The sequence below is a fragment of the Heptranchias perlo genome, chromosome 34, assembly GCF_035084215.1.
Source record: "Heptranchias perlo isolate sHepPer1 chromosome 34, sHepPer1.hap1, whole genome shotgun sequence".
NCBI lineage: Eukaryota > Metazoa > Chordata > Chondrichthyes > Hexanchiformes > Hexanchidae > Heptranchias > Heptranchias perlo.
The window spans coordinates 273,601-412,701 of record NC_090358.1 but is presented as its reverse complement, the minus strand read 5'-3'; the positions used below and the strand labels follow the sequence as shown (position 1 = coordinate 412,701).

Genomic DNA, 139,101 nt, shown 5'->3' with positions numbered 1-139,101 from the left:
GTCTTACACGTAATTCAGATGCTCTTCTTACAACATAGGCCCTAACCCAACTCTCCCTATTTGCAGAAAATTGCAGTTTCTGTGAACGGGTTGACCTGTCACATGGATCTGAAATTTCATCTTTAACGTGTTGTTAATGGGAGACGTGCGCTACAGAATCTTACTGCAGGCGGCCAGGAATGCTGAATGTGCACTGCCAAGCTGTCCTCGAGTTAGAAATATCACAGTCAGACTATCATTCATCTATAAATAGTCATTAAATCTATTTCCAAGATTTAATATTACACAAAGCAAAAGAATACAAGATACTGATAATCCGACCAGTTATAAAACAAGTCAATCCCCAAGGGGAAAAGGGAGGGGATATTGCACACTAATGAATTTTGCACGGATGCTATTTACTCGTGTGTAAAGTTCGCTCCACCATCAGTGATCTGTAGTAGCAATGGAGGCAGTGAGGAAGTTAATTCATAACTTCAATATCCTGCACACAGAAATCCACTAAACATTCTGCAGTTTAGCTTCACTTTCCAACAGCAAGAGCTTGATGGGAATTGCTTTGGCATTGCTTGTTGAGATTGTTTGTTGTACATCTCTGTTTATTATGTTTACATACTGTGTTGCAAAGATTTATGATGTAAAAGATTGATATTTCTGTCTGTGAGATCAATTGTAGAATTAGTTCTTGAATAAGCTGAGTCAGATGGAAGACTGATCACATGCTGAGTGAAAGAGGCCACCCTCCACCCACAAGCCGCCCTCTACATTCCCTTGAGGAATAAAATCTTCATGGGAAAGTTGATCCAACTGTGGCTAACTAGAGAAGTTAAGGATAGCATTAGATTAAAAGAAGAGGCTTATAATGTTGCCAAAAAGAGTAGTAAGCCTGAGGATTGGGAGGGTTTTAGAAATCAGCAAAGGGTGACCAAGAAATTGAAGAAGAGGGAGAAAATTGAATAGGAGAGTAAACTAGCAAGAAATATAAAAACATATTGTAAAACTTCTACAAGTATGTAAAAAGGAAGAGATTAGCAAAAGTGACCATGGGTCTCTTAGAGGCAGAGACAGGAGAAATTATAATGGGGAATAAGAAATGGCAGAGACGTTACACAAATATTTTGTATGTCTTCACAGTAGAATACACAAAAAAATACCAGAAATAGTGGGGAACCGAGGGTCTAATGAGAGTGAGGAACTTAAACTAATTAAGATTAGTAAAGAAAAAGTACTGGAGAAATTATGGAACATGCTAGAATCTATTATTAAAGATGTAGTAACAGGGCACATAGAAAATCATAATATGATTAGGCAGAGTCAACATGGTTTTATGAAAGGGAAATCATGTTTGACAAATTTATTAGAGTTTTTTGAGGGTGTAACTAGCAGGGTGGATAAAGGGGAACCAGTGGATGTCGTGTGGCACCTTTTGAAAATCCAAATATACAAGAGGTTGTTACACAAAATTAGGGCTCATGGGGTTGGGGTAATGTATTATCATGGATAGAGGATTGGTTAATGGACAGAAAACAGAGAGTAGGAATAAATGGGTCATTCTCGGATTGACAGGCTGTAACTAGTGGGGTGCCGCAAGGATCAGTGCTCGGGCCTCCGCTATTTACAATCTATAATAATGACTTGGATGTAGGGACCGAGTGAAATGTATCCAGGTTTATTGCCAATAAGAAGCTTGGGAGAAAGTAAGCTGTGAGGAGGACACAGAGCCTGCAAAGGGATATAGACAGGATAAGTGAGTGGGCAAGAAGGTGGCAGATGGAGTATAAAGTGGGGAAATGTGAGGTTATTCACTTTGGTAGGAAGAATAGAAAAACAGAATATTTGTTAAAAGGTGAGAGACTAAGAAATGTTGGTGTTCAGAGGGATTTGGGTTCTTGTACACGAATCACAGAAAGTTAACAAGCAAGTACAGCAAGGAATTAGGAAGGCAGATGGTATGTTAGCCTTTATTGCAAGGGGGTTGGAGTATCAGAGTAAGGAGGTCTTACTGCAATTATATCGGGCTCTGGTGAGACCACACCTGGAGTACTGTGTACAGTTTTCATCTCCTTATCTAAGGAAGGATATACTTGCCGTAGAGGGGGTGCAATGAAGGTTCACTAGATTGATTCCTGGGATGAGAGGATTGTCCTATGAGCAGAGATTGAGTAGAATGGGCCCATATTCTCTGGAGTTTAGAAGAATGAGAGATGATCTCATTGAAACATATAAGATTCTGAGGGGGCTTCACAGGGTAGATTCTGAGAGGCTGTTTCCCCCTGGCTGGAGAGTCTAGAACAAGGAGTCATAGACTCAGGATAAGGGGTCGATCATTTAGGACCGAGATGAGGAAAAATATCTTCACTCAGAGGGTTGTGAATCTTTGGAATTCTCTATCCCAGTGGATGCTCAGTCATTGAGTCTATTCAATAGATTTTTGGACTCTGAGGGAATCAAGGGAAATGGGAATAGGTGGGGAAAAGGAGTTGAGGTTGAAGATCAGCCATGATCTTATTGAATGAAAGAGCAGGCTCGAGGGGCTGTAAGGCCTACTCCTGCTCCTATTTCTTGCATTCTTATGCAATTATGCCGCCCCCTGCACATGCTCAAGCTTTTCTGCTTCCTTAGGAACAAGATGGGTTTCTTGTATCAAAGCCACCACTTGTCTCAGTTTCGAAGCTGAGTTAACACTCTCTTCCCTTTGATTGGACTGTTACGATCTCTCTTCTCCCGAGACACCACCATGATATTCTGAGATGTCCCTGACCTGTACAAAGGCGAGTATTCTAGCAGCAATCATCCCAGCATCCTGAGGATTGAATTCAACCCTTTAAATTCCTCTAAATTGACTGTCAGTAAATGAGTTGCACGGAAGGATTGTCCAGATTGTAAAAGCAACAAAAAAAAATCCTTGAATGCAAAAACCATAAAAAGAATGATATGAAGGGCTGAGTAAGTTTGTACAATGCATGGCCTGTGTATCCTGTATGAAGATCCGGCATCATTTGGGTTAGGGTTCCTTTTGCTTTTGGCAAAGGTGAATTATTTGCTTAATCAGATTAATCTACAATTAATTCTTAAAGAACCACCACTGACAGTTAAAGCTCCTCCATTCCTGTTTTGATTCTGTTAATCAAAGACTTGGTGCCAAAGTCAGCCAATCAGATGCATCTTGTTAAAATAGATTGAAAGATCCCAGCTTTTTTTTTAATCGTTCATGGGATGTGGGCGTCGCTGGCGAGGCCGGCATTTATTGCCCATCCCTAATTGCCCTCGAGAAGGTGGTGGTGAGCCGCCTTCTTGAACCGCTGCAGTCCGTGTGGTGAAGGTTCTCCCACAGTGCTGTTAGGAAGGGAGTTCCAGGATTTTGACCCAGCGACGATGAAGGAACGGCGATATATTTCCAAGTCAGGATGATGTGTGACTTGGAGGGGAACGTGCAGGTGGTGTTGTTCCCATGTACCTGCTGCTCTTGTCCTTCTTGGTGGTAGAGGTCGCGGGTTTGGGAGGTGCTGTCAAAGAAGCCTTGGCGAGTTGCTGCAGTGCATCCTGAGGATGGTACACACTGCAGCCACTGTGCGCCGGTGGTGAAGGGAGTGAATGTTTCGGGTGGTGGATGGGGTGCCAATCAAGCGGGCTGCTTTGTCCTGAATGGTGTTGAGCTTCTTGAGTGTTGTTGGAGCTGCACTCATCCAGGAAAGTGGAGAGTATTCCATCACACTCCTGACTTGTGCCTTGTAGATGGTGGAAAGGCTTTGGGGAGTCAGGAGGTGAGTCACTCGCCGCAGAATACCCAGCTTCTGACCTGCTCTTGTAGCCACAGTATTTATATGGCTGGTCCAGTTTAAGTTTCTGGTCAATGGTGACCCCCAGGATGTTGATGGTGGGGGATTTGGCGATGGTAATGCAGTTGAATGTCAAGGGGAGGTGGTTAGACTCTCTCTTGTTGGAGATGGTCATTGCCTGGCACTTGTCTGGCACGAATGTTACTTTCCACTTATCAGCCCAAGCCTGGATGTTGTCCAGGCTTGCTGCATGCTGGCTCGGACTGCTTCATTATCTGAGGGGTTGCGAATGGAACTGAACACTGTGCAATCATCAGCGACATCCCCATTTCTGACCTTATGATGGAGGGAATGTCATTGATGAAGCAGCTGAAGATGGTTGGGCCTAGGACACTGCCCTGAGGAACTCCTGCAGCAATGTCCTGGGGCTGAGATGATTGGCCTCCAACAACCACTCCCATCTTCCTTTGTGCTAGGTATGATTCCAGCTTTGAATAACGGGAGAACTTTCACTTCAGTGAATGTCCTTCTTTCTCACCAAAGGTTTTAAATTATCTATTGGGCTAAATCACATTATGTAGCCAAGCTGTGCCCCCAATTCCATGAGTCAGCTATGGGTTTGGTAGGCGGGGACCTGCACTGACGTGATGGCTGTTAGTATTCATTCCTGGATACTGATTATGAAATGTGTAACAAAAAGGAAGCCAATCGTTATTCATTCAATGTAGGCATTTGTGGCCCCACTTCTTCAGCTGATGACTGAACATGAAACAGAGCCTCCACTTGATCTGAAAAGCAGGGTTTAGTTCAAAAATGTAACTGATCTTTCCTGGGAAAGTAGCTGTCAGGTTTGCCTATAACAGCAGTCGCTGCAGTTATTGTATGAGAATCACTTTGAGATGTTTCTGATTTCAAAGAGTAACTGACTTGCATTCTCCATGGCGCCTCTCACCTTTGACTGTTGAGTGTTGGCTCAAATCAAGCTCGTGGAGAATAAACTTCTGGTAAGTGCACAGAGGCTAATATAACGAGTGCCCTCTGAAGTTGGTCACTTAGTACCATCGTGTGAGCATTATTATCACCAGTACTACAAGGCGAATCATAGAATGATACAGCACTGAAGGCCATTCGGCCCATCATGCCTCTTTGAAAGCTATCCAATTAGTCCCATTCCCCTGCTCTTTCCCCATAGCCCTGCAAATTTTTCCCCTTCATGTATTTATCAAATTCCCTTTTGAAAGTTACTATTGAATCTGCTTCTACCACCCTTTCAGGCAGTGCATTCCAGATTATCATACCTCGCAGCATCTAAAACAATTTCTCCTCATGTTGCCTCTGGTTCTTTTGCCAATTACCTTAAATCTGTGTCCTCTGGTTACCGACCCTCCTGCCACTGGAAATTATTTCTCCTTACTTACTCTTTAAAAACCCTTCAAGATTTTGAATACTTCTCTCAAATTGCCCCCTTAACCTTCTCTGCTCTGAAGAGAACAACCCCAGCTTCTCCAGTCTTTCCATGTAACTAAAGTCCCTCATCCCTGGTACCATTCTAGTAAATCTCCTCTGCACCCTCTCTAAGGACTTCACATCCTTCCTGAAGTGCAGAGCCCAGAATTGAACACAATACTCCAGCTGGGGCCTAACCAGTAGTTTATAAAGGTTTAGCATAAATTCCTTGCTTTTGTTCTCTCTGCCTCTATTTATAAATTGTAAACAATTTTACAACACCAAGTTATAGTCCAGCAATTTTATTTTAAATTCACAAGCTTTCGGAGACTTCCTCCTTCCTCAGGTAAATGTTCTATTTATAAAGCCTTTTTTTAACAGCCTTCTCAACTTGTCCTGCCACCTCCAAAGATTTTTGTATGTGCACCCCCAGGTCTCTCTGTTTCTGCACTCCCTTTAAAATTGTACCATTTAGTTTATATTGTCGCTCCTCATTCTTCCTCCCAAAATGTGAAGGTTCGCACTTCTCAGGGCAGTTCGGGATGGGCAATAAATGCAGCCAATCACGGCTTATAGAAGCAGATGTGAGGGTTGACACTGGGTCCAGAATAGAACGCTGGTGACGGGCGATGCAGCAGAATCTTTGGGTTGTAATGTCATGTGATGAAGAATCTCACAATATACAATTTTTTTTACAAAATAATTCATACTCTTTTGCATAATGAGTATAATAAACATATCTGCTACCAGTGAAATAGTATTGCTAAAAGCTAAGAAATACAACATACAGTTTAAATTTCTATTCTAGTCACTGAACGTTAGAAAGACTATAATTTTCACTGCATTGTTTTGCTTGTGTTTGGATGAACCGAGGTGTTTGATTACTTATGAATGAGAGGCGATCTTATTGAAACATATAAGATTGTGAAGGGGCTTGATCGGGTGGATGCGGTAAGGATGTTCCCAAGGATGGGTGAAACTAGAACTAGGGGGCATAATCTTAGAATAAGGGGCTGCTCTTTCAAAACTGAGATGAGGAGAAACTTCTTCACTGAGGGTAGTAGGTCTGTGGAATTTGCTGCCCCAGGAAACTGTGGAAGCTACATCATTAAATAAATTTAAAACAGAAATAGACAGTTTCCTAGAAGTAAAGGGAATTAGGGGTTATGGGGAGCGGGCAGGAAATTGGACATGAATTTAGATTTGAGGTTAGGATCAGATCAGCCATGATCTTATTGAATGGCAGAGCAGGCTCGAGGGGCCGATTGGCCTACTCCTGCTCCTATTTCTTATGTTCTTATGTTTATCACAGTGTTTACATGTGATGGGTCATTGAGGGTGTTTAAGACGCGATGTAGTACTGACCTTTACAGCTGAGGAAGTGGCTGGTTGTTGTTCTTGATCTGTGAGTTAACTGATCTACAATTTACAGTCGGCTTCAGTGTGTCTGAGCTGAATATTGGATTTGTGCTCCCGATCGTGACCCAGTAAGACTGCTGGAATATGTGTAGACACTGGGGGAGATTGGTTGTGATGGCCCCTCACACACACCATCCAATGGTCTGTTAGAACTCTGCCTGGTTTCCAAGAAGGATGGTAATTTGGAAAGGTAGTGGAAAGCTGCTAAAACTCGTGAAACTAACCCAGGACCAGTAACCTACTTTGGGAGAAAATTAGGGAGAAAATGATGAAAGCGAGCATTCAGGTGCAGCAAGCAGTTAGGAAGGTGAATGGTATGTTGGCGTTCAGAAATGGGGGAAATTATAATGGGGAACAAAGAAATGGCAGAACAATTAAACACATGCTTTGGTTCTGTCTTCACAAAGGAGGACACAAATAACCTGCCAGAAATATTAGGGAACAAAGGGTCTAGTGAGAGGGAGGAACTGAAGGAAATCAGTATTAGTAAAAAAAAATAGTGCTGGGGAAATTAATGGGGCTAAAGGCTGACAAATCCCCAGGGCCTGATAATCTACATCCCAGAGTACTAAAGGAAGTGGCCCTGGAAATAGTGGATGCATTGGTGATCACCGTCCAAAATTCTATAGACTCTGGAACAGTTCCTACAGATTGGAGGGTGGCAAATGTAACCCCACTATTTAAAAAAGGAGGGAGAGAAAAAACAGGGAATTACAGACCAGTTAGCCTAACATCAGTAGTGGGGAAAATGCTCGAGTCTATTATAAAAGATGTGATAACAGAACACTTGGAAGGCATTAATGGGATTGGACAAAGTCAGCATGGGTTTATGAAAGGGAAATCATGCTTAACAAATCTACTGGAGTTTTTTGAGGCTGTAACTAGTAGAATAGATGGGGGAGAACCAGTGGATGTGGTGTATTTGGATTGTCAGAAGGCTTTTGATAAGGTCCCACACAAGAGGTTAGCGTGCAAAATTAAAGCACATGGGATTGGGGGGAATATACTGGCATGGATTGAGAATTGGTTGACAGACAGGAAACAGAGAGTAGGAATAAACGGGTCTTTTTCCGGGTGGCAGGCAGTGACTAGTGGGGTACCGCAGGGATCAGTGCTTGGACCCCAGCTATTCACAATATATATCAATGATTTGGATGAGGGAACTGAATGTAACATTTCCAAGTTTGCAGACGACACAAAGCTGGGGTGGAATGTGAGCTGTGAGGAGGATGCAAAGAGGCTCCAATGTGATTTAGACAAGTTGGGTGAGTGGGCAAGAACATGGCAGATGCAGTATAACGTGGATAAATATGAGGTTATCCACTTTGGTTGTAAAAACAGAAAGGCAGATTATTATCTGAATGGTGATAGATTGGGAAAAGGGGAGGTGCAACGAGACCTGGGTGTCCTTGTACACCAGTCGCTGAAAGCGAGCATTCAGGTGCAGCAAGCAGTTAGGAAGGCGAATGGTATGTTGGCCTTCATTGCAAGAGGATTTGAGTACAGGAGCAGGGATGTCTTACTGCAGTTATACAGGGCCTTGGTGAGACCACATCTGGAGTATTGTGTGCAGTTTTGGTCTCCTTATCTGAGAAAGGATGTCCTTGCCACGGAGGGAGTGGAATGAAGGTTTACCAGACTGATTCCTGGGATGGCAGGACTGACGTATGAGGAGAGATTGGGTTGACTGGGCCTATATTCACTAGAGTTTAGAAGAATGAGAGGTGATCTCATCAAAACATATAAAATTCTAACAGGACTAGACGGACTAGATGCAGTGAGGATGTTTCCCCTGGCTGGGGAGTCCAGAACCAGGGGTCACAGTCTCAGGATACGGGGTCTGCCATTTAGAACCGAGATGAGGAGAAATTTCTTCACTCAGAGGGTGGTGAACCTGTGGAATTCTCTACCACAGAAGGCAGTGGAGGCCAAGTCATTAGATGTATTCAAGAAGGAGATAGATATATTTCTTAATGCTAAAGGAATCAAGGGATATGGGGAAAAAGCGGGAACAGGGGACTGAGTTAGATGATCAGCCATGATCATTTTGAATGGAGGAGCAGGCCCGAAGGGCTGAATGGCCTACTCTTGCTCCTATTTTCGATGTTTCCATGTAACAGATGGTTATTAACTGGTTGCCACCTCACACTTCTCATCTACACAAAGGGAGTCATGGTGACTTGCATATTTTAATTTAATCCATCTCATAGAATCATCGAATGATACAGCACAGAAGGAGGCCATTCGGCCCATCGTGCCTGTGCCGGCTCTTTGAAAGACCTATCCAATTAGTCCCACTCCACTGCTCTCTCCCCAGAGCCCTGCAAATTTCCCCCCTACAAGTATTTATCGAATTCCCTTTTGAAAGTTACTACTGAATCTGCTTTCAGGCAGCGCATTCCAGATCATAACCGCATAAATTTTTTCCCCTCCTGTCACCTCTGGTTCTCATTCGGACTTGGGGAATTTATGGGTTGCTCTGCTACCAAGTATTTGAAAATATTTGGTTTGACCACATCTGTTCCAAATGAGTCAATCGCAGTCTCCATCTCCACATTAACATCAACAATGTTAAACTTTGATTATAGTTTATTTTTTTCACTTACAAAATACAAAAGATAATAATCTCATAAACCATCAGTACTAATCATCACTTGATTTATTTTTCAACCACAATTCATCTGCAATAGAAAGCTGTGGGGACAAAGGACAATCATAAGTAGATTCCACTCTCACTCACTCAGGGTGAACTTCGCTCAGCTAACTAACAAGCGGATCAATATCTGTGAGACCCGGACTGTGATATGTGATCTCCTACCAGCTGCTATTATTAACCCCACAGTGGCCTGCACCTGAGCCTGTTCCAATCTCACTCTCCCTTTGGAGAGCTTTCAGTGCCATGCCCTGATATCACGTCCTGAATTATTAACTAGGGTTGGCCCCAGAAAATCAGAGACGGTCGTGCAGCACGATCTTGGTGAGTGCTCTGGTCCCAGGGCTTGTGTTTTATTTACCATGGTATATTTAGAGGACACAAGCACTGAGTGATTACTCTGGGCTTCCTTCTCCTGGGGGATATCTGCTATTTGAGGATGGTGGTGTATTGATTGTGATATTGGACTAGTGGCCCTAGAGGTTGTGAGTTCAAATCTCCCCATGGTAAGTGGTGAAATTGGGTAGCAGTAGGAAAAATAAAAGCTCGCATGTGGTTAGAAAATCCTGTCCAACAAGATTGGTTAATTCAAACAATCCTTGCCTACATCCTGTGAACTTGCAGCACTGGTACTGGGCTGGATTTTGCTGTGAGCGGTGAACGAACGGCCCCCTGTCAGGCTTACCATTATTTTTAAAGCAAAATCCAGCCCATTGAGTTCACTTGCTTCCCACCCTGGTTTGTCAACAGATTCTCATTCCGGAGTCTAATCAAATAGTGTGACATTGGCTAAAGTTTCCACAAGACTATGAACTAATGATGCAAAAATAAGGCCTGGAATTTGGGATCAGGGTTAACATTAATACAAATTTACCTGTAATTTAAAAATATACCAAGAAAACAACTTTAACCCTGAATATGTGTGTGTTAGAGTGGGTGTGTCTGTCTATGTGTGTCTGTGTGTATGATAGTGCATCTGTATGTACGTGTTTGTTTGTCTGTGTTTGTGTGCGTTAGTCTCTGTGTTAGTGTGTGTCTATATGTGTCTGTGTTAGTGTGTGTATCTCTGTATGTTAGTGTGTCTATGTGTGTGTGTGTTTTAGTGTGTGTCTGTATGAGTGTGTTAATGTGTGTATGTGTGTGTCTGTATGTTAGTGTGTGTCTGTGTGAGTGTGTTAATGTGTGTCTGTGCGTGTCTGTGTCTGTGCGTGTCTGTGTGTTAGTGTGTATGTGAGTGTGTGTGTGTGAGTGTGCATGTTTGTGTGTTTGTGCCAATGGGTCTCTGTGTGTGCATGTGCCTGTATGTCTGTGTGTGTGCATGTGTCTGTGTGTCTGTGTGTGTGCATGTGTCTGTGTGTCTGTGTGTCTGTGTGTGTGCATGTGTCTGTGTCTGTGTGTCTGTGTGTGTGCATGTGTCTGTGTGTCTGTGTGTCTGTGTGTGTGCATGTGTCTGTGTCTGTGTGTCTGTGTGTGTGCATGTGTCTGTGTGTCTGTGTGTCTGTGTGTGTGCATGTGTCTGTGTCTGTGTGTCTGTGTGTGTGCATGTGTCTGTGTGTCTGTGTGTGTGCATGTGTCTGTGTGTCTGTGTGTGTGCATGTGTCTGTGTGTCTGTGTGTCTGTGTGTGTGCATGTGTCTGTGTCTGTGTGTCTGTGTGTGTGCATGTGTCTGTGTGTCTGTGTGTGTGCATGTGTCTGTGTGTCTCTCACTGGTATCGTTCGATCTGCTGTCCTGCAGACTGCTGCCTCTCGAGAGCAAGAGTTTGTCCTGCTGGTGTGGCAGAGGCCAGGCTGCGCTGCAGCAACTCGAGATGCAGCCTGACAACAGATCCAACTCAGCACTTAGCCACCATGATACGAGGACCACCTCAGTCCCAGGAGGCTCATATTGACCCACAGCTGCCGACCACCACACGCACTCCCCCCAACTCAAATAACCCACTACCAACAGCGCTAGATGAGGACTGAGTTCACAATTCATAACCGGCACTAATGGAAAGAATGACAAGAAGCACGACACACACACTCACATACACACTCACACACACACACACACACTCACATACACACTAACACACACACACTCACATACACACTAACACACACACACTCACATACACACTAACACACACACACTCACATACACACTAACACACACACACTCACATACACACGAACACACACACACTCACATACACACTAACACACACACACACACACACACACTCACATACACACACACACTCACATACACACACACACACTCACATACACACTAACACACACACACTCACATACACACTAACACACACACACTCACATACACACTAACACACACACACTCACATACACACTCACACACACACACTCACATACACACTAACACACACACACTCACATACACACTAACACACACACACTCACATACACACTAACACACACACACTCACATACACACGAACACACACACACTCACATACACACTAACACACACACACACACACACACACTCACATACACACACACACTCACATACACACACACACACTCACATACACACTAACACACACACACTCACATACACACTAACACACACACACTCACATACACACTAACACACACACACACTCACATACACACTAACACACACACACTCACACACTAACACACTCACATACACACTAACACACACACACACACTCACATACACACTAACACACACACACTCACATACACACAAACACACACACACTCACATACACACTAACACACACACACTCACATACACACTAACACACACACACTCACACACTAACACACACACACACTCACATACACACTAACACACACACACACACTCACATACACACTAACACACACACACACACTCACATACACACTAACACACACTCACATACACACTAACACACACTCACATACACACTAACACACACACACTCACATACACACTAACACACACACACTCACATACACACTAACACACACACACACTCACATACACACTAACACACACACACACTCACATACACACTAACACACTCACATACACACTAACACACTCACATACACACTAACACACACACACTCACATACACACTAACACACACGCACACACTCACATACACACTAACACACTCACATACACACTAACACACACACACTCACATACACACTAACACACACACACACTCACTAACACACACACACACTCACTAACACACATACACTCACATACACACTAACACACACACACAAACACACACACACTCACATACACACTAACACACGTACACATACACTAACACACACACACTCATACACACTAACACACATACACACACACTAACACACACACACTCACATACACACTAACACACACACACACTCACATACACTCTAACAGACACACACACACAGACACTAACACACACATACATACACACGAACGCACAGGCACACACAGAGACATACAGGCACACGCACATAAACAGAGTTTGGTAAGTGTGGGAGCTTAAGGGTTAATCTCCTTAAAATCTAGAATAAATTGCTATCAACTGTTTAAGTTCAATTTTAAAGTTTAAATTTTTAAGTTTCTGTCAGGCGTCAGCAGAGAGAGCTGCTGTAGTTAGTTAATTGGTTAGCGAGATTAAACTGGTTCCTGAAGGTGGGGCAGGCCTGATTCATCTGAGTCACAAATAGTAGAAAAACAGGGGCCTGTGAGTGCAGCGGAACACAGTGTGAACACTTCAGAGTTCGGTGAGTGTGGGAGTTTGGTGAAGTGGGGGAAGGAGGTGCTGCTTTGCTTTGCTTTTCCGAACTTTTTCCCCAGAGCGGCAGTGGACCTGAGTGTAGAAGACTGAGAGTGGGGATAAAAGCAGCAACAGACCTGCAACAAGAGACAACTACTGCGCGACGTCACAGGTGAGGCAGGAGAGTCCGAGAGGTGAGCACGGTGTAAAAGGAGAGACCGAGAGTGGGAGGAGAGTCTGAGAGGTGAACGCAGTGTAAATCTAAGGCAAGTCATGGCAGCACAGCTCGCACCCGTGATATGCTCCTCCTGCTCTATGTGGGAAGTCATGGACACCACCAGTGTCCCTGGTGACCATGTGTGCAGGAAGTGTGTCCAGCTGCAGCTACTGGCTAACCGCATTTCGGAGCTGGAGCTGCGGTTGGAATCACTGTGGAGCATCCGTGATGCTGAGATTATCGTGGATAGCACGTTCAGTGAGGTGGTCACACCGCAGGTAAAGATTACGCAGGCAGAAAGGAAATGGGTGACTGCCAGGCAGAGTAAAAGGACTAGGCAGGTAGAGCAGGAGTCCCCTGGGGCCATCTCCCTCTCAAACAGATATTCTGCTTTGGATACTGTTGGGGGAGATGGCTTATCAGGGGAAAGCAGCAAGAGTCAAGTTCGGGGCACCACGGGTGGCTCTGCTGCACAGGAGGGGAGGAAGAAGAGTGGCAGGGCTATAGTGATAGGGGATTCAATTGTAAGGGGAACAGATAGGTGTTTCTGCGGCCGCAAACGTGACTCCAGGATGGTATGTTGCCTCCCTGGTGCTAGGGTCAAGGATGTCACTGAGCGGCTGCAGGGCATTCTGGAGGGGGAGGGTGAACAGCCAGTAGTCGTGGTCCATATCGGTACCAACGACATAGGTTAAAAAAAGGGATGAGGTCCTGCAAGGTGAATTTAAGGAGTTCGGAGATAAATTAAAAAGCAGGACCTCAAAGGTAGTGATCTCAGGATTACTACCAGTGCCATGTGCTAGTGAGTATAGGAACAAGAGAATAGACAGGATGAATGCGTGGCTGCAGGAATGGTGTAGGAGGGAGGGATTTAGATTCCTGGGACATTGGGACCGGTTCTGGGGAAGGTGGGACCTGTACAAGCGGGACGGGTTACACCCGAGCAGGACCGGGACCAATGTCCTCGCGGGGGTGTTTGCTAGTGCTGTTGGGGAAGGTTTAAACTAGATTGGCAGGGGGATGGGAACCTGAGCGGGGAGTCAGAAGGGAGTAAAGTTGAGAGCAGCAAGTGAGGGAAAGACCCAGGGGAAATTTACAATACAAATAGTACAAACAGTGTTCAAGAACAAGTGAAAGGGAAAAGTGTAGAGCAGCAGAAAGAAAGTGTACTTTAGGCAATACAGATATAGTGAAAACTAGATGGCGTAAGGCGATTAACCCAGCATCAAAGCTGAAGGTCAGGCTAGAGTGTGTGGCCCAACTAAGAGTTCTATATACAAATGCACGGAGTATAAGGAATAAATTAAATAAACTACAGGTTCAAATTTAAATTGGAGGGTATGACATGATAGCTATTACTGAGACATGGCTGCAGGATGGTCAGGATTGGGAACTAAATATACCGGGTTATAAGGTCTACAGGAGAGATAGGGAAAATGGAAGAGGGGGAGGAGTAGCCTTAATGATTAAAGATGAAATCACTTCAATGATAAAGGGGGATATAACGAGGGGTAAGCAGCCAACAGAGACCTTATGGGTTGAATTGAGAAATAGGAAAGGATCTAAGGCTATAGTGGGAGTTGTGTATAGGACCCCTGGCAGCTGCTCTGAAGTGCCAGATTGTATAAATGCAGAGATTAGACAAGCGTGTAAGAAAGGCATAGTGGTCTTAATGGGGGACTTTAACCTTCACAAAGATTGGGAAAAGCAGACTAGCAACTGTCAGAAAGGTAGTGAATTTCTTGAGTGTGTCCGGGATAGTTTTCTACAGCAGTATGTCCTGGAGGCAACAAGGGGGCAAGCCATACTAGATTTAGTAATGAGTAATGAACCAGATTTAGTTAATGGCTTAACTGTGTGTGAACATCGATCCAATAGTGATCATAACATGATCGAGTTCAATGTAGTGTTTGAAAGGGAAAAAAGTGAATCAGCTGCTAAGATTCTAGACTTGGGCAAGGCCGACTTCAATGGGATGAGACAGAGACTGTCCACAGTAAACTGGGCAAATCTGTTAATGGGTAAAACGACTGATGATCAGTGGGAAATGTTTAAAGAAACATTTAACGTGATACAGAATTGGTTTATACCCCTGAGGGGCAAGAACTCTACTTGTCAAAAAAAACAGCCATGGACAACTAAAGAGGTAAGGGACAGTATAAGACATAAGGAAAAGGCATACAAAAAGGAAAAAATGGCACAGATCCTGGTGAATGGGAAAGATACAAAGATCAACAAAGGGTTACAAAACAGATAGTAAGAGCTACAAAAAGAGAGTATGAAAAGAAACTTGCAAGGGATATCAAAACCAATACGAAGAACTTTAACAGTTACATTAGGAAAAAGAGGGTGGTCAGGAGCAGTGTTGGCCCCTTAAAAACTGAAAGTGGGGATATTGTCATTGACAATGGGGAAATGGCGGACATGTTGAACAATTACTTTGCGTCAGTATTTACAGTCGAAAAAGAGGATAGCATGCCGGAAATCCCAAGAAAACTAATATTGAATCGGGGACAGGGACTCGATAAAATTAACATAAGTAAAGCAACAGTAATGAAGAAAATAATAGCACTAAAGAGTGACAAATTCCCAGGACCAGATGGTTTCCATCCCAGGGTTTTAAAGGAAGTAGGTGAGCACATTGCGGATGCCCTAACTATAATCTTTCAAAGTTCTCTAGATTCAGGAACTGTCCCTCTAGATTGGAAAATTGCACATGTCACTCTGCTTTTTAAGAAAGGAGAGAGAGGGAAACCAGGGAATTATAAACCAGTTAGCCTAACATCTGTTGTGGGGAAATTGCTGGAGTCTATAATTAAGGATAGGGTGACTGAACACCTTGAGAATTTTCAGTTAATCAGAGAGAGCCAGCATGGATTTGTGAAAGGTAGGTCGTGCCTGACAAACCTGATTGAATTTTTTGAAGAGGTGACTAAAGTCGTGGACAGGGGAATGTCAATGGATGTTATTTATATGGACTTCCAGAAAGCATTTGATAAGGTCCCACATAAGAGACTGTTAGCTCAGTTCGAAGCCCATGGAATCGAGGGAAAAGTACGGACTTGGTTAGGAAGTTGGCTGAGCGAAAGGTGACAGAGAGTAGGGATAATGGGAAGGTACTCACATTGGCAGGATGTGACTAGTGGAGTCCCGCAGGGATCTGTCTTGGGGCCTCAATTATTCACAATATTTATTAACGACTTAGATGAAGGCATAGAAAGTCTCATATCTAAGTTTGCTGATGACACAAAAATTGGTGGCATTGTAAGCAGTGTAGATGGAAACATAAAATTACAAAGCGATATTGATAGATTAGGTGAATGGGCAAAACTGTGGCAAATGGAATTCAATATAGACAAATGTGAGGTCATCCACTTTGGATCAAAAAAGGATAGAACAGGGTACTTTCTAAATGGTAAAAAGTTAAAAACAGTGGATGTCCAAAGGGACTTAGGGGTTCAGGTACATCGATCATTGAAGTGTCATGAACAGGTGCAGAAAATAATCAATAAGGCAAATGGAATGCTGGCCTTTATATCTAGAGGACTAGAGTACAAGGGGGCAGAAGTTATGCTGCAGCTATACAAAACCCTGGTTAGACCGCACCTGGAGTACTGTGAGCAGTTCTGGCCACCGCACCTTCGGAAGGACATATTGGCCTTGGAGGGAGTGCAGAGTAGGTTTACTGGAATGATACCCGGACTTCAAGGGTTAAGTTACGAGGAGAGATTACACAAATTGGGGTTGTATTCTCTGGAGTTTCGAAGGTTAAGGGGTGATCTGATCGAAGTTTATAAGATATTAAGGGGAACAGATAGGGTGGATAGAGAGAAACTATTTCCGCTGGTTGGGGATTCTCGGAGTCGGGGGCACAGTCTAAAAATTAGAGCCAGGCCTTTCAGGAGTGAGATTAGAAAACATTTCTACACACAAAGGGTTGTAGAAGTTTGGAACTCTCTTCCGCAAATGGCAATTGATACTAGCTGAATTGCTAAATTTAAATCTGAGATAGATAGCTTTTTGGCAACCAAAGGTATTAAGGAATATGGGCCAAAGGCAGGTATATGGAGTTAGATCACAGATCAGCCATGATCTTATCAAATGGCGAAGCAGGCACGAGGGGCTGAATGGCCTACTCCTGTTCCTATGTTCCTAGACACGCACAGACACACATACACACTCACATATACACTCTATACACACTAACATACACACACTCTCACATACACATGAACACACACACTCAAATACACAAAGACACACTAACACACAGACACACACACAGGGACACACAAGCACAAACACACACACAGACGCACAGGCACATGCACATACGCAGACACACACAGACACACGCACACAGACATATGCTCACATACACACAGAGATACAGGCACACAGAGATACAGGCACACAGAGATACATATACACATACAAACACACTAACACACACAGAGACACACAGAGATACACAGGCCTCCCACTTCAAGCACCTGGAGGCCGACTGAGACGCTCTTCCATCTGGCACCTCTTTGGGGGCAGTCTCCCCCACCCCCAGGGAAAAGTCCAGACAGCCCCCTCCCCCCCCCCCCCCCAGGAAAGGCCCAGACAGCCACGCGACCCGGGAAAGGACCAGTGTTACGCTCTGACCGCACAGCCTGATGGCAATTTGCTGCAGAGAAAATCCAGGGTGTTCTGTTGGGACATTCGAGGGAGTTCTAGTTGGCATCTAGCATTAAGCGCACCAGTATATTTATTTATTTTTAAAATGCACAATTATTTCTTAATTTCATAGTGAATTCATTCTTAAAGCTATTTAAATATCAGCCTTTCCCAGAATTGTAATATGGTGTCAGCCGTAGCTCAGTCTCGCCTCTGAGTTCGAAGGAGTGGATTCAAGGCTCACTCCAGAGACTTGAGCACAAAATCTAGGCTGACCCTCCAGTGCTGTACTGAGGGAGTGCAGATCAGACATTAAACCGAGGCCCTGTCTGCCTTCTCAGGTGGACGTCAAAGATCCCAAGGCACTATTCTGAAGAAGAGCCTGTGCCCTGGCCAATATTTATCCCTCAACCAACATCACTAAAACAGATTATCTGGTCATTTATCTCATTGCTGTTTGTGGGACCTTGCTGTGCACAAATTGGTTGCCATGTTTCTGACATTACAATAGTGACTACAATTCAAAAGTACTTAATTGGCTGTAAAGCGTTTTGGGACATCCTGATGCTATTTCTCTATTATCTGAAATTTGGACAATTATTTCAGTGATATGAGTGAAGTCCATTTTACATGAGAATTTGAGTGTGTAAATGTAAAGAGTTCCACAGATGTTTGATTGCCACCAGTGAGCAGCTGGTGTGACAATGATTAACTGCCATTTGATCACAGTCCAAACCTGTGACATATTTGGGGTCAAAGTGTTAGAAAATCTTGAAATGTAAGCTGTTTTAAACGCCAAACAAGATACATTTCAGATCAATTGTCACCAATTTATGATCTTGGAATTGCAGTTAAAGTTACACAATGTTTATATTGGATGTGGACTGTGGCTGATTCCGGATTAGCAATGTTTCCGTTTCAGACTTTAAGATATTGACAACATATTCTCAGTGGTTCAACTTGTTCACAAAGTAGCAAAATAAACGGATTTGTAGCAGAGACTTTAAACGACGAACAGGAAAGTGGCTGCTCAATATCACCGATTTATTTTGTGATTTTATTCTCACACTATAGAGGATGGTGAGACTATTCTCACACTATAGGGGATGGTATTTTATTCTCACACTATAGGGGATGGTGATTTTATTGTCACAATATTGAGGATGGTGATTTTATTCTCACACAATGGTGGTGATGATCTTATTTTCACACTATAGAGAATGGTGATTTTAATCTCTCACAATGGTGGTGATGATCTTATTCTCACACTATGGAGAATGTTGATTTCATTCTCACACTATAGAGGATGGTGATTTTATTCTCAGACTATAGGGGATGGTGATTTTATTCTCACATAATAGGGGATGGTGATTTTATTCTCACACCATAGAGGATTGTGATTTTATTCTCACACAATAGAGGATGGTGATTTTAGTCTCCCCGTAAAGTGGATGGTGATTTTATTCTCTCACTATCGAGGATGGTGATTTTATTCTCACACTACAGAGGATGGTGATTTTATTCTCACACTATAGAGGATGGTGATTTTATTCTCTCTCACTATGGTGGTGATGATCTTATTCCCACGCTATAGAGGATGGTAATTTTATTCTCACACGACAGAGGATGGTGATTTTATTCTCACACTATAGAGGATCGTGATTTTATTCTCACACTATCGAGGATGGTGATTTTATTATCACACTGTTGAGGATGGTGATTTTATTCTCACTGTATAGGGGATGGTGATTTTAGTCTGACCGTAAAGTCATAGAGTCATAGAGTTATACAGCACGGATAGAGGCCCTTCGGCCCATCGTGTCCGCGCCGGCCATCAGCCCTGTCTACTCTAATCCCATATTCCAGCATTTGGTCCGTAGCCTTGTATGCTATGGCATTTCAAGTGCTCATCCAAATGCTTCTTGAATGTTGTGAGGGTTCCTGCCTCCACAACCCTTTCAGACAGTGAGTTCCAGACTCCAACCACCCTCTGGGTGAAAAAGTTCTTTCTCAAATCCCCTCTAAACCTCCCGCCTTAGTGGATGGTGATTTTATTCTCTCACTATGGTGGTGAAGATCTTATTCTCACGCTGTAGAGAATGTTGATTTTATTCTCACACTATCATAGATTCATAGAGTTATACAGCACGGATAGAGGCCCTTCGGCCCATCGTGTCCACGCCGGCCATCAGCCCTGTCTCCTCTAATCCCATATTCCAGCATTTGGTCCGTAGCCTTGTATGCTATGGCATTTCAAGTGCTCATCCAAATGCTTCTTGAATGTTGTGAGGGTTCCTGCCTCCACAACCCTTTCAGACAGTGAGTTCCAGACTCCAACCACCCTCTGGGTGAAAAAATTCTTTCTCAAATCCCCTCTAAACCTCCCGCCTTTTACCTTGAATCTATGTCCCCTTGTTATAGAACCCTCAACGAAGGGAAAAAGCTCCTTAGTATCCATCCTATCTGTGCCCCTCATAATTTTGTACACCTCAATCATGTCCCCCCTCAGCCTCCTCTGCTCCAAGGAAAACAAACCCAATCTTCCCAGTCTCTCTTCATAGCTGAAGCGCTCCAGCCCTGGTAACATCCTGGTGAATCTCCTCTGCACCCTCTCCAAAGCGATCACATCCTTCCTGTAGTGTGGCGACCAGAACTGCACACAGTACTCCAGCTGTGGCCTAACCAGTGTTTTATACAGCTCCATCATAACCTCCTTGCTCTTATATTCTATGCCTCGAGGATGGTGATTTTATTCTCTCACTATGGTGGTGGTGATCTTATTCCCACACTATCGAGGATGGTGATTTTATTCTCACACTATAGAGGATGGTGATATTATTCTCACTGTTTTGGGGATGGTGATTTTATTCTCACCGTAAAGGGGATGGTAATTTTATTCTCTCACTATGGTGGTGATGATCTCATTCTCACGCTGGAGAGAATGTTGATTTTATTCTCACACAATGGAGGATGGTGATTTTATTCTTACACTACAGGGGATGGTGATTTTATTCTTACACTACAGGGGATGGTGATTGTATTCTCACACTATGGTGGTAATTATTTTATTCTAACACTATAGAGGATGGTGATTTTATTCTAACATAAAAGGGAATGATGATTTTATTCTCACACTATAGAGGACTGTGATTTTATTCTCACACTAAAGACGATGATGATTTTATTCCAACACTATCGAGATTGGTGATTTTATTCTCACACTCGAGAGGATGTGGATTTTATTCTCACACTATGGTGTTAATGATTTTATTCTAACACTATAGAGGATGGTGATTTTATTCTCACACGATAGGGGATGGTGATTTTATTCTCACACTATAGAGGATTGTGATTTTATTCTCACACCATAGAGGATGGTGATTTTATTCTCACACTATGGAGGATGGTGATTTTATTCTCACACTATGGAGGATGGTGATTTTATTCTCACACTTCAGAGGATGGTGAGTTATTCCAAAACTATAGAGGATGGTGATTTTATTCTCACACTATCGAGAATGGTGATTTTATTCTCACATTATCGGGGATGGTGATTGTATTCCAACACTATAGAGGATGGTGATTTTATTCTCACACTATTGAGGATGGTGATTTTATTCTCACACTATAGAGAATGGTGATTTTATTGTCACACTTCAGAGGATGGTGATTTTATTCTCACACAGTCGAGGATGGTGATTTTATTCTCACCCTATAGAGGATGGTGATTTTATTCCAACACTATAGAGGATGGAGATTTTATTCTCACACTATGGTGGTGATGATTTTATTCTCACACTATAGAGGATGGTATTTTATTCTCACACAATAGAGGATGGTGATTTTATTCTCACACTATGGAGGATGGTGATTTTATTCTCACTCTATAGGGGATGGTGATTGTATTCCAACACTGTCGAGGATGGTGATTTTATTATCACACTTCAGAGGATGGTGATTTTATTCTCACACTAAAGACGATGGTGATTTTATTCTAACACTATAGAGGATGGTGATTTTATTCTTACACTATCGAGGATGGTGATTTTATTCTCACACTATAGAGGATTGTGATTTTATTCTCACACCATAGAGGATGGTGATTTTATTCTCACACTATAGGGGATGGTGATTTTATTCTCACACGATAGGGGATGGTGATTTTATTCTCACACTATAGAGGATGGTGATTTTATTCTCACACTATAGAGGATGGTGATTTTATTCTCACACTGTCGGGAATCGTAATTTTATTCTCACACTATCGAGGATGGTGATTTTATTCTCACACCATAGAGGATGGTGATTTTATTCTCACACTATGGAGGTTGGTGATTTTATTCTCACACTATAGAGGATGGTGATTTTATTCTCACACTATGGAGGATGGTGATTTTATTCTCACTCTATGGAGAATGGTGATTTTATTCTAACACTATAGAGGATGGTGATTTTATTCTCACACCATAGAGGATGGTGATTTTATTCTCACACCATAGAGGATGGTGATTTTATTCTCACACTATAGAGGATGGTGATTTTATTCTCACACTATGGAGGATGGTGATTTTATTCTCACACCATAGAGGATGGTGATTTTATTCTCACACTATAGAGGATGGTGATTTTATTCTCACACTATGGAGGATGGTGATTTTATTCTCACACTATGGAGGATGGTGATTTTATTCTCACTCTATGGAGAATGGTGATTTTATTCTCACACTTTGGCAGGAAAAATCAGAGAGCAAGTTATTTTCTTAATGGCGAGAGACTGGAAAGTACTGCAGTACAAAGGGATCTGGGGGTCCTAGTGCAAGAAAATCAAAAAGTTGGTATGCAGGTGCAGCAGGTGATCAAGAAAGCCAACGGAATGTTGGCTTTTATTGCTCGGGGGATAGAATATAAAAACAAGGAGGTATTGCTGCAGTTATATAAGGTATTGGTGAGACCGCACCTGGAATACTGCATACAGTTTTGGTCTCCATACTTAAGAAAAGACATACTTGCTCTCGGGGCAGTACAAAGAAGGTTCACTCGGTTAATCCCGGGGATGAGGGGGAGGACATATGAGGAGAGGTTGAGTAGATTGGGACTCTACTCATTGGAGTTCAGAAGAATGAGAGGCGATCTTATTGAAACATATAAGATTGTGAAGGGTCTTGATCGGGTGGATGCAGTAAGGATGTTCCCAAAGATGGGTGAAACTAGAACTAGGGGGCATAATCTTAGAATAAGGGGCTGCTCTTTCAAAACTGAGATGAGGAGAAACTTCTTCACTCAGAGGGTGGTAGGTCTGTGGAATTTGCTGCCCCAGGAAGCTGTGGAAGCTACATCATTAGATAAATTTAAAACAGAAATAGACAGTTTCCTAGAAGTAAAGGGAATTAGGGGTTATGGGGAGCGGGCAGGAAATTGGACATGAAGCTGAGTTCGGATCGGTCAATGCCCTGTGGGTGGCGGAGAGGGCCCAGGGGCTATGTGGCCGGGTCCTGCTCCGACTTCTTGTGTTCTTTAGATTTGTGGTTGGGATCAGATCAGCCATGATCTTATTGAATGGCGGAGCAGGCTCGAGGGGCCGATTGGCCTACTCCTGCTCCAATTTCTTATGTTCTTATGTTCTTACTACAGAGGATGGTGATTGTATTCCAACACTGTCGAGGATGGTGATTTTATTATCACACTTCAGAGGATGGTGATTTTATTCTCACACTAAAGAGGATGGTGATTTATTCCAAAACTATCGAGGATGGTGATTTTATTCTCACACTATCGAGAATGGTGATTTTATTCTCACATCATAGGGGATGGTGATTTTATTCTCACACTATAGAGGATGGTGATTTTATTCTCACACTATCGAGAATGGTGATTTTATTCTCACATTATCAGGGATGGTGATTGTTTTCCAACACTGTCGAGGATGGTGATTTATTCCAACACTATAGAGGATGGTGATTTTATTCTCACACTATGGTGGTAATGATTATATTCTAACACGATAGAGGATGGTGATTTAATTCTCACATTATAGAGGGTGTTGATTTTATTCACACTATGGAGGATGGTGATTTTATTCTCACACTATAGAGAATGGTGATTTTATTCTCACACTACAGCGGATGGTGATTTTATTCTCTCATTATGGTGTTGATGATCTTATTCCCACACTATAGAGAATGGTGATTTCATTCCAATACTATAGAGGATGGTATTTTATTCTCACACTCGAGGGGATGGAGATTTTATTCTCACACTGTGGTGGTAATGATTTCATTCTAACACTAAAGAGGATGGTGATTATATTCTCACACCATATATGATGGTGATTTTATTCTCACACTTTAGGGGAAGGTGATTTTATTCTCACACTATGGTGGTAATGATTTCATTCTAACACTATAGAGGATGGTGATTTTATACTCGCACAAAAGGGAATCGTGATTTTATTCTCACACTAAAGAGGATGGTGATTTTATTCTCACTCTATTGGGGATGGTGATTTTATTCTCACTCTATTGGGGATGGTGGTTTTATTCTCACACTATAAGGAACGGTGATTTTATTCTCACTCTATAGATGATGGTGAGAATATTCTCACAACATCGAGGGTGGTGATTTTATTCTCACTCTATTGGGGATGGTAAATTTATTCTCACACTATAGAGGATGGTGATTTTTTTCTCACACTAGAGAGGATGGTGATTTTATTCTCACTCTATGGAGGATGGTGATTTTATTCTCACACTACAGAGGATGGTGATTTTATTCTCACACAAAAGGGAATGGTGATTTTATTCTCACACTCTTGAGGATGGTGATTTTAATCTCACACGATAGAGGATGGTGATTTTATTCTCACACTAAAGACGATGGTGATTTTATTCTCACACGATAGAGGATGGTGATTTTATTCTCACACTATGGTGTTAATGATTTTATTCTAACACTATACAGGATGGTGATTTTATTCTCACATTATAGACGGTGTTGATTTTATTCACACTATAGAGGATGGTGATTTTATTCTCACACTATAGAGGATGGTGATTTTATTCTCACACTGCAGCCAATGGTGATTTTATTCTCTCATTATGGTGTTGATGATCTTATTCCCACACTACAGAGGATGGTGATTTTATTCTCACACTATAGGGGATGGTGATTTTATTCTCACACTATGGAGGATGGTGATTTTTATTCTCACACTGTAGGGGATGGTGATTTTATTCTCACACTACAGAGGATGGTGATTTTATTCTCACACAATAGAGAATGGTGATTTTATTGTCACACTTCAGAGGATGGTGATTTTATTCTCACACAGTCGAGGATGGTGATTTTATTCTCACCCTATAGAGGATGGTGATTTTATTCTCACAGTATGGTGGTAATGATTTTATTCTCACACAATAGAGAATGGTGATTTTATTGTCACACTATGGTGGTAATGATTTTATTCTCACACTATAGAGGATGGTGATTTCATTCCAACACTATGGAGGATGGTATTTTATTCTCACACTATCGCGGATGGAGATTTTATTCTCACACTATGGTGGTAATGATTTTATTCTCACACTATAGAGGATGGTATTTTATTCTCACACTATGGTGGTAATGATTTTATTCTCACACTATAGAGGATGGTATTTTATTCTCACACAATAGAGGATGGTGATTTTATTCTCACACTATGGAGGATGGTGATTTTATTCTCACTCTATAGGGGATGGTGATTGTATTCCAACACTGTCGAGGATGGTGATTTTATTATCACACTTCAGAGGATGGTGATTTTATTCTCACACTAAAGACGATGGTGATTTTATTCTAACACTATAGAGGATGGTGATTTTATTCTTACACTATCGAGGATGGTGATTTTATTCTCACACGATAGGGGATGGTGATTTTATTCTCACACTATAGAGGATTGTGATTTTATTCTCACACCATAGAGGATGGTGATTTTATTCTCACACTATAGGGGATGGTGATTTTATTCTCACACTATAGGGGATGGTGATTTTATTCTCACACTATAGAGGATGGTGATTTTATTCTCACACTGTCGGGAATCGTAATTTTATTCTCACACTATCGAGGATGGTGATTTTATTCTCACACCATAGAGGATGGTGATTTTATTCTCACACTATGGAGGTTGGTGATTTTATTCTCACACTATAGAGGATGGTGATTTTATTCTCACACTATGGAGGATGTTGATTTTATTCTCACACTATGGAGGATGGTGATTTTATTCTCACTCTATAGGGGATGGTGATTGTATTCCAACACTGTCGAGGATGGTGATTTTATTATCACACTTCAGAGGATGGTGATTTTATTCTCACACTAAAGACGATGGTGATTTTATTCTCACACTATAGAGGATGGTGATTTATTCCAACACTATAGAGGATGGTGATTTTATTCTCACACTATGGTGGTAATGATTATATTCTAACACTATACAGGATGGTGATTTTATTCTCACATTATAGACGGTGTTGATTTTATTCACACTGTAGAGGATGGTGATTTTATTCTCACATTATAGACGGTGTTGATTTTATTCACACTGTAGAGGATGGTGATTTTATTCTCACACTATAGAGGATGGTGATTTTATTCTCACACTACAGCGAATGGTGATTTTATTCTCTCATTATGGTGTTGATGATCTTATTCCCACACTATCGAGAATGGTGATTTTATTCTCACTCCATGGAGGATGGTGATTTCATTCTTACACTGTAGAGGATGGTGATTATATTCTCACACTACAGAGGATGGTGATTTTTTTCTCACACTATGGTGGTGATGATTTTATTCTCACACTATAGAGGATGGTGATTTCATTCCAATACTATAGAGGATGGTATTTTATTCTCACACTAGAGAGGATGGTGATTTTATACTCGCACAAAAGGGAATGGTGATTTTATTCTCACACTAAAGAGGATGGTGATTTTATTCTCACTCTTTTGGGGATGGTGATTTTATTCTCACTCTATTGGGGATGGTGATTTTATTCTCACACTATAGATGATGGTGAGAATATTCTCACACCATCGAGGGTGGTGATTTTATTCTCACTCTATTGGGGATGGTGAATTTATTCTCACACTATAGAGGATGGTGATTTTATTCTCACACTTTAGGGGCTGGTGATTTTATTCTCACACTGCAGGGGATGGTGATTTTATTCTCACACTATAGAGGATGGTGAATTTATTCTCACACTGCCGGGGTTGGTGATTTTATTCTCACACTGTCGAGGATGGTGATTTTATTCTCACACTATAGAGACGGTGATTTTATTATCACACTTCAGAGGATGGTGATTTTATTCTCACACTAAAGACAATGGTGATTTTTTTCTCACACTGTGATGGTGATGATTTTATTCTCACACGACAGGGGATGGAGATTTTATTCTCACACTATGGTGGTAATGATTTCATTCTAACACTATAGAGGATGGTGATTATACTCTCACACTATATACGATTGTGATTTTATTCTCACACAAAAGGGAATGGTGATTTTATTCTCACACTATAGAGGATGGTGATTTTATTCTCACTCTATTGGGGATGGTGATTTTATTCTCACACTATAAGGAACGGTGATTTTATTCTCACACTATAGAGGATGGTGATTTTATTCTCAGACTATAGAGGATGGTGATTTTATTCTCACAATATCGAGGATGGTGATTTTATTCTTACACTATCGAGGATGGTGATTATATTCTCAGACTATAGAGGATGGTGATTTTATTCTCACAATATCGAGGATGGTGATTTTATTCTTACACTATCGAGGATGGTGATTATATTCTCACACCATAGAGGATGGTGATATTATTCTCACTCTGTGGAGGATGGTGATTTTATTCTCACACCATAGAGGATGGTGATTTTATTCTCACACTATGGAGAATGGTGATTTTAATCTCACACTATAGAGGATGGTGATTTTATTCTCACTCAAAAGGGGATGGTGATTTTATTCTCACACTATAGGGGATGGTGATTTTATTCTCACAATATGGAGGATGGTGATTTTATTCTCACACTATCGAGGATGGTGATTTTATTCTCACACTATAGAGGATGGTGATTTTATTATCACACTTCAGAGGATTGTGATTTTATTCTCACAGTAATGACGATGGTGATTTTTATCTCACACTGTGGTGGTGATGATTTTATTCTCACACTATAGAGGATGGTGATTTTATTCTCACACTATGGAGGATGGTGATTTTATTCTCACACTATAGAGGATGGTGATTTTATTCTCACACTATAGAGGATGGTGATTTTATTCTCACACTATAGAGGATGGTGATTTTATTCTCACACTATAGAGGATGGTGATTTTATTCGCACACTATCGGGGATGGTGATTTTATTCTCACACTATAGGGGATGGTGATTTTATTCTCACACCATAGAGGATGGTGATTTTATTCTCACACTATGGAGGATGGTGATTTTATTCTCACACTATAGAGGATGGTGATTTTATTCTCACACTATGGAGGATGGTGATTTTTATTCTCACTCTATTGGGAATGGTAATTTTATTCTCACACTACAGAGGATGGTGATTTTATTCTCACACTATGGAGGATGGTGATTTTTATTCTCACTCTATTGGGAATGGTAATTTTATTCTCACACTATAGGGGATGGTGATTTTATTCTCACACTATTGGGAATGGTAATTTTATTCTCACACTACAGAGGATGGTGATTTTACTCTCACCCAGTAGAGGATGGTGATTTTATTCTCACACTTTCGAGAATGGTGATTTTATTGTCACACTTCAGAGGATGGTGATTTTATTCTCACACAGTCGAGGATGGTGATCTTATTCTCACCCTATAGAGGATGGTGATTTTATTCTAACACTACAGAGGATGGTGATTTTTTTCTCACACTCTGGTGGTGATGATTTTATTCTCACACTATAGAGGATGGTGATTTCATTCCAACACTATGGAGGATGGTATTTTATTCTCACACTATGGTGGTAATGATTTTATTCTCACACTATGGAGGATGGTGATTTTATTCTCACACTATAGAGGATGGTGATTTTATTCTCACTCTTTCGGCGATGGTGATCATATTCTCACATGACAGAGGATGGTGATTTTTTTCTCACACTATGGTGGTGATGATTTTATTCTCACACCATAGAGGATGGTGATGATTTTATTCTCACACTATAGGGGATGGTGATTATATTCTCACACTACAGAGAATGGTGATTTTATTCTCACACTGAGGTGGTAATGATTTTATTCTAACACTATGGAGGATGGTGATTTTATTCTCACACTGTTGGGGATGGTGATTTTATTCTCACAATATGGAGGATTGTGATTTTATTCTCACACTGTCGGGGATGGTGATTTTATTCTCGCACTATGGAGGATGGTGATTTTATTCTCACTCTATAGGGGATGATGATTGTATTCCAACACTGTCGAGGATGGTGATTTTATTATCACACTTCAGAGGATGGTGATTTTATTCTCACACTAAAGACGATGGTGATTTTATTCTCACACTATCGAGGATGGTGATTTATTCCAACACTATAGAGGATGGTGATTTTATTCTCACACTATGGTGGTAATGATTATATTCTAACACTATACAGGATGGTGATTTTATTCTCACATTATAGACGGTGTTGATTTTATTCACACCATAGAGGATGATGATTTTATTCTCACACTATTGAGGATGGTGATTTTATTCTCACACTATAGAGGATGGTGATTTTATTCTCACACTACAGCGAATGGTGATTTTATTCTCTCATTATGGTGTTGATGATCTTATTCCCACACTATAGAGAATGGTGATTTTATTCTCACTCCATGGAGGATGGTGATTTCATTCTTACACTGTAGAGGATGGTGATTATATTCTCACACTACAGAGGATGGTGATTTTTTTCTCACACTCTGGTGGTGATGATTTTATTCTCACACTATAGAGGATGGTGATTTCACTCCAATACTATAGAGGAAAGATATTTTATTCTCACACTAGAGGGGATGGTGATTTTTTTCTCACACTGTGGTGGTAATGATTTCATTCTAACACTTTAGAGGATGGTGATTATATTCTCACACCATATATGATGGTGATTTTATTCTCACACTATAGGGGAAGGTGATTTTATTCTCACACTATGGTGGTAATGATTTTATTCTAACACTAGAGAGGATGGTGATTTTATACTCGCACAAAAGGGAATGGTGATTTTATTCTTACACTAAAGAGGATGGTGATTTTATTCTCACTCTTTTGGGGATGGTGATTTTATTCTCACTCTATTGGGGATGGTGATTTTATTCTCACACTATAAGGAACGGTGATTTTATTCTCACACTATAGATGATGGTGAGAATATTCTCACACCATCGAGGGTGGTGATTTTATTCTCACTCTATTGGGGATGGTGATTTTATTCTCACACTTTAGGGGCTGGTGATTTTATTCTCACACTGCAGGGGATGGTGATTTTATTCTCACACTATAGAGGATGGTGAATTTATTCTCACACTGCCGGGGTTGGTGATTTTATTCTCACACTGTCGAGGATGGTGATTTTATTCTCACACTATAGAGGATGGTGATTTTATTATCACACTTCAGAGGATGGTGATTTTATTCTCACACTAAAGACAATGGTGATTTTTTTCTCACACTGTGATGGTGATGATTTTATTCTCACACGATGGAGGATGGTGATTTCATTCCAATACTATAGAGGATGGTATTTTATTCTCACACGACAGGGGATGGAGATTTTATTCTCACACTATGGTGGTAATGATTTCATTCTAACACTATAGAGGATGGTGATTATACTCTCACACTATATACGATTGTGATTTTATTCTCACACAAAAGGGAATGGTGATTTTATTCTCACTCTGTGGAGGATGGTGATTTTATTCTCACACTATAGAGGATGGTGATTTTATTCTCACACTATAGAGGATGGTGATTTTATTCTCACTCTATTGGGGATGGTGATTTTATTCTCACACTATAAGGAACGGTGATTTTATTCTCACACTATCGAGGATGGTGATTTTATTCTCACACTATAGAGGATGGTGATTTTATTCTCACAATATCGAGGATGGTGATTTTATTCTTACACTATCGAAGATGGTGATTATATTCTCACACCATAGAGGATGGTAATTTTATTCTCACATTATAGGGGATGGTGATTGTATTCCAACACTGTCGAGGATGGCGATTTTATTATCACACTTCAGAGGGTGGCGATTTTATTCTCACACTAAAGACGATGGTGATTTTATTCTCACACTATGGTGGTAATGATTTCATTCTAACACTTTAGAGGATGGTAATTATATTCTCACACCATATATGATGGTGATTTTATTCTCACACTATAGGAGAAGGTGATTTTTGTTCTCACACTATGGTGGTAATGATTGTATTCTCACTCTGTTGGGGATGGTGATTTTATTCTCACACTATAAGGAACGGTGATTTTATTCTCACACCATAGATGATGGTGAGAATATTCTCACACCATCGAGGGTGGTGATTTTATTCTCACACTATGGAGGATGGTGATTTTATTCTCACACTATAGGGGATGGTGATTATATTCTCACACTATAGAGGATGGTAATTTTATTCTCACATTATGGAGGATGGTGATTTTATTCTCACACTATCGAGAATGGTAATTTTATTCTCACTCTGTGGAGGATGGTGATTTTATTCTCACACTATAGGGGATGGTGATTTTATTCTCACACTGTGGAGAATGGTGATTTTATTCTCACACTATGGAGGATGGTGATTTTATTCTCACACTATAGGGGATGGTGATTTTATTCTCACACTATCGAGGATGGTGATTTTATTCTCACACCATAGAGGATGGTGATTTTATTCGCACACTTTCGAGGATGGTGATTTTATTCTTACACTTTCGAGGATGGTGATTATATTCTCAGACTATAGAGGATGGTGATTTTCTTCTCACACTATCGAGAATGGTAATTTTAATCTCACTCTGTGGAGGATGGTGATTTTATTCTCACACTGTAGAGGATGGTGATTTTATTCTCACACTGTCGGTGTTGGTGATTTTATTCTCACAATATCGAGGATGGTGATGTTATTCTCACACTATCGAGGATGGTGATTTTATTCTCACACTATAGGGGATGGTGATTTTATTCTCACACTATAGGGGATGGTGATTTTATTCTCACACTGTAGAGGATGGTGATTTTATTCCCTCACTACAGAGGATGGTGATTTTATTCCCTCACTACAGAGGATGGTGATTTTATTCTCACACTATGGAAGATGGTGATTTTATTCTCACACTGTCGAGGATGGTGATTTTATTATCACACTTCAGAGGATTGTGATTTTATTCTCACACTAAAGACGATGGTGATTTTTTTCTCACACTGTGGTGGTGATGATTTTATTCTCACACTATGGAGGATGGTAATTTCATTCCAACACTATAGAGGATGGTGATTTTATTCTCACACCATAGGGGATGGTGATTTTATTCTCAGACTATCGAGGATGGTGATTTTATTCTCACACTATTGGGAATGGTGATTTTATTCTCACAGTATCGGGGATGGTGATTTTATTCTCAGACTATAGAGGGTGGTGATTTTATTCTCACACTATTGGGAATGGTGATTTTATTCTCACAGTATCGGGGATGGTGATTTTATTCTCACACTATGGAGGATTGTGATTTTATTCTCACACTTTCGGGGATGGTGATTTTATTCTCACACTATGGAGGATGGTGATTTTATTCTCACACTATAGAGGATGGTGATTTTATTCTCACACTATAGGGGATGGTGATTTTATTCTCACACTATGGAGGATGGTGATTTTATTCTCACCTTATAGAGGATGGTGATTTTATTCTCACACTATGGAGGATGGTGATTTTATTCTCACCTTATAGAGGATGGTGATTTTATTCTCACACTATAGGGGATGGTGATTTTATTCTCACACTATGGAGGATGGTGATTTTATTCTCACACTATGGAGGATGGTGATTTTATTCTCACATCATAGAGGATGGTGATTTTATTCGCACACTTTCGAGGATGGTGATTTTATTCTTACACTATCGAGGATGGTGATTATATTCTCAGACTATAGAGGATGGTGATTTTATTCTCACACTATCGAGAATGGTGATTTTATTCTCACACCATAGGGGATGGTGATTTTATTCTCACACTATAGGGGATGGTGATTTTATTCTCACACTATTGGGCATGGTTATTTTATTCTCACACTATAGGGGATGGTGATTTTATTCTCACACTATTGAGGATGGTGAGTTTATTCTCACACTATCTAGGATGGTGATTATATTCTCACACTATCGAGGATGGTGATTTTATTCTTACACTATCGAGGATGGTGATTATATTCTCACACTATAGAGGATGGTAATTTTATTCTCACACGATAGAGGATGGTCATTTTATTCTCACACTATTGAGGATGGTGATTTTATTCTCACACTATTGGGAATGGTGTTTTTATTCTCACACTATAGGGGATGGTGATTTTATTCTCACACTATAGAGGATGGTAATTTTATTCTCACATTATGGAGGATGGTGATTTTATTCTCACAATGTCGAGGATGGTGATTTTATTCTCGCACTATAGAGGATGGTGATTTTATTCTCACACTGTTGGGGATGGTGATTTTATTCTCACACTATGGAGTATTGTGATTTTATTCTCACACTATGGAGAATGGTGAGTTTATTCTCACACTATTGAGGATGGTGATTTTATTCTCACACTATAGAGGATGGTAATTTTATTCTCACACTATAGAGGATGGTGATTTTATTCTCACACTAAAGGGGATGTTGATTTTATTCTCACACTATAGAGAATGGTGAGTTTATTCTCACACTATCTAGGATGGTTATTTTATTCTCACACTATCGAGGATGGTGATTTTATTCTCACACTATAGAGGATGGTGATTTTATTCTCACACTATAGAGGATGGTGATTTTAATCTCACACTATAGAGGATGGTGATTTTATTCTCACACTGTTGGGGATGGTGATTTTATTCTCACACCATAGAGGATGGTGATTTTATTCTCACACTATAGAGGATGGTGATTTTATTCTCACACTGTCGAGGATGGTGATTTTAATCTCACACTATAGAGGATGGTGATTTTATTCTCACACTATAGAGGATGGTGATTTTAATCTCACACTATAGAGGATGGTGATTTTATTCTCACACTGTCGAGGATGGTGATTTTAATCTCACACTATAGAGGATGGTGATTTTATTCTCACACTATCGAGGATGGTGATTTTATTCTCACACTATAGGGGATGGTGATTTTATTCTCACACTATGGAGGATGGTGATTTTATTCTCACACTATCGAGAATGGTGATTTTGTTCTCACTCTGTGGAGGATGGTGATTTTATTCTCACACTGTAGAGGATGGTGATTTTATTCTCACACTATAGGGGATGGTGATTTTACTCTCACGCTATAGATGATTGTGCGAATATTCTCATACCATAGAGGATGGTGATTTTATTCTCACACTATCGAGGATGGTGATTTTATTCTCACACTATAGGGGATGGTGATTTTATTCTCACACTATGGAGGATGGTGATTTGATTCTCACACTATAGGGGATGGTGATTTTATTCTCACACTATCGAGAATGGTGATTTTGTTCTCACTCTGTGGAGGATGGTGATTTTATTCTCACACTGTAGAGGATGGTGATTTTATTCTCACACTATGGAGGATGGTGATTTTACTCTCACGCTATAGATGATTGTGCGAATATTCTCATACCATAGAGGATGGTGATTTTATTCTCACACTATAGAGGATGGTGATTTTATTCTCACACTATAGAGGATGGTGATTTTATTCTCACTCTATGGAGGATGGTGATTTTATTCTCACACTATGGAGGATGGTGAGTTTATTCTCACACTATGGAGGATGGTGAGTTTATTCTCACACTATGGAGGATGGTGATTTTATTCTCACTCTGTGGTGGATGGTGAGTTTATTCTCACACTATGGAGGATGGTGAGTTTATTCTCACACTATGGAGGATGGTGAGTTTATTCTCACACTATGGAGGATGGTGAGTTTATTCTCACACTATGGAGGATGGTGATTTTATTCTCACTCTGTGGTGGATGATGATCTTGTTACAATATTGTAGAGACCGTGTGCCTAGTTACAAGGCCTGAGCTCTATAGTGTGAGAATAAATCTCACTCTGATCCTTCTCTTCAACAATCTGCTTTGAGTTTTTAGTTGGTGATTACTCAAAAAAGTGGCCACAAGTTTCCTGTCACCAACCGGAACCCTCACCACCACATTGCACCACCAGGAACTCAGTCTGGGCTCCTCCCCTGTCCATTTCCCCTTGACCGCGGGTGAATCTTTTGCAGCTCACCCTGAACAAAACCAAACTCTGAACTCAATCCGCACAGAGTTTGGCAGCAAAATGATCCGTCTGACCAAGTGCCGGAGTCGGGGCTGAGATCTGCACCAGGCAGGAGGGAGACACCTGTCCCCTGAGTTCTGTACGAACTGGGAATTGGACAAAGCGGGAGATTTTCCTGAGTCTGTGCCCTGGCGCACTGAAGCTTTTAGGCATCAGAGCCGCCTGATCTTCGATATTTGCTCCGCTCGGGGTCCAATGTCGCCGTCTCTGACTCTAAACCTAACCCTCCAACATCAGCAGGGACTTCAGCCCTGAAAGGTTTCACCTTCACTGCAACAGTCCCTGGACACTGAGCACGCAGATGGTGAAGACTGGAAGGAGACCAGGGGCTCGAATTTCGCAGGCCTGCGGGTTCCCAGCGGGTGGTCCTCCGGGAGCGTCGAAAACGCGGACGGCTAATCGTGTGCGTCCCCCACGCGATCGCGGGATAATTGAACTGATTAAGCCCTGCTTCCGGGTTCTGCGCTCCCCAGCTGCGTGCCGGCCGGCTGCGCATGCGCAGTACCGTCGACGCGATGTAGGAGCTCCACTTAAAGGGGCAGTCTCCCAAAGCCTCTCCTGCTGCAATCAAGAGGTTTGAGACGATGGCTCAGCCAAGGGGAAAGGCTGCACCCCGTTTTTCAGACCTGGCACTGCAGCTGATGCTGGAGGGCGTGAGGAGGAGGAGGGAAACGCTCTTCCCAGAAGATGGGCGCAAGTTCCCTGCTGCCGCCACCAGGAAGGCATGGGCAGAGGTGGCGGCGGAGGTGAGCAGCAGGGGCAACACCCCAAGGACTTGGGAGCAGTGCCGCAAGCGCTTCAATGACCTGACTAGGTCTGGCAAGGTGAGTACACCAACGCACCCTCCCACATCCCGTCCCCACCATCACGCCAAGCAGATCACAACCCCCTCCTGCACAGCCACCACTGCGCTCCATCAGCAATCATCACAGCCACTCATTCACCATCCTCGCCGTGCACGCAAGTACCCACCGTCCCTGACCCCACCCGAACACTACCACACACCCCAATCCCCATGCAATGGGATGGGCACGTGGCCCACACTTCCTCCCATCCGTTCCGCGCCACGCTCAACCCACCCACACCGATGCTCGATGCGTCTCACGATGCAATACGCACCCACTCACACATCTGTGTTTTGCCTTCACAGGAGAAGAGAAGCAAGAACAACCGCGAAAGGGCACGCACCGGAGGTGGGCCGCCGCAAGTGGTGGAGCTGACCGACGCCGAGGTGGAGGCGCTCGACCTCGCCCGCACGCGACATTGCCTGTCGGTGGCCGATGGCAAGTGTGTCGCTGCCGAAACAGCCGGTAAGGGAAAGCTGACACTCAACACCCATGATCGCGAGTGACCGTATCATCACCTGCCATCAGGCGCACTGTCAAGTTGGTCCACATGCCTCAAAGTGCCCTCTGTTCTCTTGCAGGTCCGTCTGTGTGTGAAGCGCTCGAGGAGGGCGATTCCTCAGAGGACATGGTGGTCGCTGAGAGTGCATCGTCACATCAGAGCCAACCATCCACCAGCGCAGAGACACGCACCTCGGTGGGTCCCCCTCGCCAACTAGTTGGGGTAGCACTTGGTGAGTCACCGCGCACGAGTGAGCATGAGCAGACCCTGGTGGCAGGGGCAGCCGCGGAGGGTCCGCGACGGAGGGAGCACTCATCTCCAGGCTCTGCTCAGCCGGACCCAGATGCTGAACCCAGGGGGCCACCAGTGAAAAGGAGAGTCGTCGAGGGGCACCAGCACATTGCCGAGGTACTGGCAGAGGTGCCACGCGCATTGTCCACAATTGCGCAGGCGATGGAGGAGTCCAACTCCTGCATGCGGGCATTGGTGGCGCAGGCACAGGAGGGTACCGGCGACACAGTGTAGGTGCGGGACTGTCTGCGGTGGAGGACAGGCTGGCCTCCCTCGAGCGTCACGCACAGCTCCAGATCGAGTCCTTGCAGGCCCTGACAACGTCTGTACGGATTCAGGGTGAGCAACATTCCGCCGCCATCAACAGGCTGACGGATACACTAGGGGTGGCCTTGCAAGGCCTCACACATGCCATCCAAACTGCCGTCCAGCAGGGTGGAAGGGGTGATGTGGGCCGAGGCCACGAGAGGGATGATGGTGACCGGGGACATGGAAGCGGGGACGCTTCTCAAGGCGCCCCCACGTCCCACCCGTCGCCCACCTCTCAACCAGTACCCGCAATGGTGCCTCCTCTCCAGGTGGCCGAGTCTGCCCCTGCCCCGGTGCAGGAGGAGCAGTCTGTGGAGGTGCCCTCACGGGCACCGAAACCCAGGGGCCGTCCGCCAAAAGCATCTACCCGGTCAGGGCGAGAATACGAGCAACCTGCCCCTACCTCTGCTGGAGCCACAGGGGTAGCACCACGTAGGGGTTCCCGGAAAAGAATTGCAAAGGCGTTATAATCACAAAGGGAATACACCAGGGTGTTTGTTAATTTGTACACTTTTTTTTTATATAATGTCACATTGGAGATATTAAATACTCTATTCTCACCACTCCTGCCACCTCTCGTCCATTCTTCCACGGCCTGTGCAATAGGTGCGTTCCGTGCAGCCCATCATGACGGCGAACACCTGCTGCCGCCCATTGGGCACACTGCTGTGGGTGCAGGATTACTGGCAACACTCTTCAGTGGAGGGGGCTGGTATGGCCGCTCGCATGTGCAGGTGATGGGATGCGAGCGCCTCGCACTGTCTGACTCTAGGAGAACCGTTGACATATGAGTGCGTCCCTGGCCCGGCGACCATCCCAGTGAGTCGTGGTTCGGCGCATGGGTCGTCCACTATCCTCTGGCGCGTCCGCCTCCTCCCCCTCCTCCTCCTCCTCCTCCACCTCCTCCACCTCCTCCTCCTCCTCCTCGCCCTCGCCTTCCTCAATGTGGGTGGCGGGTGTGGATGGGGCCTCCTCCAGCGGCACCCCTCTCTGTTGGGCCATGTTGTGCAGGGCACAGCAGACAACTATGATTCGTCCCACTCTGAATGGTGTGTATTGCAGCGCTCCCCCAGAACGACCAAGGCACCTGAAGCGCATCTTGAGCAGCCCTATGGCCTGCTCAATTGTAGACCTGGTAGCAGTGTGGCTGTCATTGTACCGACGCTCCGGCTCGGTGATGGGGTTCCTCAGAGGTGTCATGAGCCACGTGTGGAGGGGATACCCCTTGTCGCCGAGGAGCCAGCCGTTGCCGGCGTTGGGTGCCTGCAGGATGGGCAGGACGGCGGACTCCCTGAGGACGAAGGCATCGTGGCAGCTGCCGGGGTATCTGGCGCACACGTGTAGGAATCTCTGGCGGTGGTCACAAATGAGCTGGGCGTTCATGGAGTGATACCCCTTCCTGTTGATGAACAGCCCTGGCTCATGCGGAGGTGCCCGTATTGCGATGTGGGTGCAGTCGACTACACCCTGCACCCGTGGGAAGCCGGCCATGGCATGGAATCCAACCGCCCTCTCCATCTGGCTGCGCTCGTCCATGGCGAAGTTGATGTAGGTCGAGGCCCTGCGGAACAACCCATCGGTGACCTGCCTTATGCACTTGTGTGCAGAGGACTGACAGACCCCGGTGATGTCCCCGGTGGCACCCTGGAAGGAACCGGATGCGAAGAAGTTGAGGGCAGTGGTGACTTTGACGGTGACGGGTAAGAAGATGCTGCTTGGTCCATCAGGGAGCAGCTCGTCGTTAAGGAGGCTGCAGATGTCGGCGACTACCTGGCGATTGACTCTGAGCCGACGTATGCACTGCTCCTCGGAGAGGTCCATGAAGCTGAGCCTCGCTCTGTACACCCTGTGAGGAGGGTAGTGCCTCCTGCGACGCATCTCTCTCTGCGGTTGCCCTCCCTCCTGCTGTGCAGGTGGGTGTGCCGCAGCACCGTGTTGGGGGGCCCCACGTCTCCGAGGCGGACGGCGTGGACTGCGAGGCTGCTGGGGCTGGTCATCCTGTTCGTCCTCCGACGATGTCAACGCACCACCCATCTGGCAGGTGTTGGTCTGAGGGGTTGTGCAGGGTAGGTGGGTGGTTCCTCGGACTGGGGCTGCGGTTTCGTGTCGGTCTGTCCTCTGGCTTGGCGGGGGGTGGTGGGGGGCAGGGGTTGCCCTATGTGACGCGGTGGCCTCCTGCGTGGGTGAGGGCTCTCCCCCGTGGAGCGCACCTTGGCACCTGCCACAGGCTGCTGGCTGCAACACGCCTGGTTGAGGAGGGACTGTTTCCCCCAGTGTGTGAAACTCACTGTCTTGAACCGAAAATCCCACACTTCCTCTTTTGACAGCTGCTTCAGCTCATTAACTGACCACAACGAGCAAGTTAAGTACTCTCAAGTGGAACCCCGCTGGCTTTAATTGCCTGCGGGATTCCCACCAGCGGGGCTTTCGCGCGCCGCCCCGCACGTCAGCGCGGTACCCGGAAGTGGCCGGGATTTCGTCGCGATCCGGTCACGTGACCGGATATCGGGATTTTCGGGGCTGCCCCGCTGGGAACCCGCCGGAAACACGATCCCAAAATCGAGCCCCAGGTATAAACTGTTTGGAGGTGACAATACATTACAGATCTTTGTGATCCCAGCACTCAATCTCCCACACAATCAATCGGAAAAATAATTTTGGCCTTGAAATAAATGCTGCAGTTTATTTGCAGAAATGATTCTGTAGGCTGTTCATTCCATTTCTACTGGAATTTGTTTAAAATTGAGTTAATTTAAGGCTGAGAAATAAACAGCATTTATGGATTTAAAAAACCTGATTTAAATGTTTCAAAAAGGACACATCGACAGTGTAAAGACTTTGGGCTCGATGTTACCAGGGCTGCGGGTTTCCGGCGGGTTGGGTTTCGGGAGCGTGGTCAACACGCTCGGTGAAATTAGTGGGTTGCCCGCGCGATCGTAGCAGGCAACACACTAATCGGAATCAATTACCTGCTCCTCCGGGGTCCACGGCGCTGGCCTGCGCGTCGGGCGGGCTGCGCATGCGCAGTACAATCTGTCAGCTGGAGGCTCTCTCGTTAAAGGGGCAGTCCTCCACTGACAGATGCTGCAACCAATGGAACAAATTACAGCATGGAGCAGCCCAGAGGGAAGGCTGCTCCCAGTTTAATGATGCCTCACCCCAGGTATCATCAGATGGGGTAAGGAGGAGGGGGGAGGACAGAGATCTTCCACCCGGCGGGCGGGAGGAAGCGGCCAGCCTCTGCCACCAAGAAGGCCTGGCTCGAGGTGGCAGAGGGGGTCACCTGCGCAACCAACATATCGCCCACCTGCATACAGTGCAGGAGGTGCTCCAATGACCTCAGTAGGTCAGCCGCAGTGAGAACACAAAGTCTTTCCCCTACACTCCGTCTGCCACAACACTGCCCCCACCCCACATCTCCTTCGGCACCGCCAACACTACTCTGTCACATCACCCCTCATACCCACTCAAACCCCATCCTCATCTTACCTCCACCTACTCACCTCACCAGTACTCATCCTGCCACTAACACGCGACCCAATCCTCATACAATCTCATGGCTCCATCCCATACTCACCCTCTCATGCATCTCCCTCACGGCCAGCCTCACTCAACCTGCCATTACCTGTGCTGCAGCCACAGGGCATGCATCACATATGTGCAGTAGGCAGCATAAGGCAAATGTTTCGTGAGCATGAAGGGGGTGCACAAGGGTATCAGAGGGTTTGACATGGGTGTTACCTATATTGAATTTCAGAGCAACAAACAGCACACATTATATTGGCACCACCACTGCCATGTCTCCGCGAATCCTGTCCGTTGTGTCCAATAATGCCCGCTCCTGGGTATCACTATGAGGACCCACCACTGATGCCACCCATCGTGTTACTGCAGAGTAGGTGCAGGTGTATTTGCAGGGCTCTTCCGCGCAGACGACTGAGAGACATCGGCGGTGTAGCCGGCTGCACCCTGGAAGGATGCGGAGGAGAAGTTGTGGAGGGCAGTGGTGACTTTGACAGCGACAGGTAAGCAGTTGGTGCTGGGGCCAGCCAGGAGCAGCTTGGCATGAAAGAGCCTGCAGATCTCCACGACTACATGTCGAGCGAATCTGCGCCTCCGTGTGCACTGCTGCTCGGAGAGGTCCGGGGAGCTTCGCCTCGGTCTGTGGACCCTGTGGCGAGGGTAGTGCCCTCTGCGATGCGTCTCTCTCTGCGGTAGCCCTCCCTCCTGCTGTGCAGGTGGGCGTGCAACAACACCGTGTTGGGGGGCTCCACGTCTCTGCGGCGGACGGCGTGGACTGCGAGGCTGCTGGGGCTGGTCATGCTGTTCGTCCTCCGAGGATGTCAACGCACCACCCATCTGGCAGGTGTTGGTCTGAGGGGTTGTGCAGGGTAGGTGGGTGGTTCCTCGGACTGGGGCTGCGGTTTCGTGTCGGTCTGTCCTCTGGCTTGGCGGGGGGTGGTGGGGGGCAGGGGTTGCCCTATGTGACGCGGTGGCCTCCTGCGTGGGTGAGGGCTCTCCCCCGTGGAGTGCACCTTGGCACCTGCCACAGGCTGCTGGCTGCAACATGCCTGGTTGGAGAGAGACTGTTTCCCCCAGTGTGTGAAACTCACTGCCTTGAACCTAAAATCCCACACTTCCTCTTTTGACAGCTGATTCAGCTCATTAACTGACCTCAACAAGCAAGGTAAGTACTCTCAAGTGGAACCCCGCTGGCTTTAATTGCCTGCGGGATTCCCACCAGCGGGGGCCACGCACGCAGCCCCGCACGTCATCGGGGAACCCGGAAGTGGTCGGGATCGCGGCGCGATCCGGTCACGTGACCAAATATCGGGATTTTCGGGGCCCCCCCGCTGGAAACCCGCAGGAAACCCGACCCTAAAATCGAGCCCCTTATTTTTTTAAAGCACTGATCAATAAAACATTAATTATATAAAGGATAATATCAGCCTTCTAATTGAAGGTTAAATCGATGACATTTAACATAGAAGCATTGAAAATAGGAGCAGGAGTAGGCCATTCGGCCCTTCGAGCCTGCTCCCCCATTCAATAAGATCAGGGCTGATCCTCTATCTCAATACCATATTCTCGCTCTCTCCACATTCCCCTTCATGCCTTTTGTGTCTAGAAATCTATCGAGCTCCTTCTTAAATATATTCAGTGACTTGGCCTCCACTGCCTTCTGTGGTAGAGAATTCCACAGGTTCACCACCCTCTGAGTGAAGAAATTTCTCCTCATCTCAGCCCTAAATATCCCACCCCGTATCCTGAGACTGTGACCCCTGGTTCTGGACCCCCCAGCCAGGGGAAACATCCTCCCTGCATCCAGTCTGTCTAGCCCTGTCAGAATTTTATATGTTTCAATGAGATCCCCTCTCATTCTTCTAAACTCGAGTGAATACAGGCCGAGTCGACCCAATCTCTCCTCATACAACAGTCCTGCCATCCCAGGAATCAGTCTGGTGAACCTTCGCTGCACTCCCTCTATGGCAAGTATATCCTTTCTTAGGTAAGGAGACCAAAACTGCACACAATACTCCAGGTGTGGTCTCACCAAGGCCCTGTATAACTGCAGTAAGACATCCCTGCTCCTGTACTCAAATCCTCTTGCAATGAAGGCCAACATACCATTCGCCTTCCTAACTGCTTGCTGCACCTGCATGTTTGCTTTCAGTGACTGGTGTGCACGGACACCCAGGTTCCTTTGTACATCAACATTTCCCAATCTATCACCATTTAAATAATACTCTGCCTTTCTGTTTTTCCTTCCGAAGTGGATAACTTCATATTTATCCACATTATACTGCATCTGCCATGTATTTGCCCACTCACTCAACTTGTCTAAATCATCTTGAAGCCTCTTTGCATCCTCCTCACAACTCACAATCCCACCTAGTTTTGTGTGGTCAGCAAACTTGGAAATATTATATTTGGTTCCCTCATCCAAATCATTGATATATATTGTGACTAGCTGGGGCCCAAGCACTGATCCCTGCGGTACCCCACTAGTCATTGCCTGCCACCCCCAAAAAGACCCATTTATTCCTACTCTCTGTTTCCTGTCTGTCAACCAATTTTCAATCCATGCCAGTATATTCCCCCCAATCCCATGTGCTTTAATTTTGCACACTAACCTCTTATGTGGGACTTTATCAAAGGTCTTCTGAAAATCCAAATAAACCACATCCACTGGTTCTCCCTTATCTATTCTACCAGTTACATCCTCAAAAAACTCCAGTAGGTTTGTCAAACATCATTTACCTTTCATAAATCCATGTTGACTTTGTCTAATCCCATTGATATTTTCTAAATGTCCTGTTATCACATCCTTTTTAATAGATTCTAGCATTTTCCCCACTACTGATGTTAGGCTAACCGGTCTGTAGTTCCCTGTTTTTTCTCTCCCTCCTTTTTTAAATAGTGGGGTTACATTTGCCACCCTCCAATCTGGAGGAACTGTTCCATAATCTGTAGAATTTTGGAAGATGACAACCAATGCATCCACTATTTCCATGGCTACCTCTTTTAGTACTCTGGGATGTAGATTATCAGGCCCTGGGGATTTATCAGCTTTCAGTCCCATTAATTTCTCCAGCACTATTTTTTTACTAATACTAATTTCCTTTAATTCCTCCTTCTCACTAGTCCCTTGGTTCCCTAGCATTTCTGGGAGGTTATTTGTGTCCTCCTTTGTGAAGACAGAACCAAAGGATGTGTTTAATTGTTCTGCCATTTGACATATTTATAGAAGCTTTTACAGTCAGTTTTTATGTCCCTGATAGTTTACTCTCATACTCTATTTTCCCCTCTTAATCAATCTCTTTGTCCTCCTTTGCTGAATTCTGAACTGCTCCCAATCCTCAGGTTTGCCGCTTTTTCTGGCAATTTTATATGTCTCCTCTTTGGATCTAATACTATCCCTAATTTCTATTGTAAGCCACGGTTGAGCCACCTTTCCTGTTTTATTTTTGTGCCAGACAGGAATGAATAATTGTTGTAATTCCTGCACACGTTCTTTAAATATTAGCCATTGCCTATCCACCATCATCCCTTTTAGTAAAGTTCCCCAATCTATCATAGCCAACTCGCACCTCATACTTTCATAATTTCCTTTATTTAGATTCAGGGACCTAGTTTTGGATTCAACTACTTCACTCTCCATCTTAATGAGGAATTCTATCATGTTATGGTCGCTCTTCCCTAAGGGACCCCGCACAATAAGATTGTTAATTAATCCTCTCTCATTGCACAATACCCAGTCTAGGATCGCCTGTTCTCTAGTTGGTTCCTCAATGTATTGGTCTAGAAAACCATCAAGTACACATTCCAGGAATTCCTCCTCCACAGTATTATTGCTAATTTGATTTGACCAATCTATATGTAGATTAAAGTCACCCATGATTATAGTTGTACCCTTCTTGCATGCGTCTCTAATTTCCTGTTTAATGCCCTCCCCGACATCTCCACTACTGTTTGGGGGCCTATAGACAACCCCCACCAACGTTTTCTGCCCCTTGGTGTTTCTTAGCTCCACCCATACAGATTCCACATCGTGATTTTCCGAGCCAATATCCTTCCTCACTATTGCATTGATTTCCTCCTTTACTAACAATGCTACCCCACCTCCTTTCCCTTTTTGCCTGTCCTTCCTAAATATTGAATACCCCTGGATGTTCAGTTCCCATCCTTGGACATCCTGCAGCCATGTCTCCGTAATCGCAACTATATCATACCCGTTAATATCTATCTGCGCTGTTAATTCATCGACCTTATTGCGAATGCTCCGTGCATTAAGACACAATGCCTTTAGACTTGTCTTTTTAAGATTGCTAGTCATCTTACTTTTATTTTGCACTATGGCCCTATTTGTTTTTCGCCCTTGTTTTCTCTGTCTTCCACTATTGCTCCTTCCCTTTCTGTCGTTTGTTTCTATCCTTGTTTCCCCCTCCTCTGTCTCCCTGCTCAGGTTCCCATCCCCCTGCCAATCTAGTTTAAACCTTCCCCAACAGCATTAGCAAACACTCCCGTGAGGACATCGGTCCCGGTCCTGCTCGGGTGTAACCCGTCCCGCTTGTACAGGTCCCTCCTTCCCCAGAACCGGTCCCAATGTCTCAGGAATCTAAATCCCTCCCTCCTACACCATTCCTGCAGCCACGCATTCATCCTGTCTATTCTCCTGTTCCTATACTCACTGGCACGTGGCACTGGTAGTAATCCTGAGATCACTGCCTTTGAGGTCCTGCTTTTTAATTTATCTCCTAACTCCTTAAATTCACCTTGCAGGACCTCATCCCTTTTTACCCATGTCATTGGTACCGATATGGACCACGACTACTGGCTGTTCACCCTCCCCCTCCAGAATGCCCTGTAGCCGCTCCGTGACATCCTTGACCCTATCACCAGGGAGACAACATACCATCCTGGAGTCACGTTTGCGGCCGCAGAAACGCCTATCTGTTCCCCTTACAATTGAATCCCCTATCACTATAGCCCTGCCACTCTTCTTCCTCCCCTCCTGTGCAGCAGAGCCACCCGTGGTGTCCCGAACTTAGCTCTTGCTGCTTTCCCCAGATAAGCCATCTCCCCCAACAGTATCCAAAGCAGAATATCTGTTTGAGAGGGAGATGGCCCCAGGGGACTCCTGCTCTACCTGCCTAGTCCTTTTACTCTGCCTGGCGGTCACCCATTTCCTTTCTGCCTGCGTAATCTTTACCTGCGGTGTGACCACCTCACTGAACGTGCTATCCACGATAGTCTCAGCATCACGGATGCTCCACAGTGAATCCACCCGTAGCTCCAGCTCCGAAATGCGGTTAGCCAGTAGCTGCAGCTGGACACACTTCCTGCACACATGGTCGCCAGGGACACCTGTCGTGTCCATGACTTCCCACATAGTGCAGGAGGAGCATATCATGGGCGTGAGCTCTGCTGCCATGACTTGCCTTAGATTTACACTGCGCTCACCTCTCGGACTCTCCTCCTGCTCGCCAACTCTCCTTTTACACTGCGCTCACCTCTCGGACTCTCCTCCCGCTCTCGGACTCTCCTTTTACACTGCGCTCACCTCTCGGACTCTCCTCTTACACTGTGCTCACCTCTCGGACTCTCCTTTTACACCGCGCTCACCTCTCGGACTCTCCTTTTACACCGCGCTCACCTCTCGGACTCTCCTTTTACACTGCGCTCACCTCTCGGACTCTCCTTTTACACTGCGCTCACCTCTCGGACTCTCCTTCTGCTCTCGGACTCCGATTTGAAAATTGATTTGAAACATCTTGTTCCTCCAAAATAATTTGCACCTTAGGCCTGAAGTTTCCTTATTTCCAACATTTTGCTTTACAGTATTTTGACCTGAAGAGTAGCAGGGTGAATTTGCACCACTGTTATCCAGAGGACAAAGGCGTGTGTCCTCTGGTGGTCAGGAGAGGCACCTAGTGTTCCCTGGGACAGCTCATTTTCATGCCCATTGGAGCAGTGATTGCTGTAAATCCTGTGTAAAATCGGGAGGCGTGTTTTGGTTAAATCGGACAGGAGATTTGTCAATCAGCCCGAATTGTATTGCATCTGCATGAGTTGTCTTAACTTGCATGTTTATTGCATGTTTATTGCATGTTATCCCAGTTCGAGCCAGATTCGTTATGTCACGTGGCAGCTACATGCGATATTCAGGTTTACATCAAACTGATTGTAATGCAGAAAACTTGGCGAGGTTAAATCCAACTCTGGGACTGTCACATGGGAAACATAAGAACAGGAGGAGGCCATTCAGCCCCTCGAGCCTGTTCTGCCATTCAATTAGATCATGGCTGATCTGTATCTTAACTCCATCTACCCGCCTTGATTCTGTAACCGAGGAGCTTGTGCGGTAGAAACTGGTATTTCTTTTTGTTCTGATTGCAAAACATTGTTAGTCATAATTGTTGTCTCTCCCTCTCCTTCCAATACAGACAACCACATCCTTCTAATCCCACATCACGTCCCAGGGAAGGGGCCGGGATAAAGTTGTTTCGAAACTTGTCTGATTGAGCGATTCTGAGCCTTGCTGCTGCATCAATCTTTGACTGGCGATCAGTCCATGATCGCAAAATATTCACTATTCAAAGGAAAGCTGGTGGATGGACCGGTGCAGGGGGTGTTTAAAGGTAAAAGGATATTTATAATCAAGCTTAGTAAGAATTTGTGAATTGGAGAATTAGAAGCTAAAATGCTGAGTGGTTCGATTCCATTCAGTGATAGAATAGGCGGGAAAATCTTAGTTGATGGGATTTTCAAAATAATTCCCACAAAACCCGAAAACGATTGGTGTCAATTGTTATCCCAGAAATTGACTTAAACTATTCAAAAATTATAGCCCAACACAGACTGGAGCCTAGATCTGTGCATAAAGAGTCTGTTTTGTTCTTGTTTGAGTTACTCCGAGTGGGAATAGCGGGAGTTACACTCCTCGCCCTTAACTCGCTGCTCCGAAATAGTTTGATTAAAACTGAGACCAGATTCATTACTGGAGATTCTCCAGTAATCGGATTAAACCAAGACCGTCCCTCCCAACCCTCGCTCCAGACTCCTCCTGTCCCCACATTAATGGCCAGTCTGAGTTTTCCAACTATTTCAATAATCAGAGTGAAAGTTCCAGGTATTAATCTGGATCCAGATGTTGCTGACTCCGCACCGACCATCCCGGGTCACCAGGGAACATCTGCATTGTAACAGACTTCATTTTTAAAAAAAGTAACTCGAGGAACTCCCGAGTTTTTTAAACTCTCGTTTTAAATCAAACTGCACTTCAATTGTTTTGATTGCAATTTCTGAAATGTGTTGGTTACTTTACAACTGGTTAAAACACTGACCGGGACACTGACTGAAATTAATTTCTTTCAGAACATTTCACAGTGAAGGAAGTCGTTTCCCGTCAAACTCTTGATAGCAAACTGGTTCCAGGTGTTTGAAAGCGACGACCCCCGAGTTAACCAGTGAGGAGGTTGGTAACTCGGCCCATCAATCATTAACCCGCCTGCAATAAAAGAAAAATCTCCGCGATAAAAGACCACCCGTTCATTCCGTGCTCGCCTTGAGCTTCAGAACCTGGGCTGTGATCATGGGGAACGGTTTCTACATCAGTAAGTCCATGCTGGTGCTGGGCATTGTGTTGGCCGCAGCTGCTGTCGCCACCATCATCGCCCTGGCTGTGGTTTATGCTCAAGAGAAGGATAAGACCAGAGAGAGCCCAGACAACGGATTCTCCAGCCCAGCGCCTCCAGCCAGCCCAGCGCCTCCAGCCAGCCCCCCATCGCCCACCAGCCCCCCGTCGCCCACCAGCCCCCCGCCTCCATCTAACCCCTGGAACAAGTTCAGATTGCCCGAGTCCCTGGTACCCTATCACTATGACCTGATCCTCTGGCCCCATCTGGACAAGCACCAAACCAAAGGTTATTATTTCACTGGTAATTCCACCGTCTTCTTCCTCTGTAAACAGGACACGAACCTGATTCTCATTCACAGCAACAAGCTCAAGTTCACACCTGGAGACCAAGCCGTTCAACTCCGGGCTGTGGACGGCACGGCTCCCCCCAAAATAACAGGAAGACGGCTGCAAAATGACACCCAATACCTGGTGATCGAACTGTCTAAGAACCTGTCCAGAAATAAGAAATATTCCCTGCGCACGGAGTTTGAAGGAGAGTTGGCGGACGATCTGTCCGGGTTTTACAGGAGTCAGTACGTCGCTGAAGATGGACAAACCAGGTCAGTCTGCTTGTTAAATCATTTTCAGTTTATTTTAATTTGGGGTCAGTTGCAAACTGTCAATAAATAATATACAAATAATGAACTAAATGTAAGGAAATGTTGCTTTCAAGGATTGTTAAAATAATGTTCTAAAAGAGAAGTTGAGGGGAGCAGTGACTGGAAGGGCGCGTCCCGGGGATTGCAGGGACAGAATGTGTGGGTCCCACTTCGAGGGTCCGAGATCATGGGCTGCACCCCCTGATTTTCAGAGCTGAGCTCCCCTTGAGCAGCTCCCCGCTGGGAGGGTGGGATCACACCTGTAATATTAGAAGCAGTAGGCAGTTACTGACTGGGACCCCCAGTGTTGGGATATTTTAGGAGTGGAACAGGACTCGCTGCTCCAGATTTATGCTGCGGCCACTTCCTCCAATAGGATGTGGAGAAGAGCCCAGCGTTAGCTCCTAAGGTGCAATTTTATTGCCCAGTTTCTGATGAATAATTAACATTTATGTTCGGACAAATAACTAGCTGATGTTCATAAGTGATCCCTGCCTCTGATCAATATTTGCCTAAGTAGTCCTCCTATCTATTATAAATCTCCTCAAATTTTTGAGTCTCTCATACTCCAGATGTCACACTTTAAGCATCTGCCAATATGCAAATATCCCTCATCAACAGAATCAACCTGTAATCAACCTCAGCATGTTCCCTTTTACAGCAAATTGACTTTGTGGTCTTAAAAGGGACACATTATCTTAAACATGGGTGCACCTTAGGAGCAGAATAATATTGTTCATCAGGTTGTATCATAAGAATTGCAGGTCATTCACCTTACACCATGGTGGTAACACGGTGTGACAGCTGTGTCACTGTGCAGGCTGTACATGATGGAAACAATGGCCCTAATATTTATGGGGAGGCAGGGAGGGTGCAATTTTAATGGCCGGCCCTCATTAACATTTTGTAGTTCCGTCTCCCACTTGGCAGCTGGGCAAATGGTCAGCAGGCAGGAGGCCCAAGTCAGAGATCCCTGGGACAGTCCCCGGTAATCAGGAGGAGGGAGAGGCCCACAATCGGGACGCCTAGGGAGACACAAGTACTGAGACAGCCACTTATCTTGTGGAAGGACAGCTCTACCCTCCGTTTCACTGCCAATTTTCCCAACCCCTGGTTGCACTGAGAGCGCCTGATTTAAATATGTTAATTGAATGTCCCGTCTCTCCAGGACTGGACACTTGGACCCTCGATATCCACCGTCACAAAAAAGGCAGTGAGTGCGTGCAGAACATGTTGGGGTCGTGTTCCCCGTATTTCACTTTACCCCCCCTCCCCGTTGTGTGTGGGTGGGGGGTTAATATTGAGGCGCACGATTCCGAAGGAGTCAATGGAGAAACAGCTTTGCAATTGCAAGGTCTTGCTGCAATACTAAATTACAATAATACGTCAGTCAGAAGTATCTTGTGAGATTTATAACAAACAGCTCGTCAGAAAGTTAATTCCAGGACAATGGAGATATTATTCTCTGGATTGCGCTCACTCAGAAAATGAACTTTCTTTGGAATCCTATTCGTTGTGTCGAGTGTGACATCACAGGCATGTCAGGTGCTGATCGGATTATTGCTTTTGTGATTTGTTGGTGATTTGAGACATTTTCAAAAAACCTCAATCCGAAACAGCAGCAGTGCAGAACGGAACAGATTGACTCGGGTTATTGCAAGTTGTCCACTAATAAAACTGGAATCATTGAGCAGGTCATCAAACGCTGCTCAAGGAAACTATTAGGGGGTCAATTATACAGTGAGGCCTCAAACAGCCCTCCTGTCACTCACTCAGAAAGAGAAAGGTGAGGGAGAAATTAATTATTCAAAATAGGAGATAAATATAAAGAGCGCAGCGTCATTGTTTCGACTTTTTCTGTGATCAGCAGCATCTGTTCTGTTTCCTTTTGTTATTAGAGTTATCGCAACAACTCAGATGCAGCCCACTGATGCCAGAAAAGCTTTCCCCTGCTTTGATGAGCCAGCGATGAAAGCCACATTCAACATAAGTCTGTATCACAAAGCACACCACATTGCTCTCTCCAACATGCCAGAGTCCAGTAAGTCTCACAAGTTTCATTAACTAATTATAAGCGGATTTGATAAGGTAGTGGTTGTTGGAGGCCAATCATCTCAGCCCCAGGACAGGAGTTCCTCAGGGCAGTGTCCTGGGCCCAACCATCTTCAGCTGCTTCATCAATGACCTTCCTTCCTTCCATCATAAGGTCAGAAATGGGGATGTTCGCTGATTGCACAATGTTCAGTTCCATTCGCAACCCCTCAGATAATGAAGCAGTCCGAGCCCACATGCAGCAAGACCTGGACAACATCCAGGCTTGGGCTGATAAGTGGCAAGTAACATTCGCGCCAGATAAGTGCCAGGCAATGACCATCTCCAACAAGAGAGAGTCTAACCACCTCCCCTTAACATTCAACGGCATTACCATCGCCGAATCCCCCATCATCAACATCCTGGGGGTCACCATTGACTAGAAACTTAACTGGACCAGCCACATAAATACTGTGGTTACAAGAGCTGGTCAGAGGCTGGGTATTCTGCGGCGAGTGACTCACCTCCTGACTCCCCAAAGCCTTTCCGCCATCTACAAGGCACAAGTCAGGAGTGTGATGGAATACTCTCCACTTTCTTGGATGAGTGCAGCTCCAACAACACTCAAGAAGCTCAACACCATTCAGGACAAAGCAGCCCGCTTGATTGGCACCCCATCCACCACCCTAAACATTCACTCCCTTGACCATCGGCGCACTGTGGCTGCAGTGTGTACCATCCACAGGATGCACTGCAGCAACTCGCCAAGGATTCTTCGACAGCACCTCCCAAACCCGCGACCTCTACCACCTAGAAGGACAAGAGCAGCAGGCACATGGGAACAACACCACCTGCACGTTCCCCTCCAAGTCACACACTATCCCGACTTGGAAATATATCGCCGATCCTTCATCGTCGCTGGGTCAAAATCCTGGAACTCCCTTCCTAACAGCACTGTGGGAGAACCTTCACCACACGGACTGCAGTGGTTCAAGAAGGCGGCTCACCACCACCTTCTCAAGGGCAATTAGGGATGGGCAATAAATGCCGGCCTTGCCAGCGACACCCACATCCCATGAACGAATAAAATAAAACTAGGGCGGGACTGGGCCCGGGGTGGGTGGGGGGGGGACTGGGCCCGGGTTGGGGGGGGGACTGGGCCCGGGGTGGTTGGGGGGGGGACTGGGCCCGGGTTGGGGGGGGGGACTGGGCCCGGGGTGGGTGGGGGGGGGACTGGGCCCGGGTTGGGGGGGGGGACTGGGCCCGGGGGTGGAGGGGGGTGTGCTTGCGCGTCTGAAATGGAGAACGTTCCATCCCCCAAATGAGCATAAAATTCGCTAAAAAAGCAAATGTTGGTCGAGAAAATCAAATCAAATAAATAGTATTAAACTAAATTAAATATAGTTTGTTGAAAAAACGTGCATAGAACAATATAAGCAAATTGTAATAACTTGGCTAGCATTCCTCGCTCAATCAACTCCACCAAAATGAGAATGAATGTTCATCCTTCTCAGTGCTGTTTGTGGGATCTCGCTGTGTGTAAAATGGCTGTTGCAGTTACCCAACTCACAGTAGTGGCACTTCAAAGTAATTCATTATATGTCAAACACTTTTGAGTTATTCCTGAGACATGATAAATATAAGTTCTTCCCTTTATTGCAGGCATCCAAACCATAAATCGCAATGGAACCACTTGGAATATTACTGCCTTTCAAACAACACCCAAGATGTCCACTTACCTACTCGCTTTTATTGTTTCCGACTTTGCGCATGTACAGCAAGAGAGAAATGGGACTTTGGTAGGAGATCTTTGAGTTTAATTGTTTTTCCTACCTTTTGGGATCTCCTGTGCTGTGGATTGTTCCCACTGGGGTTGGTGGACTGACCAGTTGGGTTGTTCCCACTGGGGTTGGTGGACTGACCGGTTGGAGCCTATGTTTCTTTGTATCCAGCTGCTATGAGATTGATGAGAGCAATTCTGGGTGACTTGCCTAGTGAGCTTCCTCCTGTCTCTCTGCAGAGATGCCAAGGCTCTGCAACATGTGGCAAGGGTAAGACTCATTCTCTGGGCATCAAGGTGGGCATCAGCACACTAAAGGGGTAATCCAACTAGGAATTAATTAAATGGATGCTTTGCAAATCACACAGCACATAATCCTGAATCTCCGATATGCACGAGATTGGATCATTACCCTGCAAGTCTCATCAGTCAGATGTGAATGGGATACATCAATCCATACAAAAACATATTCATGGATTTTAACTCCCGGCCCGTGTTAACATCCCGTTGACCAGCTGAAATGGGCAACCAGAGGAGGGTGGGGGGGAGGGGGGCGGGGGGTGGTGTCATGGTTCAGAACGGGGGGGGGGGGGTTCTGAGGGCGGTAGTGGCCCAAGCCCCACTCCTGCTCCTCCTGGCCCCACAAAGATAAGCTTTAAACTTACCTGACAGGGCCTCTGCTCTGGTCCAGCTTGTACTGGCCGAGGGCTTGGGGCGTGAGGTCTATCGAGCATTAAATAATGGCCTCTGAGCAACAGGGCCCCAATTTCCATATATTTGAGGCAGCCACCGAGTCAGACAGAATCTTCGACCTCCTGGCTCTGAAATAGCCCCGAGGCAGTATCCACACAGGAAGAGGACTGTGGGGAATGTCACTCCCGGTGCACAGCGAGTGAAAATCTCCTCGAATGTGCTAAATTGCAACTCAGACAAATCACACCACAAATCAATAATGGCAATAAATTGTATAAGCAGACACTATGGTGTTCTTTTAAACAGAGATGTTTTTTCTGATACATGGTGTAGTGTTCACAGCACAGAAACAGAACGGTTCCTGCTCAAAATGTAGTTGCTCTTATACAAAAATACTAATGTTTGATCTTTGCAGAACCAGTCGTGGTCATTCTGTAACGTGTATCGTAACGTGTATCGTAAATAGAAAATATATCGAAATGACAGTTTACGATATCTGCGAACACTCGCACCATGCATTTTTTAATTCTTTGAAGCAGTAACAGAAAGTGTAGACAAGGCTAATGCTGTAGTTGTATTATATTTGAATTTTCAAAAGGCTTTTGATAAGGTACTGTATTGTAGATTCAAGGCTAAGATCAGAGCATGTGGAGTCAGTGGACAGGTAGCAGAATGGATAGCAAGCTGGCTACAGAACAAAGAGATCTAGGAGTACAGGTTCATAGCTCCTTGAAAGTGGAGTCACAGGTGGATAGGGTGGTGAAGAAGGCATTCAGCATGCTTGGTTTCATTGGTCAGAACATTGAATGCAGGAGTTGGGATGTCTTGTTGAAGTTGTACAAGACATTAGTAAGGCCACACTTGGAATACTGTGTACAGTTCTGGTCACCCTATTATAGAAAGGATATTATTAAACTAGAAAGAGTGCAGAAAAGATTTACTAGGATGCTACCGGGACTTGATGGTTTGACTTATAGGGAGAGGTTGGATAGACTGGGACTTTTTTCCCTGGAGAGTAGGAGGTTAAGGGGTGATCTTATAGAAGTCTATAAAATAATGAGGGGCATAGATAAGGTAGATAGTCAAAATCTTTTCCCAAAGGTAGAGGAGTCTATAACGAGGGGGCATAGATTTAAGGTGAGAGGGGAGAGATACAAAAGGGTCCAGAGGGGCAATTTTTTCACTCAAAGGGTGGTGAGTGTCTGGAACGAGCTGCCAGAGGCAGTAGTAGAGGCGGGTACAATTTTGTCTTTTAAAAAGCATTTGGACAGTTACATGGGTAAGATGGGTATAGAGGGATATGGGCCAAGTGCAGGCAATTGGGACTAGCTTAGTGGTATAAACTGGGTGACATGGACATGTTGGGCCGAAGGGCCTGTTTCCATGTTGTAAACTTCTATGATCTATGATTCTAAAACAGAAAACAGAGAGTAGGGGTTAAAGGTAGTTACTCAAACTGGCAAAAGGTAGGAAGTGGTGTTCCACAAGGATCGGTGCTGGGACCACTGGTGTTCACCATTTACAGTAACGATCTGGACTCTGGAATCGGAAGTACAATTTCAAAATTTGCAGACAACACCATATTAGGGGATGCAATTAATACAAAGGAAGAATGCATCAAAATGCACGAGGACATTAATAAACTCGCAGAGTGGGCGTGTAAATGGCAAATGAATTTCAATTTCAATAAGTGTGCGGTGATGCATGTTGGTCGGAACAATAAGGGGGGCTACATACTGCTTGTAAATAAAAGTCTAAATGGGGTAGGGGACCAAAATGATCTAGGGGTACAGATACACAAATCACTAGAAGTGACAATGTAGGTTAATAAGGCCATTAAAAAAGGCAAATCAAGCGCTGGGGTTCATTTCTAGAGGGGTAGAATTGAAAAGCAGATAAGTTATTATAAACTTTTACAATACCTTGGTTGGACCACACTTCAGTGGCTGGAGTCATACCTAGCACACAGGAAGATGGTAGTGGTTGTTGGAGGCCAATCATCTCAGCCCCAGGACATTGCTGCAGGAGTTCCTCAGGGCAGTGTCCTAGGCCCAACCATCTTCAGCTGCTTCAACAATGACCTTCCCTCCATCATAAGGTCAGAAATGGGGATGTTTGCTGATGATTGCACAGTGTTCAGTTCCATTCGCAACCCCTCAGATAATGAAGCAGTTCATGCTCGCATGCAGCAAAATCTGGACAACATCCAGGCTTGGGCTGATAAGTGGCAAGTAACATTCGTGCCAGACAAGTGCCAGGTAATGACCATCCCCAACAAGAGAGAATCTAACCACCTCCCCTTGACATTCAACGGCATTACCATCACCGAATCCCCCACCATCAACATCCTGGGAGTCACACTGACCAGAAACTTAACTGGACCAGCCACATAAATACTGTGGCTACAAGAGCAGGTCAGAGGCTGGGTATTCTGCGGCGAGTGACTCACCTCCTGACTCCCCAAAACCTTTCCACCATCTACAAGGCATGAGTCAGGAGTGTGATGGAATACTCTCCACTTGCCTGGATGAGTGCAGCTCCAACAACACTCAAGAAGCTCGACACCATCCAGGACAAAGCAGCCCGCTTGATTGGCACCCCATCCACCACCCTAAACATTCACTCCCTTCACCACAAGCGCACCATGGCTGCAGTGTGTACCATCCACAGGATGCACTGCAGCAACTTGCCAAGGCTTCTTCGACAGCACCTCCCAAACCCACGACCTCTACCACCTAGAAGGACAAGAGCAGCAGGCACATGGGAACAACACCACCTGTACGTTCCCCTCCAAGTCACACACCATCCCGACTTGGAAATATATCGCCGTTCCTTCATCATCACTCCGTCAAAATCCTGGAACTCCCTTCCTAACAGCACTGTGGGAGAACCTTCACCACACGGACTGCAGCGGTTCAAGAAGGCGGCTCACCACCACCTTCTCAAGGGCAATTAGGGATGGGCAATAAATGCTGGCCCTCGCCAGCGATGCCCACATCCCATGAATGAATTAAAAAAAAATCTTGGAGTACTGTGCACAGTTCTGGTCTCCATATTATCGAAAGGATATACTTGCATTGGCGAGGGTTCAAAAAAAATTCACAAGGATGATACCAGAACTGAGAGGATGTACTTACCAGGAAAGGCTGAAGAGGCAGGGTCTCTTTTCTCTAGAAAAGAGAAGACTGAGGGGTGACCTGATAGAGGTCTTTAAGATAGTAGGGTTTGATAGGATAGACGTAGAGAAAACTACTCCACGAGTTGGGGAGTCCATACTCGAGGTCATAAATATAAAATAGTCACTAATAAATCCATTAGGGAACTCAGAAGAAACTTCTTCACCCAGAGTGGTGAGAATGTGGAACTCGCTCCCACAAGGAGTAGTTGGGGCAAATCGCATAGATGCATTTAGAAACATAGAAAATAGGAGCAGGAGTCGGCCATTCAGCCCTTTAAGCCTGTTTTTCCATTTAATATGATCATGGCTGATCCTCTATCTCAATACCATGAGGGAGAAATGAATAGAAGGATAGCCTGATAGGGGTTGATGAAGAAGGTTGGGAGGAGGCTCTTGTGGAGCGTAAACATTGGCATAGACCAGTTGGGCTGAAAAGTCTGTGTTTGAGCTGTACACTCAATACACACGCACCGCGCACTCGCACCGCGCACACGCACCGCGCACTCGCACCGCGCACACGCACCGCGCACTCGCACCATACACTCGCACCATACACTCGCACCATACACACGCACCGCGCACTCGCACCGCGCACTCGCACCGCGCACACGCACCACGCACTCGCACCGCGCACTCGCACCGTACACTCGCACCATACACACGCACCGCGCACTCGCACCGCACACTCGCACCGTACACTCGCACCATACACGCGCACACGCACCGCGCACTCGCACCGCGCTCTCGCACCATACACTCGCACCACGCTCTCGCACCATACACTCGCACCATACACTCGCACCATGCTCTCGCACCATACAATCGCACCATGCTCTCGCACCATGCTCTCGCACCGTACACTCGCACCGTACACTCGCACCGTATACTCGCACCGTACACTCGCACCATGCTCTCGCACCGTACACTCGCACCGTGCTCTCGCACCGTACACTCGCACCGTACACTCGCACCGTGCTCTCGCACCGTGCTCTCGCACCATACACTCGCACCATGCTCTCGCACCATACACTCGCACCATGCTCTCGCACCATACACTCGCACCATACTCTCGCACCATGCTCTCGCACCGTACACTCGCACCGTACACTCGCACCATGCTCTCGCACCATACACTCGCACCATGCTCTCGCACCATACACTCGCACCATGCTCTCGCACGGTCTTCCTCTGTCTGCTATATTGAAGGAGTTGTTAACTCACTGATTTTAAACGAGTTAATGCTTTTGCTAAAATAGCAGACTGGAGAATATTCTGTTCATCCATTAGTGTTCTCACAGTACTGTAAGCTGCAGCTCCTTTAATACGTATCAATCATTCTTCTAATCAGAGTCAGTGACATTATTTCTTAATGCCACAATGCAGATGGTCACGTTCCTTCCTTGGAGAGAGGTAAAACCATCTAACGTTCAGAGAGATTGCAATATTGCTTTTTGCAAAGGTAGTAATATTCCCGCTGTCAGGAGGCATTGTAGTTTGCTTGATGCAAAGACCTGAATTGTTCTTTTGGGCCTTGGTTCCATCCATACAGGATGAAAAATCCTGTATGAAAGTATGAAAAAAAATGTTTGAATCTACAAAAGATTTCTAAACGATTAAATTTTTTTTTAAGATCCGCATTTGGGCACGAAAACAGGCAATTGAAGAACACCAAGGAGCCTATGCACTCGAAGTTACTGGAAAAATTCTAAATTTTTTTGAAACTTATTACAATGTTTCTTATCCACTTCCAAAATCAGGTATGTTTTTTTAATTGTGTTCTTTAATCACAGTGTTTTATTCAAATACAATTGTTTTATATTGTTTTTGCAGCATTTAACAATCGAGACAATGTAGATTTTCCTTTAATATTGTTTATAGAACCATAGAAAAGATACAGCACAGAGGGGGGCCATTCGGCCCATCGTGTCCCCGCCAGCTCGAAGAACAACCAGGTGCCCATTCTAATCCCACCTTCCAGCACCCAGTCTGTAGCCCTGCAGCTTACAGCACTTTAGGTGCAGTTGAGGGTCCCTGCCTCGACCACCAATTCGGGCAGCGAATTCCATACACCCCCCACCCTCCTGGGTAAAAAAGTTTTTCCTCATGTCCCCTCTAATCCTTCCGCCAATCAGCTTAAATCTTTGTCCTCTAGTTCTTGAACTCTCCGCTAGGGGAAACAGGTACTTCCTGTCTGCTCTATCTGGGCCCCTCATAATTTTGTGCACCTCAATCAAGTCTCCCCTCAGCCTCCTCTGCTCCAAGGAAAACAACCCCAGCCTATCCAATCTCTCCTCGTAGCTGCAATTTTCAAGCCCTGGCAACATTCTTGTAAATCTTCTCTGCACTCTCTCCAGACCAATTACATCCTTCCTGTAATGTGGTGACCAGAACTGCGCACAATACTCCAGCTGTGGCCTTACCAGCGTTTTATACAGTTCCATCATTACATCCCTGCTTTTGTATTCTATACCTCGGCTAATAACAGAGAGCATTCTGTATGCCTTCTTCACAACCTTATCTATCTGTACTGCCACCTTCAGGGACCTGTGCACATGCACTCCAAGGTCTCTCACTTCCTCTACCCCTCTCTATATATTCCTGTTTACTGCATATTCCCTTTTACTGTTTGCCCTCCCTAAGTGCATTACCTCACATTTCTCCGGGTTGAACTCCATTTGCCACTTTTCCACCCACTCCACCAACCCATTGATGTCTTCTTGGAGTCCACAGCTATCCTCTTCACTATCAACTACACGGCCAATTTTTGTGTCGTCTGCAAATTTGCCAATCATGCCCCCTACATTCAAGTCCAAATCATTAATATATACCACAAAGAGCAAGGGACCCAACACTGACCCATCGCCAAATCCCCCACCATCAACATCCTGGGGGACACCATTGACCAGAAACTTAACTGGACCAGCCATATAAATACTGTGGCTACAAGAGCTGGTCAGAGGCTGGGTATTCTGTGGCGAGTGAGTCACCTCCTGACTTCCCAAAGCCTTTCCACCATCTACAAGGCACAAGTCAGGAGTGTGATGGAATACTCTCCACTTTCCTGGATGAGTGCAGCTCCAACAACACTCAAGACACCATCCAGGACAAAGCAGCCCACTTGATTGGCACCCCATCCACCACCCTAAACATTCACTTCCTTCACCACCGGCGCACTGTGGCTGCAATGTGTACCATCCACAGGATGCACTGCAGCAACTCGCCAAGGCTTCTTCGACAGCACCTCCCAAACCCGCGACCTCTCCCACCAAGAAGGACAAGAGCAGCAGGCACATGGGAACAACACCACCTGCACGTTCCCCTCCAAGTCACACACCATCCCGACTTGGAAATATATCGCCGTTCCTTCATCGTCGCTGGGTCAAAATCCTGGAACTCCCTTCCTAACAGCACTGTGGGAGAACCTTCACCTCATGGACTGCAACGGTTCAAGAAGGCGGCTCACCACCACCTTCTCAAGGGCAATTAGGGATGGCCAATAAATGCTGGCCTTGCCAGCGACGCCCACATCCCATGAACGAATAAAAAAAAATTAACCCACCTTGCTACTTTTAGTGATTTGTGTATCTGTACCTCCAGATCCCTCTGCTCCTCTATTCCATTTAGACTCTTATTATCCAAGCAGTGTGTGGCCCTCTTATTTTTCCTACCAAAATGCATCACCTCACACTTATCTTTATTGAAATTAATTTGCATATATATTACATGTGCATTCTGCAAATTTACTAATGTCTTCTTACAAAGATTGTGGTATTAGTGTCTCATGTTTCTCAAAATACCAACAGACCAGATTGCACTTCCTGACTTTAATGCTGGAGCGATGGAGAACTGGGGCCTTATTACCTACCGTGAGACAGCACTTCTGTATGACCCCAACCTGTCATCTAGTGGAAACAAGGAGAGAGTTGTAAAAGTCGTAGCCCATGAATTGGCCCATCAGGTACAAATAGATCACTTTGTTCCATAAGAGTAGATTAATCAAATGTTAGCTTGGCTCATTATTAGCGCTCTCACCTCAGAATTAGAAGGTTGTGAGTTCATGCTCCACAACACATTTGAGCACAGAATCCAGGCTGACAATTCAGTGCAGCATTAAGTGAGTGCTGCATTATCGGAGGTGCTGTCTTTCAATTAAACTGAGGCCCAATCTGCCCTCAGGTGGATGAAACAAGACCTGCAGCAAGAGAAAACTACTGTGCAACGTCACAGGTGAGGCAGGAGAGTCCGAGATGTGAGCACAGTATAAAAGTAGAGACCGAGAGCGGGAGGAGAGTCTGAGAGTCCAAGGCAAGTTATGGCAGCAGAGCTCGCACCCGTGAGATGCTCCTCCTGCACTATGTGGGAAGTCATGGACACCACCAGTGTCCCTGGTGACCATGTGTGCAGGAAGTGTGTCCAGCTGCAGCTACTGGCTAACCGCATTTCGGAGCTGGAGCTGCGGGTGAATTCGCTGTGGAGCATCCGTGATGCTGAGACGATCGTGGATAGCATGTTCAGTGAGGTGGTCACACCGCAGGTAAAGATTACGCAGGCAGAAAGGAAATGGGTGACCGCCAGGCAGAGTAAAAGGACCAGGCAGGTAGAGCAGGAGTCCCCTGGGGCCATCTCCCTCTCAAACAGATATACCGCTTTGGATACTGTTGGGGGAGATGGCTTATCAGGGGAAAGCAGCAAGAGCCAAGTTCGGGACACCACGGGTGGCTCTGCTGCACAGGAGGGGAGGAAGAAGAGTTGTATGGCTATAGTGATCGGGGATTCAATTGTAAGGGGAACAGATAGGCGTTTCTGCAGCCGCAAATGTGATTCCAGGATGGTATGTTGCCTCCCTGGTGCTAGGGTCAAGGATGTCGCAGAGCGGCTGCAGGGCATTCTGGAGGGGGAGGGTGAACAGCCAGTAGTCGTGGTCCATATCGGTACCAACGACATAGGTTAAAAAAAGGGATGAGGTCCTGCAAGGTGAATTTAAGGAGTTAGGAGATAAATTAAAAAGCAGGACTTCAAAGGTAGTGATCTCAGGATTACTACCAGTGCCACGTGCCAGTGAGTATAGGAACAGGAGAATAGACAGGATGAATGGTGGCTGCAGGGATAGTATAGGAGGGAGGGATTTAGATTCCTGGGACATTGGGACCGGTTCTGGGGAAGGTGGGACCTGTACAAGCGGGACGGGTTACACCCGAGCAGAACCGGGACCAATGTCCTCGCGGGGGTATTTGCTAGTGCTGTTGGGGAAGGTTTAAACTAGAGTGGCAGGGGGATGGGAACCTGAGCAGGGAGTCAGAAGGGAGTAAAGTTGAGAGCAGCAAGAGAGGGGAAGACCCAGGGGAAATTTACAATACAAATAGTACAAACAGTGTTCAAGAACAAGTGAAAGGGAAAAGCGTAGAGCAGCAGAAAGAAAGTGTACTTTAGACACGACAGATAAAGTGAAAACTAGAAGGCGTAAGGCGATTAACCCAGCATCAAAGCTGAAGGTCAGGCTAGAGTGTGTGGCCCAACTAAGAGTTCTATATACAAATGCACGGAGTATAAGGAATAAATTAAATGAACCACAGGTTCAAATTCAAGTTGGAGGGTATGATATGATAGCTATTACTGAGACATGGCTGCAGGATGGTCAGGATTGGGAACTAAATATACCGGGTTATAAGGTCTACAGGAGAGATAGGGAAAATGGAAGAGGGGGCGGAGTAGCCTTAGTGATTAGAGATGAAATCACTTCAATGATAAAGGGGGATATAACGAGAGGTAAGCAGCCAACAGAGACCTTATGGGTTGAATTGAGAAATAGGAAAGGATCTAAGACTATAGTGGGAGTTGTGTATAGGAGCCCTGGCAGCAGCTGTGAAGTGCCAGATTGTATAAATGCAGAGATTAGACAAGCGTGTAAGAAAGGCATAGTGATCTTAATGGGGGACTTTAACCTTCACAAAGATTGGGAAAAGCAGACTAGCAACTGTCAGAAAGGTAGTGAATTTCTTGAGTGTGTCCGGGATAGTTTTCTACAGCAGTATGTCCTAGAGGCAACAAGGGGGCAAGCCATACTAGATTTAGTAATGAGTAATGAACCAGATTTAGTTAACGGCTTAACTGTGCGTGAACATTTATCCAATAGCGATCATAACATGATCGAGTTCAAGGTAGTGTTTGAAAGGGAAAAAAGTGAATCAGCTGCTAAGATTCTAGACTTGGGTAAGGCCGACTTCAATGGGATGAGACAGAGACTGTCCACAGTGAACTGGGCAAATCTGTTAATGGGTAAAACGACTGATGATCAGTGGGAAATGTTTAAAGAAACATTTAACGTGATACAGAATCGGTTCATACCCCTGAGGGGCAAGAACTCTACTTGCCATAAAAAACAGGCATGGACAACTAAAGAGGTAAGGGACAGTATAAGACATAAGGAAAGGGCATACAAAAAGGCAAAAAATGGCACAGATCCTGGCGAATGGGAAAGATACAAAGATCAACAAAGGGTCACAAAACAGATAGTAAGAGCTACAAAAAGAGAGTATGAAAAGAAACTCGCAAGGGATATCAAAACCAATACGAAGAACTCTCATAGTTATATTAGGAAAAAGAGGGTGGTCAGGAGCAGTGTTGGCCCCTTAAAAACTGAAAGTGGGGATATTGCCATTGACAATGGGGAAATGGCGGACATGTTGAACAATTACTTTGCGTCAGTATTTACAGTCGAAAAAGAGGATAGCATGCCGGAAATCCCAAGAAAAATAATATTGAATCGGGGACAGGGACTCGATAAAATTAACATAAATAAAGCAACAGTAATGAAGAAAATAATAGCACTAAAGAGTGACAAATCCCCAGGACCAGATGGTTTCCATCCCAGGGTTTTAAAGGAAGTAGGTGAGCACATTGCAGATGCCCTAACTATAATCTTTCAAAGTTCTCTAGATTCAGGAACTGTTCCTCTAGATTGGAAAATTGCACATGTCACTCTGCTTTTTAAGAAAGGAGAGAGAGGGAAACCGGGGAATTATAGACCAGTTAGCCTATCATCTGTTGTGGGGAAATTGCTGGAGTCTGTAATTAAGGATAGGGTGACTGAACACCTCGAGAATTTTCAGTTAATCAGAGAGAGCCAGCATGGATTTGTGAAAGGTAGGTCGTGCCTGACAAACCTGATTGAATTTTTTGAAGAGGTGACTAAAGTAGTGGACAGGGGAATGTCAATGGATGCTATTTATATGGACTTCCAGAAGGCATTTGATAAGGTCCCACATAAGAGACTGTTAGCTAAGATAGAAGCCCATGGAACTGAGAGAAAAGTACGGACTTGGTTAGGAAGTTGGCTGAGCGAAAGGCGACAGAGAGTAGGGATAATGGGTAAGTATTCACATTGGCAGGATGTGACTAGTGGAGTCCCGCAGGGATCTGTCTTGGGGCCTCAATTATTCACAATATTTATTAACGACTCAGATGAAGGCATAGAAAGTCTCATATCTAAGTTTGCCGATGACACAAAGATTGGTGGCATTGTAAGCAGTGTAGATGAAAACATAAAATTACAAAGCGATATTGATAGATTAGGTGAATGGGCAAAACTGTGGCAAATGGAATTCGATGTTGGCAAATGTGAGGTCATCCACTTTGGATCAAAAAAGGATAGAACAGGGTACTTTCTAAATGGTAAAAAGTTAAAAACAGTGGATGTCCAAAGGGACTTCGGGGTACAGGTACATAGATCATTGAAGTATCATGAACAGGTGCAGAAAATAATCAATAAGGCTAATGGAATGCTGGCCTTTATATCTAGAGGACGAGAGTACACGGGGGCTGAAGTTATGCTGCAGCTATACAAAACCCTGATTGGACCGCACCTGGAGTACTGTGAGCAGTTCTGGGCACCGCACCTTCGGAAGGACATATTGGCATTGGAGGGAGTGCAGCATGGGTTTACTAGAATGATACCCGGACTTCAAGGGTTAAGTTACGAGGAGAGATTACACAAATTGGAGTTGTATTCTCCGGAGTTTCGAAGGTTAAGGGGTGACCTGATCGAAGTTTATAAGATATTAAGGGGAACAGATAGGGTGGATAGAGAGAAACTATTTCCGCTGGTTGGGGATTCTAGGAGTAGGGGGCACAGTCTAAAAATTAGAGCCAGACCTTTCAGGAGTGAGATTAGAAAACATTTCTACACACAAAGGGTGGTAGAAGTTTGGAACTCTCTTCCGCAAATGGCAATTGATACTAGCTCAATTGCTAACTTTAAATCTGAGATAGATAGCTTTTTGGGAACCAAAGGTATTAAGGGATATGGGCCAAAGGCAGGTATATGGAGTTAGATCACAGATCAGCCATGATCTTATCAAATGGTGGAGCAGGCACGAGGGGCTGAATGGCCTACTCCTGTTCCTATGTTCCTGTGTTAAACGATCCCATGGCACTATTTGTTGAAGAGCAGGGAGTTCTTCTGGTGTCATTGATGAGATAGAGAGGGAGTTTGACATCACAGAAGCGTAATCAGACGAAAATGGAAGCTGAGCCAATCAAGGAGATATTAGGAGGTGGACCAAAAATGTTGTCAAAGAGTTAGGTTTTAAGGAGGAAATGAAACTGACACACACACTCCTGAAATAACACTCAGTGTTACAGAATGAGAGCAATACACATACTCATGAAATAACACTCTGGCGCCAATAATTACAGGGTGGAGGGAAGGGATCGCCTTGCGGGGGGAAACCAGGAAATCCCGGAAACGCGGAGATCCTGCTGAATTTAGCGGCAGGGCCTCATTATCATTTTTTATTCCGTTTCCTGCCCAGCGGCCGAGGACCAATGTGGATGGCCCCCGGCAATCGGAAAAGATCGGGGCATGGTTTGGGAAGGGTGTGTGATTGGAGCACGGCAGCAAGGAGGGAGAGAGGCAAAGATCGGGCATAGTGGGGATGGGGGGGGGGGGGGCGTCAGCCGATCGTGGCAGAGAGGACAAGCCATGATCGGCAAAAGATCTGCTTGAGGGGCTGGGGGGCACTCCTGCTCTTCCTGGTTCACAAGCATTGATATAAAAAGCACTTGCCTGTTGCATCCAGCTGCTCCCATTTTCATTTCACTGCCGAGTTTCCTGAGCCCTGGGAAAACCGGCCGGCCAGTGTTAAATTTAAATCAGGCTCTCAAATGCACTGTGGGAACCTGATTTAAATATTATAATGAGGTGTCGCACCTCTCTATGGTGGGACAGACACGACTCACAACAAACTACTGTAAAAATGGCGGTGGGGCGTAAGCGGTGGGTTGGGGTCGCGTTTTGTGGTTTTAAATTTTTAACCTTTCCTGCTCGTTGTTGGGGTTTTAAAATTCCCACCTCTACTATGGCAGTCTGCAGGACAATTGTTACTTTCTAATGTTAAACTGTTTCTTTTTTCAGTGGTTTGGAAACCTGGTGACGATAAAATGGTGGAATGACCTGTGGCTGAATGAAGGATTTGCCTCTTATGTGGAATACCTGGGTGCAGATTATGCTGAGCCCACCTGGAATGTGGTAAGATGATCAGGGTCAGAACTGTTAAAGAAAAACATGAAATGATAAATTGTTCACAAGAAAAAAAGATTAAATAACATGAATGAGAGTAATACAGCATTCTTCTGATTCAGCTGCTTTATTGCAGTCCTGAGACTGATAAACACAGTCCTAAAATTACACCTTGTAATCAATTGACTGATTAGTTAAATAGAAAAAGGAAATAACTTTTGATGTGACCAACACTAATTGTTTGCTAACATTGTACTCAATTGTTGAAGTTCAAGATTGAAGAGTAGAAGTTATCTTATAAATCTTGGATTATTACAGCTCAGAAGGAGGCCATTCGGCCCATCGAGCCCATGCCGGCTCTGTTAGAGCAATCCAGTTAATCCCATTCCCCTGCTCTTTCTCCGTAGTCCTGCAAATTTTTTTCCTTCAAATATTCATCCAATTCCTTTTTGAAAGCCATGATTTGAATCTGCTTTCACCACCTTTTTAGGCAGTACATTCCAGATCATAACAACTCGCTGTGCAAAAAAGTTTTCCCTCACTTTGCCTTTGGTTCTTTTGCCAATCACCTTAAATCTGTGTCCTCTGGTTCTCGACCCTTCCACCAATGGGAACAGTTTCCCTTTATTTACTTTATCTAAACCCTTCATGATTTTGAACACCTCTATCAAATCTCCTCTCAACCTTCTCTGCTCTAAGGAGAACAACCCCAGCTTCTCCAGTCTCTCCATGTAACTAAAGTCCCTCATCCCTGGAATCATTCCAATAAATCTTTTCTGCACCCTCTCTAAGGCCTTCACATCTTTCCTAAAGTAATGATTAACACTCTGGTATTGAATTCCTTTTTCTGTTACTTTAATGTGTGTTAACTTGTACTTTAATTATTATCCCTAATGCTGTTCTAAAATGTTTGTCATACAATATTGTATCCCTGTCTTCGCTCTCAGTGGAGGAATCTTTGTTAAAATGGAAGAGTTGTTCAATGCAAGTGCATTAAGCATTTGTATATATTATCAAGAATAATTTCTACCGATAAATCTTTAAACCAATGATGACATGTTTTAACAAGGACTGAATGGGGCCGTTAGTTCAGAGGGGGACTGTGTGATTACGCGGCACATAGAATTGTTTGCCTTTAGTGCTGGAATATGGACTTGGATCGGTCTGGGCTGATGAGGTGAATGTTTCTTGATAGTTTTAAGAGTCCTGAATTTGGGAAGATTCTGTTCTCAGTGAATGTGAGTCTGTCGCTTAAGCCTGCTCATCTTTTGTAAATGTGGCTCTGAGAAACCAAATCATGTCTGGTAGAAAACAGACCATGGGCTGGATTTTTCTCTGAAGATAACGGCGAGCCTAACAGGGCTCACCATTATATCTGTGCAAATGGTGCAGCAACTTCCAGCGACTGCACACATGCAGTCAAACGCAGAAATCCAGAAGTTGCTGTACCAGATGCAATCCTCCTCTGTAAACGCCCTGAAAATGACATCTCACCGACTGGCTCCCCGTTCAAATGAATGAAACTGCAGGAAGTTCCTGCACGGACCTGATGGATCCGAACTAATCTCGCCAGAAAATGGTAAGTCAAGTCATTTTAAAACTAAGCACCCTTTTAACTGTGTGGTAGGTCTTAATGACTGCCAAACAACCTCTCTGGCACTGAAAATTAACTTTTACAAGTGAGGAGTATCGTTCCTTCAGATTTTAATTGTTGGACATTTAAAAAAAAAAATTTTTAAAAACTTTTTCTTTGTCTCTTTAATCTGTTTCTTAATTCAACATTTCTTACCCTCTATTTCACTTTCTGTACCTGATTTGACATTGAATTCTCTATTCTAACCTACACGTCCTGGTTCTGACCACGTTGCTCATTAACGATGCTTCAGTCTGATTGGTTATGGGGATGCACACACCCTGTGCCCTGTTCACACAGGTCCCAGATGCCCAGGAGAGGGGGCCACGCTGGATTGAGGGCCCCACGAGAGGAAATTGCCGTGCAAAAGCCCATTAAAAGTCTATGGGCAAATGCAAGTCTAACGGGCTTTCTGTCACCGCTCACAGCAAAATCCAGCCCAATATTCTCAGTGCCGCAGTTCTGAAGTTGCAGTTAAAGTGCAAGACTGGAAGAGACTGAGTGATACCATTGTCCAAATGTTTCACATTGTCATTTCAAATTCACCCCTATGTTATTTCAATGGTGACATTAACTATTTAAAGTAAAAGAATTAACACCTCCATTAAATACCAGAGAGGGACTTAATACTAACAATTGTAAACAATTTTACAACACCAAGTTATAGTCCAGCAATTTTATTTTAAATTCACAAGCTTTCGGAGACTTCCTCCTTCCTCAGGTAAATGTTCAGGATCTCCTTGAAACCTATGCATTTATACATATAGAACAATACATGGTGTTTACAGACTGCCCCTGCAACTGCCTGTTGCCAAGGCAATCACCGTGTTCAGACAGAGAGGTGTCACCTGCAGAACCCCCGAATACACATTCAACAAAAAAACAAACAGGAAAAAAAAAACAGAGAAGAAAAACAGAGAGAGGCAGAAACATCCGGAAGGCAGAGAGAGCCAGCAAATGACCCATTATATTAAAAACAGATAACATTTGTTCGCTGGTGGGGTAACGTGTAGCGTGACATGAACCCAAGATCCCGGTTGAGGCCGTCCTCATGGGTGCGGAACTTGGCTATCAATTTCTGCTCGACGATTTTGCGTTGTCGTGTGTCTCGAAGGCCGCCTTGGAGTACGCTTACCCGAAGGTCGGTGGATGAATGTCCATGACTGCTGAAGTGTTCCCCGACTGGGAGGGAACCCTCCTGTTTGGCGATTGTTGCGCGGTGTCCGTTCATCCGTTGTCGCAGCGTCTGCATGGTCTCGCCAATGTACCATGCTCTGGGGCATCCTTTCCTGCAACGTATGAGGTAGACAACGTTGGCCGAGTCACAGGAGTATGAACCATGCACCTGGTGGGTGGTGTCCTCTCGTGTGATGGTGGTATCTGTGTCGATGATCTGGCATGTCTTGCAGAGGTTGCCTGGCAGGGTTGTGTGGCGTCGTGGACGCTGTTCTCTTGAAAGCTGGGTAATTTGCTGCGAACGATGGTCTGTTTGAGGTTGGGTGGCTGTTTAAAGGCGAGTAGTGGAGGTGTGGGGATGCACCAACTCTACAGCAGACGCCACAACCTCGAAACCAAGATAGAGTCCATACTCTCAACCTGTACTCAGGACACAGCAGACCAGCTACGTTATACCGCCAAACAGACAAGGCAACGGAACTACGCTGCCTACATGCAAACCAAGAGCAGGAAGCTTGAGAAACTCGGCATCACCACCAGCAACGACCAAGCTTCCCCTGGTACCACGGTTGCAACCACAGGGAAGTCTATTGTCAATTTATCCGACCACACCCTTCAACCAGACGAAATCGAAGTTCTCAGCCGAGGGCTCAATTTCTGCCCCACTACCAAAATGGACCCCACTAGTCTCGCGGCGGACACAGAGGAATTCATCAGGAGAATGAGGCTCCGGGAATTCTACCACAAACCCCAAGATTTCAGCAGCGAACCCAATGAGACAATCGACGATCCGGAACAGCAGACAGAGGGATCCGCGGTACAGCAACCGAAGAGGAAAGAATCAAACTGGACTCCTCCGGAGGGTCGCTGCCCTCAGCTGGACATGTATGCTCAAGCTGTCAGGAAATGCGTCAATGCCAGATTCATCAGCCGCACTCAGAAGACAGTCCAGAATGTCACCCGAGCACAACGCAACGCCATCAACGCTCTCAAGACCAACCGCAACATCGTCATCAAACCAGCGGACAAAGGAGGAGCCATAGTCATACAGAACAGAACAGACTATTGCAAAGAAGCATACCGACAACTGGACAACCAGGAACACTACAGACGGTTACCCGCAGATCCGACCAAAGAACATACCCACCAGCTCAACAAACTGATCAAGACCTTCGATCCAGACCTTCAAAACATCCTACGCACTCTCATCCCACGTAATCCCCGCGTGGGAGACTTCTACTGCCTCCCAAAGATACACAAAGCCAACACACCCGGACGTCCCATCGTATCAGGCAACGGAACCCTGTGTGAGAACCTCTCTGGATACATCGAGGGCATCCTGAAACCCATCGTACAGGGAACCCCCAGCTTCTGTCGCGACACTACAGACTTCCTACAAAAACTCAGTACCCACGGACCAGTTGAACCAGGAACACTTCTCACCACGATGGACGTCTCGGCACTATACACCAGTATCCCCACGATGACGGCATCGCTGCGACAGCATCAATACTCAACACCAACAACAGCCAATCTCCGGAAGCCATCCTACAACTCATCCGCTTCATCCTGGATCACAATGTCTTCACCTTCGAAAACCAGTTCTTTACCCAAACACACGGAACAGCCATGGGGACCAAATTCGCACCCCAATACGCCAACATTTTCATGCACAAGTTCGAGCAGGACTTCTTCACTGCACAAGACCTCCAACCAACACTATACACCAGATACATCGACGACATTTTCTTTCTATGGACCCACGGCAAGGAATCACTAAAGAGACTACACGATAACATCAACAAGTTCCATCCCACCATCAAGCTCACCATGGACTACTCCTCAGAATCAGTTTCTTTCTTGGACACACGAATCTCCATCAAAGACGGGCACCTCAGCACCTCACTCTACCGCAAGCCCACGGACAACCTCACGATGCTCCACTTTTCCAGCTTCCACCCTAACCACGTCAAAGAGGCCATCCCCTATAGACAGGCCCTGCGAATACACAGGGTCTGCTCAGACGAGGAGGAACGCGATGGACACCTACAGACGCTGAAAGACGCCCTCGTAAGAACGGGATATGACGCTCGACTCATCGATCGACAGTTCCGACGGGCCACAGCAAAAAATCGCATAGACCTCCTCAGGAGACTAACACGGGACGCAACCAACAGAGTACCCTTTGTCGTCCAGTACTTCCCCGGAGCGGAGAAACTACGCCATGTTCTCCGCAGCCTTCAACATGTCATCAATGAGGACAAACACCTCGCTATGGCCATCCCCACACCTCCACTACTCGCCTTTAAACAGCCACCCAACCTCAAACAGACCATCGTTCGCAGCAAATTACCCAGCTTTCAAGAGAACAGCGTCCACGACGCCACACAACCCTGCCAGGCAACCTCTGCAAGACATGCCAGATCATCGACACAGATACCACCATCACACGAGAGGACACCACCCACCAGGTGCGTGGTTCATACTCCTGTGACTCGGCCAACGTTGTCTACCTCATACGTTGCAGGAAAGGATGCCCCAGAGCATGGTACATTGGCGAGACCATGCAGACGCTGCGACAACGGATGAACGGACACCGCGCAACAATCGCCAAACAGGAGGGTTCCCTCCCAGTCGGGGAACACTTCAGCAGTCATGGACATTCATCCACCGACCTTCGGGTAAGCGTACTCCAAGGCGGCCTTCGAGACACACGACAACGCAAAATCGTCGAGCAGAAATTGATAGCCAAGTTCCGCACCCATGAGGACGGCCTCAACCGGGATCTTGGGTTCATGTCACGCTACACGTTACCCCACCAGCGAACAAATGTTATCTGTTTTTAATATAATGGGTCATTTGCTGGCTCTCTCTGCCTTCCGGATGTTTCTGCCTCTCTCTGTTTTTCTTCTCTGTTTTTTTTCCTGTTTGTTTTTTTGTTGAATGTGTATTCGGGGGTTCTGCAGGTGACACCTCTCTGTCTGAACACGGTGATTGCCTTGGCAACGGGCAGTTGCAGGGGCAGTCTGTAAACACCATGTATTGTTCTATATGTATAAATGCGTAGGCTTCAAGGAGATCCTGAACATTTACCTGAGGAAGGAGGAAGTCTCCGAAAGCTTGTGAATTTAAAATAAAATTGCTGGACTATAACTTGGTGTTGTAAAATTGTTTACAATTGTCAACCCCAGTCCATCACCGGCATCTCCACATAATACTAACAAGGTGCGACTGTATATAATATCTTTGTTCATCACGATCTTCAGCCTGTAGCACTGAGCAAATTTTGCTACAGAACTGTCCCATGATGTTGAGACTTACATGGAGGAGACTGCATGTCGAACACTCATCTCCCGCACCACGATCAGCACAAATGGGCATTCAAAATGTGAAATATTTTAAAGAAACAAATCTTTTATATTTTTCTCATTTCAAATATTAGAGTTTTTCCTGAGTCAGGGTACAGTGTACTAATCCTTTAAATTCATCATTTGAAACAAGTTTGTTTCATAAATAATTATTTAAGTTCCTCTAAAGTACTTCTATTGGAGGAATCCTCTTTTCACACTGTACCAAGATGAGAGAGATAGGTCTACTCACTCATTAATTAGTATACAATTGATTTCCCTTTTCACAGAAAGATCTTACTGTCCTGGATGACGTTTACAGGGTGTTTGCTGTTGATGCTTTAGCCTCATCTCATCCTCTCTCTTCCAAAGAAAATGAGATTAACACACCTGCAGAAATCAATGAGCTTTTTGATGCAATCTCGTACAGCAAGGCAAGTGCTCAGTTTAATCTTCCTTGAAGCATGTTGTACCTAATGTGTGACTGGATCATTGTCATTCTAACATATTTCTAATTGGTTTTCCTTGCAGGGAGCATCTGTTCTCAGGATGCTTTCTAACTTTCTCACAGAAACGGTATTTGTGGAAGGGCTCAATGTAAGTCTGAATGTTCAATTTTATTTGATGGTGTGTCAATTAATTTGAAATATTTCAGTTGCGGAAGTTTCCTAAATTTCTTGACTACTTTTTCTTATAGACCTATCTCCGACAATTTTCATACAGCAACACGGTGTATGCAAATCTTTTTGATCATCTGCAGAAGGTATGTATCTTAAGAGACAGAAATTAATAAATTAAAAACAAGATGGGATTTAATAAACATATTTATGACTGAAAATACAGATGCTGTAAACTTCCATTTAATAAAAAGAGTGAGCACAAAAATGATTGTAATAGAGGCTAGTGCCCCGGGTGATGTCTCACTGCGTAATGCAGACCCAGAGGTATCCCAGGTTCAACTGCAGGTAAGTTACTCTCAAGTATTTATTTCAGAATCAGCTTTCCTAGTCTTTAGCTTCAAACCAATTGCTCATAATTAGCTATTTCAGATCGGGTGTTCTGACCTTTCATCCTCTTGGTTACCTAGTTCACAGAGATAGTTCCCGTCCAAGCTGCTCTCAGGAGATAGCATTGTCTTTTGAACGAAGCATGACATTTTTCAATTCCTTTAATGTCAAACACAGAACACAATTGAAACTGGTTCTGGGCTCCTGACAGAGGCAGTGCAGTGATATCATGTCACCGCATCACCCAAATATTACTCACATCCCAGCACCTAAATGCAACAGGATCTCCACAGATCTCCAGCTAAAGATGATGGATCTTTGTGGATCTCCAGTTTGTTCTGTTACTTCTAAGCTATAAATCCAGGATAGATTGTGATCAGTCATATGACAATGAACACAGATGGACACGTTTATTCTGGGTCTTGCCACTCCTTAAGAGTAAGAAATGTAACTAACCAGCTGCTTCCTCTTTCAGGCTGCAGAGAATTCTACGAGTTTACCTCATTCAGTTAATGAAATTATGAATCGATGGACACTACAGATGGGTTTCCCAGTTGTTACAATAAATACCAGCAGTGGAATTGTCACTCAGAAACACTTTCTTCTTGATCCAAATTCAAATGTGACTCGCCCTTCAGAGTTTAAGTAAGTCTATTCAGTAAATTGATGATCAATTAGGGTCATATTTTAATATTTTGATACTATATATTGTGACATTGTTAAATTCTTTTAATATGAAATTATAAATAATAAAACAATAATTAACAATTTTCCAGTAAACAATTTGTACACGCTTCTTGATGTAAAAATTCATTTTATGCAAATGGAGTTGAAAATTCAGAGGAATTGTAATATTTAAGGAGTAGTAAAATAAATTTGCAATTATATAAGACTGAGCCATCACAAAACTCTATAAATCCAAGGAATTACTTTGAAGTATGTGAACTTTGACTGTTGTTATTTTAACAAATGCAGCAGTCATGTTACACACAGTAAGGTCCCAAATACAGCAATTAAATGAATGGCCAGCTTATCTGTTCTTAGCTTGGTGACTCGGTTCCTGTGCACTCTCTTCTGCAGTTCCCCCCGCGCCCCCCCCCCCCCGCTCATCTCTTCCCCCCCCTCCCCCCGCTCATCGATTCCCCCTCCCCCGCTCATCGATTCCCCCTCCCCCGCTCATCGATTCCCCCTCCCCCGCTCATCGATTCCCCCCCTCCCCCGCGCTCATCTCTTTCCCCCCCCCCACTCACCACCACCATTTTCTGGGGGCCATTCGCTGGGCGGCCGAAACATTCACCTGAATCGTGGGATCCTCATTATGCCACTCGGAATTGCATGGATTCGTGTACGTGGGTCCCCGATGCCATTTTAAATGCCTACTGGGTGGAGTGTAGTCCTTGGATGTTCCCTCAGTGAAAACTTGTGGAACAGAAGAGGCCTGAAAATGTAAAATGTAAATTTATTTTAGGCGGAGTGTCCGCCAGGGATCAGCAGAATAAGGTGAGCTGCACCTTGCCCCCGAAATCGCGAACCGCTGGACATACCTTCTCTTTGGCTGGATCGGGCTCCAGGACGCTTGATATTGGGGTTTGCTGCGTGTCTGTACTGTGACCCAGCCCCCAGAGACAGGCCGGGCCTGTTGCTGACACTGTGGGTCAGGCAGACATGCCTGATTACAATCTACTCCCTGGACTGGGGAATACACCCCAACTTTCACAATCAGAGCGACAATCTTCTTAAGTAAGAGTTGTGTTAAGACACACAAGCTGTTGTGCACCAGTGACAGGCTGTTTCATCAAATCATTGTGTTCTTTGTGTGTTTCAGTTATATTTGGTTTGTGCCAATCACATGGATGAAGGACAATAAAATACAGAACTTAACTTGGTTATTGAAACCCCACGGTATGAATTCTGATTTTGATACTTATTGCACTGAGATAAAATAACACCTCCCACCCGTTGGAAACAGAACAGTTGCACCATGGAAATGGAGGGAATTTGCTAACTGCCCTGATCCTGCCACCGCTGTGGTCTCTGCTATCTTCCCCCACCGGGGGGCCCCCGCCTGAGTCAGAACCTTTCAATGTGTAAATTGGGGTCCTGTGACATATCGGACCCCGGTTACCATCTTAGGGCAGTTCTGCGTGGAGTGTGTGCACTCTCCACCCGAGCCTTGTTTAACATCTCATCCAAAAGATAGCCCCTCCGACAGTGCTGCGCTCCCCTGGCGCGGCCCCTCCGACAGTGCTGCGCTCCCCCGGCGCGGCCCCTCCGACAGTGCTGCGCTCCCCCGGCGCGGCCCCTCCGACAGTGCTGCGCTCCCCCGGCGCGGCCCCTCCGACAGTGCTGCGCTCCCCCGGCGCGGCCCCTCCGACAGTGCTGCGCTCCCCCGGCGCGGCCCCTCCGACAGTGCTGCGCTCCCCCGGCGCGGCCCCTCCGACAGTGCTGCGCTCCCCCGGCGCGGCCCTGGAGTGTCAGCGTAGATTTTGTGCTCGAGTCTCTGGAGTGGGACTTGAACCCATGATCTTCTGATTCCAAGGTGGGAGTGCGATCACTGGGCCTGCTCCCCTCCTCTCATACAGTCCTTGTTTTTGCACTTTCCAGCTTAGGTCAGTGGATAATAATCGGGGAACCCCTGACAGTCCAGAGGTACTGAGACCCATTGGACCATCAATTGCTGGATCAGAACCGATTGGGGCTTGAGGGTGGAATCCACTGGCTACATATCTTAGTATCACATCATTAGGGGGAAACCAGAGGTGAAAGGACAGTAAACTAACTTGCTGCACCATCCTATTCTGGAAGCATAGTCTTCATAATTTAGTGAGATAATTGGTATGTGTGCAGATGTAATGTACTGTATAAGTATAGATGTAGCAAACTGAATTTAACAAAGTGTCAGAGCTCCTTATTCCATTAACAATGCCTTTAAAATTTCCTAGGAGATTTTTTTCTTATACTTAATGTTTCACAAGAAGTTTGGATAAGAAACTTCAATCTTCAAAGACTGTTTTGAGCATAACATTAGTTAAAGATAGAGTTGCAGGACTTTCTCTGTCACACAGATCCCCATGCCTGTAAAAATGTGTCACACCTTCTGTGAAAGTTTGGTTTTGAAAGTTTAGGCTTTCTCATGTGGAAGAATTATGTTACCAGCACTACAATCTTTTTCTGTTTTGATATTATAGCATCTGAATTTATATACTACCCAAATTTTGGGTAGAAAAATCTAGAATGAGCAAAGCAGCGACTGTCAAGAAGAATGTAGAAAGAAGGAAATAGTTTGAAGGAGACAGTAACGGTATGGGGTGTGTTTAAAGTATAAAGTTTTCCCCATATCTAGTTAGGCCAAAAAGGCAGCTTTCCAGTTTCTGATTCCAACTCCCAACTAAATGGAGTGAGGGGTGAGGTGGACTCGGAGTGAGGTGGAGTCAATGGAATTCGGAGTGAGGAGTGAGATGGGCTCGATGGAGTGGGATGGACTTGGAGCGAGATGAGTTAGATGGAATGAGAACAGGGTGTGTTTACCTATGATGTTTCCGAGGTCAAATTGCTTCCCGACACTCACTCTAGTTCTTGCCTGTTGGGAAGTTAAGTATCAGAAGGATGTTATTCTATGGTCAGTTGGTGTGTGTTGAGGAAACTTGATAATACATCCATTGTCATCAGCAGTTTGTACAAAAAGTGGAAGCAAAGCTGACATTCTCCGTTGTGATGACATTTTGTCAAACAAATAAGTAATAGAATTCGAACAGTTACAATCAGATTGCCCCAATGACTCATCCATTCACTGTCCGAATGACTTTGTTTTAAATCCCACTATAGAGACTTTCCAAGAAATGAAAAGCAGTGGCAATGGATGGATCTTGGCTAATATTAACGTCACAGGATACTACAGAGTGAACTATGATGAGAAGAACTGGAAGAATCTTGTAACGCAATTGACAGCAAATCACACGGTGAATATAATCATCTTTTTTTTTTACATTGCTCTGTTGCGTTTGATATTAAGGAGCCAATAGCACACTTGATGCCTTCAAAACAAAACTTCAAATGAGAGAAACAAGTAGCTCGCTTGGTTATGAAACTATTAATAGAGTAGAAGTAGCATCACCAGCAGTAACTGTAGAAATGTTTAATCAGTTCACACCAAATTCCTCTCCACTACTTTACCTGAGACATCATAAGAACATAAGAAATAGGAGCAGGAGTAGGCCATTCGGCCCCTCGAGCCTGCTCCGCCATTCAATCAGATCATGGCTGATCTTCGACCTCAACTCCACTTTCCCGCTCAATTCCCATAATCCCTTGATTCCCCTAGAGTCCAAAAATCTATCGATCTCAGTCTTGAATATATTCAATGACTCAGCATCCACAGCCCTCTGGGGCAGAGACTTCCAAAGATTCACAACCCTCTGAGTGAAGAAATTCCTCCTCATCTCAGTCCTAAATCTCCTATCCCTTATCCTGAGACTATGCCCCCTAGTTCTAAACTCTCCAACCAGGGAAAACAGCCTCTCCGCATCTACCCTGTCAAGCCCTCTAAGAATTTTATGCGTTTCAGTAAGATCACCTCTCATTCTTCTAAACTCCAGAGAATATAGGCCCATTCTTCTCAATCTCTCCTCATAGGACAACCCTCTCATCTAGAATCAATCTAATGAACCCTCGTTACACTGCCTCTAAGGGAAGTATATCCTTCCTTAGATAAGGAGACCAAAACTGTACACAGTACTCCAGGCGTGGTCTCACCAAAGCCCTGTACAATTGCAGCAAGACTTCCTTACTTTCAATAAAAGCCAACATACCATTTGCCTTCCTAATTGCTTGCTGTACCTGCATGTTAACTTTGTTTCATGGACAAGGACAAATGTTGTCTGAACACCAACGTTTAATAGTTTCACACCATTTAAAAAATATTCTGTTTTTCTATTCTTCCTACCAAAGTGAATAACCTCACATTTCCCCACATTATACTCCATCTGCCACCTTCTTGCCCACTCACTTAACCTGTCTATATCCCTTTGTAAACTATTTGCGTCCTCCTCACAGCTTACTTTCCCACCTAGCTATGTATCATCAGCAAACTTGTGTAACAACCTTTTATGTGACACCTTATCGAATGCCTTTTGAAAATCCAAATATACGACATCCACTGGTTCCCCTTTATCTACCCTGCTAGTTACATCCTCAAAAAACTCTAATAGGATTGTCAAACACGATTTCCCTTTCATAAAACCGTGTTGACTCTGCCTAATCATATTATGATTTTCTAAGTGCCCTGTTACTACTTCCTTAATAATGGATTCCAGCATTTTCCCAACGACTGATGTCAGACTAACTGGTCTGTAGTTCCCTGTTTTCTCTCTTCCCTCCTTTCTTGAATAGTGTTGTTACATTTGCCACCTTCCAATCCACTGGGACCATTCTAGAATCTAGGGAATTTCATAGAATCATAGAATGGTTACAGCACAGGAGGCCATTCGGCCCAACGAATCTGCACCGGCTCAATGCAAGAGCAATCCAGCTAGTCTCACTCCCCCGCCCTATCCCTATAGCCCTGCACATTTTTTCCTTTCAAGTGGTGGGGGGGGTGGGGGGTGGGAAGGGAGGCTGCGGGGGGAGGAGTCTAGGGGGTGTAGGGGAGGGAGGCTGCGGGGGGAGGGAGGCTGGAGGGGTGTGGAGGGAAGGGAAGGGATGTTGGGGGGGAGGGTGGGAGGGAATGTTGGAGGGAGGGTGGGAAGAAGGGGGCATGTGGGGAGAGTGAGGGTGTTCTGGGGAGGGGAAGGTTCAGGGTGGGGGGGAAAGAGGAGGGTGGGGGAAGAGAGAGGGGGTGTGGGGAAGGGGGAGGGAGTTGGGATGGTGGGGTTGGGGGGGAGGTTTGCCTCCTGCTCCTCCTGGCCCCACAAGGGAAAGGTTTTCCGTGACCTTTGGGGCCTCTTTGTCCTCCCCTTAGGCTCGGATTAAAATGTAAATTCTTGAGGGCCCCATCTACTTTAGGCAGGCTCCCCATCTGCCTGCAAAACTTATAGAATCATAGAAGTTACAACATGGAAACAGGCCCTTCGGCCCAACATGTCCATGTCGCCCAGTTTATACCACTAAGCTAGTCCCAATTGCCTGCACTTGGCCCATATCCCTCTATACCCATCTTACCCATGTAACTGTCCAAATGCTTTTTAAAAGACAAAATTGTACCCGCCTCTACTACTGCCTCTGGCAGCTCGTTCCAGACACTCACCACCCTTTGAGTGAAAAAATTGCCCCTCTGGACCCTTTTGTATCTCTCCCCTCTCACCTTAAATCTATACCCCCTCGTTATAGACTCCCCTACCTTTGGGAAAAGATTTTGACTATCTACCTTATCTATGCCCCTCATTATTTTATAGACTTCTATAAGATCACCCCTTAACCTCCTACTCTCCAGGGAAAAAAGTCCCAGTCTGACTAACCTCTCCCTATAAGTCAAACCATCAAGTCCCAGTAGCATCCTAGTAAATCTTTTCTGCACTCTTTCTAGTTTAATAATATCCTTTCTATAATAGGGTGACCAGAACTGTACACAGTACTCCAAGTGTGGCCTCACCAATGCCCTGTACAACTTCAACAAGACATCCCAACTCCTGCATTCAATGTTCTGACCAATGAAACCAAGCATGCCAAATGCCTTCTTCACCACCCTATCCACCTGTGACTCCACTTTCAAGGAGCTATGAACCTGTACCCCTAGATCTCTTTGTTCTATAACTCTCCCCAACGCCCTACCATTAACGGAATAGGTCCTGGCCCGATTCGATCTACCAAAATGCATCACCTCACATTTATCTAAATTAAACTCCATCTGCCATTCATCGGCCCACTGGCCCAATTTATCAAGATCCCGTTGCAATCCTAGATAACCTTCTTCACTGTCCACAATGCCACCAATCTTGGTGTCATCTGCAAACTTACTAACCATGCCTCCTAAATTCTCATCCAAATCATTAATATAAATAACAAATAACAGCGGACCCAGCACCGATCCCTGAGGCACCCCGCTGGACACAGGCATCCAGTTTGAAAAACAACCCTCCACAACCACCCTCTGTCTTCTGTCGTCAAGCCAATTTTGTATCCAATTGGCTACCTCACCTTGGATCCCATGAGATTTAACCTTATGTAACAACCTACCGTGCGGTACCTTGTCAAAGGCTTTGCTGAAGTCCATGTAGACCACGTCTACTGCACAGCCCTCATCTATCTTCTTGGTTACCCCTTCAAAAAACTCAATCAAATTCGTGAGACATGATTTTCCTCTCACAAAACCATGCTGACTGTTCCTAATTAGTCCCTGCCTCTCCAAATGCCTGTAGATCCTGTCCCTCAGAATACCCTCTAACACCTTACCCATTGAGGAGCAAATATGTAAGGAGATTACAGACAGCTGCAAGAAAAATAGGGTGGTAATAGTAGGGGACTTTAACTTTCCCAACATTGACTGGGACAGCCATAGCATTAGGGGCTTGGATGGAGAGAAATTTGTTGAGTGTATTCAGGAGGAATTTCTCATTCAGTATGTGGATGGCCCGACTAGAGAGGGGGCAAAACTTGACCTCCTCTTGGGAAATAAGGAAGGGCAGGTGACAGAAGTGTTAGTGAGGGATCACTTTGGGACCAGTGATCATAATTCCATTAGTTTTAAGATAGCTATGGAGAAGGATAGGTCTGGCCCAAAAGTTAAAATTCTAAATTGGGGAAAGGCCAATTTTGATGGTATTAGACAGGAACTTTCAGAAGTTGATTGGGAGAGTCTGTTGGCAGGCAAAGGGACGTCTGGTAAGTGGGAGGCTTTCAAAAGTGTGTTAACCAGGGTTCAGGGTAAGCACATTCCTTATAAAGTGAAGGGCAAGGCTGGTAGAAGTAGGGAACCTTGGATGACTCGGGAGATTGAGGCACTAGTCAAAAAGAAGAAGGAGGCATATGACATGCATAGACAGCTGGGATCAAGTGGATCCCTTGAAGAGTATAGAGATTGCCGGAGTAGAGTTAAGAGAGAAATCAGGAGGGCAAAAAGGGGACATGAGATTGCTTTGGCAGATAAGGCAAAGGAGAATCCAAAGAGCTTCTACAAATACATAAAGGGCAAAAGGGTAACTAGGGAGAGAGTAGGGCCTCTTAAGGATCAACAAGGTCATCTATGTGCGGAACCACAAGAGATGGGTGAGATCCTGAATGAATATTTCACATCGGTATTTACGGTTGAGAAAGGCATGGATGTTAGGGAACTTGGGGAAATAAATAGTGATGTCTTGAGGAGTGTACATATTACAGAGAGGGAGGTGCTGGAAGTCTTAACGCGCATCAAGGTAGATAAATCTCCGGGACCTGATGAAATGTATCCCAGGACGTTATGGGAGGTTAGGGAGGAAATTGCGGGTCCCCTAGCAGAGATATTTGAATCATCCACCGCTACAGGTGAGGTGCCTGAAGATTGGAGGGTAGCAAATGTTGTGCCTTTGTTTAAGAAGGGTGGCAGGGAAAAGCCTGGGAACTACGGACCGGTGAGCCTGACATCTGTAGTGGGTAAGTTGTTAGAGGGTATTCTGAGGGTCAGGATCTACAGGCATTTGGAGAGGCAGGGACTAATTAGGAACAGTCAGCATGGTTTTGTGAGAGGAAAATCATGTCTCACGAATTTGATTGAGTTTTTTGAAGGGGTAACCAAGAAGATAGATGAGGGCTGTGCAGTAGACGTGGTCTACATGGACTTCAGCAAAGCATTTGACAAGGTACCGCATGGTAGGTTGTTACATAAGGTTAAATCTCATGGGATCCAAGGTGAGGTAGCCAATTGGATACAAAATTGGATTGACGACAGAAGACAGAGGGTGGTTGTAGAGGGTTGTTTTTCAAACTGGATGCCTGTGTCCAGCGGTGTGCCTCAGGGATCGGTGCTGGGTCCGCTGTTATTTGTTATTTATATTAATGATTTGGATGAGAATTTAGGAGGCATGGTTAGTAAGTTTGCAGATGACACAAAGATTGGTGGCATTGTGGACAGTGAAGAAGGTTATCTGGGATTGCAACGGGATCTTGATCAATTGGGCCAGTGGGCCAATGAATGGCAGATGGAGTTTAATTTAGATAAATGTGAGGTGATGCATTTTGGTAGATCGAATCGGGCCAGGACCTACTCCGTTAATGGTAGGGCGTTGGGGAGAGTTATAGAACAAAGAGATCTAGGAGTACAGATTCATAGCTCCTTGAAAGTGGAGTCACAGGTGGATAGGGTGGTGAAGAAGGCATTTGGCATGCTTGGTTTCATTGGTCAGAACATTGAATGCAGGAGTTGGGATGTCTTGTTGAAGTTGTACAGGGCATTGGTGAGGCCACACTTGGAGTACTGTGTACAGTTCTGGTCACCCTATTATAGAAAGGATATTATTAAACTAGAAAGAGTGCAGAAAAGATTTACTAGGATGCTACCGGGACTTGATGGTTTGACTTACAGGGAGAGGTTAGACAGACTGGGACTTTTTTCCCTGGAGAGTAGGAGGTTAAGGGGTGATCTTATAGAAGTCTATAAAATAATGAGGGGCATAGATAAGGTCGATAGTCAAAATCTTTTCCCAAAGGTAGGGGAGTCTATAACGAGGGGGCATAGATTTAAGGTGAGAGGGGAGAGATACAAAAGGGTCCAGAGGGGAAATTTTTTCACTCAAAGGGTGGTGAGTGTCTGGAACGAGCTGCCAGAGGCAGTAGTAGAGGCGGGTACAATTTTGTCTTTTAAAAAGCATTTGGACAGTTACATGGGTAAGATGGGTATAGAGGGATATGGGCCAAGTGCAGGCAATTGGGACTAGCTTAGTGGTATAAACTGGGCGACATGGACATGTTGGGCCGAAGGGCCTGTTTCCATGTTGTAACTTCTATGATTCTATGATTCTATGATTACAGATGTCAGGCTCACCGGTCTGTAGTTCCCAGGCTTTTCCCTGCCGCCCTTCTTAAACAAAGGCACAACATTTGCTACCCTCCAATCTTCAGGCACCTCACCTGTAGCGGTGGATGATTCAAATATCTCTGCTAGGGGACCCGCAATTTCCTCCCTAACCTCCCATAACGTCCTGGGATACATTTCATCAGGTCCCAGAGATTTATCTACCTTGATGCGCGTTATGACTTCCAGCACCTCCCTCTCTGTAATATGTACACTCCTCAAGACATCACTATTTATTTCCCCAAGTTCCCTAACATCCATGCCTTTCTCAACCGTAAATACCGATGTGAAATATTCATTCAGGATCTCACCCATCTCTTGTGGTTCCGCACATAGATGACCTTGTTGATCCTTAAGAGGCCCTACTCTCTCCCTAGTTACTCTTTTGCCCTTTATGTATTTGTAGAAGCTCTTTGGATTCTCCTTTGCCTTATCTGCCAAAGCAATCTCATGTCCCCTTTTTGCCCTCCTGATTTCTCTCTTAACTCTACTCCGGCAATCTCTATACTCTTCAAGGGATCCACTTGATCCCAGCTGTCTATGCATGTCATATGCCTCCTTCTTCTTTTTGACTAGTGCCTCAATCTCCCGAGTCATCCAAGGTTCCCTACTTCTACCAGCCTTGCCCTTCACTTTATAAGGAATGTGCTTACCCTGAACCCTGGTTAACACACTTTTGAAAGCCTCCCACTTACCAGACGTCCCTTTGCCTGCCAACAGACTCTCCCAATCAACTTCTGAAAGTTCCTGTCTAATACCATCAAAATTGGCCTTTCCCCAATTTAGAATTTTAACTTTTGGGCCAGACCTATCCTTCTCCATAGCTATCTTAAAACTAATGGAATTATGATCACTGGTCCCAAAGTGATCCCTCACTAACACTTCTGTCACCTGCCCTTCCTTATTTCCCAAGAGGAGGTCAAGTTTTGCCCCCTCTCTAGTCGGGCCATCCACATACTGAATGAGAAATTCCTCCTGAATACACTCAACAAATTTCTCTCCATCCAAGCCCCTAATGCTATGGCTGTCCCAGTCAATGTTGGGAAAGTTAAAGTCCCCTACTATTACCACCCTATTTTTCTTGCAGCTGTCTGTAATCTCCTTACATATTTGCTCCTCAATTTCCCGTTGACTATTTGGGGGTCTGTAGTACAATCCTATCAAAGTGATCTCTCCCTTCTTATTTTTCAGTTCTACCCATATAGACTCAGTGGGCGAACCCTCGGATATATCCCCTCTCACTACTGCCGTGATGTTCTCCTTAATCAAGAACGCAACTCCCCCTCCTCTCTTACCTCCTGCTCTATCTTTCCTATAGCATCTGTACCCTGGAACATTGAGCTGCCAGTCCTGCCCCTCCCTTAGCCATGTTTCAGTAATAGCTATAACATCCCAGTCCCATGTACCCATCCATGCCCTGAGTTCAACTGCCTTGCCCATCAGACTTCTTGCATTGAAATAAATGCAGTTTAATCTAGACTTCCCTTGGTCTTTGCCCTGCTTTCTCAGACCATCTGTCCGGTCATGTTCTGTACACTCTCCCTTACTGCCTTTTGTTTCTGTCACCACTTTATTTCCCACTGACTTCCTGCATCGGTTCCCATCCCCCTGCCACATTAGTTTAAACCCTCCCCAACAGCACTAGCAAACACTCCCCCTAGGACATTGGTTCCAGTCCTGCCCAGATGCAGACCGTCCAATTTGTACTGGTCCCACCTCCCCCAGAACCGGTTCCAATGGCCCAGGAATTTGAATCCCTCCCTCTTGCACCATCTCTCGAGCCACGTATTCATCCTAGCTATCCTGTCATTCCTACTCTGACTTGCTGGATAAAATCATCAATGTCAGGAAAGGGTCAAGTTACAAGCGGGTAAGTAATCCCCTCTTTTTTAACTGCCTACACTTCCGATTTCTGCTGGTCGGTTAAGTTTAAATTCAACCCCATTACTGTAACTGGGTTAATGCCACTGTCAATGTAGCAGAGTGTGATAAATTTTGAGTCTCCACTACAAATTCTCTGAGTTACCACTTGTGGTCTCCCCCTCAATGGACCCAACATCCTTTATGATCAGGAATTTAGCTTTTCTGCCCAAGATCTTTGATATCGTTACTTGGAGGCCATAACAATGAAACCCTTTGCTACATGAACTGGATCCAGTAATCTAACACATGCTGCCCTGTGTGGGTCTCCAATCTTCCAAAAGGCCGATTGATTAGTATTTTAGTGAAATGGAGCCAGTATATATCAATGAGCTGGTTTAGGAACGAAGGAATTGCTGGACAAAAAAGGCCCAACATCCATCCAGTTCACCTTTTACCATCCTGGTAGTCACATGATACAATGATAATGGAGTTATTGATTAATCACAGCTATCAATCTCTATCAATGAGTCTACAACAGACCCAGACATGAGGTGAGGAAAACCCCCAGTGGGGGAGAGCTTTGGGAACCATAGGTCCAAAGTCACCTGTTCCTCCCGAGCCTGTTACACTCACCGCACGTCATATCTCAAATTACTTATGTTATTTTCAGAAAGAAAGCAATCTAATTTGCATTTGAATTAATCGATACTAACTCCACTGTCTCCCGAGAGAATCTGTTCCATAGATTTATCACTTGTTCACTGAAATATTGTTTCCGCAGATTAGTTTTGAATATAATTGCTCCTCATAATCCAATCTCTCCATTCCCTCAATCTTTCTGGTTGCTCTCTTCTATATCCTTTCAATAGCTGAAAAATCCTTCTTGTGCTGTAGCGACCAGAACTGTACACAATATTCTAAATGCGGTCGCACCAATGATTTATAATGTGCCAGGATTACCTCACCATTTTGGCTGAACATTTATTTGCCAAACCAAAAGTGAATGAACAGAGTAATTGCAATGAAATACAGTTTATTTTGTAATGTTCCTTGCAACACAGAAAATAACAAAATACACAACAATGTCCCTGTTAGTGAGCTTAAGAATAGCTTTTCTGAACAGTGGCGCCTATGAACCTGGCTGCTATTACCTTAAGGAGGACATGCTCCTTTCCTTTGTCTATCTCCTTTACCAATTCTTCCAAATCGACAGTCTCTGAAGACCATTTATTCCTTTGTTCTCTTCCTTCCCGTTTCCCAGATGGACAGGAAGCCAAACTGTTAACATCTGACCCCCTCCAACTCAATGTAGCAATTCACCGGCTGAGTGTCCAATTAAACTGGCTGCCATCCTGTTTTGAAGACTGCTAGAAACTAACTCTCACTAATCTCAAATAAATAGGGAATTCCAACACCTAATGGGTGTGAATCTTCACCGGGATCTTCCATTATCTCAAGCTGAAGTGGAATGTGGAAGTTACTGGTTCATTGCGATCTAATCCATCTCCTCCAGTACCTGCCTGTTCCGTACTTTAATCCCTTATGAGCAAAATTTAACTTTAATATCATCATTTTATTGCAAATTAAACCAAGATCTTTCCGTGGCCAATAAAAACAGAAAATGCTGGAAACACTCAGCAGGTCAGGCAGCATCCGTGGAGAGAGAAACAGGGTTAACGTTTCAGGTCAATGACCATCCTTCTTGTGGCCATATAGTCAGAAATTCTGACATGTGACAGAGAAAGGATTCTGGATAAGTATTCATGATGTAGCATCACCATCAGTAATTTCTATCCTTCCAAATGTTCCACACCTGATTGATGTCATTAAAGTATTTAATTGAAGACATTGAACAAAATCTTGAAATTTGTGGAACATTGTTAGAAATTCCTGTCACTGGGCCTTTGGGGATGAAGTCTGTGCAACATTAGCTTACAGATATGTTAATGTATTCATATGCTAAGATCACAGATGTATCTTTACCCAATAAGAACATAAGAACATAAGAAATTGGAGCAGGAGTAGGCCAATCGGCCCCTCGAGCCTGCTCCGCCATTCAATAAGATCATGGCTGATCTGATCCAAACCACAAATCTAAAGAACACAAGAAGTAGGAGCAGGACCCGGCCACACAGCCCCTGGACCCTCTCCGCCACCCACAGGGCATTGACCGATCCGAACTCAGCTTCATGTCCAATTTCCTGCCCGCTCCCCATAACCCCTAATTCCCTTTACTTCAAGAAAACTGTCTATTTCTGTTTTAAATTTATCTAATGATGTAGCTTCCACAGCTTCCTGGGGCAGCAAATTCCACAGACCTACCACCCTCTGAGTGAAGAAGTTTCTCCTCATCTCAGTTTTGAAAGAGCAGCCCCTTATTCTAAGATTATGCCCCCTAGTTCTAGTTTCACCCATCTTTGGGAACATCCTTACTGCATCCACCCGATCAAGCCCCTTCACAATCTTATATGTTTCAATAAGATCGCCTCTCATTCTTCTGAACTCCAATGAGTAGAGTCCCAATCTACTCAACCTCTCCTCATATGTCCGCCCCCTCATCCCCGGGATTAACCGAGTGAACCTTCTTTGTACTGCCTCGAGAGCAAGTATGTCTTTTCTTAAGTATGGAGACCAAAACTGTATGTAGTATTCCAGGTGCGGTCTCACCAATACCCTATATAACTGCAGCAATACCTCCCTGTTTTTATATTCTATCCCCCTAGCAATAAAAGCCAACATTCCGTTGGCTTTCTTGATCACCTGCTGCACCTGCATACCAACTTTTTGATTTTCTTGCACTAGGACCCCCAGATCCCTTTGTACTGCAGTACTTTCCAGTCTCTCGCCATTAAGAAAATAACTTGCTCTCTGATTTTTCCTGCCAAAGTGCATAACCTCACATTTTCCAATATTATATTGCATCTGCCAAATCTCCGCCCACTCACCCAGCCTGTCTATATCCCCCTGCAGGTTTTTTATGTCCTCCTCACTCTCTACTTTCCCTCCCATCTTTGTATCATCTGCAAATTTTGATATGTTGCACTCGGTCCCCTCCTCCAAATCGTTAATATAGATTGTAAAGAGTTGGGGACCCAGCACCGACCCCTGCGGAACACCACTGGTTACTGGTTGCCAGTCCGAGAATGTACCATTTATCCCAACTCTCTGCTTCCTGTTCGATAACCAATCCTCCACCCATGCCGGAATGTTACCCCCAATCCCGTGATTTTTTATCTTAAGTAATAATCTTTTATGTGGCACCTTGTCGAATGCCTTCTGGAAGTCTAAATACACTATGTCCACTGGTTCCCCTTTATCCACCCTGTACGTTATATCCTCAAAGAACTCAAGCAAATTTGTCAGACATGACTTCCCCTTCATAAAGCCATGCTGACTTTGTCCTATTAAATTATGCTTATCTAAATGTTCCGTTACTGTCTCCTTAATAATAGACTCCAAAATTTTACCCACCACAGATGTTAAGCTAACTGGCCTATATTTTCCAGCCTTCTGCCTACTACCCTTTTTAAATAACGGTGTTACATTAGCAGTTTTCCAATCTGCCGGGACCTCTCCTGAGTCCAGGGAATTTTGGAAAACTATCACCAAAGCATCCACAATCCCTACTGCCACTTCCCTCAAGACCCTAGGATGGAAGCCATCAGGTCCAGGGGATTTATCCGCTTTGAGTCCCATTATTTTACTGAGTACCATCTCCTGAGTGATTTTAATCATATTTAGCTCCTCCCCCCGTAGAGTCCCCTGTTTGTCCAGTGTTGGGATATTCTTAGTGTCCTCTACTGTAAAGACTGAAACAAAATATTTGTTCAGCATTTTTGCCATCTCCATGTTTCCCACCATTAATTTCCCGGTCTCATCCTCTAAGGAACCTACGTTTGCCTTAGCCACCCTTTTTCTTTTTATATAACTATAGAAACTCTTGCTATCTGTTTTTATATTTTTTGCTAATTTCTTTTCATAATCTAACTTCCCTTTCTTAATCAATCCTTTAGTTACTTTTTGCTGTCTTTTGAAGAATTCCCAATCTTCTATCCTCCCACTAAGTTTGGCTACCTTATATGTCCTTGTTTTTAGTCGGATACTATCCTTGATTTCTTTACTTAACCACGGATGGCTGTCATTTCTTTTACACCCTTTTTTCCTCAGTGGAATATATTTATTTTGAAAGTTGTAAAATAACTCCCTAAATGAACACCACTGCTCATGTACCGTCTTACCCTTTAATCTATTTTCCCAGTCCACTTTAATCAATTCCGCTCTCATACCATCATAGTCTCCTTTATTCAAGCTCAGTACGCTTGTTTGAGAATCAACCTTCTCACCCTCTAATTGGATATGGAATTCAACCATGTTGTGGTCGCTCGTTCCAAGGGGATCCTTAACTAGGACATTATTAATTAATCCTGACTCATTACACAGGACCAGGTCCAAGGTTGCCTGCCCCCTTGTAGGATCAGTTACATACTGCTCAAGAAATCCATCCCTGATGCACTCAATGAACTCGTCCTCAAGGCTGCTCTGCCCAATTTGATTTGTCCAGTTAATATGATAATTAAAATCCCCCATAATTATAGCTGTTCCCTTATTACATGCCCCGGCTATTTCCTGATTAATACTTCTTCCAGCAGAGTTGCAACTATTAGGAGGCCTATATACTACGCCCACTAATGTTTTTTTCCCCTTATTATTCCTTATCGCCACCCAAACTGTTTCATTATCTTGATGCTTTGTCCCAATATCATTTATCTGTATTACAGTGATTCCTTCCTTTATTAACATAGCCACCCCACCTCCCCTTCCTTCCTGCCTGTCCTTCCTGATTGTTAAATACCCTGGCATATTTAATTCCCAGTCGTTGTCACCCTGCAGCCATGTTTCTGTAATGGCCACAAGATCATACCCATACGTATTTATTTGTGCCGTTAACTCGTCCATTTTGTTATGAATGCTACGTGCATTCAGATAAAGAACTTTCAAATCTGTTTTGTGATGCTTAGTTCCTGCTTTTTCCTTTTTTAACACTTTACCTATTACTCCATACCTTCTGTCCCTTCCTGTTACGCTTTCCTCTCTCTCCCTGCTCAGGTTCCCAACCCCCTGCCACTTTAGTTTAAACCCTCCCCAACAGCACTTGCAAACACTCCTCCTAGGACAGCGGTCCCGGCCCTGCCCAGGTGCAGACCGTCCGGTTTGTACTGGTCCCACCTCCCCCAGAATCGTTTCCAGTGTCCCAGGAATTTGAATCCCTCCCCCTTGCACCATTCCTCTAGCCACGTATTCATTTGAAATATCCTCCTATTTCTACTCTGACTAGCACGTGGCACTGGCAGCAATCCTGAGATTACTACCTTTGAGGTCCTATTTTTTAATTTACCTCCTAACTCCCTATATTCTGCTTTTAGGACCTCATCCCCTTTTTTACCTATATCGTTGGTGCCTATGTGCACCACGACAGCTGGCTGTTCGCCCTCCCCCTCCAAAATGTTCTGTAGCCGCTCCGAGACGTCCTTGATCCTTGCACCAGGGAGGCAACACACCATCCTGGAGTCTCGGTTGCGGCCGCAGAAACGCCTGTCTATTCCCCTTACAATTGAGTCCCCTATCACTATAGCTCTGCCACTCTTTTTCCTCCCAGCCTGTGCAGCAGAGCCACCCGTGGTGCCAGGAAGTTGGCTGCTGCTGCCTTCCCCTGATAAGTCATCCCCCCCCAACAGCATCCAAAGTGGCATATCTGTTTGAGAGGGGGATGGCCACAGGGGACCCCTGCACTACCTGCCTGCACCTCTTACTCTTCCTGGTGGTCACCCATTCACTTCCTGCCTGTATACCCTTTACCTGCGGTGTGACCAACTCGCTAAACGTGCTATCCACGAGTTTCTCTGCATCGCGGATGCTCCACAGTGAGTCCACCCGCAGCTCCAGCTCCGAGATACGATTGGTCAGTAGCTGCAGGTGGACACACTTCCCACACACATGGTCGGCAGGGACACTGGTAGTGTCCATGACTTCCCACATCTTGCAGGAGGAGCATATCACGGGTGCGAGGTCTGCTGCCATGACTTGCCTTAGCTTAGTTACCCCTTTTAAATTACGTTGAAATTAGAAAATGTTAACTATACTAGGGACCTAGGTTCACTAAAAAAAACCACTATCTGCTATAAAACCTGCAGATCTTCCCTTTCTTATTACTTTACTTACAGTAAAATGGTAGAAATACTCACCTGAACCTACTCACCAATCAGCTGCCTCCCCTGTGCCGCGTCACTTTCTGACTGGTGACGTCACCCTGAACTGCCGCTGGTCTCAGAGTCTCGCTCTCAGAGTAAGCTCTGGTCTCGCTCTCTCCGCACTGTTTATATCTCCGCTCTGGTCTCGCTCTCTCCGCGCTGTTTATATCCCCGCTCTGGTCTCGCTCTCTCCGCGCTGTTTATATCCCCGCTCTGGTCTCGCTCTCTCCGCGCTGTTTATATCCCCGCTCTGGTCTCGCTCTCTCCGCGCTGTTTATATCCCCGCTCTGGTCTCGCTCTCTCCGCGCTGTTTTTATCCCCGCTCTGGTCTCGCTCTCTCCCGCCGCTCACCGACTGAACTCTCACTCTCTCCGCGCTGTTTTTATCCCCGCTCTGGTCTCGCTCTCTCCCGCCGCTCACCGACTGAACTCTCGCTCTCTCCGCGCTGTTTATATCCCCGCTCTGGTCTCGCTCTCTCCGCGCTGTTTATATCCCCGCTCTGGTCTCGCTCTCTCCCGCCGCTCACCGACTGAACTCTCGCTCTCTCCGCGCTGTTTTTATCCCCGCTCCGGTCTCGATCTTTGCCGCCGCTCACCGACACCCCAGCCTAGGAAGACATGGTCGCCGGCTCCCCAGTTTAAAAGGGCTACCTCCCGTGCTAAAGTTAAGTCGAAAGACAAAGGTCCTCAGCCAGCAGTCGCGGGCTGTGAGGGACCGGAAGTAAAGCTCAGTGCAGCCAAGCCGCAGGGAGCAGCCTGCAGCAGTCCTGACAGAATTTGAGCTGTCAATGTTTCTGTTCTGTTTGGTATTCTTGAACTGATCTTTCCATCTATTGCAAGTACATCGAGCAAGGAACACCTCAGGTTTCATGACTAACATAGTCCAAAAAACCTGGATTCAGATCACAACCCAACAGTAAAAGGCCAATATATCCAAATTCACAGTATAGCCACTGAATTAACTTACCTGTGAAGGGTAGCGTTTTAAAGCTAAATACTGTGCACAGGTGTAAGCAGAAGGGACCAATAGGACTGAATAAGCTGAAGGTATTATCGGTGACTGAGACAAAGGCTGCAGCTCCTCCACTGCTGGGAGGTGGGATTACAGCATGACAAGTTTACATAGGCACTTTCCGTTATAATGCAAAGATAGGAATTTATAATAGAAAGTTGACTAGAAGTGCCTGCAGATGTAAGATTTTAAATATTAAATTCATAAAGTCAAAACTGAAAGAGAGCACCTTCATTCTCAAAACTCCAGCTGCTGAATTATCATTTGGAAAACACAGCATCTCTCAACTTTTATCAGAGTGCATTTTCAGATCTGACTGAGGCAAAGTTGAAAAGTAGATTTTCCAAGTCCCCCTCCCCCATCACCGCCTTACACCCACAATTGTCCGATACTTGCCAACAGTGGGCAAGGACTCAGAAAATCTGCCCTTCATCATTGCTGTGACTGCTATTCGCTTCTGTTACATCCCACTGAAGAACAGGATGTGCTAATATTGTACTTTTAAAAAACAGTACCTGCTCTGGAGATTCAATTCAGCTTTTAAAACAAGTGTAATTACATGTACCATATTTTAAATCTTTCTTTTATAGGTTTTACCAGTCATAAATCGAGCCCAGATAATTGCTGACTCCTTCAATCTTGCAAGGTAAGTTGTTTATAAATTGTTATGAGATCTAAAAACAGCAAATGTGATCATAGAGTGAAAGATATAACATTAAATAATGTGAATCCAGTGAACAATTTGGGTGCTTTTGTTGAATAAACATTCAAAGTGTTTTCTATTAGAAAGCAGATAATTAAACAGTCCATGCCCACATGCAGAAAGACCTGGACAACATCCATGTTTGAGTTGATAAGTGGCAAGTAACACAAGTGCCAGGCAATGACCATCTCTAACAAGAGAGAGTCTAACCACGTCCTCTTGACATTCAATAGCATTCCCATCACCAAATCCCCCGTTTTGGGGGTCCCCATTGATTCGAGACTGAACTGGACCAGTCATATAAATGCTACAGCTACCAGAGCAGGTCAGAGGCTGGGTATTCTGTGGTGAGTGGCTCACTTCCTAACTCCCCAAAGCCTCTCCACCATCTCAAGGCACAAATCAGGAGTGTGATGAAATATTCTCCACTTGCCTGGATTGGGAGCAGCTGCAACAACACTCAAGAAGTTCAACACCATCCAGAACAAAGCAGTCCAGTCAATCGGCAGCCCATCCACCAACTTAAAACACCCACTCCCTCCACCACCGGCGCACCATGGCTGCAGTGTATTCTATCTACAGGATGCACTGCAGCAACTCGCCAAGGCTTCTTCGCCAGCACCTCCCAAACACGTAACTTCCACCTAGCAGGACATGGGCAGTAGGTTCATGGGAACACCATTACCTCCCAGTTCCCTCCAAGGCCTTAGAAAGGGTGCAGAAGAGATTTACTAGAATGATTCCAGGGATGAGGAACTTCAGTTACATGGATAGACTAGAGAAGCTGGGGTTGTTCTCCTTAAAGCAGAGAAGGTTGAGTGGAGATTTGATAGAGGTATTCAAAACCAGAGGACATAGATTTAATGTGATTGGTGAAAGAACCAAAGTTGCCATGAGAAAAAACATTTTTACACAGCGAGTGGTTAGGATCTGGAATGCACTGCCTGAGGGAGTGGTGGAGGCAGATTCAATCATGGCTTTCAAAAGGGAACTAGATAAGTACTTGAAGGGAAAAAATTTGCAGGGCTACGGGGATAGGGCGGGGGCGTGGGACTAGCTGGATTGCTCGTGCAGAGAGCCAGCATGGACTCGACGGGCCGAATGGCCTCCTTCCGTGCTGTAACCATTCTATGATTTTAAGTCACACACCATCCCTACTTGGACATACATCGCCGTTCCTTCACTGTCACTGGTTCAAAATCCTAGAACTCCCAACCTAACAGCGCTGTGGGAGAACCTTCACCACATGGACTGTAGCAGTTCAAGAAGAAGGCTCACCATTATCTTCTCAAGGGGCAACTAGGGATGGGCAATAAATGCCAGCCTTGCTAATGATGCCCATATTCCAGGAATTTTTTTTTAAAAAGGCAGGCAAAGTGTAACTTTGTATATACAGATCCTAAGAGTGTGATTGAGAGGAAATGCTAAACCTGTGAAAACATTGCTGAAATTGTATACTTGAAATATTTCATCCAATTTCAGTCACCGTATTTACAATGCGACATTGGAAAGGATGCAAGAAAAAGTGGCACCAGGTCTTGTCATGTGACAAGTGTCTTGGCAAATTAAATCTGTTCCCACTGGAAATCAGAAGTATTTGGGATGCAGTTTTCTATTGATAGGATGGATGTTTTACAGAGTGCTACTGGGATTTGATCAAACACCGGCTTTTGAAAGAACTTTTGTGTTGTTTGAAATCAACAATAGTTCATACATAAATCCAATTAATAATGTGGAACAGATGTCACCAATATAATGGCAAATATCAGGAAGATATGCCCACTTTGTGTCAAAAATACAAATCTTTGCTTAAAGAAACAATGGGGAAAACTGTAAACTTGATTATAATGAATTTGATCATTGAATAGAAGACAAAACTTGAACAAGTAGTTTCATTGCTACTGTCCAAATCAGGAATGGGAACCTGACCAGAAGGCACTGACTACAATCGTAGCATAATTGTTAACCCTTCCTCTGAATTGCTGACTCAACACCGACCAGGAATCAGATCCAACCTTCTAGTCTGTATGCCCTTGCCAATTCAACTATTGTAATTCCACATTTTCATTGCTTATTTATATATAATAAGGGACTTAGAATCTTTTTTTCTTTGATAACGAGTGATATATATTTGATCATCGTTACACTGATATTAAAGCTGAATTTTATATAAGGTGATTCCTGGAAGTGTTTGAGAGCACGTGATAGTTACTTCAGACTGCTTCTGGAGGGTCTCTTGGTGACATCTTTAAACTCATTGCTCTCATCAGAGTGAATAGACTGAATGGCATTTAATTATCCATCAACAACCCACATGTATTAATCATACAGTCACTATTATACAGTTTATACTTAGAAACTAAGAATAAGTTAATGCAGTGGTTTTCAAACTGTGGAATGTGCATCAGTAATGGGGTGGGTGCAGTGAGAATGGGGAAAGAGAAAACAAATAAAAGAAAAAGGAACAATCAAAAATAAGAAAGGGAACACCAGTGGATTTGAATAGAGATTTATCCCATTTTCAAGTTAGGCTGTGGCAAAGTCGATAGAGTGGGGAGGGTCTGTAAACATGGAAATGAATGGTTCTCACTGCAAGTGTAGCCCCTCACCCACCCACATCCACCCCCTCCCTCACCCATTGCAAGTCTGCCTCCGCACCTTCCTCCACTCACTGCCACACCGGAACAGGAATTTTAGTAAGAATAGGAATTGAATGCAATTGGCTCGGGCCAACAATGAAAGTCTTTCACAAGTTGCTCGAAAGTCCACAGACGCACTCACTGTAATGGTGCGCAATAACTCCAGTTATTGTCATCATTGTTATTGGTGCTTCATCTTTCACAATGGAAATTAAATCTCTCACCATTGTCAGCCCTTGAGAAAGGTACTCTCACAATGAAGAAAAAACTGACCGCAAGTTTACTGCAAGGTGACAGGTTTAATGTTTTGTACAAACTGTATGTAAATCGATCTTCTGTTTGTAAACTGATGTCCATTACGAATGGTCCCTAAAATACAGTCATAACTATTTGAATATTGATAAATGCTAAAACTGCTGTGTGTTGGTAAGAGCTTGAACTTCATACCAAGATAATGTGCAGCCTTTATTTAAAGTGAAAGTGATATAATGTCCATATCCATGGTATGGATTGGATTTGTTAAGGGAAGGTTGTGTCTGACTAACTTGATTGAATTTTTTGAGCAGGTAACAAGGAGGGTTGATGAGGGTATCGCGTTTGACGTAGTCTACATGGATTTTAGCAAGGCTTTCGATGAGGTCCTCACCAATCTACCTGTCGCAAATGCATCTGTCCATGACAGTATTGGTAGGAGTGACCACCGCACAGTCCTCGTGGAGATGAAATCCCGTCTTCGCACTGAGGACACCATCCAACGTGTTGGGTGGCACTACCACCGTGCTAAATGGGATAGATTCAGAACAGATCTAGCAGCTCAAAACTGGGCATCCATGAGGCACTGTGGGCCATCAGCAGCAGCAGAATTGTATTCCAGCACAATCTGTAACCTCATGGCCCGGCATATTCCTCACTCTACCATTACCAACAAGCCAGGGGATCAACCCTGGTTCAATGAGGAGTGTAGAAGAGCATGCCAGGAGCAGCACCAGGCGTACCTAAAAATGAGGTGCCAACCTGGTGAAGCTACAACTCAGGACTACACGCATGCTAAACAGCGGAAGCAACATGCTATAGACAGAGCTAAGCGATTCCACAACCAACGGATCAGATCAAAGCTCTGCAGTCCTGCCACATCCAGTCGTGAATGGTGGTGGACAATTAAACAACTAACGGGAGGAGGAGGCTCTGCAAACATCCCCATTCTCAATGATGGCGGAGTCCAGCACGTGAGTGCAAAAGACAAGGCTGAAGCGTTTGCAACCATCTTCAGCCAGAAGTGCCGAGTGGATAATCCATCTCAGCCTCCTCCCGATATCCCCACCATCATGGAAGCCAGTCTTCGGCCAATTCGATTCACTCCACGTGATAGCAAGAAACGGCTGAGTGCACTGGATACAGCAAAGGCTATGGGCCCCGACAACATCCCAGCTGTAGTGCTGAAGACTTGTGCTCCAGAACTAGCTGCGCCTCTAGCCAAGCTGTTCCAGTACAGCTACAACACTGGCATCCACCCGACAATGTGGAAAATTGCCCAGGTATGTCCTGTCCACAAAAAGCAGGACAAATCCAATCCGGCCAATTACCGCCCCATCAGTCTACTCTCAATCATCAGCAAAGTGATGGAAGGTGTCGTCGACAGTGCTATCAAGCGGCACTTACTCACCAATAACCTGCTCACCGATGCTCAGTTTGGGTTCCGCCAGGACCACTCGGCTCCAGACCTCATTACAGCCTTGGTCCAAACATGGACAAAAGAGCTGAATTCCAGAGGTGAGGTGAGAGTGACTGCCCTTGACATCAAGGCAGCATTTGACCGAGTGTGGCACCAAGGAGCCCTAGTAAAATTGAAGTCAATGGGAATCAGGGGTAAACTCTCCAGTGGCTGGAGTCATACCTAGCACAAAGGAAGATGGTAGTGGTTGTTGGAGGCCAATCATCTCAGCCCCAGGGCATTGCTGCAGGAGTTCCTCAGGGCAGTGTCCTTGGCCCAACCATCTTCAGCTGCTTCATCAATGACCTTCCCTCCATCATAAGGTCAGAAATGGGGATGTTCGCTGATGACTGCACAGTGTTCAGTTCCATTCGCAACCCCTCAGATAATGAAGCAGTCCGAGCCTGCATGCAGCAAGACCTGGACAACATCCAGGCTTGGGCTGATAAGTGGCAAGTAACATTCGCGCCAGATAAGTGCCAGGCAATGACCATCTCCAACAAGAGAGAGTCTAACCACCTCCCCTTGACATTCAACGGCATTACCATCACCGAATCCCCCACCATCAACATCCTGGGGGTCACCATTGACCAGAAACTTAACTGGACCAGCCATATAAATACTGTGGCTACGAGAGCAGGTCAGAGGCTGGGTATTCTGCGGCGAGTGACTCACCTCCTGACTCCCCAAAGCCTTTCCACCATCTACAAGGCACAAGTCAGGAGTGTGATGGAATACTCTCCACTTGCCTGGATGAGTGCAGCTCCAACAACACTCAAGAAGCTCGTCACCATCCAAGATAAAGCAGCCCGCTTGATTGGCACCCCATCCACCACCCTAAACATTCACTCCCTTCACCACCGGCGCACTGTGGCTGCAGTGTGTACCATCCACAGGATGCACTGCAGCAACTCGCCAAGGCTTCTTCGACAGCACCTCCCAAACCCGCGACCTCTACCACCTAGAAGGACAAGGGCAGCAGGCGCATGGGAACAACACCACCTGCACATTCCCCTCCAAGTCACACACCATCCCGACTTGGAAATATATCGCCGTTCCTTCATTGTCGCTGGGTCAAAATCCTGGAACTCCCTTCCTAACAGCACTGTGGGAGAACCGTCACCACACGGACTGCAGCGGTTGAAGAAGGCGGCTCACCACCACCTTCTCGAGGGCAATTAGGGATGGGCAATAAATGCCGGCCTCGCCAGCGACGCCCACATCCCGTGAACGAATTAAAAAAAAAAACATGGCAGACTGGTCAAAAAAGTAAAAGCCCATGGGATCTGAGGGAAAGTGGCTCGTTGGATCCAAAATTGGCTCAGTGGCAGGAAGCAAAGGGTAATGGTTGACGGGTGTTTTTGCGACTGGAAGGATTTTTCCAGTGGGGTCCTGCAAGGCTCAGTTCTAGGTCACTTTCTTTTTGTGGTATATATTAATGATTTGGATTTGAATGTGGGGGGCTTGATCAAGAAATTTGCAGATGATACAAAAATTGGCTGTGTGGTTGATAGTGAGGAGGAAAGCTGTAGACTGCAGGAAGATATCAATGGACTGGTCAGGTGGGCAGAAAAGTGGCAAATGGAACTCAATGCAGAGAAGTGTGAGGTAATGCATTTCGGGAGGGCAAACAAGGCAAGGGAATACACAATAAATGGGAGGATACTGAGAAGTGTAGAGGAACAAAGGGACCTTGGAGTGCATGTCCAGAGATCCCTGAGTCTCAGCTTCTTTCACTTGATGTCTGTTTTCCTCATGCAGCATCTTGGATGTTTTTATATATTAACGGTGTTATATGAATGCAATTTTTTTGTAAAATGATCAACAGGAGGAATTCTATTAGCCCCCCCGCCGCTGCCATCCAGACTCTCCCGGTGAAAGGTCAGGGAGTTACTGTATCTGAGCATGGCTTTAATTTTAAATATATTCTGTCTTGTTTTACAAGTTACTCCACTAAAGATCAAGTTGTTTATAATTATGGCAGCAGTGATATGGTGAAAAGGAGAATTTCAGTTAACAGCAAATCAATTGTTTTTAGAAGGCACTTTGTCCTGTATCCGATGGACTAATGTTCTTTGTCCACGACAGAGCTCAGTACCGTGTCACCACAGATGCACTGGACACCACAAGGTATCTGGTCAAGGAGAGAGAATATATGCCCTGGCAGGCTGCCCTGGATAACTTAGCTTACATTAAGATCATGTTTGACCGTACTGAGGTGTTTGGAAACATGAAGGTAGGAGTTCTGGAAAAGTAATTCATTTTCAGATATTTTAAATTCTGTCAGTACTTTCTAAGCTTTTATGGCTATGATCTTTAGCAAGTCAAACAAATACTAGTTTTGCCTCTTTATATAAAACTAATTTATCATCAAAGCAATGGTATTCATTACATAAAAACCTAAATGTGATGTATTAAAGGAGAGGGCATGTCTAGAGAGATTACTTTTTGTTCATAGTATTCCTCCAACGTCAATTGGAAAATATACAATCAAATATATTTCCAAATTTAAAAAATGAAATTTACTTTGTGTGATAAAAATGAATTATTTTTGTCTTGTTTAGGTTGGTGCATGTCTCTATATAAATCCACTCTGTACTTCAGCAATTTATAAAGTGACTATAGTTCAGGCTGAAGTACAAGAAAAACAAGAGAGCAAGATACAGACCACACAAAACATTCTAGTTATATCAAGAGGGAACAATGATAGACCTTGTTTGTAGCAAATTAAAACACTAATAAAAGATAGTGAAAGCCACAATAAAAGATAAGACTGCTTAAACTATGCAGTGTACTCAACCAGTGTTGCATGATTCAAGTCTCTCCAAAGCACTGTAGTCCTACCACATCCAGTTGAGACTGGTGGTGGACAACCAGACAACTAACAGGAGGAGGAGGCTCCATGAACATCCCCATCCTCAACCATGGTGGAACCCAGCTCATAAGTTGAAGAGACAAGGCTGAAGGGTCTTCATCCAAAACTGCCAAGTTGATGATCCGAGTGGGTCACCTGCCAGGGTCTCCACCATCATCAATGCGAGTGTTTAGCCAATTCGGTTCACTCCACATGACATTAAGCAGTGACTGAGTAAATTGGACTCTGACGCATCCCGGCTGGTGCTGATTACCTATACACCAGAACTAACTGCTCCCATAGGCAAGCTGCTCCTGTACAGCTGTGACATTAGCATTTACTTGACATTGTGGAAGATTTACCAGGATAAATTGAACCTAGAGCAGTAATAAGCTATCAGCCCCTTCTCAATCATCAGAAAAACGATGGCGGGATTAATCATTGGTACCATCAAGCGACACCTACTCACCAATAACCCGCTCACCGATGGTCAGTTCAGGTTCCACCTGAACCATTTGGCCTCGGACCTCATCACAGCCTTGATCCAGACAGGGAAGGAAGAGCTGATGAGAGTAACTGCCTTCGACGTTAAGGCAGCTTTCGACCGAGTGTGGAACCAAGGTGGACGATTTTCATCTTACTTATAAATAGGGCAGCATGAAAACTGCAAAAAACCTGCCAACATGCCATTGGAGGCCCTCTCGTCCTAATCTTTGACCACCTTAATTGAGGTCCACTCAATGTAGCTGCTGGCAACAGATGGGGGGCTAATTAAAATATTGAAATAGGATCAAATGACACAGTTAAGACCCCAATGTGATTTATTTGTCAATCAGTGTGGCCAACGCTACTTCCTCAACCCACCCACAAATCATGCATGGTACAGTTTGGAAGGTGCCATCTCCAATGCTACTTATAGGAATCATTGGCTGCAGTCAGGTCTGGCACTCATTTACCTTGAGTCCTTTGGGAGTTTAAAACTTCCTTAACTCCAACTCCTTGCTGCTGGGTGTGTTCTTTAAATTTCCCCAATGCTGAAATAAGTTGCTCCATTGACTCCCCCCATCCCTCCCCCTTTTTTTGTGTGGCCTTCCCCTTTAAGGTGCTGTTGCAGGCTAATGATCAGTGTCTGACCCACCAGATTTCCATCCTTATAAGCAGCACGATTAATGCTGGTAGCTTGCCTGCTCGATGCTAATGAGGTCCAATCTTGATAGCGATGTCATCGAATGCCCCAACTACTGCTTGCCCGATCTACATTATGGAGAACCCTCCCAAGGAGTCCTAGTAAAACTGAGGTCAATGGGGAAATCCTCCAATGGCTGGAGTCATATTTGACACTCAGGAAGATGGTGGCCAGTCATCTCAGCCTTAGGACACCGCTGCAGGAGTTCCTCAGGGAATCTTCATCAACCCAGCTATCTTCAGCTGCTTCATCAATGATCTTCCCTCCATCATAAGATCAGGGGTGGGTTGTACTCATAGTTCTGCAGAGTTCAGTTCCATTCACAGCTACTCTGATAATGAAGCTTCACATTACCAGCCTGCTGCAGGATCAGGATAACATCCAGGCTGGAACTGACAAACGGCAGATAATGACCACTTTGAACAAAAGAAAACCCAGCCAAGTCCACCAATCTGTTACTGTACCACTATCGCCAAGTTCCGCACCATCAACATCTTGGGGGTGACCCTTAACAAGAAGATTATCCTGACCACCCATAGCTGCTACAAGAGCAAGGTACTCTACGACGCCTTTCCGCCATCTACAAAGCTTGTCAGGAGTGTGATAGAATACTCACCACTCACCTGGATGGGTTCAGCTGCAACAGCACTCAAGAAGCTTAACACCATTGAGAACAAAGCAGCTCACTTGACTCAATATCGACTCCCTTCACCAATGGTGCACCGTGGCTGCAGTGGGTACAATCCACAGGATGCACTGCAGAAACTTGCCAAGGTTACTTTGAGAGCACCTCCCAAACCCATGACCTCTACCACCGAGAAGGACAAGAGCAGCAATGTCGTGGGACCATCATCACCTCAAGTTCCCCTCCAAGTCACATGTCATCCTGACTGAGATATTGCAGTTTCTTGATTGTCACTGGATCAATATTCTGAAATTCTCTTCCTAAAGCCATCATGGGAGCACCATCACAACACTGATTGTTCGAGGAGAATAACCACCACTACCTTCTTGGGACAAGTAGGGGTGGGTAATAAATGTGGTCTTCCTGAGGATAAGTAAACAAAACTGGCAACACTAATGAAAAAGCGAGTAGGAATTATTGTGCCTTTAGCTGCCTAGGCCCTAAGCTCTGGAATTCCCTTCCTAAACTTCTCCGCCTCTCTCTCCTTTTAAGACGCTCCTTAAAACCTACCTCTTTGACCAAACTTTTGGTCACCTGACCTAATATCTCCTTATGTGGCTCGGTGTCAAATTTTGTTTGATAATTGCTCCTGTGACGAACCTTGGGACGTTTTACTACGTTAAAAGCGCTATATTAATGCAAGTTGTTATTGTCAAGGCCCACCATCACCATGCTAACATACAACTGTCATTCTATGAGTGATTTTTGAACAGTTTAACATGAGGCTTCTGGTTTAAGATAAGTGGTTGTGCACATGATTGACATGATCATATCTGATACATTTCATATGATGGAATGTATCTATGGAGGTAACGTGTCATTTATAAGGCTAGTGGAAGAATGTATTTATATATATTTTGTGTCCATTCTAATTTGATTAACACTTTGTTATTGTTACAAAATAGAATTACATGAAGCAACAGGTAATCCCACTGTACGACTACTTTAAAAAACAGACTGGAAACTGGACAACGCCCCCTGTCGGACACATGGAACAGTGAGTATATCCCTTTACAATAACCACCAAATGGCCTCAGCTTTCCTCCACCTCCACACCCATTTTATTTGGGCGTATTTCCAGGGGCTTGCTCCTGACCCCAGCCATGTTTCCAACCTTGGAATCATTATCAGACTGAAGGTGACAGCTCTCCTCCATTTCCTACCACCTCCCCAGTCACCTGCCCAGGAGGGACTTTAGTCCTCATTCCTATCCAGGGACCTGATGGCTGCCCTTCCACCATCCGTGGCGACTCGTTGCTGCTGATTGAAGGCGATATTTTCCTATAGAAAGGCTTGGGTTTCATTCAACGAGGTGCCTGCAGACATTCCGCAGCGGCTGTGCTCCCACTGCAGGCTAGGCAGCAAACTTTTCATTCAAGCACCACCCTTGGTCTCAGCGAGTGGGATAAGGAACCATGGGATGGGGTGTGTGGCTGTGGGAGAGGAGCTTGCTGAGGTATCTGCTGCATATTAACTGTCTCATTCATCTCTTCATGGATAGTGTGACCGTGACTTGTGTTTCCAGCGTTATCTCAGGCTGTTCAAAGAGACGGGCTCCTTCACTTACCAGCTAGACTTATTAGAACCTTTTCAGTCTGTCTGGCACTTGTGGGGTGGTTGATGTGGCATATATTGCCTGCTCCTCCTCCTCCAGACTATCTGCCGGTAGCCTCGATGCTGGCGCAACTTCTGCTGCTCCCCTCACACTGTGTGCTGCTCTGTTTCTACCATGGTAAGGTTTTATAGGCCTAAAAATGTGATCACGCTCCTCCTGCAATAGAGGTTTTACCACCCCCTGCATATCTGCTTTTGGTGCAATTAGATTTCCGGTCCTTTAAGAAACATAGAAAATAGGAGCAGGATTAGGCCATTCGGCCCTTCGAGCCTGCTCCACCATTCAATATGATCATGGCTGATCCTCTATCTCAATACCATATTCCCGCTCTCTCCCCATACCCCTTGATGCCTTTTATGTCTAGAAATCTATCTAGCTCCTTCTTAAATATATTCAGTGACTTGGCCTCCACTGCCTTCTGTGGTAGAGAATTCCACAGGTTCACCACCCTCTGAGTGAAGAAATTTCTCCTCATCTCAGTCCTAAATGTCCTACCCCGTATCCTGAGACTGTGACCCCTCGTTCTAGACCCCCCAGCCAGGGAAAACATCCTCCCCGCATCCAGTCTGTCTAGCCCTGTCAGAATTTTATATGTTTCAATGAGATCCCCTCTCATTCTTCTAAATTCTAGTGAATTTAGGCCTAGTCGACCCAATCTCTCCTCATACGACAGTCCTGCCATCCCAGGAATCAGTCTGGTGAACCTTCGCTGCACTCCCTCTATGGCAAGTATATCTTTTCTTAAGTAAGGAGACCAAAACTGCACACAATCCCCCAGGTGTGGTCTCACCAAGGCCCTGTATAACTGCTGTAAGACATCCTTGCTCCTGTACTCAAATCCTCTTGTAATGAAGGCCAACATACCATTCGCCTTCCTAACTGCTTGCTGCACCTGCATGTTTGCTTTCAGTGACTGGTGTACAAGGACACCCAGGTCCCTTTGTACATCAACATTTCCCAATCTATCACCATTTAAATAATACTCTGCCTTTCTGTTTTTCCTTCCGAAGTGGATAACTTCACATTTATCCACATTATACTGCATCTGCCATGTATTTGCCCACTCACTCAACTTGTCTAAATCATCTTGAAGCCTCTTTGCATCCTCCTCACATCTCACGATCCCACCTAGTTTTGTGTCGTCAGCAAACTTGGAAATATTACATTTGGTTTCCTCATCCAAATCATAGATATATATTGTGAATAGCTGGGGCCCAAGCACTGATCCCTGCGGTACCCCACTAGTCACTGCCTGCCACCCCCAAAAAGACCCATTTATTCCTACTCTCTGTTTCCTGTCTGTTCACCAATTTTCAATCCATGCCAGTATATATTTTTTTTATTTGTTCACGGGATGTGGGCGTCGCTGGCGAGGCCAGCATTTATTGCCCATCCCTAATTGCCCTTGAGAAGGTGGTGGTGAGCCGCCTTCTTGAACCGCTGCAGTCCGTGTGGTGACGGTATTCCCCCCAATCCCATGTGCTTTAATTTTGCACACTAACCTCTTATGTAGGACTTTATCAAAGGCCTCCTGAAAATCCAAATGCACCACACCCACTGGTTCTCCCTTATCTATTCTACCAGTTATAGTCTCAAAAACCTCGAGTAGGTTTGTCAAACACCATTTCCCTTTCATAAATCCATGTTGACTTTGTCTAATCCCGTTGATATTTTCTAAGTGCCCTATTATCACATCCTTTATAATAGACTCTAGCATTTTCCCCACTACTGATGTTAGGCTAACCGGTCTGTAGTTCCCTGTTTTCTCTCCCTCCTTTTTTAAATAGTGGGGTTACATTTGCCACCCTCCAATCTGCAGGAACTGTTCCATAATCTATAGAATTTTGGAAGATGACAACCAATACATCCACTATTTCCACAGCTACCTCTTTCAGTACCCTGGGATGCAGATTATCAGGCCCTGGGGATTTATTGGCTTTCAGTCCCATTAATTTCTCCAGCACTTTTTTTACTAATACTAATTTCCTTTAATTCCTCCTTCTCACTGGACCCTTGGTTCCCTCGCATTTCTGGGAAGTTATTTGTGTCCTCTTCTGTGAAGACAGAACCAAAGTATTTGTTTAATTGCTCTGCCATTTCCTTGTTCCCCATTATAAATTCTCCCGTTTCTGACTGTAAGGGATCTACATTTGTCTTCACTAATCTTTTTCTTTTTACATACTTGTAGAAGCTTTTACAGTCCACTTTTATGTTCCCTGCTAGTTTACTTTCATACTCTATTTTTCCCCTCTTAATTAATCTCTTGGTCCTTTTTTTGCTGAATTCTAAACTGCTCCCAATCCTCAGGCTTGCTACTTTTTCTGGCAACTTTATATGACTCCTCTTTGGATCTAATACTATCCTTAATTTCTTTTGTTAGCCATGGTTGGCCGCTTTTCCTTTTGTGTTTTTGCGCCAGAAAGGAATGTATAATTGTTGCAATTCATGCATTCATTCCTTAAATGTTAGCCATTGCCTATCCACCAACATGCCTTTTAATGAAGCTTCCCAATCTATCATAGCCAACTCACTCCTCATACCTTCGTAGATTCCTTTGTTTAGATTTAGGACCCTAGTTTCGGATTGGACTGCTTCACTTTCCATCTTAATGATGAATTCCATCATGTTATGGTCACTCTTCCCTAAAGGACCCCACACAACAAGATTATTAATTAACCCCTTCTCATTGCACAATACCCAATCTAGGATAGCCTGTTCCCTGGTTGGCTCCTCAATGTACTGGTCTAAAAAACCATCTCGTAGACACTCCAGGAATTCATCCTCCACAGTATTATTGCTAATTTGGTTTGGCCAGTCCATATGTAGATTAAAGTCACGCATGATTACTGTAGTACCCTTGTTACATGTGAGAATCCCTACGTGGTCAGTTTTCGGTAAAATATTAAAATGTCTACGTGGCAAAGAAGCAGAATGCAAAATGGTTAGAAAGGGTTAATTAGTTAGTAACTGAGATTGATACAAGTGGCCTGGCCCTCCTGCTGGGCCATATGTTTGCTTAGTCAGCAGGCCTGCATTGTCTTATCAATGATAGGTCTTTGATGTGAGTCAAGGACTGGTCTGAATGTCTCCATGTTTATGGCAGATCAATATAGGGAACGAGCTTAGCCAAAGGTGAAAGACATTCCAGGTTGGGAGATAAGGAACAGAAGGAACAGGGAAGAACATTCCAAGTTGGAAGATGAGGAAGTTATCCCCTTTGATGTCTAACAGCAGCATGATCAGCACATGGACGATTTATGATTGGTCGGAAATAATGTAACCTCGCATGGCAACCTATGCCCGGCTTATGATTGGTGTTGACCCTCATTAAGTATGTTCCAACCCTATTCATCTGTATAAAAACGTGTGGATTTCTGTATGTTTTTGTTCTTGCTCTGCCAGCATAGAGGGACTCTATCAGGAGTCCAAATCAATGCTGCAGACTAAGAACCCTGCTATTAAAGATGTGTTGAACTTTAAAATGTATTCGACTTCAGTTATTACTGAACCAGACTGAGGGGAAAGAATCCGGATCGTCACATGCATCTCTAATTCCCTGTTTGATCCCATCCCCTACATTACCACTACTGTTCGGAGGACTATAGACAACTCCCACCAGTGTTTTCTGCCCCTTTGTGCTTCTTAACTCCACCCAGACTGATTCTACATCTTGATTTTCTGAGCCAATATCCTTTCTCACTATTGCTCTGATTTCATCCTTTACTAACAACACCACCCCACCTCCTTTTCCTTTTTGCCTGTCCTTCCTAAATATCGAATACCCTCGGATATTCATCTCCCAGCCTTGGTCACCCTGCAGCCATGTCTCTGTAATTGCTATTATATCATATCCGTTTACATCTATTTGCGCTGTTAATTCATCTACCTTATTAGGAATGCTTCATGCATTCAGATACAGTGCATTTAGATTTGTCTTTTTAACATTTTTAGACATCTTAGCATTTTTTTGTACTATGGCCTTATTTGTCTTATTACCATTTTTTCTTTTAGCTGCAGCTAAATCAGATTTACTTCCAATCCAATCAGCAGTAGGATTCTTGCCTGACCAGGACAGTGCTGTTGGGTGGCGGGAGATGGTGAGTGGGTGGAAGGCCCATTCTGCCATGTTTCTGGTGGGCTCAGGAAAATACAGTTCTTTGTGTCTTCGACTAAATCCAGTGAAGATTAATTTTGAATAGACTGTACAGCAATCTAAATAAAAAGAAAAGAAAGAAAGACTTGCATTTATAAAGCACCTTTCACAACCTCAGGATGTCCCAAAGCGCTTTACAGGCAATTAAGTACTTTTTGAACATAGTCACTGTTGTACTGTAGGAAACGCAGCAGTGGTAGATTGTGCATGGGAGTTCTCCCCATCTCCTGTCATAAATTCTGCAAAAGGTTTGTGGAAACCTTGGAGAAACAGCAGTTTATGCCTCTTGCCTGGAGTCTGGAAATCGGGAGAACCTGTGCAGAAATTCCAACCCATGGGCTTTTGTGCAGAAGCCTCTTTTATGTTTGGACTGTGTGCAGAAGGACTTGCTTTCGTCATTAATATGCAGGGATCACTATATTGAATTGCATCTTGTCAATAATCTGTAAAAGTTGTACGATTTATTTAGGTTATTTGTGTTTAAGTCAATCCCAGTTCAGACTGAAATACTTATTAGCGGTGCCTGTTTTGCAGGTACAATCAGATCAATGCGGTTAGTGTGGCTTGTGGATATGGGCATCTGGACTGTCAGAAAACTGCCCGAGACTTTTACGCAAAATGGATGAGCAATCCTGCCAATAATTTGTAAGTGTTTTGCATGAAAGTGGAATTTGATAAAATGTAATCGCAGTTGATGGCAATATAGAGATCTAACATAACATTTTATTCCAGAAACAAAGTATTGATGATATCTGATGTTATATAATCATCACTATTTCCTTCTCTGTCCTAATTCTGTAATGCTATTTCTAATAAATAGAATCCCGGTGAATCTGAAGACATCGATTTATTGCAGTGCAATAGCTTCAGGGGGTGAGAAGGAGTGGGACTTTGCGTGGGAAATGTTTCAGAATGCTACCATAGCCACTGAGGCTGATAAGCTGCGATCTGCTCTGGCCTGCAGCACAGAGACATGGATACTGAACCGGTAAGAAGACAGAATAAGCTGTGAGGTCATTAAACAGATTCCACATTCTACCAGGGCTAAAAGTGGCTGTTGCCATCCCACGCGCCCAGTCAACCCCCCCCACCGCCCCCGCTGCCAACCCGCCTCCCTCCTAATATCGGGCCCTTTGTGTCCTCCTCACAGCTTACTTTCCCACGTAGCTTTGTATTGTCAGCAAACTTATTATAAGATATTAAGGGGAACAGATAGGGTGGATAGAAAGAAACTCTTTCCGTTGGTTGGGGATTCTAGGAATAGGGGGCACAGTCTAAAAATTAGAGCCAGACCTTTCAGGAGTGAGATTAGAAAACACTTCTACACACAAAGGGTGGTAGAAGTTTGGAACTCTCTTCCGCAAACGGCAATTGATACTAGCTCAATTGCTAAATTTAAATCTGAGATAGATAGCTTTTTGGGAACCAAAGGTATTAAGGGATATGGGCCAAAGGCAGGTATATGGAGTTAGATCACAGATCAGCCATGATCTTATCAAATGGTGGAGCAGGCATGAGGGGCTGAATGGCCTACTCCTGTTCCTATGTTCCTAAACTTGGATACATTACACTCGGTCCCTTCATCTAAGTCATTAATATGGATTGTAAATAGCTGAGGCCCCCCACTGGTTGCAAACTATTCCAGAGAATGACCCATTTATTCCTACTCTCTGTTTTCTGTCCGTTAACCAATCCTCTATCCATGATAATACATTACCCCCAACCCCATGAGCCCTAATCTTGTGTAACAACCTCTTATGTGGCACCTTATCGAATGCCTTTTGAAAATCCAAATATACGACATCCACTTGTTCCCCATTATCTACCCTGCCAGTTACATTCTCAAAAAACTCGAACAGATTTGCCAAATAAAATTTCCCTTCCATAAAACCATGTTGTCTCTGCCTAGTCATATTATTTTCTATGTGCCCTGTTACTACTTCCTCAATAGTGGATTCTAGCATTTTCCCTTCTATTGATATTAGGCTGACTGGCCTGTAGTTCCCTGTTTACTCTCTCCCTCCTTTCTTGAATAGCGGGGTTACATTTGCTACCTTCCAATCCACAGGAACCATTCTAGAATCTAGGGAATCCTGGAATCATAGAATCATAGAAAATTTACGGCACAGAAGGAGGCCATTTGGCCCATCAAGTCCGTGCCGGCTGAGAAACGAGCCACCTAGCCGAATCCCACTTTCCCGCATTTGGTCCGTAGCCCTGCAGGTCATGGCTCTTCAGGTGCACATCCAGGTATTTTTTAAATGAGTTGAGGGTTTCTGCCTCTACCACCCTCTCAGGCAGTGAGTTCCAGACCCCCACCACTCTCTGGGTGAAAACATTTTTCCTAATTTCTGCTCTAATCCTTCTACCAATCACTTTAAATCTATGCCCCCTGGTTATTGACCCCTACACTAGGGAAAATAGGTCCTTCCTATCCACTCTATCTCGGCCCCTCATAATTTTGTACACCTCAATCAAATCACCCCTCAGCCTCCTCTGCCCCAAGAAAAACAACCCCAGCCTATCCAATCTATCATCATAGCTGAAATTCTCCAGTCCTGGCAACACCCTCGTAAATCTCCTCTGTACCCTCTCCAGTGCAATTACATCCTTCCTGTAATGTGGTGACCAGAACTGTACACAGTACTCAAGCTGTGGCCTAACTAGTGTTTTATACAGTTCCAGCATTACATCCCTGCTTTTATATTCTATGCTTTGGCTAATAAAGGAAAGCATTCCATATGCCTTCTGAACCACCTTATCTACTTGTCTTGCTACCTTCAGGGATCTGTGGACATGCACTCCAAGGTCCCTCACTTCCTCTACACCTCTCAGTATCCTCCCATTTATTGTGTATTCCCTTTGCCTTGTTTGCTCTCCCCAAATGCATTACCTCACACTTCGCCAGATTGAACTCCATTTGTCACTTTTCTGCCCAACTGACCAGTCCATTGATATTCTCCTGCAGTCTACAGCTTTCCTCCTCACTATCAACCACACGGCCTATCTTTGTGTCATCCCTAAATTTCTTAATCATGCCCCCTACGTTTAAGTCCAAATCGATAATGTATACCACAAAAAGCAAAGGACCTAGTAACGAGCCCTGTGGCACCCCGCTGGAAACAGCCTTCCAGTCACAAAAACACCCGTCGACCATTACCCTTTGCTTCCTGCCACTGAGCCAATTTTGGATCCAATTTGTCACATTCCCTTGGATGCCATGGGCCTTTACTTTTTTGACCAATCTGCCATGTTGGACCTTGTCAAAAGCCTTGCTAAAATCCATGTAGACTACATCAATTGCACTACCCTCATCAATCCTCCTTGTCACCTCCTCGAAAAATTCAATCAAGTTAGTCAGACATGACCTCCACTTAACAAATCCGTGCTGACTGTCCTTGATTAGTCTATGCCTTTCTAAGTGACAGTTTATCCTGTTCCTCAGAATTGATTCCAATAATTTGCCCATCGCCGAGATTAGACTGACTGGCCTGTAATTACTCGGTCTATCCTTCGCTCCCTTTTTAAACAACGGTACAACGTTAGCAGTCCTCCAATCCTCCGGCACCACGCCTGTATCCAGTGAAGTTTGGAAAATGATTGTTAAAGCCTTCGCTATTTCCTCCCTGGCTTCTTTTAACAGCCTGGGATACATTTCATCCGGCCCTGGTGATTTATCCACTTTCAAAGATGCTAATCCCCTTAAAACTTCCTCTCTCACTATGTTTATCCCATCCAATATTTCACACTCCTCCTCCTTAACTTCAATCTCTGCATCGTCCCTCTCCTTTGTGAAGATGCAAAGTATTCATCAAGAACCATACCCACATCTTCCACCTCCACACATAGTTTACCTTTTTGGTCTCTAATAGGCCCTACTCTTTCCTTAGTTATCCTCTTGTTCTTAATGTATTTATAAAACATCTTTGGTTTTTTTTTACTTTACCTGCTAATATTTTTTCATGCCCTCTCTTTGCTTTCCTAATTTCCTTTTTAACTTCACCCCTGCACTTTGTATACTCCTCTAAACTTTCCGTAGTATTGAGTTCCCAGTGGCTTTCTTAGGGAGATCTAAACCAATGCATCCACTATCTCTGCAGCCACCTCTTTTAAAACCCTAGGATGTAGGCCATCAGGCCCAGGGGATTTGTTGGCTTTTAGTCCCCCTAATTTTTCTGATACCTCTTTCTTTACTAATCTTAATCACTTTAAGGTCCTCCCTCTCATTAGACCCTTGGTTTCCCATTATTTCCGGTATGTTGTTTGTGTCTTCTACTGTGAAGACAGATATAAAATATCTGTTTAACGTCTCTGCCGTTTCCTTATTCCCCATTATAATTTCTCCTGTCTCAGTCTCTCAGGGACCCACGTTTACTTTCACTAATCTCTTCCTTTTTATAACTTGTAGAAGCTCTTACAATCTGTTTTTACATTTCTTGCTAGTTTACTCTTGTATTCAATTTTCTCCTTCTATCAATTTCTTGGTTATCATTTGCTGATTTCTAAAACCTTCCCAATCCTCAGGCTTACTACTCTTTTTGGCAATAGTATAAGCCTTTTTTAATCTAATACTATCCTTATCTTTTCTAGTTAGCCACAGTTGGATCAATTTTCCTGTGGCGTTTTCATTCCTCAAGGGAATGTATATTTGTTGGGAATTATGAATTATTTCTTTAAATGTTCACCATTGCTTATCTACTGTTATATCTTTTGATCTAATTTCCCAATCTACCTTAGCCAACTCGTCCCTCATACCTACATAATTTGCTTTGTTTAAATTTAAGACCCTAATTTCGGACTTAACTACATCACTCTGAAACTCAAGTCATGTTGTAAAGCGTATATTTTGTGCACCATGGGGGGACTTTTAACCCCCAAGATGGACGGGAGGTGGGGGGTGGTTAAAATATCAAAAATGGGAAACCTGCCTACAAAGCACCCACTTCTGGTTTTAACGGGGGGGGGGTCGGGTCACTAATCTGCTCTCCGGAGGCAGGTCCGTCATTTAAATATGTTAATGAGGCCACGTCTCTCAAATTTTAGGACAGTTTTAAATTTAATAGCTGTGGTCTTGGGATTCCCAGCAGCTGAAGGGAGACGAGAACGGCTGGATCCAGCGGGTAAATGCTTTATCCAGCACAGCTTGTGGGCCTAGAGGAGCAGGCGTGTTTCCCCAAGCAAACCTGCTGCAATCGTACTCCCCCAACCCTCCCCCCGCCATCCCCGGCCCCTCCTCAGCCCCGGCCCCTCCTCAGTCCCGGCCTTCCCCGATCTTGAAGGAACCCCAGCCCCGATCCACGATTTCACTGGAACCCCTCCTCCCACTGATGGCCGAGGATCGTTCCCAGGGATCCCCAGCTGCAGCCAGATTCCCACTCCAGCCGTTGGACAGACTGTCAGTCTGACCGGGTGTCAGGCGGCAGTCTGCACAGAATGATTTAAATCAGGTCTCCGGATCCTAGAATTCTCCAGGTTCACCCTCTCGCCCCCTCGTAATAATTGAGGCTTAGGTGTTGCTGTTTAACTGTTGTGTAAATTTGCTTACGAGTGTCAGCAATGCAGGTGGATTACAGTCACCGTCACTGTTACTACATTAAATGCATGGTTAAATAGATTCAATTGTGATGCACTTTATAACATCACAATATTTTTGGATACGAGTTTGTTGGCTTTTCAATGACAGTAAAGCTCCCCACGTATAGGTCTGATGTACGACAATTGGTGGCATCAGAAACACACGGACTATGAATGTGGATCTGATGCCCCGTCGTCTCGTGGATCTCGGGGTGACGCTGATCTCAGGGCTCCAGGCTGGGAGGAGGAGAATCAGCAGGGCTCCTGCTCCTGATTGCTATCCAGTGACTGCTGCTGGAGTGCAGGTTAGGATATCAGGTGAGGACTCCATGTCGAATTATGCATAGAAAATGGTCACTTGGACAAGTACCAGGGGGCTGCTGATGTTTTTGGAACTGTACCTTCAGGAGAGAAGGGGAGGAAAGTTGAGGGAGAAACATTTAGCCACAGAGGAGAAGGAATCGTTAATGAGCAACTGTCCCCTGATTAATCAATGGGACACAGGTCTGGATATATTTTACCCTTTGCACAACCCCAACCAGAGCAGGGAATTCCCCATTTTATCAGCAAATTGTAGGTGCAAGTTTCTTCTTCTGCCTTTCGGAATAGTGATGGCTGATTGCACAAATAGTGCAGAACCTGAAATTCTCAACCCCAAAAATGAGCGTTCGATAGATTGCTGCAATGGTTTTACTTGAATGATGTTGTAACCAGTTATATTGCAGTGAATCAGGAATTTATCATCCTCTTCAGGAATTCCAGTTATTTAATGTTTTTATGATATGTTACAGATATCTCCAATATACTTTGGATCCGACTAAGATTAGAAAGCAAGACGCCACATCAACCATCGTTTCTATTGCCAGTAATGTGGTTGGACAGTCTCTGGCCTGGGACTTTGTACGAGCTCAGTGGAAGTTTATATTTGAGCAGTGAGTAACTGACTTTTCTGACTAAATCATCAATTTAATTAAAATCCTACATGTTGTGCACTTTGATGCCTCCAGGAATTAGAATTTATATTCCATGGGATGTTACCGCTCCTTGTGGCCTATTCGATTACAATCTATCTGTTCTAAAAGGATTAATATTTGAAATATTTCACTCTTTTTAGATACGGCGGAGGGTCATTTTCATTCTCATCATTGATAGCGAGAGTGACACAACGATTTTCATCAGAATTTGAGCTGAGTCAGGTTTGTGATAACATTGAGCATTCTATTGTACTAGTGTCTCTCTCTCTCTCTCTCGATTAGCTTAACCAGACACTTGCTTGGTATAATTTAACCGCTCTTGCTTAGTGAGCATAACCCACCTCTGTCTTAAACAATCTTTCTTATTTACTTAAAGCACTTTCTCCCTCTGATGCGCAGATTAACCAGTCTTGTGATCGGCCATGATCTAACTGAATGGCAGAACAGGCTCGAGGGGCTGAATGGCCAATCATGTTCCTATATCATTCTGTTAGCTTAATCGATTGTCAGATAAAGCTTGCTACTGCTCAGATAGTTTAACATTCCACTCGTTTAGCTTAACCAGTCTTGTATTTAAATAGTGAAAAGCAAAATACTGCAGATGTTGGAAATCTGAAACTAAAACTGAAAATGCTGGAAATACTCAGCAGGTCAGGCATTAATGTTTCACTGTGCACTCATCCACAGGACAGTTTTTGAAGTGTCCGCACATGAAACATTAATTATTATCTCCACAGATGTTGAATGTTTGCTGTGTTTGCCCAGCATTTTCTGTTTGTTTCTGTTTCTTATTTACAGAGTGTCTTCAACTTTGCTCAGTAACCACTTGTCACTCAGATAGCTTAAGTAGGCTTCTTCAACAACATATTTCGTCTCGTTCATTTAACTTAGCCAGTCTTTTGTGTTAGCTTACTCCACTTACTACTTCAGTGCAGTACTGAGGGAGCACTGCTCTGTCAGAGGTGCCTCACTGAGGGACTGCTGCACTGTCGGAGGTGCCTCACTGAGGGAGTGCTGCACTGTCGGAGGTGCCTCACTGAGGGAGTGCTGCACTGTCGGAGGTGCCTCACTGAGGGAGTGCTGCACTGTCGGAGGTGCCTCACTGAGGGAGTGCTGCACTGTCGGAGGTGCCTCACTGAGGGAGTGCTGCACTGTCGGAGGTGCCTCACTGAGGGAGTGCTGCACTGTCGGAGGTGCCATCTTTCGGATGAACACGTTAAACCGAGGCCTCGTCTGCCTTCTCAGGTGGATGTTAAAGATCCCATGACACTATTTCGAAGAAGAGCAGGGGAGTTCTCCCTGGTGCCCTGGCCAATATTTATCTCTCAAACAACATCACTAAAACAGATTATCTGGTCATTTATCTCATTACTGTTAGTGGGATCTTGCTGTACACAAACTGGCTGCTGCGGTTCCTATATTAGAACAGTGACTACATTTCAAAAGTACTTCATTGGCTGTAAAGCACTTTGGGACATCCTGAGGTCGTGAAAGACGCTATATAAATGCAAGTCTTTTTGATCAGTGTCTTGGTCATTTTACTAGTGTAGATGTTGTAAACTCTAGGTTTAAATATCAGACTTGGCTTTAAGAAATACCAGAAATTATAAACCACTGAATGATAATTTCTCTAATACATTGTAAATACCTCCAGTCAGATATGAGCAGCTTGAGAAAGAAAATGTCAAGCTACCTCTCATCAAAATAAGTTCATCTGATTCCCAGATAGAGCTCAGAATACTTAATGTGACTCTAAGATTCTAACACAAAGCCACTTTGACTAGAAGCATTTCTGGAATCTGTGCCTGGAATTTCTGCAAGGATTTTCCCAAACACTCACCATTTAAACAAAGGAACATAGGAGCAGGAAGAGGCCATTCAGCCCCTCCATCCTATTCCACTATTCAATTAGATCATGGCTCATCTGTACCTCAACTTCATTTATCTGCTTTTGCTCAATATCCCTTGATACCCTTACCCAACAAAAATCTATCTATCTCAGCAACTGACCCTACAGCCTTTTAGAGGAGAGAATTCCACATTACCATTACCCTTTGTGTGAGAAAGTGCTTCCTGATTTCACTCCTGAACAATTTGGCTCTAATGTTACAAATTTGTCAACTTGTTCTGGATTCCCCCACCAGAGAAAATAGTTTCTCTGTATCTATATCTGTATCTTGGGTAAGGGTATTGTAGAGGTTATGTTATGGTCTAGTAATCGAGAGGCCTGTACCTGGGCCCCTTGATCAGTGTACCCGGGCCCCTTGATCAGTGTACCCGGGCCCCTTGATCAGTGTACCCAGGCCCCTTGATCAGTGTACCCGGGCCCCTTGATCAGTGTACCCGGGCCCCTTGATCAGTGTACCCGGGCCCCTTGATCAGTGTACCCGGGCCCCTTGATCAGTGTACCCGGGCCCCTTGATCAGTGTACCCGGGCCCCTTGATCAGTGTACCTTATCCTTGGTTCTTTGTATGTGCCCCTAAACCTCAGCTCTTCCATTGCATTGAGAATGTTACTGAATTAGTTAAGATTGGGGCTTCTCTGCACTTTAAAAAGTTTTCAAATCAAAGCAAAAGATATATTTCTCATTCCTCAGCTCGTTTCTGAAGGTTACTAATAAATCTAATTATCAAGGATTAAACTTTTCTGGAAGAAAGTTAGGCTGATATTAGAAATATGTCCATGTTAAAGAGAATTTTTTGTTCATTTAATCAACATGTGATAACTCATTTAGTTTTTTATTTTCATTGTTTACAGCTCGAACAGTTTAAGCAAGATAATCAGCATATTGGATTTGGCTCTGGGACACGTGCACTGGAACAGGCTTTGGAAAAAACCAAGGCCAATATCAAGTGGGTGAAAGAAAACAAGGAGTCTGTTAACAAGTGGTTTTTTGATGCCTTGAACTCCAAAAATCCTTAACTGTAATAAAATGTAAATAGAAAAATTCTTTGAAATACGTTTCTGAATGCAATGCTCAACTGAGGGCAGGAAGCAGTTCCGATCGAAGACATTATCAATGTGTTCTACAGAGGAGAATGTTTTATTACTTATGTCTAAAACCACAGAGGATGTAAATTTTTTAGTCAAGTAATTTCTGGCCATGTTTGATGGTCCAAAAAAATAGGGAAATAAACCATAAATACCATACAATGCCAATTTCAAGCCATGCCATGTCATCCCATACTGTGCGATGCTACAGTGCCAAGGCATTGCCGACCGTAGCATATTATTACTTACCAATTCCAATAGTAAAATAATTCATAAAATTAATTTTATTAAATTAATAACACAAGACTGCAGAAAGAAAAAATACCTGTGATAGGAGGCTACTTTTAAAAATAAAAGGTGCAGAATATTCTGGCTTTTAAATAGATCTATTTTTCTACACTCTAAACTGCCCCGAGCATTGCAACAGAAACTAAACTCCCTGAAAAACATTCACAGAAAAAATTCAGTTGATTAATTGCTGAAGATTTGAAACATATATGTGCATTGTAAGGTTGTCACAAAATGTAGACTGAGGGAACAATGATATCTTGTGACTAGCCTGTAAATTTTACACAGAGTGGAAGTAAAGAATTGAATGAAGGTGAAGCAGGGATGCAGCTTGCCTGCAGCACAATCAGAAATGTTTATCTTCACTTTCCGAAATAAAAGCTCCCATTGAAAATCGCTCAAAAACATTATTTGTGTGTTAGTTAAATATCAGTTATTCACATTCCAAGGCAGTTGGTATTTTGGAGAAAAGCTGGGACTTTTTGAGGGGGATGTTTCCACCCCATGTCTACACTCAAAACACATATTTACTGTTGTTTTCTAAAACCCACATATTCGTGAATGAGCAGCACCCAAGGAATTCTGTTGAATGGAATATGCCCAAAACATCAATCGTCTTTTCTCTTCACAGCAGCTCATTGACCTGTTGTGTATTTTCAACATTTTCTGTTTTTATTTCTGAGGACTTTGTTCATTTGCAAGAACACAGCACTTTACTGGAGGGGGAAACAATGGAGCCCGACCTCCTACTCCCCCACTATCAAATAAAGGAACACACTCTATGGCAATTTATCCTGAGTGAATGAGGCAAAGGGGTGAGAGGCATTTAAAGTGGAGGGAGGGGTTTTAAGGTTCTGCATGTAAGTAATGACTGTGAGGGGAGCTGGGCGGCCATATTGAGTTAGAGCCACTCTTAACCAGGGTGCGGTGTGAAGGGATAGTTGTGCAAGTGTTGCTTTAACAGGTGAAGAGTAAGCTGGTGGGCAAGGAAGAAAAGGTAGAGAGTGTCCAGTGTGTTACCTTACTGCCTTGGTGTGATAATTGAACTTCTTGCAGCATTGGTCTGCAGCTATGGGGGTGAGGGATTGGTGCTCAGTGCCTGACCTGGGGGTGAGGGATTGGTGCTCAGTGCCTGAACGGGGGGTGAGGGATTGGTGCTGAGTGCCTGAATGGGGGGTGAGGGATTGGTGCTGAGTGCCTGACCTGGGGGTGAGGGATTGGTGCTCAGTGCCTGAACGGGGGGTGAGGGATTGGTGCTCAGTGCCTGAATGGGGGGTGAGGGATTGGTGCTCAGTGCCTGACCTGGGGGTAAGGGATTGGTGCTCAGTGCCTGACCTGGGGGTGAGGGATTGGTGCTCAGTGCCTGAACAGGGGGTGAGGGAGTTGGTGCTCAGTGCCTGAATGGGGGGTGAGGGAGTTGGTGCTCAGTGCCTGACCTGGGGGTGAGGGATTGGTGCTCAGTGCCTGAATGGGGGGTGAGGGAGTTGGTGCTCAGTGCCTGACCTGGGGGTGAGGGATTGGTGCTCAGTGCCTGACCTGGGGGTGAGGGAGTTGGTGCTCAGTGCCTGACCTGGGGGTGAGGGAGTTGGTGCTCAGTGCCTGACCTGGGGGGTGAGGGATTGGTGCTCAGTGCCTGACCTGGGGGTGAGGGATTGGTGCTCAGTGCCTGACCTGGGGGGTGAGGGATTGGTGCTCAGTGCCTGACCTGGGGGTGAGGGATTGGTGCTCAGTGCCTGACCTGGGGGTGAGGGATTGGTGCTCAGTGCCTGACCTGGGGGGTGAGGGATTGGTGCTCAGTGCCTGACCTGGGGGTGAGGGATTGGTGCTCAGTGCCTGACCTGGGGGGTGAGGGATTGGTGCTCAGTGCCTGACCTGGGGGGTGAGGGATTGGTGCTCAGTGCCTGACCTGGGGGTGAGGGATTGGTGCTCAGTGCCTGACCTGGGGGTGAGGGATTGGTGCTCAGTGCCTGACCTGGGGGGTGAGGGATTGGTGCTCAGTGCCTGACCTGGGGGGTGAGGGATTGGTGCTCAGTGCCTGACCTGGGGGTGAGGGATTGGTGCTCAGTGCCTGACCTGGGGGGTGAGGGATTGGTGCTCAGTGCCTGACCTGGGGGTGAGGGATTGGTGCTCAGTGCCTGACCTGGGGGGTGAGGGATTGGTGCTCAGTGCCTGTGCCACCTCTCTCCAAGCAGCGTAAGTTTAGTTTCTGGGTGACTTGGTGGCCCCACAGCCAGGAGTCGGTTCCTCCTGTCCTCGAGCTCCTCGCGGAGGGTTTGGAGGTCTGAATGAGTGAAGTTTTAGGTTCTTCTCTGGCTTGGTGCCATTTCCTGCTTCTCTCTCGTACAGAAGAAGTTTGAGTGGTCATAATTCTGTACCAGTATAATAATATTGCTAAGCCAAGGTTTAGAGAGTGGGGTGAAACAGACAAGTCCTGACCTCTCTGGCCAATTGACCCCCAGTCTGCTGTGGAAAAGTGCAGGCTGACCTACTTTTTAAAGGTTGCACAGAAGTTTCCAGACAGCTCAGCTGTTTACACCTGTTTTAGAAACATAAACATAGAAAATAGAAGCAGGAGTAGGCCATCCGGCCTTTCAAGCCTGCTTCGCCATTCAATATGATCATGGCTGATCCTCTATCTCAATACCATATTCCTGCTCTCTCCCCATTCCCCTTGATGCCTTTTGTGTCTAGAAATCTATCTAGCTCCTTCTTAAATATATTCAGTGACTTGGCCTCCACTGCCTCCTGTGGTAGAGAATTCCACAGGTTCACCACCCTCTGAGTGAAGAAATTTCTCCTCATCTCAGTCCTAAATGTCCTACCCCGTATCCTGAGACTGTGACCCCTCGTTCTAGACCCCCCAGCCAGGGGAAACATCCTCCCTGCATCCAGTCTGTCTAGCCCTGTCAGAATTTTATATCTTTCAATGAGATCCCCTCATTCTTCTAAACTCTGGTGAATACAGACCGAGTCGACCCAATCTCTCCTCATAGGACAGTCCCGCCATCCCAGGAATCAGTCTGGTGAACCTTCGCTGCACTCCCTCTACGGGTAAGGAGACCAAAACTGCACACAATACTTCAGGTGTGGTCCCACCAAGGCCCTGTATAACTGCAGTAAGACATCCCTGCTCCTGTACTCAAATCCTCTTGCAATGAAGGCCAACATACCATTCGCTTTCTTAACTGCTTGCTGAACCTGCATGTTTGCTTTCAGTGACTGGTGTTCAAGGACACCCAGGTCCCTTTTGTACATCAACATTTCCCAATCTATCACCATTTAAATAATACTCTGCCTTTCTGTTTTTCCTTCTGAAGTGGATAACTTCACATTTATCCACATTATACTGCATCTGCCATGTATTTGCCCACTCACTCAACTTGTCTAAATCATCTTGAAGCCTCTTTGCATCCTCCTCACAACTCACAATCCCACCTAGTTTTACAGCAATGCCTGCACCAATGAAAATGCAGATGACAGAGACAAGGGGCTCGATTTTAGGGTCGGGTTTCCTGCGGGTTTCCTGCGGGTTTCCAGCGGGGGGGCCCTGAAAATCCCGATATTTGGTCACGTGACCGGATCGCGCCGCGATCCCGACCACTTCCGGGTTCCCCGATGACGTGCGGGGCTGCGTGCGTGGCCCCCGCTGGTGGGAATCCCGCAGGCAATTAAAGCCAGCGGGGTTCCACTTGACAGTACTTACCTTGCTTGTTGAGGTCAGTTAATGAGCTGAATCAGCTGTCAAAAGAGGAAGTGTGGGATTTTACCTTCATCGCAGAGTGTTTCACACACTGGGGGAAACAGTCTCTCTCCAACCAGGCGTGTTGCAGCCAGCAGCCTGTGGCAGGTGCCAAGGTGCACCCCACGGGGGAGAGCCCTCACCCACGCAGGAGGCCACCGCGTCACATAGGGCAACCCCTGCCCCCCACCACCCCCCGCCAAGCCAGAGGACAGACCGACACAAAACCACAGCCCCAGTCCGAGGAACCACCCACCTACCCTGCACAACCCCTCAGACCAACACCTGCCAGATGGGTGGTGCGTTGACATCCTCGGAGGACGAACAGCATGACCAGCCCCAGCAGCCTCGCAGTCCACGCCGTCCGCCGCAGAGACGTGGAGCCCCCCAACACGGTGTTGTTGCACGCCCACCTGCACAGCAGGAGGGAGGGCTACCGCAGAGAGAGACGCATCGCAGAGGGCACTACCCTCGCCACAGGGTCCACAGACCGAGGCGCAGCTCCCCGGACCTCTCCGAGCAGCAGTGCACACGGAGGCGCAGATTCGCTCGACAGGTAGTCGTGGAGATCTGCAGGCTCTTTCATGCCGAGCTGCTCCTGGCTGGCCCCAGCACCAACTGCTTACCTGTCGCTGTCAAAGTCACCACTGCCCTCCACAACTTCTCCTCCGCATCCTTCCAGGGTGCAGCTGGCTACACCGCCGATGTCTCTCAGTCGTCTGCGCAGAAGAGCCCTGCAAATACACCTGCACCTACTCTGCAGTAACACGATGGGTGGCATCAGTGGTGGGTCCTCATAGTGATACCCAGGAGCGGGCATTATTGGACACAACGGACAGGATTCGCGGAGACATGGCAGTGGTGGTGCCAATATAATGTGTGCTGTTTGTTGCTCTGAAATTCAATATAGGTAACACCCATGGCAAACCCTCCGACACCCTTGTGCACCCCCTTCATGCTCACGAAACATTTGCCTTACGCTGCCTACTGCACATATGTGATGCATGCCCTGTGGCTGCAGCACAGGTGGTGGCAGGTTGAGTGAGGCTGGCCGTGAGGGAGATGCACGAGAGGGTGAGTATGGGATAGAGCCATGAGATTGTATGAGGATTGGGTTGCGTGTTAGTGGCAGGATGAGTACTGGCGAGGTGAGTAGGTGGAGGTAAGATGAGGATGGGGTTTGAGTGGGTATGAGGGATGATGTGACAGAGTAGTGTTGGCGGTGCCGAAGGAGATGTGGGGTTGGGGCAGTGTTGTGGCAGACGGAGTGTAGGGGAAAGACTTTGTGTTCTCACTGTGGCTGACCTACTGAGGTCATTGCAGCGCCTCCTGCACTGTATGCAGGTGGGCGATATGTTGGTGGTGCAGGTGACCCCCTCTGCCACCTCGAGCCAGGCCTTCTTGGTGGCAGAGGCTGGCCGCTTCCTCCCGCCCGCCGGGTGGAAGATCTCTGTCTTCGCCCTCCTCCTTACCCCATCTGATGATACCTGGGGTGAGGCATCATTAAACTGGGTTGCTCCATGCTGTAATTTGTTCCATTGGTTGCAGCATCTGTCAGTGGAGGACTGCCCCTTTAACTAGAGAGCCTCCAGCTGACAGATCGTACTGCGCATGCGCAGCCCGCCCGACGCGCAGACCAGCAGCGCGGACCCCGGAGGAGCAGGTAATTGATTCCTATTAGTGTGTTGCCTGCTACGATCGCGCGGGCAACCCACTAATTTCACCGAGCGTGTTGACCACGCTCCCGAAACCCAACCCGCCGGAAACCCGCAGGCCTGGTAACATCGAGCCCAAGAAACTTGAGGCCACCGGTGGGTGCTATTTTGTTAAAAAGGGGCAACAGTGGAGTAACTTACTTGGAAGAAATTCTAGACCTTAATCTCTGAAGAAGGTAAGGGTATCAAGGGATATGGAACAAGGGTGGGTAAATGGAGTGAGGTACAGAGCAGCCATGATCTAATAGAGTGACGGAACAGGCTCGAGGGGCTGAATGGCCGACTCCTGTTCCTAAGGATTCCAGGTGACAAAATTGTAAATGCATTTGTTACTATCAGAATTTTGCTGTAAATAGCATGAAGGTGATGTTAATTACTCATTAATAAATGGAAGATCTGCTAATGCTGCACATGTATATGACCTTTTTAGGGCAGGGGATGCTACTGTTTAGCAGACAAAGCTGATTCCAGTAACTGTCAATTTGTTCACACTGATGTCCCCAACCAACCTAATAACAGCTTAAAGGAGCACAGACTGAGCAAAGGGCAGTGAGCCAAGGGACACCTACTCTATCAGGGGATCTACTCTATCAGGGGATCTACTCCACTTATTTTACCAAAGTTTCTCTAAAATTTCTCCATGAGATTTTAGTGCACGTACGTAAATGCAGTTAACGTGGTAAATAAGGTCGGTGAGCTGCAGGGTCAAGTCACCACATGGGTCTATGATATAGAGGCAATAACCCCCTGAAAGAAGAGGAAGATTGGCTACTTAACATTCCTGGCTACAAGGTATTCAGGAAAGATAGGGAAGGAAAGAAAGGAGGCGGTGGGAGGGGGCGTTTGTGGCAGTGTTGATCAAAGAAACTATTCTAGCACTGGAAAGGGATGATGTGATTGAGGGGTCAAAGACAGAATCTATTTGGTTAGAATTAAGGAACAAGAGAGGAGCTAATACGCTACTGGGTGTAAACTATAGGCCACCAAATAGTGGGAAGGAGAGAGAGGAGGACATTTGCAGGCAAATTACAGAAAGATGCAACAACAATAGAGTAGTGATAAGGGGATTCAAATATCCCAATATAGACTGAGACAGTAACAGTGTAAAGGGCAGAGAGGGGGAGGAATTCCTGAAATGTGTTTGAGAACTTTCTGGAACAGTGTGTTTCCAGCCCAACCAGGAAGGAAGCAGTGTTAGAATCATAGAATGGTTACAGCACGGAAGGAGGCAATTCGGCCCATTGAGTCCATGCCAGCTCTCTGCAAGAGCAATCCAGCTAGTCCCAGGTCCCTGAACTATCCCCGTAGCCCTGCAAATTTTTCCCTTCGAGTACTTATCCTTTTGAAAGCCACGATTGAATCTGCCTCGACCGCCCCCTCAGGCAGTACATTCCAGATCACAACCACTCGCTGTGTAAAAAAGTTTTTCCTCATGTTGCCTTTGGTTCTTTTGCCAATTACCTTAATGTTCTTTGGTTCTTGACTCTTCCAATGGGAACAGTTTCTCTCTATCTACTCTGTCTAGACCCGTCATGATTTTGAATACCTCTATCAAATCTCCTCTCAACCTTCTCTGTTCCAAGGAGAACAACCCCAGCTTCTCCAGTCTATCCACGTAAATGAAGTCCCTCATTCCTGGAATCATTCTAGTAAATCTCTTCTGCACCCTCTCTAAGGCCATCACATCCTTCCTAAAGTGCTGAGCCCAGAACTGGACACAATACTCCAGTTGTAGCCGAACCAGTGTTTTATAAAGGTTCATCATAACCGCCTTGCTTTTGTACTCTATCCCTCTATTTATAAAGCCCAGGATCCTGTGTGCTTTCTTAACCGCTTTTTCAACCTGCCCTGCCCCCTTCAATGATTTGTGCACATATACCCCCAGATATCTCTGTTCCTGTACCCCTTTTAGAGTTGTACCCTTTAGTTTATATTGCCTCTCCTCATTCTTCATACCGAAATGTATCAATTCACACATTTCTGCATCAAATTTTATCTGCCACGTATCTGCCCATGCCACCAGCCTGTCTATATCCTCTTGAAGTCTATCACTATCCTCCTCACTGTTCACGACCCTTTCAAGTTTTGTGTCATCTGCAAATTGTGAAATTGTGCCCCTGTATACCCAAGTCCAAGTCATTAAGACATATATCAAGAAAAGCAGTGGTCCTAGTACCGACCCCTGGGGAACACCATTGTATACCTCCCTCCAGTCCGAAAAACAACCGTTCACCACTACTCCTTGTTTCCTGTTACTTAGCCAATATTGTATCTATGCTGCTACTGCCTCTTTTATTCCATGGGCTTCAACTTTGATGACAAGCCTATTATGTGGCACTTTATCAGACACCTTTTGGAAGTCCATATACACCACATCAACCTCGTTGTCCTCATCAACCCTCTCTGTTACCTCATCAAAAAACTCTATCAAGTTAGTTAAACATGATTTGCCTTTAACAAATCCGTGCTGGCTTTCCTTAATTAATCCACACTTGTTCAAGTGACTCTTAATTTTGTCCAGGATTATCGATTCGAAAAGTTTCCCCACCACTGAGGTTAAACTAACTGGCCTGTAGTTGCTGGGTTTATCCTTACACCCTTTTTTGAACAAGGGTGTAACATTTGCAATTCTCCAGCCCTCTGGCACCACCCCCGTATCTAAGGATGATTGGAAGATTATGGCCAGCACCTCCGCAATTCCACCCTTACTTCCCTCAGCAACCTAGGATGCATCCCATCTGGACCCGGTGACTTAGAATCATTGAATCATAGAAAGGTTACAGCACGGAAGGAGGCCATTCAGCCCACCGAGTCCACGCCGGCTCTATGCAAGAGCAATCCAGCTAGTCCCACTTACCCGCCCTAACCCCGTGAACTCCTTTCAAGTACTTATCCAGTTCCCTTTTGAAGGCCATGATTGAATCTGCCTCCACCACCCCCTCGGGCAGTGCATTCCAGATCCTAACCACTCGCTGTGTAAAAAAGTTTTTCCTCGTGTCACCTTTGGTTCTTTTGCCAATCACCTTAAATCTGTGTCCTCTGGTTCTCGACCCTTCCGCCAATGGGAACAGTTTCTCTCTATCTACTCTGTCTAGACCCTTCATGATTTTGAATACCTCTATCAAATCTCCTCTCAACCTTCTCTGTTCCAAGGAGAACAACCTCAGCTTCTCCAGTCTCTCCACATAACTAAAGTCCCTCATCCCTGGAATCATTCTAGTAAATCTCTTCTGCACCCTTTCTAAGGTCTTCACATCTTTCCTGAAGTACTGTTCCCAGAACTGGACACAATACTCCAATTGTGGCCGAACCAATGTTTTATAAAGGTTCATCATGACTTCCATACTTTTGTACTCCATGCCTCTATTTATAAAGCCCAGGATCCCGTATGCTTTTTTAACCACTTTCTCAACCTGCCCTGCCACCTTCAATGATTTGTGCTCATATACCCCCAGACCTCTCTGTTCCTGTACCCCTTTTAGAGTTGTACCCTCTAGTTTATATTGCCTCTCCTCATTCTTCCTACCGAAATATATCACTTCGCATTTTTCTGTGACTTATCTACTCTTAAGTACAGCCAGCCTTTCTAGTACCTCCTCTTTATCAATTTTTAGCCCATCCAGTATCTCAACTACCTCCCCTTTTACTGTGACTTTGGCAGCATCTTCTTCCTTGGTAAAGACAGATGCAAAGTACTAATTTAGCACCTCAGCCATGCCCTCTGCCTCCAAGGGTAGATCTCCTTTTTGGCCCCTAATCGGTTCCACCCCTCCTCTTACTACCCGTTTACTGTTTTCATGCCTATAGAAGACTTTTGGATTCCCTTTTATGTTGGCTACCAGTCTATTCTCATACTCTCTCTTTGCCCCTCTTATTTTCTTTTTCACTTCCCCTCTGAACTTTCTATATTCAGCCTGGTTCTCACTTGTATTGTCAACCTGACATCTGTCATACGCCCCTTTTTTCTACTTCATCTTACTCTCTATCTCTTTTGTCATCCAGGGAGCTCTAGCTTTAGTTGCCCTACCTTTCCCCTTCTTGAGAATGTACCTAGACTGTACCGAGCCATCTCCTCTTTAAAGACCGCCCATTGTTCAATTACAGTTTTGCCTGCCAATCTTTGATTCCAATTTACCCGGGCCAGATCCGTTCTCATCCCACTGAAATTGGCCCTCCTCCAATTGAGTATTTTTACTTTAGAGTGGTCCTTGTCCTTTTCCATAGCTAATCTAAACCTTATGATACTATGATCGCTGTTCTCTAAATGTTCCCCCACTGACACGTGCTCCACTTGGCCTGCCTCATTCCCCAGAACCAGGTCCAGCAATGCCTCCTTCCTCGTTGGGCTGGAAACGTACTGGTCAAGAAAGTTCTCCTGAACACATTTCAAAAATTCCTCCCCCTCTTTGCCCCTTATAGTATTACTATCCCAGTCTATATTAGGGTAGTTGAAGATCCCCATTTTCACTACTTTATGGCGCTTGCACATCTCCGTAATTTCCATGCAAATTTGCTCCTCTATATCCTTCCCATTATTTGGTGGCCTATCGAACACACCCAGTAGTGAAATGGCACCTCTTCTGTTTCTTAACTCTAACCAAATAGATTCTGTCCTTGACCCCTCCAGGACATCCTTTCTCTCCAGCACTGCAATATTCTCCTTAATCAATACTGCCACCCCCCTCCTTTCTTTCCTTCCCTATCTTTCCTGAACACCTTGTATCCAGGAATATTTAGTACCCAAACCTGCCATTTTCCATTATCGCCACATTATATTTTCATGTGGCTATTTGCGTCTGCAGCTCACCAACCTTGTTTATCATGCTTCGTGTATTTACATACATGCATTGTAAACCTATCTTAGACCTTCTTGTATTCTCTCTTAATCTGATCCCACCTAATACCATTTCTTACTCTAGTGCTAGCTGTATCTCCCAATCCTTTGTGCACCTTCTTTCTCCTTTCCAATGCTACATCCTGGTTGGATCTAGTTCTGGGGAATGAAGTGGGGCAGGTGGAGCATGTTTCAGTGGGGGAGCATTTGGGAAGCAGTGATCATAATATCATTAGGTTTAGAATAGTTTTGGAAAAGGACAAGGAACAATCAAATGTGAAAATGCTTAACTGGAGGAGGGCAAATTTCAGTGAGTTAAAAAGGAATCTTGCCCAGGTGGATTGGAATCAAAAATTGTTAGACAAAACAGTAATTGAACAATGGGAGGCCTTCAAGGAAGAGTAGACACGTTCCTATGAGGGGGACAGGAAGGGCATCCAAAGCTAGAGCTCCCTGGATGACTAAAGATATAGAGATTAAAATGAAACAGGAAAAGGAGCCTTATGACGAATGTAAGGTTCATAATACAGTAGAGAATCAGGCTAAATACAGAAATTACAGAGGAGATCTAAAAAAGGGTATAAGAGGGGCAAAGAGAGAGTATGAGACTAGATTACCAGCTAACATAAAAGGGAACCCAAAAGTCATTTATAAACATATAAATAATAAAAGGGTAGTCAAAGGAAGGGTGGAGCTGATTAGGGACAAAGAAAGAGATCTTCTTGTGGAGGCAGGGGGCATAGCTGAGGCACTAAATGAACACTTCCCATTGGTCTTCACTACAGAAGAGGATGCTGCCATTGTAGAGTAAAGGAGGAGGCAGTAGTGATATTGAATAGGATAAAAATAGTTAAAGAGGAGGTACTTAAAAAATTGGCTGTACTCAAAAGTAGAAAAGTCACCCGATCTGGATGGGTTGCATCCTCGGTTACTGAGGGAAGTAAGGGTGAAATTGCGGAGGCTCTGGCCACAAAATTCCAATCCTCCGTAGATATGGGAGTGGTGCCGGAGAACTGGAGGACTGCAAATGTTACACCCCAGTTCAAAAAAGGGGAGTGGGATAAACCCAGCAATTATAAGGTGGTCAGCCTAACGTTGGTGGTGGGGAAACTTGTAGAGACAATAATCCAGGACAAAATAAATTGGCACTTGGAAAAGTATCGGTTAATAAATGAAGTCTGCATGGATTGTTAAAGGAAAATTGTGTTTGACTAACTTGATTGAGTTCTTTGATGAAGTAACGGAGAAGGTTGATGAGGGTAGTACGGTTGATGTGTGTATGGATTTCAAAAGGCATTTGATAAAGTACCACGATAGACTTGTTAGCAAAATTAAAGCCCATGGGATTAAAGGGACAGTGGCAGCATGGATACAGAATTGGCTAAGGGTCAGAAAGCAGAGAGTAGTGGTGAACAGTTGTTTTTCAGACTGGAGGGAAGTATATAGTGGTGTCCCCCAGGGGTCGATGTTGGGACCACTGCTCTTTTTGATATATATTAATGACCTGGACTTGGGCATAGAGGGTATAATTTCAAAGTTTGCAGATGTTACGAAACTCGGAAATGTAGTAAACAATGTGGAGGATAGTAACAGACTCCAGGAGGACAGAGACAGACTGACTCCCGCTCACCGTACCCGCCCACTCCTTAAATTCGGGGCCTCTGAGTTAATTCTTTTCTCACTCATAAGAACATAAGAAATAGGAACAAGAGTAGGCCATCTGGCCCCTCAAGCCTGTTCTGCCATTCAACAAGATCATGGCCGATCTTCTACCTCAACGTCATTTTCCTGCACCATCCCTATATCCCTTGATGCCTTTAATATCTAGAAATCTATCGTTCTCTGTTTTGAATGTACTCAATGACTGAGCCTCCACAGCCCTCTGGGGTAGAGAATTCCAAGATTCACCACCCTCTGAGTGAAGAAATTTCTCCTCATCTCTGTCCTAAATGGCCTACCCTTTATTCTGAGACTCTGACCCCTGGTTCTAGACTTCCCAGCCAGGGGAAACATCCTCCCTGCATCTACCCTGTCGAGCCCTGTAAGAATTTTGTATGTTTCAATGAGATCACCTCTCATTCTTCTAAACTCAAGAGAATACAGGCCTAGTCTACTCAATCTCTCCTCATATGTCAATCCCGTCATCCCAGGAATCAGTCTGGTGAACCTTCGTTGCACTCCCTCTATGGCAAGTATATCCTTTCTTAGGTAAGGAGACCAAAACTTCACACAATAATCCAGGTGCGGTCTCACCAAGGCCCTATATAATTGCAGTAAGACAGTTTATCCTGTACTCAAATCCTAATTGCTTGCTGCACTTGCATGTTAGCTTTCAGTGACTCATGTACAAGGACACCCAGGTCCCTTTGAACATCAATATTTCCTAATCTCTCACTATTTAAAAAATACTCTGCATTTCTGTTTTTCCTACCAAAGTGGATAACTTCATATTTTTCCACATTATATTCCATCTGCCATGTTCTTGCCCACTCACTTAGCCTTTCTATATCCTCTTGAAGCCTCTTTGCATCCTCCTCACAACTCACATTCCCACCTAGTTTTGTGTCATAAGCAAACTTGGAAATATTACATTTGGTCCCCCCATCCAAGCATCGTTCCCTGCAGTACCCCACTAGTCACAGTCCGCCAACCTGAAAAAGACCCATTTAGTCCTACTGTCTTTTCTGTCTGTTAACCAATTCTCAATCCATACCAGTATATCACCCCCAATTCCATGTGCTCTAACTTTGTTCACCAACCTCCTGTGTGGGATCTTATTGAAAGCCTTCTGAAAATCCAAATACTCCACATCTACTGGTTCCTCCTTATCTATTCTACTAGTTACATCCTCAAAGAACTCCAATAGGTTTGTCAAACATGATTTCCCTTTCATAAATCCATGTTGACTCTGCCAAATCCTATTATTATTTTCTAAGTGTCCTGTTATCACATCCTTTATAATAGATTCTAGCATTTTCCCCACTATTGATATCAGGCTAACAGGTCTGTACTTCCCTGTTTTCTCTCTCCCTCCTTTCCTAAATAGTGGGGTTACATTTGCCACCCTCCAATCTGCAGGAACCTTTCCATAATCTATAGAATTTTGGAAGATGACAACCAATGCATCCACTATCTCTATAGCCGCCTCTTTCAAAACACTGGGCTGTAGATCATCAGGTCCTTGGGATTTATCGACTTTCAGTCCCATTAATTTCTCTAGTACTATTTTTTTACTAATACTAATTTCTTTCATAGAATCATAGAATCATAGAAGTTTACAACATGGAAACAGGCCCTTCGGCCCAACATGTCCATGTCGCCCAGTTTATACCACTAAGCTAGTCCCAATTGCCTGCACTTGGCCCATATCCCTCTATACCCATCTTACCCATGTAACTGTCCAAATGCTTTTTAAAAGACAAAATTGTACCCGCCTCTACTACTGCCTCTGGCAGCTCGTTCCAGACACTCACCACCCTTTGAGTGAAAAAATTGCCCCTCTGGACCCTTTTGTATCTCTCCCCTCTCACCTTAAATCTATACCCCCTCGTTATAGACTCCCCTACCTTTGGGAAAAGATTTTGACTATCTACCTTATCTATGCCCCTCATTATTTTATAGACTTCTATAAGATCACCCCTAAACCTCCTACTCTCCAGGGAAAAAAGTCTCAGTCTATCCAACCTCTCCCTATAAGTCAAACCATCAAGTCCCGGTAGCATCCTAGTAAATCTTTTCTGCACTCTTTCTAGTTTAATAATATCCTTTCTATAATAGGGTGACCAGAACTGTACACAGTATTCCAAGTGTGGCCTTACTAATGTCTTGTACAACTTCAACAAGACATCCCAACTCCTGTATTCAATGTTCTGACCAATGAAACCAAGCATGCCGAATGCCTTCTTGACCACCCTATCCACCTGTGACTCCACTTTCAAGGAGCAATGAACCTGTACTCCTAGATCTCTTTGTTCTATAACTCTCCCCAACGCCCTACCATTAACGGAGTAGGTCCTGGCCCGATTCGATCTACCAAAATGCATCACCTCACATTTATCTAAATTAAACTCCATCTGCCATTCATCGGCCCACTGGCCCAATTTATCAAGATCCCGTTGCAATCCTAGATAACCTTCTTCACTGTCCACAATGCCGCCAATCTTGGTGTCATCTGCAAACTTACTAACCATGCCTCCTAAATTCTCATCCAAATCATTAATATAAATAACAAATAACAGCGGACCCAGCACCGATCCCTGAGGCACACCGCTGGTCACAGGCCTCCAGTTTGAAAAACAACCCTCTACAACCACCCTCTGTCTTCTGTCGTCAATCCAATTTTGTATCCAATTGGCTACCTCACCTTGGATCCCATGAGATTTAACCTTATGTAACAACCTACCATGCGGTACCTTGTCAAAGGCTTTGCTAAAGTCCATGTAGACCATGTCGACTGCACAGCCCTCATCTATCTTCTTGGTTACCCCTTCAAAAAACTCAATCAAATTCGTGAGACATGATTTTCCACTCACAAAACCATGCTGACTGTTCCTAATCAGTCCCTGCCTCTCCAAATGCCTGTAGATCCTGTCTCTCAGAATACCCTCTAACAACTTACCCACTACAGATGTCAGGCTCACCGGTCTGTAGTTCCCAGGCTTTTCCCTGCCGCCCTTCTTAAACAAAGGCACAACATTTGCTACCCTCCAATCTTCAGGCACCTCACCCGTAGCTGTCGATGATTCAAATATCTCTGCTAGGGGACCCGCAATTTCCTCCCTAACCTCCCATAACGTCCTGGGATACATTTCATCAGGTCCCGGAGATTTATCTACCTTGATGCGCGTTAAGACTTCCAGCACCTCCCTCTCTGTAATATGTACACTCCTCAAGACATCACTATTTATTTCCCCAAGTTCCCTAACATCCATGCCTTTCTCAACCGTAAATACCGATGTGAAATATTCATTCAGGATCTCACCCATCTCTTGTGGTTCCGCACATAGATGACCTTGTTGATCCTTAAGAGGCCCTACTCTCTTTTGCCCTTTATATATTTGTAGAAGCTCTTTGGATTCTCCTTTGCCTTATCTGCCAAAGCAATCTCATGTCCCCTTTTTGCCTTCCTGATTTCTCTCTTAACTCTACTCCGGCAATCTCTATACTCTTCAAGGGATCCACTTGATCCCAGCTTCCTATGCATGTCATATGCCTCCTTCTTCTCTTTGACTAGGGCCTCAATCTCCCGAGTCATCCAAGGTTCCCTACTTCTACCAGCCTTGCCCTTCACTTTGTAAGGAATGTGCTTACCCTGAACCCTGGTTCACACACTTTCAGTTCCTCATTCTCGCCAGACCCTTGGTTCTCTAGTATTTCTGGGAGGATTTTTGTGGCTTCTTCCATGAAGACAGACACAAGGTATTTGTTTAACTTCTCTGCCATTTCCTTATTCCCCATTATAAATTCTTCCGTCTCTGTCTGTGAGGGACCCACATTTGCCTTCACCAGTCTTTTCCTTTTTACGTACCTATAGAAGCTTTTACAGTCCGTTTTTATGTTTCTCCCTAGTTTACTCTCATATTCTATTTTCCCTTTATCTATTTCTTGGTCCTCCTTTGCTGAATTCTAAAATGCTCCCAATCCTCAGGCTTACTGCTTTTTCTGGCAACTTTATTTGCAAATTATGTATTAATTCTTTAAATACCAGCCATTGCCTGTCTACCATCATACCTTTTAATGTAGTTCTCCAATCAACCACAGCCAGGTTGTGCCTCATACCTTCGTAGTTTCCTTTGTTTAGATTTAAGACCCTGTTTTCAGATTGAACTACATCACTTTCAAACTTAATGAAGAATTCTATCATATTATGGTCACTCTTCCCTAAGGGCTCCTTTATAACAAGATTATTAATGAACCCTTTCTCATTGCACAATACTAGATCTAAAACAACCTGTTCCCTAGTTGGTTCCTGAACATGCTGATCTAGAAAACCATCTCGTGTACATTCCAGGAATTCGTCCTCCACAGTATTAGTGCTAATTTGGTTTGCCCAATCTATATGTAGATTAAACTCCTCCATGATTACCCTTGTTACATGCACTTCTAATTTCCTGCTTTGTACCGTGCCCGACATTACCACTACTGTTTGGTGGCCTATAAACAAATCCCACCAATGTTTTCTGCCTCTTTCTGTTTCTTAGCTCCACCCAACCTGATTTTACATCTTGATCTTCTGAGCCAAGATCCTTTCTCACTATTGTACTGATCTCATCCTTTATTAACAGCACTACCCCACCTCCTTTTCCTTTTTGCCTGTCCTTCCTAAATGTCGAATATCCTTGAATATTCAGTTCCCAGCCTTGGTCACTCTGCAGCCATGTCTCTGTTCTGGCAATTAGATCAGACCCATTTACTTCTATTTGTGCCTCTCGCTCCATCGGCCCAGAAAAGACATAATTTCCAGATGGCACGAAACTCAGAAATGTAGTAAACAATGTGGAGGATAGTAACAGACTTGAAAAATACATAGGCAGACTGGTGAAATGGGCAGTCACATGGCAGACAAAATTTAACACAGACAAGTATGAAGTGATGCATTTTGGTAGGAAAAATGAGGAGAGGCAATATAAACTAAATGGCACAATTTTAAAGGGGGTGCAGGAACAGAGAGACCTGGGGGTGTACATATTATGCCACATCTTTGAAGGTGGCAGGACAAGTTGAGAAGGCTGTTAAAAAGCATATGGGATCCTGGGCTTTATTAATAGAGACAGAGAGTACAAAAGCAAGGAAGTTATGCTAAACCTTTATAATAGGCCTCAGCTGGAGTATTGGTTCAATTCTGGGCACCGCACTTTAGGAAGGATGTCAAGGCCTTGGAGAGGGTGCAGAAGATATTTACTAGAATGGTACCAGGGATGAGAGACTTCAGTTATGTGGAGAGATTGGAGAAGCTGAGGTTGTTCTCCTTGGAACAGAGACGGTTAAGGGGAGATTTGATAGAGGTGTTCAAAATCATCAACAATTTTGACAGAGTAAACAAGGAGAAACTGTTTCCAGTGGCAGACAGGTTGGTAACCAGAGGACACAGATTTAAGGTGATGGGCAAAAGAGCCAGAAGTGACATGAGGAAACATTTTTTTATGCAGCGAGTAGTTATGATCTGGAACGTGCTGCCTGAAAGGGCAGTGGAAGCAGATTCAATATTAACTTTCAAAAGAGAATTGGATAAATACTTGAAGGGAAGAAATTTACAGGGCTATGGGGAGAGAGCAGGAGAACGGGACGAATTGGATAGCTCTGTCAAAGAGCTGGCACAGGCACGATGGGCCAAATGACCTCCTCCTGTGCTGTACCTACTATGATACTACTTCCCGCCTTCCCTTAACTAATCAAGGAAAATCCTTGAATATCTATCCATCCCCCACATCTGTACTATTCTCCCTGGCTGCCTGTTTTCCACAGTGATGTGGTTTTGGTCAGGCATTTCCATGGAGTATTTGTTCACCTCAGTCTCTAACCCTAGTCCCTGTAACTTTTAATCCCATTACTCCAGACATTTATACAGTTCTTTTCGGAGGGGTCAATGAATATCCATTCTGTGGGGGGAAGGTTTCTCCTTCTTTATTTCCTTGTTAATTTAGAATTCTTATTCATCTAGTTTTATACTCACAGTCAAGTTAAATAGGACCTAATCTACATTATGTATCATCATTTTAAAGACTTGCATCATATTTTCCTGAATTTTATTTTCTCCAAAGAATATAACATTTGCTACGATTGCTTTAAGAGGAGTATGACAGCGGAAATGATCTTGTGTGTTGTCCTGACAGAGTTTGATTGATAACCTAACAGCCTGATGAGTACATCTGTGATACCAGTTCAAATTGAGCTGACAAAGGCTGTGACTATAGCCACCTTGGTGATTTGTGACTGAGGGATGCGGTGGGGTTACTGACCTGAGCACAAAGTAAGGTGAAGCTATGAGCCACAGCAAACCATAGGGAGGGAGACAGAGTGAACATCAGTCAAGATCACTGGAACTGTACCCTAACCTCTAATTATCACAGGATGATAATATAGCAGATTTATGCTTCCTGAGTTATTGCTGTGTGTTAGATTGTAACTATTTACAGATTGTAAACTACATATTGATATTGTGAATATAATCTCCAATCTATAGATTGTTGCAATCTGTGCACAGTAACAAAGCTTACAGGCAATAAAGGGCTTGTGCTGACTGCAGTTATGAACTGCCCCACCAAGCTCTGGATTTCCACAGGTTTCCCTGATGATCTGCCTTAACCTCAGTGGGCAATCGGCAGAATCCCTGTGCAGGTGCTCCTCCGATCGCCTGCTGGAAAACACCTGCTGGAATTCCAGATGTGTCTAATTAGAAGAGAGTCGATTTTACACTTTTGCAGATAGGCCTAGAATTTCCTCGAAGTTAAGAATCAGGTCATAGGAAGTCATAGGAACATAGGAACAGGAGTAGGCCATTCAGCCCCTCGTGCCTGCTCCGCCATTTGATAAGATCATGGCTGATCTGTGATCTAACTCCATATACCTGCCTTTGGCCCATATCCCTTAATACCTTTGGTTGCCAAAAAGCTATCTATCTCAGATTTAAATTTAGCAGTTGAGCTAGTATCAATTGCCGTTTGCGGAAGAGAGTTCCAAACTTCTACCACCCTTTGTGTGTAGAAATGTTTTCTAATCTCACTCCTGAAAGGTCTGGCTCTAACTTTTAGACTGTGCCCCTCCACCTAAAATCCCCAACCAGCAGAAATAGTTTCTCTCTATCCACCCTATCCGTTCCCCTTAATATCTGATAAACTTCGATCAGATCACCCCTTAACCTTCAAAACTCCAGAGAATACGAACCCAATTTGTGTAATCTCTCCTCGTAACTTAACCCTTGAAGTCCGGGTATCATTCTAGTAAACATACTCTGCACTCCCTCCAAGGCCAATATGTCCTTCCGAAGGTGCGGTGCCCAGAACTGCTCACAGTACTCCAGGTGCGGTCCAACCAGGGTTTTGTATAGCTGCAGCATAACTTCAGCCCCCGTGTACTATTGTCCTCTAGATATGAAGGCCAACATTCCATTTGCCTTCTTGATTATTTTCTGCACCTGTTCATGATACTTCAATGATCTATGTACCTGAACCCCTAAGTCCCTTTGGACATCCACTGTTTTTAACTTTTTACCATTTAGAAAGTACCCTGTTCTATCCTTTTTTGATCCAAAGTGGATGACCTCACATTTGTCTACATTGAGTTCCATTTGCCACAGTTTTGCCCATTCACCGAATCTATCAATATCGCTTTGTAATTTTATCTTTTCATCTACACTGCTAACAATGCCACCAACCTTTGTGTCATCGGCAAACTTAGATATGAGACTTTCTATGCCTTCATCTAAATCGTTAATAAATATTGTGAATAATTGAGGCCCCAAGACAGATCCCTGCAGGACTCCACTAGTCACATCCTGCCAATGTGAGTACCTTCCCATTATCCCTACACTCTGTCGCCTTTCGCTCAGCCAACTTCCTAACCAAGTCCATACTTTTCCCTCGATTCCATGGGCTTCTATCTTAGCTAACAGTCTCTTATGTGGGACCTTATCAAATGCCTTCTGGAAGTCGATATAAATAACATCCATTGACATTCCCCTGCCCACTACTTTAGTCACCTCTTCAAAAAATTCAATCAGGTTTGTCAGGCACGACCTACCTTTCACAAATCCATGCTGGCTCTCTCTGATTAACTGAAAATTCTCGAGGTGTTCAGTCACCCTATCCTTATTTATAGACTCCAGCATTTTCCCCACAACAGATGTTAGGCTAACTGGTTTATAATTCCCCGGTTTCCCTCTCTCTCCTTTCTTAAAAAGCGGAGTGACATGTGCAATTTTCCAATCTAGAGGGACAGTTCCTGAATCTAGAGAACGTTGAAAGATTATAGTTAGGGCATCCGTAATGTACTCACCTATTTCCTTTAAAACCCTGGGATGGAAACCATCTGGTCCTGGGGATTTGTCACTCTTTGGTGCTATTATTTTCTTCATTACTGTTGCTTTACTTATGTTAATTTTATCAAGTCCCTGTCCCCGATTCAATATTAGTTTTCTTGGGATTTCCGGCATGCTATCCTCTTTTTCTACTGTAAATACTGACGCAAAATAATTGTTCAACATGTCCGCCATTTTCCCATTGTCAATGACAATATCCCCACTTTCAGTTTTTAAGGGGCCAACACTGCTCCTGACCACCCTCTTTTTCCTAATATAACTATAAAAGCTCTTCGTATTGGTTTTGATATCCCTTGCAAGTTTCTTTTCATGCTCTCTTTTTGTAGCCCTTACTATCTGTTTTGTGACCCTTTGTTGATCTTTGTATCTTTCCCATTCACCAGGATCTGTGCCATTTTTTGCCTTTTTGTATACCCTTTCCTTATGTCTTATACTGTCCCTTACCTCTTTAGTTGTCCATGGCTGTTTTTTTTGGCAAGTAGAGTTCTTGCCCCTCAGGGGTATAAACCAATTCTGTATCACGTTAAATGTTTCTTTAAACATTTCCCACTGATCATCAGTCGTTTTACCCATTAACAGATTTGCCCAGTTCACTGTGGACAGTCTCTGTCTCATCCCATTGAAGTCGGCCTTACCCAAGTCTAGAATCTT

General features: G+C 44.8%; 1 protein-coding gene across 1 annotated transcript; it reads left to right on the top strand.

Moving 5' to 3' along the window:
- Positions 1–47,569: 47,569 nt before the first annotated feature.
- LOC137301656 (aminopeptidase N-like) lies at positions 47,570–118,520 on the top strand. The gene is made up of 21 exons (XM_067971197.1): positions 47,570–47,650; positions 48,387–49,250; positions 51,188–51,330; positions 52,983–53,119; positions 58,602–58,728; positions 60,775–60,929; positions 66,384–66,497; positions 72,935–73,078; positions 73,176–73,241; positions 73,342–73,407; positions 74,127–74,296; positions 75,477–75,553; positions 77,477–77,610; positions 93,343–93,398; positions 99,894–100,041; positions 103,436–103,527; positions 108,833–108,943; positions 109,119–109,286; positions 114,664–114,804; positions 114,987–115,068; positions 117,605–118,520. Exons 2-21 carry the CDS (start codon positions 48,604–48,606, stop codon positions 117,767–117,769), a joined length of 2,943 nt encoding a protein of 980 aa, XP_067827298.1. The 5' UTR covers positions 47,570–47,650; positions 48,387–48,603; the 3' UTR covers positions 117,770–118,520.
- Positions 118,521–139,101: the final 20,581 nt, after the last annotated feature.

Excerpts from the sequence above, each read along its gene's own strand:
- LOC137301656 (XM_067971197.1), top strand. The coding sequence starts at position 48,604 with ATGGGGAACGGTTTCTACATCAGTAAGTCCATGCTGGTGCTGGGCATT. Across the intron at positions 74,297-75,476 it reads ACTCGCCCTTCAGAGTTTAA|TTATATTTGGTTTGTGCCAA; the intron begins GTAAGTCTATTC and ends TGTGTGTTTCAG. Across the intron at positions 100,042-103,435 it reads AGGTGTTTGGAAACATGAAG|AATTACATGAAGCAACAGGT; the intron begins GTAGGAGTTCTG and ends GTTACAAAATAG.